The sequence below is a fragment of the Marmota monax genome, unplaced genomic scaffold, assembly GCF_021218885.2.
Source record: "Marmota monax isolate L192 unplaced genomic scaffold, Marmota_monax_Labrador192_F-V1.1 WCK01_AAM20220418_F8-fsc00139, whole genome shotgun sequence".
Taxonomy (NCBI): domain Eukaryota; kingdom Metazoa; phylum Chordata; class Mammalia; order Rodentia; family Sciuridae; genus Marmota; species Marmota monax.
In genome coordinates, this window is record NW_026695226.1 from 2,015,944 (window position 1) to 2,160,122 (window position 144,179).

Sequence of the window (144,179 nt, forward strand, 5' to 3'; positions counted from 1 at the left end):
TTTCTGGTCATGGTTCCATTAAATTCAGACAGTTTTTAGTTAATAATTAAAATGTCCAGTTCCATTTATTATTCAAATGTGTAAATTAAAACTGAAATTTCTTTCCATTCCTAACTTGAGCCAGCTACTTGCAGGAATCTTATAGTTGGGAAAAGATACAGGTGGTTGCTACTCTAGGACTTGTATTTCATCCCCTTTCTTGATCTGGCTGATGTATTTCTGACCACTTTGAAGTGAGGGGACCTGAAGGAAAGAGAAGAAAGAAAGAAAGTAGGAGAGTGCCTATCATTGGTGGTATCATTAGCTAGAGCCATGCATTCTGGACTCAGGAGACAGAGTGGACTCCTTCTCTCTCAAGAGTACTTCGGAGTCCTCCCCTCCCCCAGTTATGAGGGTCACCTTGCTGAGGTCTTTTTTTGACCCTAGCCAGTGCATCTCTATTTTGGATAGCTTTTTATTCCTTTCCCAGTCCTTCAACATTTCTTGATATCTTCAAATTCTGTTTTGATAACTGCCGTGTGATTCTCTTGTGTAGGACTTCGAATGACCCCACACTAGGTTTCCCAAATATGTCCCCCATGTATGCTCATGGAAGGTATTCATGTATTGTTTTTCCCCAGCTAAGTCTGGATTTGTAAGCTAATCTTAACTCTTTAACTCCATTATCAAAATAATAAGCTGGTTCTCTCTCACTATTCCCACTATTCTCATGGTGAGGAGGAAGCTACTTCTCTGGTGGGACTAGTGGTACAATTCTGCCCAAAGAACTCTTCTTCAGATTCTTTTTAAATATTTAACTCTTGATCTATTTAAATCCTTCCAGTCAGTTTGTATTTAAACCCTGTGACCAGTTTCCACAAACCTCCTTTTTGAATTCTGTATATAGTTCAGTGTCTCCTCTAATTTATAATAACCTATTATATTATCTTGCTTCTGCCAAACTTTCATTTTAATATGCAGTAATACAAAGTACAAACTTAGTAGTATTGTATTCTGTGCACAAAATCTCTTCATCAGAGACTCTCACATTTGCAAATATCTAAATTAGAGGACCATTTGGACTAAGAACAGATTGTAAATATCTGTCAGTATCTACATAAATGGAGTGGTCATCCAAAGGAGAACTGCAGTGACAATTTTGGTACTTGAGGAACATTAAGAAAATTAGTGAATAATAGTCTCACCTTATCTGTGAATTCTGTATTTCAAGACTCCCAGGGAATGCCTGAAATGATGGATAATATTGAACCCCAAATATACTATATTTGTTTTTTCCTTTGCAAACATAAACATGATAAAGTTTAATTTATAAATTAGGTACAGTAAGAGATTAGGAATAATAATAATAATAATAATAATGATAATAATTAAAAAACAGGACAATTGTAAGAATATATTTCTATAAAAGTTATTTAAAACATATGAGTTGTTCATATCTGACATTTTCCATTTTATACTTGCAGATTGCAGTTGACCATGGGCAACTGAAATTTCAGAAAAAAGCTGTCAATACAGGAGTGGGACACTACTGTACTGCTTGAATAAGATTTATTTCTTAATGTTCTATTAGTGTGGTCTTTTATGTTTGCAATTAAGTTATCAGTGCTGGGAGGTCAAGTCAAATCTACTTGAGAGCTTTTTCTTGGTGGGGGCATCACAGGTCTTGGTTGTTAATTAGCAGCATAGGAGTCCTCCTGTCTCTTTAGGTCTGTAATGAAAATCTCAGCTTGAAACCTTAGCATCTTTGCTATTAGAAAGGATCCCTGAGATATCAGGTGACATTTCATTTATTTTCAAAAGTATTAATGGGTATCAAGTAGATTTTTTTCTTTGAATGACTTTAAGTCAGCATTTAGTAACCTATATTTTGGAGTCATTGTTTTGTTAATTGTACACAAAGATTTCTAGGCACAAACCCATGTAAATATGATTCAGTAGAACTGTGACAGGACTCGTGTCAACATTTTTAAAAAGGACTGCAAGTGGTCCAAGGGACACACATTGACCTATAATTTTGCTTTCATGAAAAGTCCATTGATGTTGGGTACAGTGGCACATGACTGTAATCCCAGTGACTGGGGAGGCTAAGGCAGGAGGATCTCAAATTAGAGGCCAGCCTCAGCAACTTAGACCCTGTCTCTAAGCAAACAATAAAAAGAGCTGGGGATGTGGCTCTGTGGTTAAGCACCCCTGGGTTCAATCCCCATTTTCCCCCACCAAAGTCATTGACTTAAAGAATCAGAAAGCCATCCTGTACACCCTCATGGCAATGTCAGATTGACTGAATGACATTCTCCAATATAACTCTATCTAGCGGGGAATGTCCACTGAAAACACTGCTTCCTTTTTTCAATGTTGGAAGCAAAAAGCGGAGCCTGAACTCAAGGCAGTGATTCTTAAAATGCCCTGCTTAAAACACTTAAAACACTACTTCAAGTTATTTTTCCCTGGGCAGTTAGAAAACAAACATAACTTTTGGAAAGCCATTTATCTTCTTTTCAGACTTTACTCTCAGATCTCATTGATGTTTCTGTCTTGTTTAATATTAGCCATGACAGGTAAGTTTTGCAGATGTAATTGCTCATAAAGCCAGTGTTGATGTCCTTAGCAGATTCAGCATCTTATGAAAAAAGAGCTTTGGATACATCAACCATTACCCTGTTACCTTGTTTGCCTTCAGTCTGATGTGGAATTGATCACATGTGAATCCTACAACATCTTTGTCTTCTGCAACACTGATGCTGGGAGCTTTGATTTATTTTCCATTTCCTTGACAATCTGTCATGGACTGTGTGGCAATTTTCAGTTGTAGGATGGCAAACAAAAGCAGCCTGAGAGTTGGAGCGACCTGGTATAACCTGGTATCTAGTTAGTTGTATTAGTCAGCTTTGCATCATTGCAACCAGAATATATGTTGTCAGCAACTTAGAGAAAGAAAAGCCCATTTAGTGCTTCTGGTTTTATAGATTCAGTCTGTGGACACTGACTCCATTGCTCTGGGCCTGAGCTGTGGAATATCATGGCAGGAGGGCAAGGTAGAGGAAAGCTCCTCAGCTCAGTGGCATACAGGAAGAAAAAAAAAAAAAACATGAAGAACCTGCAACTCCCAAGGTGCACCCCAAGTGACCTATTTCCTCCAGCCACATTCTACTTGCCTACAGTTACCACACTGAAATCCATTCAAAATTATTAATCCATTAAATGGATTAATCCATTGATGAAGTTATGGCTCTTATAAACTAATCATTTCACCTCTTGCATGAACACAGCAGCTTTTGGGGACACCTTATATTTCAAACGATAACTCTAGGCAAAGAAACACATACTATTGTTGCAAAGTTGATTAGTTTATTTGGGGATGCTTACATGTATGTTTCTTGCTCATACATCCTATTCTAATTCCTTTCTCCACCATACATGGAAATATGAGCCTCTTTCTCAGATTTCCTAGAACTGCCTCAAACTAAGCTGCTGTTTCACTTTAGTTCTTTCCTCAGTGGACTAAGGTGAGACCCACTCAGTTCTGTCCCTTAGGACTATCAGATACTTAACCCTGGGAGGGCCAGATGCTTTCCGATGGCCACACTGCAGAACAGGGTGACCTGCCAAGCCAACTAGACACCTGTCTCCTCCTTGATACCACTACAGGACTTGGTGAAACACCACCTCCCAGGGGAAGGGTCTGGAATGCTGAGCAGCTACTCTTTGGGCAACCACAGAGATAGATGATGGACCCAGAATGCAGGGGAGTTAAATTTCTGAGGTGCAGATTGGGAAATGAGTTGGGAGGGATCCAGGGATATAAATTCCTACACCTGTATTCTCATATCAACTTCAAGCCACAGTTTCTCTTTGCATGTTGTTTAAAGACCCATGTCCTAAGGAGCCGGGCCTGGCAAGCACTCTGCACTGTCTTCCATCTCTGGCTTGTGAAGTGTTAGGCAGCAAGCAAAGCCTCACTTCACCTTGGTCAATGTCCTTTCTTTCTTCATTTCCCTTTTCTCATTCTTGCTTCCCTGGTTTGTACATTCAAAGTAGAGAGGTTCAGCACTTTAATTTTTACCTCAAACTCCATTCTCAAGAAAATACAGGTTAAGCTATATGGCAATTAAAATAACATATGTCGTTGGAGTAGATTTATAACACTTAGGCTGTTTCCTGATTTCTAGCCCATAATAAGTTTTTGAAAGTCTTTGTCCTTGAATTGGAAAAAAAATTAGGGTTAAATGTAATATATGTAATATATATATATATATATATATATATATATATATATCTAGACTGCATAAATTTAGTAAGTGTATTCTATAAAAATGTTATATATAATTTTTATATACGTATGTAATTTATTTCTTATCATGGGACACATTAAAATGCTTCTTGATTGTCATTTGTGGTAATGAGGGAACAATATTCTCTGAGAGACAAGCCAGGTCTTTCATTTCTGTACCAAGATTTCACTTTCAACAAATGATCCTGGTATATTTCTGTGCCATCCTTCTTGCTGCTTCCAGCACTCTAGGAAGATATAGGTAGTACCTGCAGTTTTCTCTTTCCTTTCCTTCTCCTGTTTGAAATATCATGTATGTCTTCTAAGGTCTCCTTTGACTTCTTTCTTTAGGGTTCTGTAATTTTCATTATATAGATCTTTCACCTCTTTCATTAAGTTGATTCCCGAGTATTTTATTTATTTATTTATTTTTTGAGGCTATTGTAGATGAGGTAGTTTTCCTCATTTCCCTTTCTGAGGAGAAGACATCAGAAGATGGAAAGATCTAACTTGCTCTTGGATAGGTAGAAATTAATATTATCAAAATGACCATACTTCCAAAAGCACTATATAGATTTAATGCAATCCCAATCAGAATTCCAATGACATTACTCATAGAAATAGAAAGAGTGGTCATGAAATTCTTCTGGAAAAATAAGAGACCCAGAATAGCTAAAGCAATTCTTACCAGAAGAGTGAAGCAGGTGGCATCACTATACCAGACCTTAAACTGTACTATAGAGCAATCATAACAAAAACAGCATGCTATTGACACCAAAACAGACTGGTAGACCAATAGTACAGAATAGAGGACACAGAGACTTACCCACAAAACTACAATTATCTTATATTAGACAAAGGCGCCAACAACATGCATTGGACAAAAGATAGTCTCTTCAACAAATGGTGCTGGGAAAACTGGAAATCCATAAGCAGCAAAATGAAATTAAATCCCTATCTCTCACCATGCACAAAACTCAACTCAAAATGGATCAAAGACTTAGGACTCAAACCAGAGACCCTGCGTCTAATAGAAGAAAAAGCAGGCCCTAATCTCCATCATGTGGGATTAGGCCCCAACTTCCTTAATAAGACTCCTGTGGTGTAAGAATTAAAATAAAGAATCAATAAATGGGATGGACTCAAACTAAAAAGTTTCTTCTCAGCAAAAGAAACAATCTGTGAGGTGAATAGAGAGCCTACATCTTGGGAGCAAATCTTTACCCCTCACACATCAGAAAGAGCAATAATCTCTAGGGTATGTAAAGAACTCAAAAAGTTAAACACCAAAAAAGTAAATAACTCAATCAAAAAATGGGCCAAGGACTTGAACAAACAATTCTCAGAAGAGGATATACAGTCAATCAACAAATATGTGAAAAAATCTTCATCATCACTAGAAATTAGAGAAATGCAAATCAAAACCACTCTTAAAATTTCATCTCACTCCAGTCAAAATGGCAGCTATTATGAAGACAAACAACAATAAGTGTTGGTGAGGATGTGGGGAAAAAGATACACTCATACATTGCTGGTGGGACTGCAAATTGGTGCAGCCAATATGGAAACCAGAATGGAGATTTCTGGGAAAATTGGGAATGGAACCACCGTTTGACCCAGCTATCCCTCTTCTGGGTCTATACCCAAAGGACTTAAAATCAGCATACTACAGGGACACAGCCACATCAATGTTTATAGCAGCATAATTCACAATAGCTAAACTGTGGAACCAACCTAGATGCCCTTCAGTAGATGAATGGATTTAAAAAATGTGGCATATGTACACAATGGACTATTACTCAGCAATAAAAGAGAATAAAATCATGGCATTTGTAGGTAAATGGATGGTCATTATAGTTCAAAGTATGTGTATAAACACACAAATTGATGTGAATATACTTTGTATAGAACCAGAGATATGAAAAATTTTGCTCTATATGTATAATAAGAATTGTAATGCATTCCACTGTCATTCATATATATATATATATATATATATATATATATATATCACATTAAAAAAAAGAAATCTTATATACATGTTCCTCCTTTGTCTTGGAAATAAGGGTAATTGAGCAACCTAATGTCATACACCTAATTTTCTCCTTAAATAGAATTTTTTTTTTTTTTTAGATTTGCAACTGATAGACCTAACAATACAATAGGGCTTTTAAAAGAGTAACTTTTTCTTAAGGCACTCTGGAGCGAAAGAATTTGAATGATCTTTTGCCTTCAAGATGGTAATTTTTAGGCATAAGGTCAATGGCTGAGAAGAGGAGTAATTCTGTATTGGAAAAGTTGCATTGAACTTGACATGTAGTGACAAGTTCACACTTCCAAACTTTGTCTTTTCTCTTTCTCTTTAACTCTTAGAAACATTGCCATTAAGTAAATTGCATTTCCATCCTCACTGAAAATCAATGAAGACGTGTATTGATCAACTATAATGTTTCAGCTTGGTTGTTCTATTTTATAATTATTCCAATAAGAGTGTTCTTAAAGGAAGCAGTAAGTTAGCTTTCATTTTCTTTTAGTCTTGAAACTCAAAAAGGCCAACAGAAACTAAGTGACAAGAATTTGACAATCAGGGTTTCTTCACTTCAACTTTCAAACTATCACAAGCAAAAAGAGCAGGGCCTTATCTGGCCTTCTATGCACTGACACACACACACACACACACACACACACACACACACTTACCACCACCACCACCACCATCACCAGTTCATACAGAAACATGCCACTTGTTTTCATAGACCTCCCCATAGGGAAAGCTTAGATGGAGGTACTGAACTAATTGGATCCCCAGGGCTCCCTAAAGCTTTTCTTTCTGGTATGTTGATAGCTACATTCTCATCCCCTTCTGAAAATTGAAAACCTGGGTGAGGTTTTTACCTGCATAGTTTTTAAACTTTGTTATGTTGAACAAAGAAGTTGATTTTTATCTTTTCAGAATAAATTTTGTATGATTATTTTTCCTTATAAAAGTTCATTCAATTCTTTAACAGGATAGGTTTATCTAATGTGACCTTAATTCTCCTATTTGTAAAATGGCTATGCATCTCATAGGGAGCACTATTTAAATACACGATTCAAGTAATTGGAACACATGGGATAGATATTAAAACTATTAAATTTTTAAAATTTATGTGTTATCCATTTCAGAAAATAAGACCCATTTCTAAAATCAAATTGGAGAAGATATTATTTTAAAGATTTAAAAGTCTGCTGTGCTGCTTTGTGGGTAATATTCTTTAATAAAGTCCAAAGAATAATGTGAAAAATACACACAATCCAAAGAAAAACATAGTGTATGAGAAGAAGACTATTTCCTTTTATTACTGGTTACAACTAGAGAAAACTTTAATAAAGAAGATGTTTACCTTCCTGAAAATGGGATGAATATCTGGAACTATCCAATAAAAAAATAAAATAAAGGAAGCTTCTCCTTTCCTATTTCCCTCCTGGGGCAGAGCCTCTTGTCCTTTAGCTGTTTTCAGGTAAGACCTTTGAAGTCTTGAGTGATAAAGTATTCTGTCCTTGGATGGTTCTCTGGCTACCTTACTCTAGTAAGCTCTTTCGAAAATACTTGCACAAGCCATTTTGAGATCTCTTCCTTCAATATCAATGAGATAAGAAAGGAATTAACTGTATTTTGATACACAAATATCTATCTTATGAGTTTCTTAGAAAAATCTAATATAGCTGAAATCTAGGTTGCTTACTTAGCAACTGTAATTGAAATGAGAAATGTTCTAAGGTGAAGTTTGAACTGCATTATTAGTTCATTTATTTGTTTTCCCAATATTTGCATGACTTTACACTGTAAGATTAGCAAATTCAGGGATGCCTTTTAGAGACTAAAGCATAGTAGGCTACCTTTAGAATGTCCAGGGTATGGCATTTCTTAATTGCTTACAATTACTGAAATTATTGTTGAACTGAGTAATTTAATGTCCTTAATTGAAGTGACTTCTTGGCCAGTATCTTTCATGTGTGGTATCATTTTTACCAGTTAAATGGAACTTTCTAAAACAGCTTTGCAAATTCATTTTATTAGAAATGATCAAGTAACACTAATTGTTTTTAGTTTGCTGTTAATGTATTAATAGATACCGAACTCAAATCATTAATGGAGTTGATTTAACATGTTTTCAAAAGGGCTGCCAATGTAAATATCTGATGGCTGAAATTTTTGCTTAAATTCTGTAATAGTGTTTTCTTTCCACTCCTTTTTGCTTCATCTGCTGTAAAATAATGGGAATATTGGCATAAGCAAAATTTAATGAGGAATTCATATTTTGATGTTTTCAGTACATCTGTCACTTCACTGAATACCCTCCACCCTAGTGTTTTAGTGCTGTATCTGCAAAAGAATATGAGAACTCAATATAAATGACACAATTCAGACTTCCATGACATTTGCCTTTGATACATCCAAGTAGCTAAAATAAAGTTGTTTTCTATTTGGTTATTTGCACTTTTGGTTATTTGCCTTGTTTGTTCTCTCTTCAGAACACTCACAAATATTTAGGCAGCAATGAGCTGAAAAACATTTAAAGTAAAAATTGTGATTATATAAAACATTTAATTAAAAGTCCAATATTAGAATACAAATCATTTATATTATAGATGTGATTATGTATTATTAAATTGTAATGCCCGAAATAATGACATGATACACTACAAAAGTAGAAATATAAATGACCATAAATAGGTAGTGGTGGGGAACCCAAGACATATTTAATGTCAATGTGGTATAAGTCATATTTCCAATTATGTGGCAAAGGAAAGAAAATTCAGTACTGAAATTCTAACACTCAATAAGTAATTTAGTTTGGAAAAGATGGAGGTATCTCTATCTAATACTCTTTGTCAAAATAAATATTTAAGTGCAAAAGTGAAATACAAGAACTAGAAGAAAATATAGTTGAATGTTATCTGAATTCTTTATTTTTGGTTCTGGGTATTGAACCCAGGAGTGATCAACCACTGAGCCACATCCCCAGCCCTTTTATATATTCCATTTAGAGACACAGTCTCACTAAGTTGATGAGGTTGGCTTTGAACTTGTGATCATCCTGCCTCAGCTTCCCAAGTCTCTGGTAATATAGGTGTATGCCACTGCGGCTGGCTTGAACTCATTTTTGAGAAGGATATCACACTAAAGGAGAGAATTATGAAGGTAAATGGATAGATTTGACAAATAAATTTTAAAACTTTGATAAATTTAAGTAAATTAAAACAATAAAACAAATGAGAGTAAATTTAGCAAAATAGATAAAAGATAAAGATCAAGTTTCTTGAATGGATAAACTACTCTTATAATTCATTAAGAACAATAAACCATGCTAGAAATAAGGGTAAAGGGTTTAAAGAAGCTGGGAAAAAAAGAAAAGAAAAATGTAAAAGCCGATAACCTTAGCTAAACAAGTCCAATTTACTAATGGTCCAAGAAACGCAAATTAAAATAATGAAATTTCATCACTTCTTTCCAAATTAACATTTTTAATACAAGTATATTTTGTTGGTTTAAATTGAAACTTTCTTAGAGAGCAATTTGAATTTATCTTTAAAAAAGAAATATTTTAATGAAAACAGAAATTAGTTATGTTTTTAATGCATACCTACCTTTAGCATTTACATTTCTTCTTCCTATTTTTACATATTTCTAAAAATTTTACAAAGACTATGATATTTTGTGTTTATAATTGGGGAGGAAAACATTAATATTTAAAGTATTTTACAGTGTTATAAATGGATTTGGGATTGAAATCCCAGTACTATAAATATCAATTTATTTTCTGATATTATCTAAAATTATTTCTCTAGACCTTGATACACTCAAATTGAGAGGCAAAACGAATATTCTTAATAAAAACATGGATACTCTTGGACTACTTGCCTAACCAGGTATGTTCAGATAGACATGATAACATATCTGACAAGGACTTGGAGAAATACAAATGAAAGTGTCTTATTTCACAAACTCTACAAACCAATGTGTCATGTGTCTCAGTTGTTCAAATTAGCAAAATCTACTGAAATTTTTAAAATTTTGCCTACCTCCTGGCTGTAGTTCTTTCTGACTCAGTGGGCCTTCTCCCTGGTAAACATGTTCTTATCATTTAACGTCCAGCTGGTATACTCTCTCATGTAGGACACAGCCCCTCCCTGACCAGATTAAGTTGTACATCTCCTCTAATTTTTAGTTCAGGAGTCTCCTATTAAATGGTCAGCTCACCAAGGGCTGGCCATATGTCCTAACCCTTACTCTTGCCCTAGCAATTGGGATAGCATGTGGTAGATGTTAACATGAATATTTGTTGAATGAGTTAATAAAATAAAAATATGTCAAGTTCACATCCAGGGATTCTGAAAGCTGTTGGGGGATGAGAAATGAACAGGAGGCAATGACAAACTGTTAGTCTTTTCCTTTGGTAATTTACCCTAGAATATCAGAAACATCATAGATTTGAAACAGACTCCCTCTGAAATTAAGGACAATTTCCTCATGCCGAGCGTTAAAGCTCCAATTCTAACCTTCCTCACGCTGAGAATAGAAATTACCCCTGTCCCTGGCTGGGCACCTCTGACAGGTGCCCAGCCCAATAAAATCTACATATGTTTATTTCCTGCCTTTTGTCCCATTCTGCCTTCTCTCCTCTTAGAAGAGCTGTTCTTGCCCTTGAAGATGGAAAATTTGAGACGAAAGAGTCTCTTCTGCCTTCCTTCAAAGCTGACTTTGAATGAGACCTGTTTTCCTGCCAATTTGACTCCAAAGTGTGTGGGGTATGACTAGCTGGGAAAGCCTAGCCTCTTGCCCCTACGTGGTAACAGTAGCTGTCAATTCTAAGTTCAGGAATATAAATTCCTAATAAAAATTTAAGTAGAGATTTAACAACATTGAAACAGATGATGAGAAATGGTGTCAGGTGGCAGCAGAAATGAAGCACACTAAGATTTAAAGCAAAGAAAAACTGAAGGAAGGATGGATTAAAAAACTGAATTCCATCAGAGCAAAAGCACCTATCTTTAAACCATGGCTCCCTTCATAGTTCTCTTTGAAATGAGATAGTAAATCATATTCTTCTGATAGCCATGGCTTTTACTATGTTTCTTCAATGGCTGAGCTTAATCATGAATTTCTGAGCCTTCTGATTTATATCCCCGTGTTTTTACTAATCACCTCCCCAGATTTGCTGCATTTAATTTGCAGTATAAATTATAAAAAAAAACCACCTCAAGCACCATTTCTTAATGAATTCATTGCTTTAAGCTATAATAATAAAGTCACCAAAAATTATATCACTGTGCCAGATGGTTGCCAAATTTCAGCCTAACTCTGATGTTTTAATTGAACTGCACTAGAATTGTATTAAGAGGAATACTTAATAATGGGAGGCAATATTCATTTATTCATTCATACCTGCTCTATTAGTTTTCTCAAGTTACTGTAAGAAAATACTTCAGATTGAGAGACTAAAGCAACAGAAACTTATTTTCTCATAGTTCTGGAGGCTGGAAATATAAGATCAAGTGCTAGCAGGGTTGGTCCTGGCTTACAGATGCCACCTTCCTTTTGTGTCCTCATGTCATCTTTCTTCTGTACACATTCATGGAGAGAGAAAGAGCTCTGGTACCTCTTAAAATTCCCTAGCCTCTGTCAAATTAGGGTGTCACCCTTGTGATCTCACTTAACCTTAATTACCTCTTTTAAAGCCCTCTCTCCAAATAGTGGGGAGATTACCGTGGGGGTTAGGGCTTCAACAATGTAAGCTTTAGGAGGGACATAATTCAATACCTAACACTTGCTGACCAGGCGTTCTCCATGTTCCTTGGCTCTGCTGAACTTTAGACAGTCTTCTTACTGACTCCCAGTCCTGACAACCCTTTTCTGAGAGCATTTGCTTTAGAAAACTATACTTTTGTAAAGTGGACCAGGGATGTTTTTTCTCAAGGACTTGGGAGCCATTGAAATGTAATTTTCATGATCAAGAATGATATCACACCCCTTTTTCCCTGAACCCCCACCAGTCTTTAGGAAGGAGGGAGCCTAACTTCAGTGAACAACAGGTAGTAAAACTGAGTCTTTTCACAAAGATGTAAGAAAGGTTACTTTTTTCTTGGGGAAGCCAATTAGCCAACACAGAAGACCTGTAATCTCCCCTCACCCAAGCACAGCTATTGAAAACTCTCTGGCATTTGTCTCAGTGGAGTTGAACTCAATGAAACTCACTCTTTCACTACAATAATTTTGAATAAAGTTTTTCTTTCTTAGGTGTGCGTAGGGTCTCATGAACATCAAAGGTAGATAAGTAGAGCAATGGAAAGTGACCAAGGGAAGGGAGGAGGGGAGTGAAAATGCAAATACTGGGGAATGATACCAGCCAAATTGTTGTATTGTGTGCATGTGCAGATATGTAATATGAATCCCACCATTATGTACAATTATAATGCACTAATGAAAATATGGAAAGATAGTTTTCCTTTCTTGTTTAATATTGTGCATTGCAATCTTTGCTTTAATATTGTGTAAATGCACACATGGATTTTTCTGCTGTTAGTGGTAAGGGGTGTTAGTGGCAATGACACTTATTTTAACTAGTTTTTTGCCCTTTAGGGTGGATCCCCTTTAGGGGGAGCTACTTAAAATTCCCTAGCCTCAGTGCTCTGGAACTTTTCCTTGGCCTGCTAGACAAAGTTTTAAATAATCAAGTAGAAGCATCCTTCACTCAATGTTTGCCTAAAATTTATCTATAGACTGGCCATTCTCTTTACTCATCTTTCCCTTATTTTGTGTATCTTTCACCTTTTAGTGTGTTCCTTCCATCTTAAGTGGAGTCTTTAGAATTTATCTTAGTAAGGTCTACTAGTAGCAGATAGCTTCAGTTCTGTTTTTGTCTGAAAATGACTTTTTTTAACCCTCATTCTTGAAGCATTGTTCTGCTAAGTATATACAATTCTATGCCAACACTTATTTTTTCCTCTCCGCCTATTGTGGATGTTTCCCTGCCTTCAAACCTCCACTGTTGCAACTGATAAGTCTACTCTTATGGTAATTGCAACTCTTTTATGGGAGTATTGTCTTTTCTCTCTGATTCTTTCCCTACAAAAGTGTTATGTGTGGATTTTTCAAATCATTATTATTTATTCTGCTTGGCAGTCATTTGACTTCTGAAGTCTAAGAACTGATTCAATTTAACAATTCTGAAAAATTCCTAGCAATTTTCTCTTTATGCTACCACCTTCTAAAATGCTGATTAGATATTTGTCAGACACTTCCACTTATTGTTCCATTATTTTTTAAATGCTGTTTGATAGTTTTCTTCTCCTTTATCTCTCCGGGATAGGCTATAAATTATTTTGTTTTGGGGGGGGGTCTGTATTAGTCAGGATCAAGCCAAGCAAATAAAACCCACATCAGGGGATTCCATTGGTGGAACAAGTTGCAAAGGCCTTAGAAGAGCTAAAAGAGAGCACCAAGTTTGAGGCTAGCCTTAGCAACTTAGCATAGACTCTGTCTCAAAATCAAAAAAAGAAAAAAGGTCTGGACATGTGACTCAGTGATTAAGCTTCCCTGAGTTCAATACCTGGTATCTAGGAAAAAAAAAAGGTAGAAGTTGACTAGAAGTTACAAATACTTGGGGAAATTGAATTTTTCTCTCCATCTAGTTCAATGTTTGAGGGTAATAATTTTTCTTATCATTCCCTTACCTGTGGAGAATTTGTTTCTGATTCCCTTTTATGCAGAATAAGTTGCGTGTGGGATGTGTATCCATCAATTATTGCCACAGTAATTCAACATTACATAACAAATCACTCAGAAGCCTGATGCCTGGAAGCAACACTCACTCCTTTCCTCTCTCTCCCATCTGGAAATATGGTTCTAGCTGGGTGACTAGGGCTTAGTGCAGATCATTCTCCAACTTCAGATGTCTTATCCAGGGGACCAGCAAGACTCTAGGCTTGTGCTTCTCATGGAGATGATAGCAACACAGGAGAGCCAGTTCCACTGTGCAAGAACCAGTCAAAGCTTTGCTCACATGGTGTCCTGTAATGTCCTATTGGTGAAAGGAAGTCATTTGGCTAAGCCTCACATCAGAGGAGTAGCAAATATTTGTTGAACAATAATTCAAACTATTACTACAAATTCAGTTTATTTAAGAGATTTTTATTCTGCTGTCTACCTTAGGTAATTATTATGCTTTATTTCCTTTCCTCTACTTTGAGCCTTGTACAGCCATCAAAGTGTGAAATCTCCAGGATTTAGCATAAACCCTCAAAAACCTAATTGACATAATTGATCAAGATCTGTTTTTGTTTAAAATTTGGCTTTTATGGATTTCTTATCTTTGTGCCAGTTAATTGATGTATTTAAGCCTATTTTAAAAGATCCTTAATCAAGCATTCTGGATATTTCTATCTGGTGCTTCAGTCCATGAGGTCCACCATAATGAAAGATAAAGAGGTCAGGCTTCCCTTTTTTAGGTCTTAATTCTCATCTCAAATACTTTCTTTGAAGATCTAGTTCAATGCCAGTTAGGTAGCTTAGATCACACCTTCTTTGTTCCTACACTGAAAATATAACAGCTTTTGTTTATCCCAGATTTTTTTTTTTTTTTTGAAATTTATGGGCAGGGAGAGAGAAGAAGAGCTCAGTACAACTCACAAGTTTTCAGCTCTTGTAACTGGGTGATTATCTTCTCTCGAAATTCAATAGATAATATAGGACAATAAGTAACTTTTGGATGAGAAGCATTAATAGAGATGAGCTTTGGAAATGTTGAATTTTCATCCTCCAAATGGTAGTTAGGCATCAGAATCTATGATTTAGAGAAGATTTAGCTTAGCAAATTTGTTATCCAGGTAGTGGATGTAATCTGCTAGGGAATGGACATAGAGCTGGAAATGAATATCCAGGGGGTTGTGCTTTGCAGCAATACACTAACAAAAGTAGGAAAGTCTATATGAGATAAGAAATGATCTTCCAAATTGAAATCTAAACTTTAAATCTCATGTATGTGAAGTCTTCTGTTGGTTGGTGATTACCCTCCTTCACCTGGTGACTCTAGGACTCAGATTACCTCTTTCTCTGACACTGCCATTCACAGGCAGTTTCCAAGTCACTATAACAGAAGAAGATAAAAATGAAGAGGACACATCAGATCTTAACTGCCTTATCCTGGAAATGACCCATGTCATGTATATTCATAGTTAATTCATGAGAAAGTTACTTGGCCTCATTCTCATCTTCCCAGAAAAATGGCCTAGACACTATAGGGAACACTGGTAATATTTGATGAACACTGTCCAGAATACGGTAGAATGGCAGAATTTAAATCCTGGTCCACCATGTGTCTGATTCAAGGCCTTGGACAAGTAACCTGACTATAGTGTGCTTCAGTTCCTCCTCTCCCCATAAGAAGGGGGAAATAATAGTACTATGGGGTGAGAGCATGTAGCTCAGTGGTACACCACTTACCTAACATGGGAAAGGCTGTGGAGTGGATCTCCAGCACCACAAACAAACAAGAAACCCAGGTCTTATGTTACCGAGGTCTTGGGAGGTTTAAATGGTAACATAGCTGAATGTCTTAGAAAAGTGCGTGGCGTATAATAAGCACCCATAATGCCTCTGCTATTATTATTGTTTTATTATTATTATTTTTGTTTTATTAAAGTGATGAGCAGAGAAACTATTAGGATAATTCTTATGATTAAAATGATAGCTGAGAGGAAAAAATTGTCAATGGAGCATTTTATATAATCTGTCTTCTTTAACATCTCGACACCATGTTTTTCAGGTCAGGTCACTTTGGAATCATTACTAAACTCTTTTGACTTTGACCAGTGACTACTACCAGAAGTCATAAAACAATTTCCTGGTAAAAAATGTGTAATCCATGTGTTCCTTTGGCCTCAGAGTTAGAGGTCATCTGAAGAAGCTCCATGGGTGAAATACTAGCTCTTGTTCCCTGTATCCTGAGGAGCACCCAGATCAGGAGCTGGAACCTCTTTGTCTTCTATGTAAATTAGCCTCCAAGAGAGAAGCAACACAGGGCCAGGTCTCCAATCTATTTCTGGATAAACACAGGTAGACTTTCATTTAGCTCTGAACTTTTCTTAGCTTTCTTAAATTCATAATAAAAAATAAGTTCTGCTCTGGGTTACTTATTTCCAAGGCATAAAAATGAGGAAAATGAGAATATTTAATCTATGAGGGGACTTTGAATTTTATCCTCAACTCCAGTCTTACAAGCAGAGCCTGACACTCAGATTTCCTTGTACTCCTAGAATTGCCTGAACTACATTCCAGAGTTAGGCCATTGGCCTTTATCAGTGGTTACCATAAGAAATAAAAACACAAAATGTGTTATAGTATCTGCTATAAATATAAATAGATCAATATTGTTGAGGATTACAGGGTAACTCAGAGGAGAAGTGTGTGCTTAGCAAGAACAAGGCCCTGTCTTTAATCCTCAGCACCAAAAACAACAATAACATCAATAGGGCACAAACAAAAGAATAACATTATATATCTCTTGGTGTTCTCTACGTAAAATTCTACATTGATAGAATTTATATTCTTCTAACACCTGCTAGAAGTTGAGAAAAGTTACTTGAGGAACCTGATTCTTTTTCCTATTTATCTTGAATGTCAAGAATTTTGTAAGCAAGAGTGAAGCTTGATCATCCCACCTATGTTGTATCCCCTAGCGTCCATATTTATCTTACTCTTTTTTTTTCTGTACTAATTTTTATGTGTTTTATTAGTTGGGTTTAAGCTGTACTGTCTTTTATAGAGAGTTATAGGAACTAATTTTTTTTGATCCTACGTGTCTTCATAAACATTTTAATGGTTGTATTAATGGATCATTTGATATTTCATATCTCATGATAACTATAAGCTCGGTTTTGATGTCTTCCTATCTACATAAAAATTTATCAGAAGAATGACCTGGAAAAACCTTGAGTATAGTGATGCTGTAGAATAATATATCCACAAAGACTTGTGAAAGCAAAAAGCTGTGCCAGATGAAGTAGTTAAATCAGCAAAGAAGATTTTCTTCAAGGCTTTTGGCAATAAGAGATGCTAATTCAGTCTAATTGCACTAAAGTAAGGAATGAATGGGATTTTAAGACCAGGGTGTATTGATATGGAATCCTAGGCCATGTGAGATGGCTAACTGGCTTTACCCAGAGGCAAAGTGGATCTTCATGCAGGAGATAGTTTTCACAACTTGGAATAAAATACCCACCCACTTTAGGCATTGGCTGCTCACCCACAAAAACTAGAGGCTAGAGGAACTATATTCTTTTATGACTACATTTCAAAGGGGTGATAGCTAGGTCCTTTAGAAGGATAATCCTGGGTCTTAAAAAATTTTAATTTTCTACAAAAGACAGTACAGCTTAAACCCAATAAATAAAACATGTACAGTAAAAAATAGAACAGAAAAAAGATCTGGCAAAAACAACTTCTTCTTCTTCTTCTTCTTTTACATTATAATAATATTAAAGGGACACAAAGGAATTGAGAGGTTTTCAGTTGAGAGGTTTTCTAAAGTAAATGCTCTAAGAAAAGGGAGGTCAGGTACCTAGAGTGGGCAGGAAACCTGTCTAAAGTCCAGGGAATCATTCAGGGTGTCTTGGTTAGGCTGAAGTTAATTGAGTAAGGCTAGAATAGTCCAGGGAGTTCTAATAGGACCTTTCTGCTGCTCAACAAAAACAAAGGTCTAAATCATGGCACCTTTGTGTATGAAGTTGCCGTTTGCTTGGCAATTTAGATTTCTTGCTTTTATCATATTTCATCATTCAATGCTGACACAAAATGAAAGATATTTAAAATGGATTTTGTAAAGATTCAGCTTATATTTCGATGGAAGAGAAAATGCTCAGTCACCCAGTATAAGGAAAAAGAAAGATTTCTGTATTTTACAATTCAACACTACTAACTCCTCGTATATAACAACAAACTGTCAAAAATAAATCTCTCACTCAAGCTGAGAGCAAATGAAAGGAAGACAGCAAGAAACAGTAGCTGCAGGAGTGAAACTGATTTATTATTTCACTGAACAATCACTTCAGGAAGCAATAGGGGCTGAGAGTGACTCCTTGGATATTTGGGTGGTTTTTGCCTGGTGGGGAAGTCCGTGTGAAAATGGCAAGCCTTTAGGGACTGAAACTACACCAGACGTGATGTCTGTTTTCATCATGTGCTGTTAATTTCTATAGGCAAAAATGACGGCTAGAGTTATTTAAATGAAGACCAGATGTGAGTATTTTGGAAAGCAAAAGAAAAGTTTCATAATGCATTAATGCTGTTTTTACTTTTGAGAAATCTCTGGACACAGGACCAAAAGAAACAATCATTTCAGAAAACAACAATGATAACAATATTTGGACACAGTGAGGCTTCTCACAGGGACTAATAGAGTTTCATCTAGATGTTCTGCAGACTGAATTAAAGTGTGGTACAGGTAGTAAGGCCAGTTTTCCTTCTAAATAAATGGTTCAATTTAGTGAAACCATATTTGGACTCAGATCAGAACTATTTTTTAATTGCTTCATATATCCCTAAAACACATCATACAAAAACATTGACAAAATATATTTACCCAATATAATAACATTAAACTCTGTAGGCATGTCTGGTATCCAATTTGGTGTGAAAAAACAGGCTAGAGACACAAAATGGAAAGAACATTTTGCATCATTCTCCACTTCATGGGGAATGTCTTCTTTAGATACTTGATCTCACTCTCTCTCTAATATGATTCCATGTTAAGTAGGATTGTACTCAGTTATATGAGCAATAAAGAAATTAATTAATGGCAGACTACTTAAAAATGTCTAGACCCCGGCCTTGGGGGAACAGGACTCCCCTGACATCCCATTGCTTCACTAGCTTCTCTGAGAAAGCAGAACACTTCAAACCATCACCAGGCTTTGAAATAGGGCAAAGTTTCTGCTGACAGTTAATCATTAGAGCCTCAGCAAGCATCAGGGGAGCCCTTTGGGATGTACTCAACTTTAATGTTAGTATTATATTATTCTAAGAGTGTCTACGTTCTTATTATTTCCATGGTTTCCCTCCTTTCCTAGTGAGGCTGCTGGGACTCAGTGCTCCACTTCTCATCACCCACTTTTGCTCAGCCCTTTGGTTACTACCGGATGGCTTTTCTGTGACAGATGGCGGGGGGGGGCCAACAACTACAAACTTTGACCCAGGTTTGCTCAGAAATTTCTTCTAAATCTAAAATTGAGAGTTCTTCTCAAAGTTAGCAACTTCAAAAATCAAACACGTCCTTCATTATGAGATGACAGGTGCAGATAGCATTTTAACCTGAGCCTTTGTTCTAAGATCTGTGTCTCTGGGACTGCTCCCCCTTCCCATCATTATTTCCTAGAAGTCTTTCTTTAAGCCACAACTCAAAACCCCTGTGGTTATTTCTAAGGTTAACATAAACCTCTCACACACATCTATTCTATATTTTCTTAATGGTATGTGCTATAGTTACCTTCTTAATTGCAGTTTTGGCAACATCTAAAAGAGAATATGATCATTTCATTAAGGAAATAATATGGGGAAGTATAGTGTCCATAAAATGAAAAAATGGCCAATAATAACTTGAGTAAAGCTTTAAACCCCTCTTTTTTTCCCCAAGTAGTTTATTTGCAATAAAACCAGGGAAGGAACCATATATATATATATCTCCATATATATAAATATATATATACATACATATATATATATATATATTAGATTGTATATATATATATATATATGTATATGTGTATATGTGTGTGTGTGTGTGTGTATATATATATATATATATATATATATATATATATATATATATTTCCTTCCCTGGTTTTATTGCAAATAAACTACATGACTACATGAATATATATATATATATGTATGTGTATATATATATATATATATATATATATATATATATATATATTATAAACTCTATGTTAATTCTATTTCCTAAGATGCAATCATTATTTCAATGAAGCTGAAATAGTCGTGTGACATTGCATATTATAATCATATTAACATATTATTATATTTTAAATTTTTAAATTAGATAGTAAGTAGGAAGCTCTAAAAGATAATACTTGTTGAGATTTCTGTGGTTCTTAGCATCTCAGATAGTATTTTTCTACTTTGTTTTCAGGGGACTTCTGAAGGTGATAAACTGAGCACATAATTGACCTACCTAGCTATAATCAAAGCATATCAAACCTTCTCTCCAGAATAAGCATGTTTTCTCTATTACATGTCTACAGTAAAGGAAGCCGCTTGGCAGTCTTAGTCGTCCCCTGGTAGTTTTAAACGGCCTTAGGTCAGATGCAGAGGCAAAGGGATTTGACCAAGCAGTGTGAAGACATCAAATGAGGGCCTATCATGCTTTCCCCTAAAGCTCCAAAACTTGGTCTCAAATTTTGCTCCTTGTAAGTGTGTGGATTTGGCCCACTGAAGCTGAAATTTAGTTAGCTGAGGGGGAGAGCTTGGCAGTGATTGTAAAATGTCACAGGATTATTTATCAATTCTTGAAAAGATGCAGGGGAAGCAATGATTAGAGACAATCTAAGCATTTTGTAAGAAGAAAGGTCCTATATTCATTGTAAGGGGCAACACAGGAGGACCCTTGCAATCTAGGCTTTTGTTTACTTCCATTTTCTTTCCATCATTCACCATATGATTATTAAATATCTTTTATGCACAAGAATGTAACAGACATTGCTGACAGACTCTTCTCTGAAGAGTTATCTTGTGGCTTAAAAGGGAAGGATTATGTTTAATTATGTTTAATGAAAAGTTATATCATGTTTTAGATTATGGCTAAGGACTCAAGGAAAGACAGAATCTGTAGACTTTTGGGATTTGATTATGTGGGTATATGTGTCAGTCATGGAAAATGCTTGGGGTCTCATACATCACCTGAAATTATATTATTAGTTTTGGGTATATATGCATATTTCTTATCCAAGTTTTTCCCAGAAAGAAGACCCACACTTTTCTTTTTTTCTTTCATTCATTTGGCAAAGAAAAATTAAATGTATTTATTGCATAAAACTTATTGTTTTGGAATATCTACATATTGTGGAATGGGAATTTGAGCTAATTCTCATATGCATTACCCCACATACTTATATTTATTTTGGTGAGAACACGTAAAATAAAGTCTCAGCAATTTTCAAGAATACAGTGCATTGTTATTAATTATAGTCACCGTGTTGACTGTAGTTACCTTTGAACTTAATTCCTCCTATTTATGAATCATAATGTTCTATTTCATATTCTCAAAGTGGTTTATGGGGAAAAAGTTAATAACCAATGCAGGTCTTTTAAAATTTAAACAAATTACGGGGAGAAATGTTTTAATTTCATGAATATAAAGGTATACTTTTTCATTTGATTTTAAGAATTGTCCAACATTTCAGAAATCATTTATGTAGGTATAGTATATAAAACATTTTTTAAATATTATTATCCTCTAATATTTCTTTAGGTGTTTCTTTGATTTTGGTAAATGTTTCCTTGTACATGATTTGGCTAACAGGTAATTAACTGAAAAACTATGTTACGTAGTTTGACAAATAATTTTACACTTCAATCCTTCCTGAAGCCCCAGTTTCTCTCTCTAACTGGGTCTGCTTGTCATTTAACCTGTCCTATGTAGGAGGCAGACAATGTAAATTTATGTTAAAGGTCAAGGTAAACACTAGACAGGAATATTTAGTGTCACTGTGGCAACCTTCTTATAGATTTTTTCCCTTCTCCTCCTAAATGTTACCAAGGTTTAAAATGAAAATCAAGGGGGTCTTGACGAAGAAAATGTCCATTATCTTTGATAGCCTGTAGAGTACATATGTATATATGTGGGGAGTTATCCTGCCCACATTTTTTTAAAAATATTTTTTTTAGTTGTCAATGGACCTTTACTTTATTTATTTACATGTAGTACTGAGAATTGGACCCAGTGCCTCACACATGCTAGGCAAGTGCTCTCCCACTGAGTCACAACCCCAGTCCTCCTGCCCACATTTGAGATGATGGTGCTGTGGTTTTAATATTAGAAGTCTTGGAAAGTTTAATTCCCTCATCTAGATCTTCCACTTTGATGGTCAGCTCCCCAGGCCAGAGTCCAGGTAACCACATTATAAAGTTCCCAAAATATTGTTCTGGGGGAGATAGTTGCAATAAGAAAATTTAGGTTGTATTTTAACACAGATGGTGTACTGAAATGCAGGAGACTTAAGCTAGCCATGAAGGTTGTAAGGAAACATTTGTCCAAGAATAGCAGCAATCAAAAGCCAATTAAGGGAACTGGGGATATAGCTCATTTGGTTGAGTGCTTGCTTCATATGCACCCTGGGTTCAATCTCCAGTCCCCCCCACCCCCCAAAAAAAAGCCAATTGAAAGTTGCCTGAAAATATAGGACAAAGTCAGCTAAAACTTCAATAAAAGATGGGCATGTTTTACAAAATGTACTCACACCATACACTCATAATTATGTACTCATTTTAAATATTTCAAATATCTGTAAATCATGCTCAGCTCAGACAGGGAGATTGTAACTTTGTTGCTTTAATTGGACTTACTAAAGCACTAGCTAGTCTGAAGTCAATAAGTTGTGGAAAAGTAGATTCTGATTCCAAAAGAAAACTTTATTTGTCTAGAAAAGTTTATTTCAGCAAGCATGTGGGCTTTCCAGGGAAACCACAGTCACAAAATCTAGGGATGACTACCATTCTGCATAGATGAAAGGATTACTATGTCAAAGTTAAGCTGTGGATCTTGAAGATCACAAAGAATAGGAGAAATACTGGATGCACAGGAGAGAGACAAAAATAACAAAAAAAAATGGTGATATAAAGCAATGTAAAGGTTTCTTGTTTATTATATTGAGTATGCTAGTTTCCTTTAAATGGTAAAAGTTTAAATGATTGATAGATAGGAAAATAGATAGATATTAAATATACTTGTCTAACATTTCATTATACATAGAACAAACAGGAAACAGTTCTGCAAATTCAATTGAGTCTGGCCTTTCCTGTCTTTGAGACTTTGTATTAATATTTCTACATGAGAAGTAATTAAAACTTTGGTACTATTTAGTTTGGTGAGAAGCAAAGTAGCAATGACTTCTAACCATCATAAATTCCATTTTGTTACATAATATATAGTAGCTGGAAAATTTTGTATACTTTGTGTAACATGTAAGTAAGATCATCTCTTATTACTAACAGGAACCACTTAGCAATGGGAGTCTATGAAAATTAGTTTTATCTTAAAATAGAAAATGTAGGTGTTTGAGTTGCCAACATTTAATATAGGTTAATAGATAAGTGCTAAATAGGGTCTTGAAGGATATTAAATAAAATGAAGTATCAAGAAGCTAACAATAATAAGTAAGATTGCTATTAAGTAGTCTGCAAAAATGGCAGAAGCAGCCATACTATCTTTAGTAACCATACTTTTATTCCCTCTCTCTTTTTTTCATACTGGGGATTGAATCCGGGGTGCTTAAACACACCACATCCCCAGCCCCCTTTTTAATATTATAGACAGGGTTTGATGAGTTGCTTTGTGCCTCAAAGTTGCTGAGGCTGGCTTTGAACTTGTGATCTTCCTGCTTCAGCCTTTGAAGCCACTGGGATTACAGGTGTATGCCACCATGCCTGGCATAATTTTACTCCTAATAGCACTAATGCTTATGTACAAGTTTTGATCGATGGGGGACATATCCCAACAATTCCAGTAGATGCCCCAAACCACAGACGGAACCAGACTCCATATTCAAGAACTGTGATACTGCAATAGTTGATCAGATAACTGAGATAGTTACTAAGATTTTAGTAATGGTGAGTACCACATGCAACATGGATATGCTGGACAAAGGTATGATTTATATCCTAGGAAGAACAGAAGTGATGTGAGATTTTATCACACTATTCAGAATAGCATGCAGTTTAAAACTTATGAATTGTTTATTTCTGGACTTTTCCATTAAAATATCTTCGGACACATCTCACCACAGATAAATGAAATCACTGAAAGGGAAGCCACGGTTGAGGGATACTATATAAATAAATTTTTCCTAAAATTTTGGATAATATGATAAATTGGTCTTACTTTTGGCCATAAAAGTATATATAACATACATATATACATAATAATATACTGCCACTACCAAAATTATTTAGCATGAAGAAACACAGTGTATTATGATGGTGAGGATTTGCTGCTAGTGAAAGCCATTTTGCTTTGTTATTGTGAGCAATTCACTTAGAGCCTAGTACTACATGATAAGTACTACTCAAATAGCTTTATTCCAGTGGAAAAAGTCATTTTTTATGGATTTATTGAATCAAGATAGTTGTATAGTGTTTTAAAAGTTTATTCATACAGTATTTTTAAGTTTATGCATATATGTGTATATATACACATACACATATATGTATATATATTCTTATAAGAATGGATAAACCTGTATATAGATAATGTTTGGGCCCATGGTACATATTTTTGGGAAGGGTTAAGTAAATAAAAGAATAGGATTGAGAGAAACAGAAATCAAAGAAGGAGAAAGAAAGATGTTTGATCCTGCAGAGTACAGGGATAAGCATGTGGATTTGGAACGTTATGTTTAGTTCCTGCTCTGCTGTTCATTAGTTTCCACTTCTTCTTATGAAACTCTGGTGCCCTCTTATAAAATGAAGAATGTTCGTACTTAATTCATAGAATTGTTAATAATGAATGATGCATAACATATGGAAAGTACTTTGTATAGAGTCTAGCACATAAAAATGTTCAAAAGGTGGCTGATTTCTTCCCGCATTGCTTTCCTAGTATGAAATGACTTTCTTCTAAGCGGATTTTGTACCTCAGTGAATTAGGCAGTTTGTGTGTTTTCTCCAATGCACTGGAAAATGCCTCTTTCCAGTTGTAGGGTGATGTAGATGGAACTGACCACAGTGGACTGTACTTTTCTTCTGAAACGTATGCCATTATAAGTCAATGAAAATATAGAATTAGAACTGCTGACATTGACTTTATCTAAATATTAACAATGTATCTCTAATAAACTATTTTTTTCTCTTGTGATATTATTTTAACTTCACGTAGATAAAATATAGAGATGGCGTAATAGAATTTCAGTGACTTGGATGATGTCTATAAAGCCAATGGGCTGCTTTGGGCCAATCTTCTACCCAAGGGATAGTTTCTTCGATGCTTTGCTAGCTTATTTTAATAATTACATCTTCAATCTTATTAAAAACATTTCAATTCTTTTCTATTGTAGAGTGAATCCGATTAGGTGAGTTCTAATTGCAGAACAAGTAGAGATTATAATTAATAGCAAGTGAAACATTTCTCTTCGAACTTACCAGAATTTAAACTTATTCCCTAATTTGCTTTTGTATACTCTAGATTAGTATTTTAACATAATTTTCAATATAATCACAAAGTGGAAGTTGATAACCTGTATTAAAGGTTTTTAAGCCCTAAACTGGAAATAAAAACACAATACCAATAATTTCAGAGCACATTGCTTAACAAATGTCATATAATTAAGTTTGACAGCAATGTTAGTATGCAATACCATGCAGATGGCTACTTTCAACCTAGTTTAAACAAATAATTAAAAATATGCTAAGTCTAGGTCAGACATATCATTTTAAGATGTCTTAATACGTAATATTAAGAATGTGAGAACTAGTAATAATATGAAGTTTTGTGTAAATAGATCATTTGGTATACAAAATGTATATTGAAATTGTTTTTGTTTAACCTTTTCCCGTATAAGTTGTACACTGAACTTTATTGACATCAATGGGATATTTTCCCTGTATACCATGAAACAAAAAATCTTTTGGCAATGGTAGATTAAATAGAGCTACAAAATTCAGTCTCACATTTCTTTTTAAGAATAAATGATGAGACTTGAGAATAAATCATTAAGTACTTACATTGTTCCATCACATGTAACAAGGACATGCTCCACAAAAGCAAAAACCAAAGGAAAAAAACCTCATTAATTTTTAAGACAACTCAGTGAAACTCCTCATGAGCAATGCCATTGCCATGGATATGTGTGAGCACATCATTTTGTGAGTTTTCTAGAGGGCCAGACTGTGTCTAATTTTCAGTATATATCAAAGCAAAACATGTTGCCTAATGAACTGGCATCTGTATGAACATCTGTAGCTGGGTTTCAAGTGTGTTTTTGTTTTTAAAAAGACAGTTCTTTGCAGCAAAGGAGTTCAACTCCAGATCACCCAGCCAGCCGTACCAGCTTGGGGAGTGCTGGTTCCTTTTACTAAGAGAACTAAGCATTTATTATATCACTAATGGACTGATTTTGCCCTATCTCCCTCTTTTTTTTAACATTAAAATGATGTCCTGTGATATTGCAGGTTTGAAAACATTGTAAATACAGGTCAGTTAATTCACAATAGCAAGCAATACCTCTTGTGAACTTGTTCAGTAACTTTGAAGACTCAGGTAGAGTTTGATTATATGCACAGCTCTTTTGATAGCTCTTCACATATTATTGAAACTTGATAAAAATGACAAGATGATCCAGACAGAGCTGTAGTTCATTTGAAAATATAAAGGACATCATGTCTTGTAGTTATTCATGTGGCCATGAATAAGTATGCCATGTAGGAGAAAATCTACTTGTGATGACAAATGGCTCAAAGGCCCTTTCCTCACTAAGTAAATGGAGCAGAAACCAGGGAAGCCCCAAATGACAGTGATGGAAATGGTTACAATGTTCCAGGGACAAAATAGCAACTGGAGCAAATGTAATTGAAGAGAACAAGAAGAGAGTCAGGGCCAGAAAACTTTTCTAAAAGAACCAGCAGAGTGGACGGAATTTAAGTAAAATCTCTACCCAATATTCCATTTAGATGGTATGTTTGTGTACATGAAGAAGAGGGGATGATTAACAATGATGTAGTAACTTGTGATAGGATGGAAGGAACATTGTGAAGACAAAATTCCTTTTAGCAGGACTTGATGTGGAGAAACTAATTATGAACAAACAGGAAAAGTTTTGGGAAATTGGGTTTGAAATTCATTATGGGCAAGGAGGACAGATGTAAGAGAGAGTTCACTAGAGATTGGTAGTGACAAAAGGGAAGACAAATGAGGGCAGGGTCCCTTTTCACAAGGAACATTTAATTTAGTTGAGAAAACACACACATAATAAGTTAAAGAATTTCTTTTTCATACACACCCACATAAAAATTTGAGGCAGAAAAAAAGTTTGCTTAAATCCTGAAAAGTATACTTAGAAGTGAGAGTTTCTAGGCTGGTAGACCTGGACTGAATCAGGCTGTGTCAATACTAGTTGGGTAACTGTAACCAGGTTACTTAACCATCCTGAGCCTTAGCTTCTTCAACATGAGTTTGGGAGGAATTAGTACTGACAGCAAAGGTTAATTGTGGAAATAGGAAGTATTCTATAAATACTTCTAAGTCAATAAATACTTCTAAGAAGAGGAGGATATCTTTTATGTTTTTCCCCAACTTTATTGAGGTGTGATTGATAAGCGTTTACTTTTTTGTGTGTGTGAAAACACATATGAGGGCTGGGGTTGTGGTTCAGTGGTACAGTGCTTGCCTACCATGCAAGAAGCACTGGGTTCGATCCTCAGCACCACATGAAAATAAAATAAGGAAATAGTGTCCACCTATAAGTAAAAAAATAAATATTTTTTTAAAAAGAAAACACATATGATCATCCCCTTAGAAAAACTTCATATATGTTATATGTTATTATCAGCCATAGTCATCATCCTTATGTTGGAGCTCCACAATTTATTCATCTTACACTAGGCAGTTGGTACCCTCTGAACAATATTTGCCCATTTCCCCACTCCCCACACCTGGAAACCACTGTTCTACTCTCTGTTTATATGGGTTTGACCTGCTTTTAAATATGACATGTAAGTAAGATCATGTGGCATTTGTCTTTCTATGTCTGGCTTATTTTATTTAGTATGGATGTCCTTTCAGTTCATCCATGTCATCATAAATGGCAGTATGTTTTTTCCTTAAAGCTGAATAATGTTCTGTTGTGTTTATCTACATGCACACGTGCATATACACACATATCACTTTTTTTTTCAATCTGGCAATGAACACGTAGGTTGTTTCCATATCTTTTCCATTGTGAACAATGTGATCATAAACATGGGTGTGCTGATATCTCTATGAGGTACTGATTTCATTTCTTTCTGCTATGTAGTCAGAAGTGGGATTGCTGCATTATATAGTAGTTCTATATCACTGTCTAACATTATTTAAACTTGAAACAATGACAAAAAAATCCAGAGTGATGAATGGATAAAGAAAATGCCATCCTTATTTGTGTATGTGTGTGTGTATGTACATATGGAATGTTATTGAACCCTAAAGAAGAAAATGCTGCCATTTGTGACAACATGGATGACTTGTTTTAAGATGAACAAGTTGTTGAGCTCTACTGTGCAGCATGGTGAGCACAGTTAATAAAATTGCATTGTGTACCTGAAATATTCTAAGTAATATTTATTGGCTGTCTCTTGTATGCCAGGCACTCTATATTTCTTCACTTAAATGTCATAACAAACTTTTGCTGTTGGTACTAATGTCCCCCAAATTCTTGTTGAGGAATCAAGGATGAGGATGGTTGAGTAACCTGGTTGAGGTTACACAGTGTTAACATAGCCTGATTAAATCTGCAACTTCCTGCTTTCAAACTCTTTATTTCTAAACATACTCTTCAGGATTAAAACAAATACTTTCTTCCTCAATTCAGTGTTTCTGTGTGTGAGTGGGAAAAAGCTTTTCTTTGATTTATTGTATGTGGGTTTTCTTCTCAGCTTAATTAAAATCTCCTTGTGGAAAGGGACCCTGCCCTCGTTCGCATGAAGCAGAAGATTTTTGTTGCTGTATTGTGAGCTCTAAATTTTGTTTTATTAAAAAGACTTTCCTAACAACCAATTTAAAAAAAGATTAAAAAAAGACTTTCCTAAATATTTGATTTTGCTAAATAAGGTGGTACCTTTTTTGGTCTAATAATGAACCCCCCCCCCGCCTCCGCCCACCGTGGATTTTGCAGCAAGTTGAAGATGGCCTGCATTTTCATGTTGCCTGCTTTCTCTTTTGCCTTTCATGTTGTCATTGAGATTAGAGGGCACTTTATGACCTTGAGTGGCATTTCTCATATTAGATTCTGAGTAAGGACAGAGTCACAGAGGTATCTTTTATTCAATACCTATATTGTCATTACATAAATTAAATGCTACCTAGAAAAATAGAGTCCATTTTACTTTCCTTAGAAAGAAACTATTTAGAATTTGTCAAGTGCTTTATACATAAATAACCCAGGGAAGTTGGTCACAAAGGACTTTCAAATACTCAAAAAAATTACTCTCCTCTATACCACCTTGACTATTCCATATCTGTGTTGAAATGTGGTTAGGGATCTAATGTTCCCCAGACCAGTGTCAAAGTCAAAACCCCTTTTGTAAGGAATATAAATCTCAGAATTTGAAATAGGTTTTGAAAATGTTTGGAGTTTTAATTTCATACTTGCCTAATTTTAATGTGGGTCATGAAAATGGAATGGCAGATGCAACCGGTAGTTGGAATAACTACCCAGTTACAGAAGAGTAAAAAGGTAACATTAGCAATATATTTTGAACCCATATGTAGAGAGAGGGGAAATAAATATTTTAAGTAAAGCTGCATTAGTTGGAGGTTAAGTGATATGTTATTAATTGAAACTCGTTTTTATTAATTATTTATCTCAGACTGATTTTTAATTTCCTTGCCTTTGATTTTCTTTATCTGAACTATCTGCTCTGACTTTTAATATCTTGCTCCTTTCTTCCTCAAGGTTCTTTGTATTTTTGTCTTACCAGTGCAATTGCTGGCAAGGCTTGCCCCCAGTTGTGTTTCATCCTTTCTATTCTTTAAATTACAGTCTCCTTCCTCTGTCCGTTGATGTCTCCTAAAGACGTTGAAGCTAATTTATAGTGATACTTCCATTGCCTCCAGTTATTAAGGAGTGATAGGTGATGGTGAGCATGTTACAACAGAGTAAGCCTGTTGAAGTCAGTGCCCTCTTATTTGATGTTTATCCTCAATTTAATAAAGCTGATTGACTTATAAAATTTGCTTGGTAGGAAAAGTGTTTTCCAAGTAAATTAATTGCTCAATTATTTCATCGTAATTTGCCTACACAACTCTTTCTGTGGCTTTCAAGGTGATCCTCCTTTTAAGTAACAGATGGTTGATCACAACTTATATATGTCTATGCCTTAAGAAAGTACTGACACCCTTTAGAATACTGTGGCTATCAAATTGTGATACATCAGGATAATAACTACCAAGGAGTCTGTGTAAGGGGAACAGGCAGGTGAAGTTTGCTGACTCCATGAGAATTCAGAGCTGCACATTCTTTCTCTGTCTTCCAGATCAGTGTTATTGCTCATTGGAACCCTCCTCTCTGGTGGGTCTGTGAAGACAGTCTCATTTCTACTTTCCAGGCACTGTGACTGATAATTCATATCAGCCTTGGTGGAGGGTCCAACATGTGTATCCACCAAAAGGCCTTCCATGTTTCTTCTCACTCCCTAAATCCTTCCTGAGATCAACATTTGGGGTCATGGTTTGCAAACATTTAAAAGAATCAACTAAAGAAGAGCTGTGCTTGTAATTATTGTCACCAAGTCTTCATTGACCTTCTGTGTGCTGTGGGCTCCTAAGAATGAAAGTAGACTAAGTGTAGGAGAATGATTTGTAATCACATGCTGGTGTCCCAAATAACTGTTGCTGTTTCTAATCTGTAGCTTTATAGTGACTATGTGTCAAAAGAATAAATTTCTCAAATAAGTCAATCAACTAATAAGAATTAGTTGAGTTTCAATTTCCTAGCACTGAATTTCCAAATAATACTTAAAGTACTCATTTTTCCTCTCATATATAGGTTCAAAATACATGGTTATTGTTACCTTTTTGCTCTTCTGTAAATGTTGTCCAATTATTCCAATTACTAGTTGCATCTGCCATTCCATTTTCATGGTCCACATTAAAATTAGGCAAGTATAAAATTAAAATGGCCATAATTTTGGGTCATACTGAGATAGTGAACTACGTTGGCTTCTCAGGGTTCTTTTAGCCCTGTCCTGGAAGTAGTGAATAGGGACCGTGGTTTTCCTTATTTTGGTAGATGATATATCTCCTCAAAGTAGCTGGTAGGTAGCTTCCTCTTGTGCACTATTTGTACCTAATTCCTAATGTGGGGATCTGTTATAAATAATTAGTTCTGTCTTACCTTCTGGATTGACAGAATGCTATCTTTTTTAGTGGCTGTTTGTCATTTTGTGATTTCTTCTATAGTTTCTGCACACCCCTCTGAACATCTCCATGTGTTTTTGGTGCTCTTTATCTTATGAGAGATATACTTTGTAAACCATTTAGTGATAAGGAAAATTGGGGTCTCATATAAAACTAACATTTATTGCTGTGTGCAACTTTGTTTGATTAGCTAATCAATGTGCTTACCCAGTGTAAAGTCTTCATGATTTCTCCTTAAGACCCAATCAGTAGTTTTCAGTTTTCTAAAAAGATTAATTTCAGAAGTTAAGAGGAGCTGACTCAATTTAGTTGATACTTTATCTCTGGCTGAAAAGATATTATTGCTAATAATGTAATATTTGAAAATTAGCACCAAAATAGTTTGCCTTACTGAATGTGTGAAAATAACAATAGTCATTCAATGTCAAAATGATATTTACTACCTCATCATCACCACCTGTTCTCCCAGACAGACACATATATGCCTCTGGCAGTAGTTATTAATTTATAGCAGTCTAAATGTAGTTATTGTGTGGCTTTTAAGATGTTGGTACATGGTTAATAGCTTAGAAAAAATAGTTTTGTGGACTAGTTTTAGAAATTGCATTTAATATCTATCTCTTAATAGAAGTGCAACTTTGGGAAAGTCATTTAATTTCCCCATTCAAAATAGGGGACATGGGTGTTGATCCGGTTTTATAGGACTGCTTGCTCTCTTCTGTGATACTTTTCTTGCTAACATGCCATGACTTTTATAGCTTATTCTGAGATTGTACCATTTAGATGATGCAAATTCCAGTGTTCCCAAATTGTCAATGTTTGGGCCTGGTGAAGGCCATCCTTTAATGAGTTGAAAAGTAAGATGATTTGCCTTGAAACTATGAAACAAATACATAAGAGTCTGAGGGTTTTACATAATTACTAATTCCAACAAGGGCTTCATAAGTTTTGCAAAAGTCCAGGTGAGACATGTTTTTAAAGCTGCTTTCTAGCACCTTTACTTCCATCCTGGGAACCAAAGCTTCTTCCAACAGCTTGTGCTCCAAGATGATCCCACCTGCTCTTCCTCATCCAGCATTCTTCTCATTCAACCAATGTTCTGAAGAGTCTGGCCCTTTATGGAGTGTTGGAATAATGAAAGACACAGTTCCTGAGATCAGGGGGCACACAGTATAGTGGAAACACCTGAAAAGGTCATTATTAAAGGTAAATGTGGCAAGTTACAGTAGATAGATGCAAAAATTCTACTTAGTACAGGAAAGATGGCAACTATCATAGATCTGATACAGGACAGAGTATGATGGAGGAAACAGGAAACACTAGAAGTGAGTCTAATAATATGAGCAAATATTGCCCAGAGCAAGGAGGAAAGAGGGCACTCTGATTTTGGGGAAAAACTTTCCCAAAGACACAGAAGCAAGAAAGCATAGGCTGTTTGGTAACAGAATAAGCTGGGGTAAAGGATTTGTGTAGGGACTAAAAGTGACCAGAGTTGGTATGATAGAGGCAATGAAGGACCACTTTAGCAAAAATGTGGTACGCAATTATACCAGGCTTATCTGTCATCCTAAAGGTGATAAAATTGTTTAGTGATTTTTTTTTTCAGAGTAGAAATTAGAAGTTTATTAAAGGACAGCAGAAAAGACTTCTCCCGGAGGAAGAAGGGGACCCAAGAGGTGGAATCTGTCTGTTTAGTGATTTTATGTAGAGAAGTAATATAATTGTTATTTGTGAAAAGTGATCTAGCTACAGTGTGAGTGATGATGATTAGGGAGGGAGTTTATCAAAGTTAGCAAAACCTGTTAGGAGTATGGTTTTAGTCCTTATAACAAATTTCAGGGTCCTAAAGAGAAAACTTGTGTATATAAGAGTTTTAAAATAAATATTTGCCAAACAAATGAATTAACTTACCACTCTTACCAATGTATGATGATTTATTTCAGACTTCAACATAAAAATATGCTCTGAAGGAGAACGTTAAGTATATAAGCTGCAACAGCATTAAAGAGCAATTCTGATCAGTACTTCACCAGGGTCCTAGAATGGATACCACAGTAGAAGGATGGTATGTGCGTATTTTTGTCAGAGTGTACATTTGTTCATGTATGCGCACTTCTTAACAAATGGAGGATGGAGGTAGGAATGGGAAATTAGTCAGTTAGAAATAATGTTCGCCTGGGCAAGCTTTGTATTAATTATCAAAGTTCATAAAGTAAGAAGGATTACATCAATAGAAAGTGACTCATACTTAAATGAGTTTTTTCATCCATAAGGCCTCTAACAATAACAAATATCATGCTCACAAGTGAAGCCAAGTAATACACAAACAACATAATTACAATGAATTTAGATATGAATAAAGAAACACATAGATTTAATCCTGGGCATAGAAAAGACTACAAGATGACATTGTCTCAAAATAATTGCCAATGAAATTACATGGGTGGCTGTTGTATAGTCAGGCTTTTTGATTATAGGGAATTTATAAGAAATGAGCCCATTGATATTGTATTTGAATAGGCCCTTCCTAACTATTATAATTCATAACTTCTTTTGGTAAAACAAATATATAATTTTCATTTGTATTTTTTCAGAAGGAGTTGGAATTTCTTTGGGCTTGCAGTGGAACTGCTGATAAAGTAGATTTTAAAGAGCTGAAAATTTAGAAAAGCGAAGGCAAAAGATTGAGAGATATGAGCATGATTTATAAATGGAGACAAAAGGTAGAGTGGAAATTAAAATTCTTCCAAGTTGTAGTATATGATTTAAATAGAGTGCAATTTCCATGAACCAGAGGAAAAAATCAATATAACAAGAGTTTGAAGTTTAAAAAAATGCTTACCCAGCATCTACTCCCTGGGTTACCCTGACCCTTTCCTTTTTGAGGTTGAGAAAGTGATGGGAAGTCCTGAAAGAACACTGCTTTCTCTCAGGGAAATGCTATGAGGATTAAGAACTGCTTAATAGTTCATGCTAATATATTGCTGTACATAAGAATTCAATATCCCCAGGCTTTGTAAATGAAGGAAAATTTTAATATCAGCCTGAGGGATTTTTTTTCAGTCAAATTTTTACTTTTGGAACATGTGGAATTCAATATGCATGGATTCAATAAAAGCACATGTCACTGCATTTTGGATATAATGAAGCAAAAAGGAACAATGTTTCGACGTGAGGAAGTCTTCCAGTTTATATTTCATCAAAATTATATTACATTTGGTTGTGGTGCTACATGAATTTATCTCCAAACATTGTATTAGAACAGATTTTTTTTTCTCCATTCCCTTCTCAAGTTATGAGGTTCATTGTAAAGGTTTTAAAGAACTAAAAATTATACTTGTAACATTTTCTTTACAAGGATAAGTATTTCCTTCTTTTTAATCTGGGGAACATATGTAACTATAAAATAATATCTTAAAACTTCTCATAATTGCATAAATAATCTTGCTAATACAAGGGGAACCTTGGATTCTTCTGAAATTACACCAGGACTATTTTAAGAACACTTGGAAAGATTATTTCCTGGGGTGCCTGACAGTTTTCTTTAGAACTACTGCTTTGTAGAAAAAGTAGTAATTGTTAAACCTTTCTGCATGAAGCATACAATTTTTCAAATGTACCCTGCATAGGTATATTTTAAGAAAGATTTCAATTTGGTTGCATAATATCAGCCTTTGCTAGGCCCATGGTGATGATAACATTGAAAAATAAGTTGGTATGCTGCTTGTTCTCCTACTGCTAAGATTTTATTACAAACTGCTAGTTTGCTAGAGATTATAGCTGCTAAAAAGCTCTCCTGATTAATGTGCTAATTAATTAATGCAGCTGCTAAATTGTAATGCTGATTAAAATACACCACACAGAGAATACTGGAAAACCTCCCTGAATTAGTCAATCATTCCAGGTGCATTTCAACCCCAGAAAAATTTCAGATGCTGGACAGAATAGGAGATCTATTGCTGCTTATTGGGGCAACAGAAAGATCTGTTAGTCGAGTGCACATTTCTTTAACTTTAATCCTTAAGTTGACTTCATGTTCAGAACCCAAAGATGAAGCATAGAGAAGAATTTGGACAATCTGTTTTTGTTTTCTAGCATTTTACTTTTCTCTAGTAATTATGAGAGTGGCTCTAGTCTGAAATTTTACAAAGACATGAAGGAGTTTATAATGCATGTGATATGCATCAAGTTAAACCCCAACCTCAGACTTAGCTTGGTTGACTCTATGGAAGTTTGGGGTAGTCGAATTTCCTTCAAGGTGATTCCAACAGGAATTTGTAAGAATTTATCACACATAGAGTGTTGTAGGTAAAAACACAGATTTTTTTACTTTAAGAACTTCATCTTACAATTTTGGAAAAAAGGACTATAGCTTAACAATGTTTGCCATTATGAGGTAACAAGTGAATAAATACCAGGTCAGTGGAGTCAATGTTAAGAATTATAGGAAAGTAAACAATTTGCATTTATAGTATATTTTCTCCATTGAAGTATAAACTAAAATAAGCTTGTGAGGATGGAAGGATTTTTACCGATGAATTGCTAGTCATTTAGCATGGAGCCTGAAAATGAATGAAGTTTAGTTAGGTAGATAAAGATGAGGATAAACTGAGGAGACCCAAGAAGGATTCTGAGAGGGAGACCCAGCAATGACAAGTTAACAGGAGCCAGTGTAAGACAGGCTTTGAATTTTGGGCAAAGCCAGGCCAATGAAGTGCTAATCCTTTGGAGACGGAGAATGACTTGCTTTGAATATCAATCTGTCTGCAATGAGAAGACTGAGTTGCATGAGGTAAACACTGGAGAGAAAAAGATACATAAGCTTTTCTAGAAATCCATGTAAGTTATTTTCGACATAGAAAACAGTCAATCCCAAATCCCAAAGTAGGTAGTGAAGGTATCACAGACAATGTGCCAAGAAAAACTTTCATTTGTAGTCATCAGAAAATGATAGTTCTTGTGTAATGCTGAGGGATTATGCATGAATTCTACAGAGAATTCCTGTAGAGGGATGGTCCGCTGAATCACACTGTATACATTTAAGTAAGGGCAGTCCTCAATTCTTATCCTAATGCTGTGGAGGAGACATGAGTCTCCCAAAAAAGGATATGTTGAAATCTCCCCAAAAAGATATGTTGAAACTGTAAACTCTGGTACCAGTGAATGTGGCTTTATTTGGAAATAGGCTCTTTGCAGTTAAAATCAAGTTTACATGAGCTCATTAGGGTGGGCCTTATAAGATCCAATATGACTGGAGTCCTTGTGAAAGGATAGGATACAGAAGTCGAGATTTGTAGAGAGAAGATGTGATATTGGAGGTAAAGTTTGGATTCATTTATCTATGAGTTAAGGAATGCCAAAGATTGTCAGCAAATGCCAGAAGCTGGAAAAGACACAGAAGAACTCTCCCCCACAGGTTTCAGATGGAGCATGGTCCTGCTAACACCTTGATTTTAGACTTCTAGACTCTAGAGCTGTGAGACAATATATTTCTGTAGTTTTAAGTGACCCAATTTGTGGCACTTTTTAGAGCAGCCCTAGGAAACTAATATATTCACTAATAATTCTAACACTAATGATTGTACCAAGGGCTATGGTGAACCCTTAACATGCATGACCTCCCTCAGTCCTCATAGTAACATATCTGGTAGGTGTTCTTATTACTCCTTTCATGTACATATACATACATGTGTGTATGTACAAGTATATATGTGTATATATGTGTGTGTGTATATAAATTTAAAGATGTTCAAAGTCAGGGTCTATCTGATTTTAGTGCCAGTGCATTGTAAGCTTGTAAAGCAGGAAGAAGGAGATCCTGTGGCCTTCTTTGTTCTGAGATTTTTATACTTGTACATCACAAAGGAAGGCAAAGCAAAAGGCTTTGTGGGCAAATTATCAGTATTCTTTACCCAGCATCCTGGATGTCAAGGCATGGGGAAATCAAGTTCTGGATTAGCCTCCATTCTTGGTTCTTCTCATTGTCAGACTTAGGAAGAATACCTACCTTCTCTTCCCACTCTACTGGGAATTAAGACTTTGACTAGGATGTTGGCCAACATCTTTTCCAATATTCCTTCTTAACAAGTGAGGAGCAAAGGTTGAAGTTTTAAGTTTCACTTGGCTCAGATCATCATTCCAGTGGGGGTTTGCTGCTATCATTCTCTTTCTTACCAACTTCATGCTTTTTTGTCAATTAATGGAGAAACTGAGATTCTATAGTTTCAATATCATGAATAAATACATATTTGTAGTCAATGGGAATTTAATTTACACACATGTATTTATGTCACCTGAGAAGCATAAAGGGGATTTAAAATTTAATTTAATAGTCATATTTTGAGTACTCACTATAAGTCAAAAGGTCCCCTATTGGGAGCAAGGATATCTGCATAAATATGACAATTATCTTTTTCTTACATATTTCACTTCTCTTCTGCTGAATGTCATATTTTAATGGTTCATCACTTAGAATGAATCTGTTCTCTTCCTGAACACAGTTGCATGTATCAGGCTTAGTCCTGAAAGATAGAGAATCTCCTAATGTGTACTTTTTACTCCTGACTGCAGCTCCTATACTGTTTGTGTAGCTATTGACTCGCTTGAGAAGCACATGGTGTTTTCTATCGGAAAACAGAACTGAAATAAAGCAACTCTTCTCAAAACAATTCCTTCTAGATTTCACTCTCTATGTTTCTACTTTCAGCCAGAAAGTTTTATAACCCATGGGGTAGCTAATGCCCCCTTCCTGGGTCCTTTGCCTTCAGCTCCATTGATATGGCATGAAAAATTTCATAGCCTGACATATTAGTCTCATTCATTATTCCCATATTTCTTGTCTCATACCTGAGTTTCAACTTGTAATGGTTGAAGGATAGTAATGATGGTAAAGATGGGGAAAGAAAATGGAATGTGATCAGAAATACACCATAAAGTGCTAAGTGCTTTCATAGGGATATGTGTAAGAGTAAAGGTAGTAAACAGAGAACTTTGCCTAGGGGCATTGGCAAGGTTTCCATCTATGGGTAGTGAGAAGGTTCTGCAGAGGATGAAGAAGGAGGGGATTGCTGATGACTTACTACATGCAGACCTATAGGTTCTGCAGAGTGACCAGTGGAAGAGGGGAAAGTGGTGTGACATAGGCAGGACCTTGGGAGTGTTTCATCCTTCCTCAGGCACTTTAGAACTTAAGCCAGAAATGATACTTTTTTTTTAAAAAAAAAAGAAGAGTATTTTATCACTGACTTTAAAAATAGTATCGTTTCTGGTGCATGTTTATCATATGCAGCAGACTGAGTTTTAGTAGGCTTTATCATGCATTTTAATTTTCTGCAAAAAAGTCCCTTTATTGCTTGTACCTGGAGTACACCATCCTCAGCTTCCCTTGGTTCATCATTGTTAGGCGAAGAGTATTATCCTGGAGGATAGAGCAGAGTGGAAGGGCATTTTCATGAGACTAGTAAAGAAGAGCTTCAACACTTTCCTGTTGTTCATTTCTCCTATCATGAATAAATACATATTTATTGTCAAAAATATAAAAAAACACGTATGAAGGAAAATTTGGTCACCCATGTTCCTATCTATGTAGAGAGTCTTTGTTAATAGTTCTGTCTAAAGCAAATGGAGTTTTTATGCTGATTTTCATGTAACTGTATATTAGGAACATTTTCCCATATAAATAAAAATTACCTAAAACTATTATTTTTATAAAGGCTACTTAATAATATTCCATTATTTGGGAGTACCATGAAATAAGATCTGAAATGTAAAACTGTGGTGATCGCCTCTAAGCTGTTAACCTAAACTACTCACCTAGAGATGTAAACACTAATAGCCAAATTTTTTTTCAGGGAATCAACCTCCATTTGTCCTGCTGCTTAGTGCCCTATTATTTTCCTAAATTAGAACTGGGCCTAGAATGTGATTAGTTGATGCTAAAAATGTTCTACTTTTGTATTGACAAAGGTTTCTTCCTTATCTATTTCTTGAGTATTTTGAGAAAACTATATTGAAGAAATGTAAGGGGTCAATATAAGAAAGCAGATAAAAACAACTTAGGTAGTCATATTTTCCTTGATTTTGGTGCATAGTCAAACTGGTGAGGAATACTATGTTTTCAGTAGCGGGGTACCCAGCTAAGATGGGTACTTATTGTTTTGTATAACAATAAAATGGCAGGGCTCACATGGAGCTTTCTATATTGAGTTTTGATCCATGTATTTACATTTTTCTTTTATTTACATTTAAAAATACACCAGTTGCTCACTCTACCTGTTCTCCCTTTGGCACCATGGGATCTAAATATCAATGAAGATAAACATGCTTGACTCAGCCTAATTTGACAAATAGGGTCCTCAATGCTGAGGTGCTTCAGAAGGGATAGCTTTGGATTAGAAGGGCATAGTTATGGGGCATTGCTACCTGCAAATTTGTTCATGGCTTTGCCTAAGTTTATGGTTCAGCTTTGGGCCCAAAAACTCTTAAACATGATTTATCAACAGCCTCAGAAGTCACCATGGGGTCTCCAGTAATTCAACCAGGAATTTTTGCTCTGAAAAGAATTTAAGCACAACTTTCCAAGGGCACCCAAGATATTCACAGATCAATTTAATAGGTCACTTCAAAGTTGAAAAACAAAAAATAGTATTTTCAAAGTCATTGGATAATATACTCCTGATTTAATTTGCAGTCTCATTCCCATTATACTACATCATATAAGTTAGAATTTGTTTCCTACTTTCCATTATATGATTTCTGTCATAGTTTTATTTTAATGAGAAATCATTTTCTCAGGGTTATAAAATTTATTCATCATTATCAGAGCTTCATTACAGGGCAAGGTCTCGGCTCCATATGAGAAAAGAGAGGACTGCAACTAAGATGCCATCAAGTATGTGATCAAATAATTTGTTGGATTTTTAGCTTTGTAACTTTCATTAATTTTCAGGGAGGGAGTGCTGATCTTCTGGATAAGGGCAGGTTGAAGCTGTTTAGTTAATAAGTTTGAATTCTAATAGTTTGAATTCATCTTAGTAAATGATCAAATATTAATTGAATGGATACATTTTAGAAAATTAGATATCCTACTGGCCATTAATTTTACCATAAATATACTTTTTTTTTACTGCTTGCATTTTTATTAAACTTTCTTCTACTTCAAAGTACTTTTCTTCTAGAAATCGTGTGAAACAAATAGGGCAAGGAAAATATTTTCATTACCATTTGGACAAGGAAGAAGGCTTAGAAATCTTTTGAATGATTTTTTTCTGGTCAAAGAACCTGGTTCTTCACTGACTCAATTTACATAATGGTTTGAACTAATAGTGGGAGTTCTTAGAAAAAGGCAAAAGTCAGAACCATATTGAGATTTAATTCATTCTCTTTGCCTTTGGAAATCTTAACAGAAGACTTCTTGATATAGAAAGGAGAAGTTGGCTTTTAGTGATCAGTTATCTCTGATCAAGTTAATCTTTAGGCCAATGGGAGCTGTTTTTAATATAGAGACACAAGATAAGGCAAGTACCCATTTTCTTTGTGTGTCTGTGTATCACAGTAGGCAGGTTTTACTGTAGAATAAACCATCTCAAATTTCAGGGCCTCAGAATTACAGATATTTCATGTCCTTGTGAGTCGGCACTGACTGTGTGTCCTTTTTTCTGCTCTCTGTCATCCTTGTTGAAGGGATAGCCTCTATCTGAATTCCTGTTGGTGTCATGACAAAAGGAAAACAGATAGGACAATCTATAAGCTGCCTCTCAGAGATTCTAATTGTATGTGACCAAATTCATTGCTGTCTACATTTCATTTGTGAAGAGAAGTTACATGGCCATGCTGATGTTGGTGAATGCAGTTGGGAGAGGAACTTAATAATTATGAATACTGAAATCTAACATAACTTTCTTGAGAATGAAAAAATATTCAAGATACAATATTTGACTTACATGTCTGATGAAATGACTATCATAGACCAATCCTTCTAGTGTGAACCATTGAAACTGTTGATTTAAATATATATGTAATATATAAAGATATTATATATAAAGACATTAGATATGTAAAGATATTTTATATATAGATTTTATATATAAGGATTATAAAGATTTTATATATATAAATTTTATATATAAGTTTTCTATATAATATATAAAGATTTATATATTATTATATATTTATATATAATATATAAAGATTTTATATATAATATGTATATGAAATTATATATAAAATATCTATATAATATATAAAATATAATATATTTCATATATATTATATATGTTATATATAATAAATATATATAAAGATTATATATTATATAGAGATTTTATATAGAGAGATTTTATATATAGAGAGAGAGATGTATATATATATATATATATATATATATATGTACATATGTATATATGTATATGTATATATATATATATATATCAGCCAGCCTCTGATGGTGTAAGATCCTAGAAAGGAGAGAAGTCCTCGAGTTGAGTTAGGCCAACATCTGTATATTACTCTGTGCCAGATATCATTTGCTGGGAATACAAGGATGGATCAGTTGATGAGGCTGAAAGCCAGTAGCTATAACAGTTTCAAGGATCTTAAGATGCTAAAGTAGCCAAGACTTGAAACTCCAAAGTCACAGAGAAGAGAGAAATGCAAAGAGAACCTACAGTCTGCAAGAGTTTTCTCATCAGTGCATTTCCTGAGCCTGAAACTGCGGAGAGCAGGAGGTGTACAAGCCAGGAAGATAAACATTAAAAAAACTAAGCAGGACAGAGTTTTCAATAGAAACAATGGAAGTACAAAGACAATGAAATGGCATTTATAAAATGTGGAGGAAAAGGAGCTGCCTATTTAGATTTCTGGACTAAGTAAAAATATTCTTTAAGAAGATAGATAAAGTCATTTTAGGACAAGTGAAAACTGAAAGAATTTGTTGACAGTGGAGCTGAATTAAAATAAATATGGAAGAAATCTTTTCAGGTGGAAGAAAAATGATACAATAAGAAGAAAAATGGGGAAAGTGGATATATGTATAAATCTAAGTGAAAATAGAAAATAATGTCTCATTTTTTTAATTGGTTTTGTAGTTGTAGATGGACAGAATGCCTTTATTTATTTTCATTGTGGTGCTAAGGATCGAACCCAGTGCCTCACATATGCTAGGCAAGTGCTCTGCCACTGAGCTACAGTCTTAGCTCTCTCATGGGTTTTAAGCAAATATAGAATTAAAAGAAAATGAAATTACAGTTTTCTAAGAATGTAATACTCTGTGGGAAATGATAAAATTCTAATTTATATTATATTCTAATAAGTTAAGGGTATTTATTGTAACCTTTCATATTATCATATCAAGGGAAAGAACTGCTTTCTGACCAGAAAGAAATAAGAAAGGGAGATAGGAAATGAGGGAAGAACTAGAAATAAGAGCAAGGTTGTTGATTTAAAACTAATGTGGAATTACATAATGTAAACAGAATAAATGATTCTGATAAAAGATGAAAAATTGTTAGGCTGATAACAAACAAAATGTCTTATGCTGTTTATAAGAGATCGCTTTAAAATGAAAGGACACATTTAAAATTTCAAAAGTCTTGTTATTAACCACAAAAGTGCTTGTTATAACTAATTTTTTTTAGATTTGCTTTATTAAGTTTTAATACATTTCAAGCTACCCAAAACATAGACTCTCCCCTTTGATACTATTAGAATTAAAACTAGCAATTAATTATAAAAATACTAGTAAATTTCCAAGTATTTGGGGATAAGCAATAAGCTTCTTTTTGTGTGTGGACACAATATCTTTATTTTACATTTATTATGTGGTGCTGAGGATCAAACCCAGTGCCTCGTGCATGCTAGGCGAGCACTCTACCACTGAGCCACAACCCCAGCCCTAGCAGTAAGCTTTTTAGAAGGAATCAAACTATAGATTTAAAGCAATGTAAAACCTAAAGGCACCAAAAACATATTTTTAATTGACTTGAGAAAATAAGGCACATACAAATTTTGGGATGCATAAATATCAAAGGAAAACCTTATATTGATATCTTAAGATGGGTTACACACATACAGTCACTTATTTTATTTTAAATGTGATACTATAATGCAGGGAGGAAAGTGAGTTTTTCTAGAAATATGTAGATTCAATAAATTGGATCCTATATTTATAATATAGATTTTTACCTCCATCTCACCTGTACAACCAAATTTCAGCTAAAAATAAAAAGTGCCAAAACACTCTAGAAGAAAAGTTAAAAGAAAATTTTATAAATTTAATAGCATACAAAAAGGACAAATCAAAAGGAAGATCTGATAATTTGGACTATACTGACTTTAAGAAAGAGAAAGAAATGGTTAAGAATAAAAAGGCAAAATCAGAGAATCTATTTTCAATACATATATTATTCATAGTGCTGGGAGCCATTAGCCAAGTAGGTATGACAATTTCCTTGCCAGCTGTACCCCATGTTGCAGTGACATTGAATGTAGGTGACCTTGCTCAAGGACCAAGGCGGATTAGGGCGTTCCCGGTTTAGGTTCCAGGTTTAAGGTTTAAGATTATTCCTGCTGGGAATAGGGCGTATCCTGCTGCCTGAGTTCCCCTTGAGTTCTCATGGGATTCAGACAGTATATTTTGGAGATAGAAGCCCAGTGGAGGTGGATTTGGGCAGAGAACGTGGATTTCCCCAGAACGTGATTGTAGACGGCTGGTGTGAGTTCGGGAATAAAGAGTTGCTGTTTGAATCTACAAGCTGTGTGGTGGCTCGTGATTGTGTGCCCAGCCAGACTGCGGCATTCGTGCCCAGCCAGACTGTGGCACATAGGATTTAGAATGTGCAAAGAATTCCTATAAAACATTAGGAAAAAGAAAGACAGTCATGTAAAAAATTGACGAAACACTTTAACAAACTTTTCATAAAGAGAATATCCAAACAGTCATAAGCATATGAAAAGATGCTTCAATCTCATTAGTAATCAAGAAAATTTAAATTAATTTTGATGAGACTGTAGAGCAATGAGAACTCTTATACACTGATGATAGGAATGTAAATTGATACAACTTCTTGGAACGATCTATGTATATCATTTGACCAGCAATTTTATTCTTATGCTCAATAGACTAGTAGACATATATGCACCAAAATATATATTCAAGAAGCAGCATTTTTTTTTAATCATAGCTGCAGCAGTCTGGCTGGGCACACAATCACGAGCCACCACACAGCTTTTAGATTCAAACAGCAACTCTTTATTCCCGAACTCACACCAGCCGTCTACAATCACGTTCTGGGGAAATCCACATTCTCTGCCCAAATCCACATCCACTGGGCTTCTCTCTCCCAAAATATACTGTCTGAATCCCGTGAGAACTCAAGGGGAACTCAGGCAGCAGGATACGCCCTATTCCCAGCAGGAATAATCTTAAACCTGGAACGCCCTAAACCCGATTATCCTAAACCGGGAACACCCTAATCCGCCCTGGTCCTTGAGCAAGGTCACCTACATTCAATGTCACTGCAACATGGGGTACGCTGGCAAGGAAATTGTCATACCTACTTGGCTAATGGCTCCCAGCACATAGCCATCAATTAGAAACAACTTAACTATCCACTAACAGTAGAATGGCATATTCATACCGGGGAATACCATTAATCAATGAGAAAATGCAACCATGTGGATATAGACCACAAACCTAACATTGGCTAAGAAAAAAAAAAATCCAGACAAAAGCAAGCAGCAAGCACTGCTAATCAATAGGGATGAAAGTCAAGGTAGGGGGGATAGTTGTTATCTATGGAGAAGGAAATTCACTGAGTAGGTAGTGTCATGGAGGTAGTTTGGGTGCTGTCATGTTCCTACTTCTTGATCCATGAATTGGTTATCCAGAGGTGTTTACTTTATGAATATAATTTATTGAGCAGTGTATCTGCATATGTCATACTAGATGAGATCTTATACGAAAGAAAGAAAGAAACCAATGTATGGACCAGGGCAACAACTTTTTAGTAGCTATTTGGTGCCAAATAGGAAGGACCACGTGTAGAACGTGATTCTGATTTTCTTTCTCATCATACCATCTTCTTTTACTCCAGAAGTAGAAGTTTCTGCCTTTTATTTCCATTACCAGAAATGTGGCAAATCTGTGGATTAATTTGTCTTTCTGGAAAGCATCCAGATTCATGCCTCTAGGTATATACAGAATGCCCCCACAAACATCAGATAAGAGAGTGGAAAAGGCACAAAAATGAACTAGCTTCTTTTTACTTTGAAACTTTTTAGAGTTTGAATATATATCAGAAAGTTATGGAGTTAGACTTTCCTAAAGGTCATGAAGTGTGTGTGTGTGTGTGTCTGGGGGGAACAGGAAAACCAAGGCTCTGAAATAGTCCAGGGGAATGAGCAGGTAGTGGGGGAAGATGGGTGAAGAGTGAAGGAACGTTCTCAGAGCTGGTTCTCCATCACTGAAACTGCAAATAGTGTGAAGACAAATCTTTTCTTCTTCTTCTTCTATGTTTATCATGCTCTCTGCAGTGGATTTGTGACAGATCTCACTTTTAATTTCTACTTGAAATATTCATCTAGTGAGGCCTTTATTGCTATTTTAACTTGGATAATGCTTTTCTTGGGTGTAGCCTATAGCCTGGCAGGAACACAATAGGGGCAGAAAGTGTAGGTTCCAGTGGCCTCTGAGTCAGGATGAGTGGAGCTCATTTCCATTACTGCCACTTCTGGCTTTATTATATTTTTGGACTCCCCCCTCCCCCTTTTTTTTAGCAGTCTAGGAAAGATAAATTGTATCTTAAGCTGTGTATCTAATTATTGCAATATGAAAAACATACCAAGAGGCAGCCTTTTAAAACTTGTTTTAATAAGATAATATAAAGGAAATTTGCTCAATAAACACACTCTAAGTATGTTCTATTACATAAAGCCTGGACTATATACATATCTATAATATGCTAATGCAAGAGTAAGACTATATGCAGCTGTCACATTCACAGCAAAGGAGGGTCACTTGTATATGAAATATATGTCAGCCTTATAAAATGGTGAATATTTTAAAGTATAAAAATAGAAAATCTATGGAAATCAAATGGAAAGCTACAACAGAAGACTCCCATAAATTCAATATTATTAATTTATGAAACTCCACTTATGGTGTGTTAACTTGCTTGATTCAATAAACAATTGGAGTTATATCTCTATGGGCTGAATCTTTCAAAAATATTGAATGTTCTCAGAGGAGCTTTTACTTTTATTGCATGAATTTGCTTTATTTACTTATTGATTTTTCATCAAAAATAAAAATAGAACACCTTCTGTATGACTATTAGTACAGAACACGTAGTGATTATGACCATGAGATGTCTGATCTCCCTAACATTTTTTTCTTCTCAATTTTCTACTGCCCAGAAGTAGAATTCTGCTTTTGGCTTCCATTCGACAACTGCTGTTTATCTGTGGTCACACTTACAGTATTTGGAAAATCAGATGGGACATATGTTCCCATTCTATTTACAACAGGGCAGACAATGTCAAGCATTGCCTATTGTCATGCAAGATAAGGTTAGGTGTACTGGAGGTGGTCTTGCTTCAGCTAATTTTTGAACCACCTCCTGTATTTCTCCTTTTCTTTTCCCTGAGCTGACTAGCTTATTTGCTCATCAAGGATGTTTGTGATTAAGGAGAGTTGTGAGGCTTTAATAGAACCAGAGTTCCCTCTATTCAATGCTCATGTGGAGGGAAGACATTTCACAGTTTAACACACAGGGACATCCTCACCCATATATTCATGCACATGCACAGACTCAAAACACTTGCCTTGTAAAAATACAGTATGTAAAAAGGTATTTGGTGCTCAAACATCTGTTGAGTTCCTTTGATTCATATTTAAAGGCACAGCTCGACTTAGTATTATTACAGCCACAGAATGTAGCTTATTTTGTATAATACAGAAATCAAATGACAAAGAATGGAGCAGTATCTGCAGTAGCAGCCACCTAACCCTTTCCAAGATTGCCTCCCCTCTTGATGTCCTGTCCTGGGCTCAAGCAGTGATGTCATCTGAAACCATTATCTCATTGACCTACAACAGATGCAATGTAGCTTTGCTATGTGCTTGTATAGAAGTCTTTGTACTTTTTTTTGTGTGTGTCATACTATCTAAGTTTATTGCAAACAAGCTTGTACAAATCCCATGTCTACCAGTAATAAAATGGTAATGACCATCCTGCTTATCTTTGTGTTGACAGAAACATTTAAAAAAGCTCCACTGAGTGCTTACTTTATGGATCTCCTATTTTTATTTTTTGTTCTGTTACAAACAAAAAAAGGGGTCAAGTGTATTCTTTAGCCCTAACTTTATTATTTAAGAATTCATACCCCATTTGAATCAAATGTATGATATATGATATGTCACGATCATTGTAATGTTTTGAGCAACTAATAAAAAAATAATAGCTCTCAAATATGCTGCTGTCGTTAAAAAAGCCCTTTATTTTCCTTCCTTCCTTCCTTCCTTCCTTCCTTCCTTCCTTCCTTCCTTCCTTCCTTCCTTCCTTCCTCCTCTCTCCCTCCCTCTGTCCTCCATTTTCTCCCTTTCTCTCTACCTCTTTTATTTCCTTCCATCCATTCTTTTTTCCCTCTTTCCAAAGGTAGAAAGATTACTTGGATATACTCTTCTCAGGATGAGATTTTTAAAAAGTGTTTCTAATTTTAAAGGATTTTTCATTGATGTTGATTTACAATGTGGAGTATGTTTAGAGCATTTGTCCCTCTTTAGAAACAAAATATTTTCTCTCCAAGGTGTAAAGAAAGGAGGAGATGGAAACTTAATAGTGAATTATCTTGATGAAGAATCCCTGGTTTCCTGTTCCTTGATAGTGTATCTAATCATTCTTATGTTTGACAGATACATTTTTTCCTTTTCTTTTCTTCCTGCTTTGATTTGTGCTGAATTACTCTAGTGCCTGGATTCATTAATGACTCCATTAATGCACAGGTTAAAAATAGTGACATTTATATTCTATAGTGTGAAGCACAAGACACTGAGATACAGTTAAGTCTGTGAATTTTTTCTCTGATTCATCATCTACCATGGGCTACTCCTTTCAAAATTTGCCAGTCTTTTGAGTAGGAGCCATTGGGAAACTTCCTTAATCTTCCTGAGTCTGAGATTTCTCAAATGTAAAATGGGATCCTTGTTGAGTTGGGAGATTTTATTCTTCCTCCTTTTAAATCTGACATAATTGTAGGTCACATATAAATAAGAAATAAGGCAGAGTGATCCCAGATCCCCTTTACCCAGTCTCTCCCAATGGCAATAGCTTATATAATTATGGTGCAATACCCATAACTGGAATATTGGTGTTAATCTAATCTACTGACTTCATTCAGGATTTTCCAGGTGAATCAGTGTGTCTTTTGTACTATACAAGCTGATAGTTTTTAATTGTTGATTATTGGGTCTGCCATGTGGTAGGTGCTTAATAATAATAACAATTTTTGTCTAGCTCATTTTTCTTGTCTCTTTTTTTCAAAGGAGATCCTTTTGGAACTCTTGGCCTTTGATGGCGAAACATAACTAAAATGATGGTTTGTTCAGAGGTCCAGAACACACACCAAACTTCTTACTCTAGTCCTGAGTCTTCATAAGAAGAAGGGCTGTTTAAGTGACAGGGCCAGTTGGCCCCAACTCATCTGATACCTTTCATTATGCCTGTTTCCCAAATTTTTTAGAATATAAGAATCTGAGCAGCACTTCTCACATTTCTATGTATATATAAGTACCTGGGTATGATGTTACAATGCAGATGTAATTCAGCAGGTCTAGGGTGGAGCCTAGAATTCTGCATTTCTAACATGTTTCTAGATGCTGCTGCTGGTCTACCAATACCACTTTTTCAAGCAAGAATCTTAGACACTTGGTAAAAAGTCAAATTTCCAGTTCCTTCTTCCCAAGATTTGGGTTCAAAAGGGCTAGAGTAGAGTACAAGAATTTGTATTTTTATCTAATACTCTAGGCAATTCTTAGGATAAATTACTTTCAGCAAACACTGAATATGTCTCCTATTGCATTTGTCTTGAGTTTCTGATGTCTTTTGGTTCATTTTAAACATTCCTATATCATTTACCTTAACATTGTGACTTAAAAATTTGTTGTAATTAGTTTAAAAACAAAACAAAAATGAATTTTTTTTTCATTGGTTCATTTTGTTTAGCTTGTTGTCTTTTGAAGGCCAAAAGTCCAGAAGGAGATTCAGACTTTTTTTAGCTGAAAGTTTAGTTCAACTCATAAGAGCTTTAAGGTATTAAAATAATTTCAGTGCCATTCCATTTGACACACAGAGATTTTATCAATGCTTTAAAAAGTCTTCCTCAACCTGTATATAACAGCTCTTTTTCTGATCTAAATAAATAACACATTGGATTTGCAACCAGAATTTCTTATCACCTCTGAATTTACTCTTCCCAGGTCCAGATAAAAAGTAGTGCTTAATCCCCTGAAGATATAGACAGTTATGTGAGCTGGTCGTATTGATAAAAGAGAATCATGGCCAGAGAGGAATGGCTGGGTTCAACTGTAAAAGCTGAAGCTGTATAAATCATCAAATAACACAGGGATTGGAAAATATCATTATAAGCAACTTGTGTGAACCCCTGAAGTTTTAAATTAGCCATGAAATGTGACTTGCTTTGTAATGTTTTGGAGCTTCTAAAAATCCCAGCTTTTAAATCAAACATTTCCAACTTGGTAGTGACACAGCAGGCTTTCAGCATAATTTACAAGCATTTGCTACGTTAGTTATTTCTTTTAAGCAACCCTCCAGGGGAGGAAAACATTATTAATCCCCATTTTATGGATGAAGGGACTGAGGTATTAAGATGACTCAAAACTCTGATTTAGTCAATACTTGAATATTTTAATCTCCGCCCAAAGCCCTTGTGTTTACTAATGTTGGGGTGCCTGCTGTTATTATTTTGGCTTATCTTGATGAAGAAGAATATGTACTGTTTTCAAAAGTTTACCTAAACCACCTAGAACAATTCAGGGAAATTTAGCAGTATTGCTTTCTCAGATCGATGCACAAAGTTCAATCTTGTGGAGGTATTATTTGATATTTTTATTGAGATTTCTAACTTTTCTTCCAAAACTTCATACTTTATGACTATCTTTTGGAAGAGTTCACTTCATTTCTTGTCAACAATTAAGCAAAGGAGGGAAGACATTGCAATTCCAATTGAATTACATATTCATATGTTGTAAACCATGGCTGGTGAATTTCCTGACACTTTGTTCTTCAGTAAAATATACACCTTATTTGGGTGTTTTATGTTTTGAGAAAAATTTCTTGCATATAGATATTTTAAAAATATTCCATATAACCTTACATTTTCTGTAAAACAGATCTTGAAAGACAAGGCTATGGGTACTCACTCAGAAAACTGAACAATGTGCTCAGGGTGAAGGCAGGACAGAGGCCACATGAATTCTGTTTCAAGTCTCTTCTTATGGCAAAGGAAGTAACTCAAAGTAAAACAGTGGTCATCAGCCCCTCCTGGACTCTACATATATCACTGATGTACTAGTTTATATATATTTTTTTAAAATGGTATACCCTGGCAATATTAGAATTGTCTCATGCTCCTGATTTTTAAAAGAGATCTTTTGTGTCCCTACTGAATGAGAAATTTTGGGAGAATTCTTGGCACCTGTGCTTTGACAGACTCTAGAGGTGATTTTCATGCTTACTAAAACCTGAGGTACACAGCATTGGGGTGACAGGTTTGATTTGTTTCTCTTTATAGGGCTATTTTTTTTTTCTTATGGACACTGCTTGAGACTTATAAATAACTCTGCAATTGCTATGTTTCTCTATGGAGGGAAATTTTCTCAATATGTTTTCAATTACTTTTTAATTAGTTTATATCTGGTAAACCTATTTGAATAGCATAAGGAACCCACCCATGTTAGCAAGATAGCTGGATGTTTCTGAAACACTCTCACCTAAAATTTTGACCCAGGTGGGTGGGTGATCTCCTTTGAAGGAAATTTTGGTGTTCAAATTAAACACCTGAGACTATTATTAGGTTTATTCTTCCAAACAGGCTTTCAGGTAATGGCCAATGGTGACAGGACACCCATGTTTATTATAGAGGCTGCAGTAATTTTTCTTGGCCAGATCATTGGCAATCACTAATCCACATCTTGATAACCTTCTTATTTCAGGTACTAGATCTGGCATTTCTTTTAAATGGCATCAACACCACAATGGCTATTGAGCACAGCTATACCGTAACCTAGAGCTTAGGTGGCATGGAGCTTAAAGGGTCACTCAGAAGTTTCCATAGCATCTGTGCATTCTGCCATTGGTACCTCTATTCCTCAACTAAAATCATTGTCAAGACAAGCAATGTCAAAAGTAGTTCTCTTGTTTAGGTTTATTTAAAAGACAAAAGCAAGGCTTTTTATAAACTCCTAAAGTACAAGATTCCACATTTGTGAAATATTATAAACCAATGATCATCTCTTATTTTTCAGTCTTCCAAGATGTCTTTATTCAGAGAGCTTTCTATCAGCAATATGTCCATTACTGTACACATATTCTTGTCATCCCTAACTTCAGAACATGGACTGGGACAAAACAAAGTCCAACTGTGTGAACAATGCCCAGAACCTTGATGAACCCAGTTGGTGATTAAGGCTTTGGCACAAAGAAAGGGAGAATAAGAAGGAAACTTTGTTGTGATTTGAGCCAGGCTTCTCAGCATTCTTGAATTTCTCCCTTAAAAGGTCAGAGGGTGGTCGTAAATCACCTTTAACATACATGAGGCTCTAAAACTACCAGTTTCAATTAAACCTATGAGAGTGGGGATAGGGGTGAGAAAGAGATGGAAAAAATATAGAACAGATAAGCTGAGGAAAGAACAAAAGGAGGGAGAAGGAGAGAGAGAGAGATAGATAGAGAGAGAGAGAGAGAGAGAGGGAGGGAGGGAGAGAGGAAGCATACATGTGGAGGTGATTCCATGGTGCAGAGAAGGGAGTATCTTATCTGCTATTCAGAGGAATTAAATAAACAAGTAAGTGAGTAAGTAACTGAATAAATCACAAAAATCATAACTAGTTGTCTCACAGTCAAAAGTGATTTAGTATCCACTTAGCACTCCGTTAGTTTCATGAATTATTCATGTATCCCTTTGGGTACTACCTGTAGTTGATGGAGTTATATGGCATCACTGATATCAGCAGGGTCATGCTTGGCTTGAAGAAGCCAGTAAATTGAAGGCAGCTATGGGAGGATTGCAAAAGGTGGCTCTGATAAATCTAAAAAGTTATTTCAGTTCATTTAAGAAAACCTCTCTGAAATATGAATAACAACTCTAGTGTGAATGGTAGGGCATTTACCCTCGCCACTTTCTTTGTTGTTAATAACTATGAAAGTAAATGCAAGCCTGCAGCCATAAATGTTTATAAATAATAACAATATATAGACATTGTGTCTGCCAAAATGAAAATTCCTTGACCGTGTCTCATTTTATGGTTTCTACCCTCTAAAAAGAGGATAAATGAATATGGATATTTAACACGATTTTTAGGAGAAATCAATATGCACATATCTACTAGCTGAGTTTAATTTTTAGAACGAAAAAAATGTATCACAAAGGCTAAAGCTGGGATTTATTTTTGTGCATCAAGAACAATCAGAAAGGCAGGGTGGTTTGAAGTTCAGTCAGCCAGAGAGATCACTGGAGGGAGCTCTAACTTCATGACAAAGCCTGAAATGAACCCTTTCTTTGTTTTCAAATTTCACCTACAATTGATGGGCTCCACCCCCCATAAAAATCAATAATAAATATGAAAAGTGTCTAGAAAAGAAAATGTATTTTTTTAAAAAAATTGAGGGGCATCCCCCACCACACATGCTTGCAAATAGAGACAGGACCACTATTCAAAACTGGCAGTATTTAAGAAGTCAAGAACATAAGACAATACACAGTGATATACCCAATACCTTTTGTAAGAACAAATACTTTTGAAAATATGTTTTGTAACATTTCCCCACTGCTCAATAATAGTTCAGACCCACGGTGGTCACCTTTTCTGAGGTCACCCTGGTAGACCCTAATGATTATCTGGAGCTGATATGCAGGATGTTGCTGTGACAAGCTTTTGTGTGCTCTATTGCAGGTCAGGGATTTTGTACAGAGGTGTGGATGGTGTCTTGGTCCCATCCTTAGTAACATCTCAACATTCCTGTGTCAGAGCAGCTTTGTCAAGGGCACTTAGTTTTCCTCTGACAGGGTGCTGAGCTCCACAACACCCTGGAATAGGGACCTAGAATACCAGGGATTAGTCACAGCTGACATCTTAACTCTATGTGAGATTTTGGGCTTTCTTACCTTCATATTCCTGGTGACGTAGAAATATGAAGGGATTGGTCTCTAAAGTCCCTTCGAGCTTGTAAACTGTGATTATCAAGTTAAAATGCTTTTGCTTATTCATGCTTTTGCTGACTGGTGTGTATTCATAGGTATTTACATTTCAGCTCTGCTGTTTAGAAACACTCTCACATGCCCAAGTGCTGAATCTAACCTCAAAACCTCACTAACATTTTCTGAGAGTTTTCCTCCACTTTCCTCCCCTGTACACACTTCCTTCTCCTCCTGTATCTTACCTGCCTTTTGAAGTTGGCTCTGGCTGAGAAGAAAATCTGTAGTAGCATTCTGACAAAGGATGCTCTCTGGAGGCTAATTTTTTTTTCTTGAATTGGGCTAAGCATGGGAGGGATGCTGACTTCTGAGGTAGCCTGAGGAGCAGGGTCTTTAGGTTGAGTTGTGTAGAACTCGATTGTTCCCCCAAGCCATCTACAGAATTTACAGGGCCTAACACAGAATGAAAATACAGGGATCTTGCTCAGAAAATTATTAAGAAATGTTAGATGACAGCAGGAGAATAGTAAACTGTGGTGAGCCGCTTCTGCCATTTCTGCAGATTATGGTCGCCATTACAAGATGACGCTGGCTCCGCTGTGGTCTGTGACAAACAACTCCTTATCTGGGAAAGTTGGCACATGATTTTTCACCACCCTGTGAGAAAGCTCCACGCGGCAGCTTTGCATTGGGGCTTGGGATGCTTTATTAAGGCTGGGAGGGGCATCCAAGAGAGAGAAGAAGAAATATCAAAGGCCTGAAAAAACTGTTGAAAGAAGATTCTCGAGTTGCGTCTTCCTTGCGGGCAAGGGGTCGCGACAAGTGGTGCCGAAACCCGGGAACCAGAACTTTCAGCAGTCAGGGGTGGTGCACCGGTTAGTCCCAGGTAAGTGGGATCCGCGATCAAAGCGGGGTTAGTCCCAATAAGTGGGATCCGCTATCAAAGCGGGGTTAGTCCCAATAAGTGGGATCCGCGATCAAAGCGGGGCAGCTCCTCTGTAAAGAAAGAGAGAGCATTACATTTTATTGCAGCTGCACTGTGTACTTTCGCTTTTGTTTTCTGTGTTTCTTTTGTTGTGTCATTTCGCTTTTGTTTTTTGTGCTTCTTTTGTTGTTGTGACGACAGGGACGCTCCCCTGTAAAAGGAAGAGAGCGGGGAATTCATAGAACGGAACGCTCCCCTGTAAAAGGAAGAGAGCGGGGACTTTTGTACTTTCACTTTCTTTATAGCTCTAAAAACATTATGGGTGTTGCTTCTTCAAGCCCAATTTTGTTGGCCCTAGATGGGTTGTTACATTCAAAAGGACTTAAGATAAAGCAGAGTACTTTGCAGATGTTTTTAAGAGAAGCTGATATAGCGGCTCCTTGGTTTGCTTTTTCAGGGAGTCTTACGGTTCCCAGCTGGGACAAATTAGGGAAAGATCTAGATTTCGCTCATGAGCAAGGTACCTTGCAGGGTGGCATTATACCACTTTGGAAGTTAGTTAGAGGATGTATAACAGATGGTAAATGCCAGGAAGCTGTGAGTGAGGGTCAAGCTATTCTCGAGCAACTGCATGAGGAAAAATCTGAAGGATCATGTAGTGAAGTGGCAGAGAGTATTAAAAGTAACAGTAGTGAGAAGGCAAAAGAGCCTGAAGATAAAAATAGGAGAAGGCTCTACCCAGACTTGACCGAATTAAAAACGCCTGAGAACACAAGCGACTCAGAGAGTTCTGAGGACCTTGATATATTGTTACAACAACTACATAAGATAAAAATGAAAAAGAAGAAAAAGGAGACACAGGGCACGCAGGCCTACTGTAAGAAGGGGAAGGGAGTTAACATTGGTCAACAAAACTCTGAGGAGGAGGAGGTAGAATATCTAGAAGAAGATATGGTGCCGATTGCCCCACCTCCGTATGTGGGGGGGAGCCAAGGTTCTGGGAGATCTTTTCATGCACAAGTTTGGAGGACAGTTAATACAGATATGGGACTTGCATACCCTGTATTTCAGGACAATAACAGGGGAAGATATCATGAGCCTTTAGACTTTAAGATAATTAAAACCTTGGCAGAATCTGTCCGCACTTATGGCATAGATGCCGCTTTCACTCTCACTCAGGTGGAGGGACTTACTAGATTTTGCATGACTCCCTCAGATTGGGCTAGTCTAGTCCGCGCTTGTGTTTCCCCAGGGAAATATTAGGAGTCCAAAGTTGGCTGTTTAATGTTTCTGGCAGTACCCAAGACTCGGAGCGAGGTAGGAGGCTTAAAATTTCTACAAATAATTCACAATTATCTAATGCTACATTACCCTCCACAGCAGTCTGTCTCCAATCTCCGTTCCTGTTTCTTTTGGCTAATGTTACATCACAGAGGATGCTTAATTGCTCTAATATTACCTGTTACTTGTCTGAGTGTTGGAATGGATCCTGGCCTATGGCAGTGGTTATGAAAATTCCAACTTTTGTCTCGATCCCGGTTACTGCAGATACAGAGTCTTTTCCTATTGTTGAACTGATTAGAGCCCGTAGAGATTTTGGAATTACGGCAGCTATAGTGACAGCTGTGGCGGTGTCTGCTGCTGCAGCAGTTATAGCTGGAGTAGCCATGGCCAGCCAGGTACAAACTGCTGCCACTATTAATCAGGTTATTCAACAAACATCCACCATACTTGAATCTCAAAGTAGAATTAATCAACACATTTTATCTGGGATTCTGGCTGCTAATCAAAGGATAGATCTGCTTCAAGCTCAAGTTGAGGAATTGTCTGACCTAGTACATTTGGGTTGTGTTGATCAACGTGCACATTTATGTATAACCTCTGTCAGATTTTATGATTCCAGAAATGCCTCCCACATCATCGGGGAGTATCCATCCGGAACCTGGTCCATGGAAGCAGAAAACTTGATCCAGTCTCAACTAACTCGGATTGCTGTTTTGAATAGCACCCGTGTCGAACCAGTGACTTTGGGTCAATTCACCAGTTGGCTATCCTCTGCCTTTTCCTTTTTTAAGGAATGGGTGGGAGTGGGCATTTTTGGTGCAATGTGTTGCTTCGGTGTTGTACTTTGTTTGTGGCTTCTCTGTTGCCTTAAAACTCGCCATGCACAAGAAAAGGCTATGATCATACAAGCTCTTGCAGCTTTAGAAAATGGCAACTCGCCTCAAGTCTGGCTTGCGCATCTTAAGCAGTAAACCTTTGTCATGGTCGTTACACCCCAAATTATTATAACATTGCACTGGGATCGACATGACTTTCCTTGTTATTCTCTTAGTGTTGGAAAGCCCTTGCACTCTGCCGGTCTTACTGCCATTGCACGCAGATGGGTTTCCACACTAGTGCTTTTCTATCACCTTAAAGTCTGTGCCTTTCTTTCAGGGTGCTGTCAACTTGTTTGTCGTTATAAACAGCCACAGTTCAGCCTCAGCTATCCCCCTTCGTCCACCATCGTCACGATACAGGATGCAAGGCAAGGCACTGCACTTGAGTGATCCTTGATGTGGACCTCAAGGAGAGCATGTCCTATTGCATGCGGGTTAGACGCGTCCACGCCCCGCCCCATGAAAAAAGGCGTCGGCTGATATGGCCTCAGATCTGGGGAAGGGCCCTCCTTAGGACTGAGCCATACTATGCAGCCACTTCTGCACAGTGGGATAGGACCTCTACTCTTGCCTGTATTGTTTTAAGAAAACAGAAAGGGGGAACTGTGGTGAGCCGCTTCTGCCGTTTCTGCAGATTATGGTCGCCATTACAAGATGACGCTGGCTCTGCTGTGGTCTGTGACAAACAACTCCTTATCTGGGAAAGTTGGCACATGATTTTTCACCACCCTGTGAGAAAGCTCCACGCGGCAGCTTTGCATTGGGGCTTGGGATGCTTTATTAAGGCTGGGAGGGGCATCCAAGAGAGAGAAGAAGAAATATCAAGGGCCTGAAAAAACTGTTGAAAGAAGATTCTCGAGTTGCGTCTTCCTTGCGGGCAAGGGGTCGCGACAGTAAACCTAGCACAGAGTCCCTCTGATCATGGGGCCCTAACGGGGAAGCTCATTGGCCTGGAGCTATGGGGATGTGGGGTTCAATCTAATAGGATTGGGTTTGACTACAAAAGCATGTAGTCCCCCTCCAACAAAAGCTAACACCAACACATAAAATACAACAAAATAAAAAATCAAGCCACTCCTGCCAGCTTATTTTTAAAAGGTAAGAAAGTGTTTCAACAAAGAAGCTGTGATTATGTTTGGGCCAAATCCTTAGAAGGATAATTAGTTAAGTAGTTTTGGAAAAAAGACTGTGAAAAGGAAAGATGTGGAAATCATATGATAATTTTGTTTATACCAATTAAGGTTTTTCAATCTGAGAAGATGTAATGGTTTCTTCCAAATAGTTTCAAGAAATTGGAAAGCCAGCTGGAGATAAAAACCAAGACTCAAAGACTCCCAAGAAATATTCTACAGGGGCTGCTAAAGTGTGGAGAGATGTTTTCAAAAGGCTAGAGGAATTTAGTTTACCTCTCCTAGTAACAGCCTTAAAATAGCTCAAATAATGTCTACAAGAGTTCAACTATGTAATTTTTTTCTAATATTTTGTTTCTGTCTGATTCTAACTTTTTCTGATGAAGGAAAAGTTACCTTGGGAATGGATACATTGTACTGTAAACTTCAATGGGATACTTGGTTGGGTCAAAACAATTTGGAAGCTATTTCACCCCCACAATAACCATTATTTGGCATTGATAAACTTAATAACAGTTATTGGTAGTTATTGGTGTGCATTTATTTGAACTTGAATTTTGAACTGCAAATAAATTGTGTGATTATTTTAGATAATGTCTTTTGGTTGGCATCAGTGGAAATTTAGTGCATGTGAATTCACAGTTGTGAGTTTGTTTTTTCATTTTTTTTTTCTTCAAAACACAGAAGGACTTCCTAGCATCTTCAGTGTTTCAGAGAAGAGACACCATCACCATTGATGAAAGTCTCTACCACATTCTCTCCCTCTTTCCCAGTTCCTTACTTTCCTTGTTTCTCTCTGAGTTACCCTTCTCTTTGAGCAGAGCTGATACTTTTAGATTTTCAAGTTTTCCTTATCCTATTAACAATCCTCTTCGCCTCTGAGTTAAAAACTAGCCAACCTGCCAAAATACTGTGGGTTTGTCTCTCAGTGGACTGACAATATGCATGGGTGCCCTTCTAAGTTACATGTTCACTTTTCTGCAAGTCTGCTCTTACATGAAATTTGAAACCCAAGGCATATCTGAAAAGTGGAATTGATGATGTGGGGGAAGGCCAAAAGGAAAGTTGCCTTGGCAAGGAGTGATACATTATGAACTTAAAATATGAAGGTTTGTTTTTTAAAAACAAAAGAAATCCCATGTTACAACTTATCCTTTTGAGGAGAAGTGTCATTGGCTGACCAAGGATAATTTGGAAAAGTTAAAATTTAGGAATGTGATGACAGGTCTTACTTCGGCATTCTATTAACAATGATAATAGATTGAACTTAATGCTTGTGGGATAATCTTGAAATGTAATGGTTTCATACTGAAATCCATTGTCATTTCTTTAATAGCTCCTCTTGGGTAGGACCCTTTTAGCCTACATTTCCTGATTCTGCTGTTATTAACTGTGTTGTGACAAGGTCCTAAAGAACACTGTGGAATGCAATCTGTAAAAACACTTTTACCTAGAATTTTAGCATCAAAAATTACTCTGGAGGAAAAAACATGGTAATTATAGCCCGGAATCATAATGCAGAAGACAGACTACAGTGAACTAGCTTCAGCCATCATCATTATTATCACAGTGTTTGGAAGTCATTAATTGATGAATTTTTAAGTGTTTTTTTAAAACCAAGATAAAAATATATTTTATTTATGCAAATGATGCATGAAAGAAGTGTTTTGAAGGTAGTGAGAAATTATTTTCCTCATTATCACAAGATCTTCCTTTAGGCATGCTACAGAGAGGTATTTCATTTATAGATAAATCTACTCAATTGCATGAAGAAATAGAGGACATTTCTATTCAGGGATTTGCTTTAAACTTTTAATTTTGAAATAATTTTTGACACAAAAATTTGGCAAAATCATACAAAAGAATTCCTGTATATCCTTCACTGAGCTTGCCCTAAAGTTAATATCTTATATAAACATAGTATAATATTTAAGACCAAGAAATTTATATTGGCATAATGCTATTAGCTAAATACAGATACAACTTGAATTCCAACAATTTTTTTTATTAATATCCTTGGTTTTTTCTGTCACAGAATCCAATTGAGAATTCCATATTGCATTCAATTGTCAAGTCTACTTTGTCTCCTCAAATCTGTTAAAAACTTCTAGTCTTTCTCGATCAGGGTCATATTTTAAATGGAATTTATTCTATTGAGTTGAATAATAATGAGACAATAACAAAACCCCTGCCATTGGGAACTTTAAGAGAAGAATTATATGTTTGTCCCTTGGCAGCTGTTGAAGATTGGTTCCAGGACCCTCCTGGACACTGAAATCTGTAGATACTCAAGTCCCTTATATAAAATGGTTTAGTATTTGGAAGCTATTTTACCCCCACAATAATCAATATTTGCCATTGGTGGTTATTGGTGTACATTTATTTATACTTGAATTTTGAACTGCAAATAAATTGTGTGATTATTTTAGATAATATCTTTTGGTTGGCATCAGTGGAAATCTAGTGCCTGCAAATTCACTTGCATGTTATACACTTCCATTCTCCTGGATGCTTTCAATCATCTCTAAATTACTTATAAGACCTAATACAATGTAAATGCTATGCAAATATTTTTTGTGCTATATTATTAGGGAACAGTGATGAGATTTAAAGTATCTATCCATGTTTAGTAAAGATCCAATTTTTTTTCCAAATATTTTCAGTCCATGTTTGGTTGATGCTGAACCCAAATTATTAAAACATTCTTTGTTTTAAAATTGTGAATTAATCCCATGGGATTTACATATTTTTAAATATTTTTGAAAGAGAAGAAATTTTTCCTACACATTGTCTATTATTTTTGTAATGACCTTCCTTTAGCACTTGTTTAAATCTAAAACAAAATGTTTTTACAAAGGACTTTTAGATTTAAGATTTAGAAGAAATTTTGCAAGAAATGATATTGTATGATTGTGCTAAGGTTTCTTAAAAAGAAGCTCTCCTGTGTAGCATAAGTTTTTTTGACCATTTAACTCTTTTAAATGAAATAAGTTTCAGAGTAGCATAGTCAAGTTCTTCATATAAGTGTGAATGTATTCTTTCTAATTTAAGTTTTTACACTGTTTACAATCTTGAATATAATTACATATCATTCATATATATATATATACACACACACACACATACATAAACATACAACATATAATTTATTACCCATATGTATCTGTGAGGGTATGTATATAGCAAGCACATATATGGGCGCGCGCGCGCACGCACACACACACACACACACACACCTGTTTCTAAATCACAGCATAAATAGAAAGTTGAGCAAGAGCACATGAATCACATGTATTGTTCAATAAAAGCTATTTCATATACCACAAATTTCCTTACTCATCAATTTGAAGGGTAAAAGAAAGTCACAATTCTTTAAAAAAGAAAACTAATAATATGACTTTGCACCCCTATACTCATCTTACCACTTAAAATATGTCTTCTGTTTGCCCCAAGAGCTACCTTCATGGAGCATCCCTGGTCCCAAGGGGCTCATTTGTTCAGCCCCAATCTTCCTTACTTTTACTGAAGTCTGGAGCCCAGGTTGCCCTCTTGAGTCTAAAGAGTGCCTTGCTATAAGCTTGGATGGATGGCTTCAGAGTGCAGGCCTGTACCTCCCTGTCAAGCTAGGGACTCACCCTGTCCTGTCTCTAGCATCCCTGAAAGGTATCACAGGCACAGCCAAACATTTTCTCTGTTCCTGGGGCATCCTCATTCCAAGGGCTATTTCTGTTCCCCTTTAGAAGGAGAATCAGAGGGCTACTATCACTGCCACAGTGTCAATTTTCTATCAGGTGGTTTCCCAATGTATGCTGACATCACTGTCTACTGTCCACTCCCAGTTCCATTGTTAATGAGGTCTGTGTAGAGGGAGAGCAGTGAGACATGGAGAAGAGAGTGTTTTCCCACTATCCTCTGCTTATTATGATGATCCCACACTACTGTGCAACTGTGTTTCTTGTTCCCTTACTTTTACTCTTAGATCCAGAAGAGTGGCATAACAAGGCTAGGGAACCTAGTAGGAGCTCCCAAATCAAGAATGGGGAGTATTACCATAAAATAGTTTACCTGGTTTGAGAAATTCCTAGAACTTGTTGGATATGGTCAACTTTTTAATCCATGTAACTGTGAAATTCAAATGGAATCAATAAGATGTATTTTTTTTTTCAAGAAGTAGTGTTGAGAGAATGGAGTTTAAATGCCCAATGTAATTAAATCAGTATTATTTTAAATTAGTTGAGCCACACCATAGCATTAAAAAAGAATAAACCTCCCTCTCCAAAATCACACACTCTTATTACTGTATTTTTAAGAATTACACACACACACATAAATGGTATTGAAAAAAAAAATCAGGTTTTTCCCCCAGGATATTTCTATCTGTTGGGTAAAAGTATTAAGTTGTCTTCTACATAGCATCAATGTGGGTCAGACTACTTGGTTAATGCTTAAGAAGGATAACAGTGGGTTACGTTTACATTCTTCCTTTGTTGAAATGATTCAGATAATAACCAGAAGAAAATTTTCTATTTTTAACTTTTGTCATTTTGTTTAGTAGTCACAATACTTAGTGTCAAAATTAAGCTAAGCCTAAGATCAACTCTAACAAATAAATTTAGTTATTCTCTATTCTTTTTCAAGGTGTGATTACAAAGGTATGTAAAACAAATACAGTGTGCTGTTTGCTTTAAAGCTTGTCTTCTTTCTGGACCATGGAACATGATACTAAGACAGGGAGGGTATTTAATAAATGTTCATTGAATGGATTCTTGATTCTGGGAAAAGTGGTGCAGATACTCAACAGTAGGACAATTGGAATGATGGGGATATCATGAACCTGAACTTTGTACAGTCGAGTTGACAAGCTCCAAAGTTCCTCACCTTTTGCTAGCTTTCAAAATCTACTCTTGTAAAACCTGTATTCATATACAAATTTAAACTGTCTTGCCTTCCTTGTTCCTTTTTTTTTTTTTGGCAGTGAAACTCCTTCCCCCACTGCCTGCAAACTCTAGCTATCATCAGATGAAGTAAAACCCTAATTTTTCCTCCCCCTCCAGTACCATCAGTAATTAATAGAGTTTTATGAAATGGATGTATCTCTTCATCCTTGTATTGAATTTTTAGAATTGCTTCTTCAGTGCAGTTGTAAGGCTTTGGAGCGTTCTGTTTGTACAGCTGGTGATTGGGTAACGTATTTTTTGAGTGAAGTTGTAAAGAGTCCATGAATAAAAAGAGCAGAAAAAGAGAAAAAGATATAGATTGAATCTAAAATATTAAAATTCAATTTCAGCTTTTTCTCTGATAAGAGGCTTCTGCCTTTGCAATTTTTTTTTCATTATTTGAATGAGGTACGGGGAAGACAGAGTTACCTTTAAGAAGAGACTTCATTGTGATTCTTCTTCTTCCTCTTCCTTCTCTTTTCTTCCTCTTCTTCCTCCTTATCCCCCTCTTTTTTTGGATGAACGTAGAAATTATTTTCCAAAGTCTGATATCTTGAAGTAAATACTACATAACATTTTTTTTTTTTCTTTTCATGGTGGTTTGTGTCAGTGCTTTGAATTGGAAAAAGAAAAAAAGTGTGTACTCAGTCTTCCTGTCTTTTTGCAGCTTTGTTTGCATAAATGAGCAGTTTATGTAAGGGGTGATGTACTGTATTGAGAAATTCAGAGACAGCTGCCAGGGCCATCTTGCAGGGAAGCTGTGCTCAACCTGAAATTTAATTTAAATATTTCATTTCATTACCATAGATTGCAACACTGATAGTAAACTCTCCCTTCTTTGGAATCAGCACTAATCCAATCCATGAAAATTCAATTGCCCCATCACTCATAGTCTTCACATTTTGTGACTAAAAGCAGGGAACCGAAAACTTCACAATGGAGATTGACTAAAAGAATACTTGACTTTTTATTTAGGAGAATCTTAGGCCCAGGAATAAGATGATATAATTGAATTTTATTAACTGAAAAAAATATGTGTTCACTGATGTTCTCCTGACACATTACTAGACATATATGAAGATCAATTGATATCTTTCTTTTTTGTTCTCTTTCAAAGTCAGCCTTTTTGCTAAGCTGTGTGCTGTTTGTGCCTCATTGTGGACCTTGTTTAGATGACTGTTGGTTGTTACTAGTATCATTGAAAGCAGTGGTGCAGTGCTGGTGCTTAATGACTATTTTGCTATTCAAAAGAAGGCCCCTCTTTCTTAAGGATGATCATGGAAAATTTTATATGAAAATACTATTTCCAGAAATGCCTGATGCATATTGAATATCCCTTGTCAGAAATGCTTGGGACCAGAAGTCTTTCAGATTTTTGGAGTTTTCCAGATATTGAAATATTTGTATACACCTTTACCGGTTGAACATCCTGATCCAAAAATCTGAAATCTGAAACACTCCAAAATCTGAAAAATTTTAATCATCAGTCATATTGTTACTGAAAATGATTCAAATATGGAGGCTTTTTCAGTTAAGATATTTAGATGAGGGATACTAAATCTGTATTAGCTGAGATTGTACTCATTAAAGAGTCTTGAAAATATCAAGACTCTTCAAAAGTATATCATAGCTTCCCTGGTGTCATTTGCTGTTATTGTTTGAGTTGAATGGGTTGTAGGTCAGAAAAGAGACTTTTCATTCTCCAGTTTGATCCCGATTTAGATTTAAATTTTAGTAAATGTTTTTTGGAAATAATACTTTAACCTGAAAGAAAAATTGTCATCAAAGGGGAATGATTTGAAGCTGATGAGCTTATATCCAGTTGCTTATAGCTCAAAGACTGCATAAGTGGCCACCAATAGTTTATTGGTGAATCAAGTGCCTGCACACACATAAGGCAGATGCATGTTCACACCCCTACCCACGCTCATATATTAACACAGAGGAAATGACATATCTTTGGGGAAATGTTTTTCCTTGTTCTCTAAGCTAGAAAAGGACTAAATGTTGAGTAAATTGCACTATCACCTCCACCTTGGACCTTGAATTTTCCATAAATGACATATCTTTGGGGAAATGTTTTTCCTTGTTCTCTAAGCTAGAAAAGGACTAAATGTTGAGTAAATTTCACTATCACCTCCACCTTGGACCTTGAATTTTCCATAAATGACATATCTTCGGGGAAATGTTTTTCCTTGTTCTCTAAGCTAGAAAAGGACTAAATAAATGTCTTTTATTTTTAGGAGAGTTGAATAAATTGCACTATCATCTCCACCTTGGACCTTGAATTTTCCATAAACCTCTTCTCCTCTGAGTTGGAATACAGAATAAACTGATTCATTTTCTATTCACTGCTGAAAAGACCCCAGGGGAATACATGCACTCAGATTAGACTTGCAGCTAATCAGTGTACTTAGCTTTCCTACTGTGATGGGTCAAGGCCCTTTGTGGTAACATGGGATTTTTCAGCTATGGAAAGGAAATTCTATCTGTCTTATTGGGAATGGGCCTTGTCCACACATTCATAGCACTGAAATCCCATTGTAAACTGCATCTCACCCTTTCCGAGCTTAGACAACATTTCATTGACACTATTCATTATTAAGTTAGGAGAGGATTTGCCATTGGCATTGTTTTAACTTCTGTTTTTTAATTACTTTTATTGCCACATAATTTTGAAATTTATGGGTGATGCTTAAATGAGTTATAAACAGCTAGAATTATGAAGTAATAAAAATAAATGAAAACTGCTTCATATTTTAATGATTTTTAATTTGTTCTTAGAGATGAAAGAAAATAAAGATGTGCCACAAGGGTCACAGATTGGGAAGAGGTAAAAGTTTCTGCTTTAGAGTGCTCTTTTTCTCCAGACAAAAATTTATATGGATCATAGGGAACTGACTCATCTGTCATGGAACTGTATTTGGTTAGTATTGAGTTCATGGAGAGGGCTCACTGAAGAGAGTGCCCCCCCCCTCAATAGTATTCTGCTGAGGGCAGATAGGAAAAGATGAGAGCTGAAGGCATGAAACTAGGAGTATAAATTGGTCCCCATAGATTGGTATTGTTTCTTGCTATAAAAGACTTCATAATTTACTGTGCAAAAAAATGTACATTTAAAAAAGAGCAATATTTAGTGGTATTCATAAGTGCTAGGATTTGGGGTAAGAATAAAGCCCTAAAAGGATTCATAAATGAGACATATATTTGTGTTATAGAGTTATTCAGAAAATATTATTGTGAAAGATAAGCCTTGCTCTGGATCTGAAAATATTCATTAAGGGAAATAAGGATAAAAGTGCATTTGAGGTGGGAATATCCTTGTAGAAACAAAGAATTAGTCATAATGAAAAATAATAGTATAAAGGTTTTCTTGATACCAGAGAAGATAGATTTAATGAATAGCAAATTTGTGCTAATAAAATAATAATGACAATATTGACTGATATACAGTATTAAATAATAATAACCAATATTTATCAAATGTGTTCTATGACCCAAAGCTTTGTACTAAGTGTATTGACTCAGGTAATCTGTTTTCTTTCTTTCTTTTTTTTATTTTCTTTTTTTTTTTCAGAATGGCAGTAACATATTAGGAGATTTTACATTTACACTTGGCAATAGAACTAATTTAAATCTTAAAATATTTAGTGAATTGATTTGGACAAACTGATATGGGATGGAGAAAAGTCAAGAAAATCAGCTGAGAGATTACTCTGAAAAATCTGATAATGAAATGAATCATTCTGCATGAAAATAATGGATCTATCCAGTGGTGTGCTCATAAATATTTAATAATTTGCTTTGGGTGTGTGAAGGGAAACCTGATTTGAGAATTTGCCACTTTTTCTGGTATAAATATGTTTACAATGGTTGAATTCAAGCTACCAAAGCAAGAACAAGTGGCTCACAAAATTCCTGAAAATTTAACAATTGCCTCTTGCAAGCCGATACAAACTTGCTCTAGCACATCACCAAATTAATTTTGGATGCAGAGATACTGGAGAATGAATAGGAGATTTGATTATTAAATATGAAGTAAAGAAGAGATTTCAAAAGTAGTATATGGTTTTACACCTTGTGGGAATAAGGTTCTAGGTGTCATTAATTTATATAGAAGGGCAGCTCCATTTGTGCCTAAACTGAGCATCTGTAACATGGAGATTTTGGTGCTTATAACTCCCCCAAACAAATATTTGTATGATTTGACCTGCTTGGAAGACAAAGTGTTCTGCCCAGGTGAGTGGGTGATGCACACCATATTTGAGGCAATGAGAGGATGTTGTGGCAAAGGATCTATGATCTAGGAAAGCATTTAGTCTGAGTCATTAAAATAGGGCAGTTTGAGACTGACTGGGAGGACTCATTTTCACTGAGGGGCTCCATGAGGTATGATGTGAAAATCAATGTTTTTCATTTCTCCAAGTGAAGGATATGGTGTTGACTAGAGAAAGGGCACTTTTTTTTTCTATCTATGGAACTATGAGGGTTTCAGAGATGTGAGACACTTTCAGGGTACTCCTAGAAATGTTGGAGAAACTCAGTCAATATGTAGTCTTATCATTGCAGACTTGAAGTGAAATTTCAATGTTAACCCTGTAAATTAGTACCCAGAGATTTATGAAGCTTGGGAAATTTGGACTAGGAAAAAAGGTGGGAAATTTAAGACAGGAGAATGTGAGCATAAACCTAATCACATTATATGTCTGAGATGGTAACCAAGAAAACATGTATTGTAAAGTAGCTGAAATGAAAGTCTGAAGCTCTAAGGTAAATGTCAGCAATAGGAGGTGCATATGTCTGGATGAGGATGAATAACCCAAGAACAAGAGTGAAAGAGGAGATCAGATTGCTTCTGATGAAGCCTCAAGAATGCTGATCCATAATGTGGGAGGGCATGGGGGAAAATGGAGGAACTTTGGGCAAAGGGGAGGATGGGAAGGGAAGGGAGTATGGGGGAAGGAAGATGGTGGAATGTGATGGACATTATTACCCTAGGAACATGTATGACTGCACATATGGTGCGATGCTACATTGTGTACAATCAGAGAAATGAAAAGTTGTGCTGCAATTGTTTACAATGAATCAAAAATGCATCCTGTTGTCATATATACCTAATTAAAATTAAAAAAAGAGTACCCATATCATGACATTCCACAAACATATTGCCAGTCTCCAATCTTGGATGTGTATCATAGACAAATTCACTTTCCCAACATATCCCTTAGGAACAACCATTTCTGTGCCATGTTGATCTACCTCATGGTTCACAGACTTTCAAGAGGGCTTGTAAGCTCCTCTTGACTTACAGCATTCTTGTTCATCAGTGTTGGGCAGCAATATGTTAAGGCTTCCACCTTTCTTTCCTACTGTCTGAAGACCTTAGAATATATTGTGCCTCCATTGATATTTTGGTGGCAGGAAGCTTCTGTTGTATTAGAGCTCCAAACTCAGGCCCTACTGGAAACTGGAAACTCTTATTCCTTCTTGTGTCTTGTTTGATCAGAAAATTTGACTTAAAATTTGTATTTCTCCTTTTAGTCTTTTGCTACAAAGGGCATAAGTCACACAGACAGACAGACAGACAGACAGACACACACACACACACACACAAACACACAGAGACACTTCCAGCCTAAATGGCTAGATTCACAAATATTAAAGTACAGAGACCTTGAAGAAAAATAATGGTTCCGTGCTTCCTGACCATTCACCAAAGCACGTTATCTCTATTGATCTATCTTACCTCTGATATACCCTCTGGCCACTGAATTTAAGTTTTTTTTTTTTTTTTTTTGGGGGGGGGAGTGGGTACTAGGTATTGAACTCAGGGACATTCAGCCTCTGAGCCACATCCCCAGCTCTGTTTTGTATTTTATGTAGAGACAGGGTCTCACTGAGTTTCTGAGGCTGGCTTTAAACTTGTCATCCTACTTCTCAGCCTCCCAAGCCACTGGGATTACAGGTGCATGCCATTGTGCCCAGCTGAAGTTTTAAGGTTAAAATCAGAGAGAAGAATATGTGAAAGTTCAACACACCCATGCATCTGGTATGCCAGGCAGAGTTATTGCTTTAACACCCTCACACTTCATTTCTTTACTTTCACACTTTATTTTCTAAAATTAGTTTTTTCTTTTATGCTAGACTTTATAGCTCTTATTTAAAAGATATGTGCTTCTTTTGTGTATATTGGTATTTCTTAAGATTTTATATTCTACCCAATCTCCCAGCTCCATTCCAAACCATGGAAATGACCTGTTCGTGCTTTATGGAATAGTGCTTTCCTTCCTCTCTCTTTCACATTCCACATTTTAAATTCACGATTTCTCTCCCGATTTATTTCTTTAAACTATACAGTTCACTCTCGTACTTCTAAAACTAACCTCAATTTTTACCCTTCTGAAGATCTCTCTGGACTCTCCTGTTTTTAGTGTCCACCTCTGACGCACAGCTGCCTTCTTTTTCTCAGCATGTAACCATTTTCAGTTCTCTCACACCTGCAAAGGTGTCTTTTTTCTTGTTCATGTCCATAACTGCATATGTTCTCATTTCTGTTTCTCTTCTTTTAAGCCAAACTCCTTCTAAGTCTTGTCTGAATAGGTCATTGTCCTATTTTTCTAATCAATTTTTTATAATCTGTTTTCTGTTCTGATCACTTCACCAAAAAATGCTTGGAGATTATAATGCGTTCCTAATCACTAGCTAGTTTATTTTCTTAGTTCTCATTTCCTTGAATTTTAAAGCTATAGGATTTGACATAATTAACAATTCTATTTCTCCCTGAAATTCTTTCCCCGCTGGCTACTGTGAATCAGTTCTATCTTGCCCTTCCTCCCACTGCTCTGATCAGGACTTCTTAGAATTCCTCCTTAAATCTAACATATTATTGGTAGGATCGCTCTTCGACCTCTTCTCCCATCTTTTTCATTGAGTTAAGCAAATGTTCAATTAGTTCAATGAATACTTACCCTGCACTTCCTACCTGCTGCTTGTCTGAGTGCCCAGTGTGTCACAGGGCTCCCATGTGGTCTTATCTGAGAGAGATGAGAAAAATGTCTTATTCAAAGACTCTTCAAAGACATCTCTATGATTTTTCATTATGTGTAATGTTCCTATCACTCATTCTTTACTACTTTGGGCTCAGAACTTTATGAATCTTGTGGAAATGCAAAAGAGTGTTCTTCAGTAGGCTTTATACATTGAGTCAGCTACACCTTAAGTCAAAATAGAAAAAAAAAAGTATAGTTAAATTATCTTACAGAACACAGACCTTAAGGCATAAAATACAGGACAGATACATTTTAATGAGGTTGGGGAGAAGGTGGAGAGAATATTATTCCCTGGCAGAAGTAAACCAGTGGTTTGACAGTCCCCTTGAGTTCCCTAGGCAAAATTTCCAAGGGCTAGCTATGGAAATGCCTAAATTAGAAAGCCAGAAAATAAATATCATAAATAAACTCCCATGACTGAATAAGCTCAGTATTTTGAAAACGTGAGTTCTTTGCAGAGGATATATTCCCAGTACTGCTTTTTTGTGAATACTTTCCTAGTTCTCAGTAAATGAATCTGAGTCACAAGAGATCAATTCCCAGAGCTGCTTAGTCCAATTAAGAATGATAATAAAAAATCTCCATAAAAGCCTGGGAAACACTGGGAAAGCCATCAGGACACTGCTAGAGTGTTAATAGTTCCTCTTCCAAGTTCGAGTTTACCTTTTTACTGTAGTGTAATGACCATAAGTAAAATTTCTTTGATAGCAAGTAGTCCTATGGACACCTTCAGGGTGACCGTAAACTCCTTGGTAATGATGGAGGTGGCACTCAGCACAGAGTGTTCTTGCCCACCAGTGAGAAAGTGAAAAGTGACACAACCTCAGTTCCCTACTATTTCTAGTAAAATATTACTATTTTCACAATATATCATGGAATTTGGTTTGTGAAGAAGATATTTTTTTAAATACCATCTATGAATCTTTAAAAAATTACAGAACAATAATAGCAAAATGGTATTAATTGAAAACTGCAGTTTCATAGAATTTTATTTATTTTCAACCTTTCATTTTGCTCATACTATTTTTTTTTACCATAGTTATACCAGCAGGAATTAGTAGGTTAGAAATTCCTTGTTATGTAGGATTCTTGCTCTGATATTTTAAATCTACATATTCAAGTGTTTGCCTTCTTGATTATGTGCATATGAAATTTAATAGAACCTAGCCAATTCTCATCAAAGTGACAAAATTCTTCTGCTTTCGATATTTAAGGAGAATAATGCATTTGCAGAATATCAATAAACAAAGAGTCTTCTTGAGTAATCACAAAGTCACTGATTATTTAAGGATTATTTTATAAGCCATCCTAAAGAACAAATGTTTTAGCAATGCCAGTAAAAACAGTAAGGATCAGTCTGCACGTTACGCTGTTCAAGGCATGTGTAGTTCTTGGGTGGTCACAGCTTTCATTTGCATAGCCTTTCCATCATATATTCCTACCCCACCAAATACTCAGGGGTCCAAAACTTCCTACTGCAAACTGAGTGGCCTCCCTTCTCCCAGTTTTCACATTTCTTTTCTATCCCAAATTTGCTCTTTTTGTGTCTGAGTCCCTGTTCCTTTGGGAGATGAATATAACTATGTGGTGCTTATATGATAATTTCAAATCTTTGAGGGCGTCACACTTCCTGGATAATGGTTATGGTTTTACTTTCAGCTATTAAAATAAATTTCAACTATCTCCAAAGGGTTGGTATGTGTTAGAGTTTGCATTTGGAGTGTCCCCTAGCTGATGGTGCTGTTCTGGGTGTGGGGTGGAAACTTTAGCAGGTGGAAATTATTTGGAAGAAGTGGATCACTGGAGTGTGACTTTGAAGTGTACATTTTTGTCCGTGGACTGTTCCTCTCCTTCTTTTTCTTTTAATTTTTTTTTTTTGGTTGTTGTAGATGGATACAATACCTTTGTTTTATTTCTTTATTTTTATGTGGTGCCGAGGCTCAAACCCAGTGCCTAACACGTGCTAGGCAAGTGATACCACTGAGCTACAACAGCAGCCCCCTCTCCCTCTCTTTTGGCTTCCTGGTCACCATGAGGTAAACATCTTTGCTGTGCCACCCCCTCTCCATCATGATATTCTGCCTCACCACAAGCCCAAGAATAAAGGAGACAGATGACCATGGACTGAAGTCTCTGAAGCCATGAACCAAAATAAATATTTCCTCCTTTAAGTTGTTTTCCTCAAGTTCTTTGTTATGGAGATGAAAAGTTGATGATCATAGGAGGAGAGACGTTTCTGGTATGGGGCCTTTCTTCCCACTTTTGACTTCAGATTTCTAGATTTTCAAAGGCAGTAAGAATGATTAATTTGGAGATAAAAAATATTTTTTTAAAAAAATGTTAAAATGACTTAACAGATATATAAAAGGCAAAGTTTATATATTTTTTATATTATTGAGTTGTAATTGTCATTAAGTAGAGGGAGTGCATTTAATTCAGTGTATAATTCAATGAGTTCAATTTATGTACCCATTATACCATCATTACCATCAAGATAGTAAACATATATGCATTACCCTCAAAAGCTTTTCTCATGAGCTCAGAAATGAAACCATCTTTCTCATGCTTTCCCAACACTCTTAATAAGTCATTGATTTGAAAAGTTAAGATTTCTTAAGATTTTCCTTTGTGGTCAACATACTCATGAGATCTCAGTCCAAATGGTGGCATTTAGAATTCAATTATTTGTTCCTCAAACTTGTTAAGTTACATAGGTTGTGTAGATATGGATCTGCTGCAGAACAGATGGTTTTTATATAGCAGCAATGTAAATAGTCTAATCTGTATTATGGTGGCATATTAGTCAGCTTTCCATTACTGTAACAAAATATCTCTATCTATCTATCTATCTATCTATCTATGTATCTATCTATCTATCTCTCTCTATATCTTATAAACAGAAAAGGTTTGTTTCGGTTTACAGTTCTGGGGGTTCCAGTCCATATCAGTTGACTCTGCTGCTTTGGGCCTGTGGCAAGGCAGCAAATCATGGTGGGAACTCAAGTTGAAATAAAACGGCTCACCTCGGAACCACAAAGCAAAAGGAGCAAAAAAGAGGGTTCTGGGATTCCACAATTCCTTTTAACTGCATACCCAAATGTCCAAAGGATCACTTGCTAGACCTGGCCTAGTTAAAAGTTCCAATGCTTCCCAACATTGCCACCTGAGGACAAAGTTTTTAGCATATCAACCTTTGGGGGACATTCAAGATCCCATCTATGGCAGGTGGTGACTTCAGTAAGTTTGTGGGAAAAAGACATCAGAACAAAAGAGAAGTCTATGCAGGTGGAGACCTGGAACAGCAGCTCCTAAATCTTCTAATACCCTCAAGCTCACGTCCTGGCTTCAGCTGTGGTTTACAGCTCTGGTTGCACATTAGAATCACTCAGGGAGACTTAACCATGGTGATGCCTGGGTCCCACTTCAGCTCAGTTAAATCAGAATTTCTGGTAGAAAACTGAATCTTGGGAATATTTACAATGTTAGAGCTCCCAGGTGATTCTAATATGCCGTGAGAGTTGAGAATCATCATTATAATTGCACTCATAATTAAGTGTTCTTTTTTAAGAACCAGTTTCAGGTTTTATTTTCTTAAGGAGTTCACCCAGAATTGATCATTCTGTATCACCATTTCCTTTCGGGAAGTTGCCTTGCTCTGGTCAAGTAGCAATTTTTCAAGAAAAAGTAACTGGTGTTGCTTAGACATGCAGGTCATTTAGCTTTCTCTCTTGAATTCTGCATATTCTAATCAAAGTCTACTTGATTTGGTTATAAATTTTGTCTTTCATTTACCATTTTCTATTCAGTACACATGGGAGGCCTCAAGAAAAGTGATGATTTTTACATATTGAGCTAGTTTCTTATTTCTTCTTGGCTTCATTCCTTTTTCTGTTTCTACTGCTCCTCAAAGTCCCTCTTGAATGCTCCATTGGGTATTTTCCCTGGGTTTTCTCTCTCTACTCAGACTTGCCCTGATCTCTACAATCCAGAGAACTATGCTATCCTCTTTCTTATTTGTAATACTGAATATTAGATAGCTTTTCTAATGCAGACATCAGTGTCAATGACCATTAGTATTTGTGCTGTTTTGAGTAAGCTATCTGTTAACTTCAGCATTTTGCTGAGAATATCTTGGCCCCAAAGATTAACTTTATAGTGAGAACTTTTTGTTTCTAGTTCATGGTAGAAAAATTTGAGGACAGATATGCCAGTCTGTGGCCTACATATAGACAGGATTTTCTTGCATCTTTACAAAGGTACAGCTCTGCTGATAGAACCACCTGTTCAGCCTGTTAAGGAACATTGGTTTCCCTACCTCTGAGAAAACTGAAGCATCTGAGTGATCTTGCAATAGTGATGCTTCACTGTGAATTAGTGGTAGGAAGTTATTTTTCAAAGTATTTTTCTGACTATGGTACAACAAGACAACATCACTGCTCAATGACCCTTGAATGAAAACTTCCATTTGTGAGGCAGCTGGGTGTTTTAGCGAATTGGGCTATAAATTAAAGATGTAGGAATTGATCTTTCTCAAAAGGATCCCAGACCTTTGGTTTCCCCATCCATATTTAGGTTCAGATATTTAATAAGTGCATTAATGTAGGGATTTGAAGAGAAAAAAATACATCTCACTATAGTATATTGTTCAGGATGGATTTGTTCATAAGTTTTGTTTCCTGTCTAGATTATGTGTTCACTTCTAAAAGTGAAAATTGCATTTGAAGTGATCCAGGAAATGTGACTGCAATATTTCTATTTTTATGAATCACAAGTTAGTCTTTTATATTTGCTTTGTTTCTTTTAGAAGAATTTTATTAGCACATATAAAAGTGGCTAAGAGGTAAAATACTTTCCTTTTGTTTATATGTAACTTGGGAAATTTTTTTACTACTGACCATAAATTGAAAAACTGTGGTAACCATGATTAAGTCAATCCAACATAGAAACATTTATTGGGCACCTACTACATATACAGCTCTCAGGTAGGGATATGGGGATATAATCTATTATATATAATTACTATGATTAAGGAACTTAAACTTTATTGGGGAAAAATGTGGACACAGCTATGAGTGTAGCAAACATCTGTTATAATAGTTGAGCTGGTGCATTTTTGCTATATTTAACATCAACAAAAATTCCTACAAATTCAAGTATTTGAGAAAGCTTTCAAAATACCTAATTTGTCAACAGGAATAAAAGGAATAAAAGCAGAATAAAAAGGATCTAAAAGTTTAGACACCTAGGTGAATTGATAACTGCAAATGGGCAATGCCTTTAAGTTTTAAGTTTCCTTGCAGTTAAGGGCCTCATAATTTTTATTTTTTGACAAAAGCAAAGACACAATTTATCTACAGAGACAAAGATATCTTTATGGCTCTGCACTCAAACAAGAATATGTCTCAAAGGTCTTGGTATAGTAAATATCATATTGGATAATAAAATCAACTACAGTTTTACAAATAATAGGGAAAGTAAATCCACAGAGATGATTCTAGGTATGACCATCTGTGAGAAAAAGAGCATTGCTTGAAGTAAAGGAAAGATTTATATGAGGGGTTGAGCTAATAAAATACAGAGACATTTTTTTTCTGATATTATATCTTATAAAATATAACATGTATTTGAAATAAATTTAGGCAATAAATAACATGAAATTAATGTTCAATGTTCCTTTTCCTTCTTTTCCCAAACCCTAGTTCTACATCTCATAAGTAATTTCTTATAACTCCTATATTCACATTTGTGATAGCTATCCTCAAAACACTGAGTACTATTATCATACACTTATTCCTTCATTTAATCACTTGGATTAAATCTAATGTTTTCTCACCAGGACACAGGAGATACACTATCTCTTCTCCTTTACTCATCTCCTTCCAATGTTGGTTAATTACTAATTTTATTTCTGCCACATAATTTTAATAATCCAGAATTCTTTAAGTCAATTCTTAATGTCTTGGATCACATCACCATGTAAGAAAGTTAGAATTTCTACTAAAGTGTTAAATATTCCTTATGCATTGAATATAGCATTATCTGTACATTCCCTACAAAATATTTTCTTGTGATTAAATCAATTATCTTGGATATTATTCCAAGTTCCATATTGAAATTAATTTTTTGTCTTATACTCCATAAAGTGGTAAAAGGATCCCACAGTTTTCTTTGGTTCATAGTTCGATCACGAATTTAATGTACAACTTTTTGTTTTTTCTTTGAGTTTCTAGTTGTATTTTTTTTTTAATTTGTCAAAGATAGTAAATTTCTTCATGTTACCATTAAGATCCTTTACTTTCTAAATCATAATCAGGCTCATCTCAGTCATATTTACCTTCTCCTTGAAGAAAATCTTTGAATTTCTGCTATAACAAAGAAAAAAAAAATGCTTTTGAGAACACTTGCTCAGCCCTCACCCTCAGGGTTATATTTAGGTATTTTGGGTGTTATTTTGATTGACAGCACTTTCTTTCTTTAGAATCCCTTTTTCATTTTTTATATCTTTCACCTTTTTCTTCTCTGTAAAAGAAAACTATGTGGCAATAACATTTTGTCTTTTGCTTATCAATAAAGTTTTACTTTACCTTCAATTTTGCTTGACCTAGGTATCAAAATCTAGGGTTAAAAAATGTCAACTCAAAATGTTGAAAGCAGTAACTAATTGTCTCTACTGTCATCCCTTGTTCAGGAAACTAGTGTAGATCTGACACTTTGTCCCTTGAAGGCAAATTTACCTCTGTTCCCCGATAAATTGTTACAACCACATCGACAGTTTTACATTTCCTGAGGATTATTTGGGGTTATACCTTTTTAAATTTATGATGCTTAATGTTCAAGATTTTTTTTAATCTGAAGATTTGTGACATCCTTCAGCTTTTGGAATTTTCATCATTATTGGTCCATTTCCTTTCCTTTAAATTTCTTCTCTTTATATATATTTATTTTTGATAGGTGAATATTGGATGGTGTTGGATTGAGCCTCTATGTTTAAGTTTTATGTGAATTCCACAACCTCAGTGTCTTCTAATATTAATTCCTCATGATGCTTATTATTTTAAAAAACTCTTTTTAAAAATTCTGCAACTATTTATTTTAATGTCAGATTTTTTAATGGATGAAATATTTTCTTGTACATATTAAATTTTCAAAAAATAAGTTCAAAATATTTCTATCTCCATTATTTTTGTATATAAAGGCAAATAGAACAAAGTCTTAATTTTTCCTATTGAAAACAGAGGTTCCCTTGCCTCCCCCTTTTTCTTAAACCATTTACTTTAGAAAGTTTGTAATTGAAAGCTCTGTTTCTTTCGCTTTGAAATGTGCATAAATCTTTTTAAAAGCTACTTAAACCTCTTTGCCATCTAAAACCCAGGGAAGTCTTTCTGAGGGAAATGGAACCATTCCTTTGAAATGTAGCAGTGAAGGAAGATAGACAAAGTCTGCTTAGTGTCTTAAGTTGCAAAACTACCTTCTGTCATAAAGATATGGGGAATTTATTTTCTGTCTGAATTAACCTAGTTAACAAATGGCTCCTTCAAATATCCCATGAATCCAGGATGAACCAGGTGCACAAATGGTGCTGTCATTTATCTTATCTGAGGTGAAATATTGTTTATTTTGAAAACATGTATGTAGTTGATTGTTTCTGCTTGGCTATATTAAAGGGTGAGGTTGAGATTCTTTGAGTCTGTCTATTGCTAGTGGTGTGCATCACATTCTGACTTAATGCTTACTCAATAGTAAACTTACCTCTGCCCCCCCCCCACTTCTAACTCTGGGTGGAAGTGGGGGTGAGGGTGGTTCTAGGTTGGTCAGAGAATTTGTGTTGAATTCTACTTCCTTAACACCTCTGTCCACTCCCCTGATTCCCAGAAACAGTTCTGTTTTTCTCTCTCCCATTTCTTTCTTTCTTTTATGCTTGATTTTTCTCTTTTTGGTTTTCCTTACCTATATGTCCTTTTTATCCTGCTTAGGATAAAATTTTAATTTTTTAAATAAAAATGCATAACAAGTCACATAGCTACTTGGTATGGATTTCCCCCACTATCATGTACATTTGTTAACACCGAATCCTCCTAGAACAGAAAGATTGATTTTGGCCTTTGGTAAGTGGGCGTGATGACACTTTAGGATATGAAGGGCAGGGTGAACATGTCTTAAAGGCTGAATTAAGGAGTCTTTATATTCAGTTGTAGCATTCACAATGGAATCCTGGATTTTCTCTAAGTCTCCCATTATTTTATTTACACAGTGTTCTCCACATCTGGTTCAGGTAAAAGGCATTTGCCAAGAAGTCTACACCTTTCTCTGCACACTGAGTGGAAAATTGGTCTTCAGAAATTCCTTAACATAATCATTCTAAAATGATCCTTCCCCACTCCTATTCTCCAGACTACCTTTGCCAATTTTGGAACTTCTTCAAGACTCTTTTGGGAAAAATAAGTCTGCTTCTTCTCTGGTCATTGTCAAAAAGCCAGGTGTGGACAGAAAACTAGATCAGGAGAAATTAGAAGGCAAGAGTCATCATCTGAAAACTTGAATTTCTTCTTTAAGTAAGCTGATATACTGCCTTTACCTAGTTTATCACTTCCTAGCTTTCAAATTCTCTCCTAATGCAAAACAAGAAGAAAAAAAAAACTTTTTTTTTTCATATTTGTGAATGTTCTTTTCTCTTTCTTCCATTGTTCCACAAAGCCTCTACTGATTAGGTGGAAAAGAAATGTCAAGGTTTTTTCTTCAAACACATTGACATTAGAAAAATTAAAATATGTTCAGTAAAATACGTCTGCTAAGCGAAATTCACTTGAGAGTATACTCTTGGTGGAAAAAAGAGTCTGTTTTTCATGTCCTGAGCATATGCCAGGCCATATTAAGTCACAATGCCTTGGAGTACATTATTGCAAAGAAATAAGAATTTTATACCTCATTCCAAGAATTCATGCTGAGATGAGAGTTCCACTGTAATGTTTGACCATTCATATAAAGAAGCTGGCAGTTCAATTTTATGAAAACTATGAAGTAGAACCTCTGTCTACTCTGCTTTAAAGCAGTATTTGAAAATTTCACAATAAATTTATTTAGGTCTCTCTTTTTCTCATTCATTGTTGATGAATGTATTTTCTACCCTGTCAGAAAGTTGCATATATTGAAAAGATTTTAATTTGCCTGATATTCCTGAAAGTTTTTTTTCTCAAACTATGATTTATTTCTCATTTTATCCAAATGTTCAGATGTTTACATTCTCAAGGATCTTGAATGATGTTACAAGTCCCAACAGTCAGTAGTCTCTTGTTTTTTGGAATTTTTCCTGCTTAAAATTCAAAGGCAAATGTGGTGATAGAAAAGCAGTATTCCTTCTGCTTATAATTGACCCTTATTGTTAAGGTCTCTTTGTTGACACTGTAAGTAGAACATCTTGGAGAGAACAGAAATGTTAAAAAAAATGGTGAATTTTCAGGGAAAGATAATGTTTAGTCTGAAACTTAACAGTACAGGTTCAAGAATTTCTGTCTGGCAGCCCAGGGCTATGGAACATCCGTCCTCTCTTTTCAATTGAGGACAACCACTGAATTAGCCTCCTTTTATGTTCTGTGGGTTTAAAGCTCTTTTATTTCAAAAGGCCTTTGGCATGGTACACTGATTTTATGTTTGATTTTTATTACTGATTTTAATTGCTTCTGCAGTTGTGTATATTTTTTGGTACTCTAACTATATTGTTCCTTGTAAAATACTTGGAGTATTTTCTAAGAGGCAAAATATTTTATGAATCATTTTTTTGTATAATTAAATAATACACAATTTTTATGATACTGGCTTCAACTTTCTAAAAATTTTAGAGAAAATGCAAGGTACAGCTCACAGATTGGAGTTAATTTTTTTTTTTAAATAACCAGTTATTTTCTCACATATTCCCTTTTGCACATTTGATGCAATTTAAATAAAATAGAATCATGTTTTATAAACTATATTTATTATTTCTAGTTGCCTTTGGAGGACATCTTGATTTTTTGGTTTAACATATTTTAACTTTGTTTTTTTGTGTGTCAGGTTAGGTGTTACAACCACCTTTTGTGTAGAGGATAAATGGAAACTCAAAATTCCCTGTTGAAATATAAAACTCAGTAAAGAACTTGTAAGTGTACCTGATCAAATAAAATATAGCAATTATTTATTTATAGTGGGATGTCAGAAACTTAGTTTGTTGTTGTAAATCTTTCTAAAATGAATTTTACTAGTCAGACATCTTTTCCAATATGAAAACAGTCCTAATGCTTTAGGTATTTTGATGAGCATCTTGTTTAAATGCAACAGTAGCCAAAGTTAATGTAATTTTAAGAATTTTTCTATCAGATTAATTATACTTTATTACAATTACTTTGCAAGTACTATGAGCCAGTATTCTCACTATTACCAGACTAGGTGAATTAACATGAATCAAGGTGATTGACTCTCTCAGTCACTTCAACATTTTTTTTTGTATTTTATTAGAGAGTTCATATAAAAACAACAGTATACCAGTTGGAAATCTGAACCACCTCCTCTAAAGCTCAGTGCTGCATACTTTCTATAATAATATAAAATTATATTTTCTTTTGCCATATGGACAATATGTTTCTCATATTCTTTGGAATGGGATGCTAAGATGCAGTGGAAGAAAAAGATGAAAAAAAGCTCATTTGAGTGAGTTTGGGGCATAGAGGTCTCTGAGCCTTGTCTTCAGTTAGGTGTCATTAGTTATTTTAATTTTATCTTATGTGCATTGAATAGTTTGTGTTGAGAAGCACAGCACAATATTAGGTTGAGATGGGAAAACAGCTCATTCAACCTAAGGTTATATCCATGTATTCTTCCATGGGAATATTGTTCTAAATTACACAGATTATTTACATAAACAAAGTTCATTTTCACAAGTCAGAAGTGTACAGAATTAAGATTATATATACCTCAATAACAGACTTTATGGGGCAGCCAATTCTTATCCTTTGAGCCTCAGGTATTATGATTAAGAATTAATTTTTCTATATTACCATTAGGAACAAATTGTAAACACTTTCCAAATTTGCAGAGGACATTTATGCAACATTACTCAGTCTATTCACTTAACACTAAAATGTAATGAGGCACATTTGCATATTTTTCATTAGCTAAAATTCATGTATTTCTCTGAGGCTGTCTTACTAAAATGTACAGTCTGTCCACCCTCCCATTTTCAGAAATGTTGTATAATGGGCTTTGGGAAACCTTTACACAATTTACTTAACTGTATGATTACCTGGAGTGTCATAATTCTTGTAACCCTGAACAAAACTTTTAAATTTTAAATTCAAAGACAGTCTCCTAGAAAATACTTTCTAATGCTATTACAATATTTAATTTCTTCCTTGACATATTCCATTGCGAATGTTTTTCATTTCTTACTTCCATAAAGCTGGGCTTCACTGCTTCTTGTACTCTAGTTATTGCATTTTAATAAAAGTTCTCCAATGGCATCCACTTCCTTATCCAAAATCTCATCTCTGGGTCCTCTGATTCCCTGCTATCATGCACAGGTTGGAGATCTCAATTCAGGAATTTGTTGACCATCACCACACCCTCAGACATAAGGCCCCCTCAACTCAAGATAAACCTTCCCAATTTTGGACACATTAGCTGCTCATTCCTCCCCAGGCAACCCCCAATTTCCTCTCTGGTTTTTCTTCTCTGTCAATGATATCTTTATTCCTGCAGTCTCTGCGTTTGAAATTCCCCTGAATTTTCTTCCTATATTCTTGATCCTTACATTCAGTAAACAAGTGTAGTTTGCTCCTTCTTAAGTTATCCCTCCCTAATCATATTATTTTCGGTTGCCTTCCTATTTCTTCTTTAGGCCAAGATTTCAGTATTGCCTAAATGATCTCTATGATTTCATTTCACCTTATTTCTTCTTTCACTCTACACATTGGGAATAAAAGCCCAAACAAACAAAAACCAACTTTGTGTGTGTCACTCTCAAAAATCTTAATTGACATTTGAAACTTATTTAAAGAGTGAACTCCTCATTCCCATAGTTCCCATCCACATTCCTCATTACTAGATTCTCATTTGGAATACAAAATGTGGAAAGTCAGATATTGATCTAAGGTGTCAAGGATACCATTGGATACCAGGAATAGTCAAGAAAAATGTTGTTGTTTGACCAAAATCATGAGCAATCCTTAAGGAATGATGACTTACCATATCAAGGAAATAGAGTAACACTAGAATGCCTGAGTGGGAGACTACTGATCAGCAATACTTCTAATGTGGGGCTCAGTATTAGGGCAGGGATAAGTTCCAGAGCAACTGGGGTTCATACTATTTGGCGTTAGCAAGAAAAAAGAAGTTAAGCTTGGAGACTGCAGGATCCATGAGATAGCTACCATGAGCAGAAACCAGCAGTGGGCTTGGGTTTCCATGATTCTGCATTAGCAGAGTCATTTCTTCTTTTGTTAATTGAAATGATGGTAATGATTCATATGTTAAAGAAAGTGAAGTTAAATTTTGGAAAAAAAAAGATTGTTATGTGTTATAAATGCACACAACTTAATTTTTCCCTACTTGGAGACTTTGATGCTTGTCTTAATCTATGTTTATCTAGGCTATTCCATTTTTTATGGATTTTCCTGAGCTTTCACAACTGTGTCTTTTCAGAAAGCTCTTCCAAAAATTCTGAAGCTAGCTTCCATGTATGAGTCTAGTTAAGGCCTGCTGTAGCAAAGAAAGTGAATGAAATTGAGACAGAGAAATGGGTTCAAATTCTGGCTCTGCCACTTAACTTCTTAGCTCTTCCTTACCTGAGTTTGTTAAATATCAACAAAAGTCCCTACCTGTAGCAGTATTATGAAGTCAAATGAGATGATCATGAAAGAACTTGCCATTATTGTACTGTTTCTTCCATTTTTATCTCATTTTCTGCAGGCTTTCTTCAAATATTTTAGAAATAGCTGTTTCTATATTATAAGCATTTCTCTTTCTTAATATACAGAATAATTACTCACTTTTAAAAACATTTTTTTAGTTTAAATTATAATTCACTTTGGGGAACTTGTTATTTAATAAAGAATCAGGAAGAAGACAACTGAACTTCAGTTGAGCCATTGCCAATTGCACATCAATCAGAAATGAAGATGAAGTATCTCCAGTGATAATTCAGGTCCCTGAAAACTTTTGTTCTTATAAATGTTCAATTGACATGTAATTTTTAGGAATATATTGCTTGAAGTGAGGTGACTCTATGGCAGAAATTCAAGCATGATTAACTTTCATGAGTTCTCTGCAAACTTTATTAGGATTTGCTAATTGGCCATTGTTAAAATTATGACACTTATCAACTAATCATCAGTAAATGCTCTCACACATTCTGTATTCTTCTAGACCTTAGACCATCTGGCTCTGAGATCTGCCATTATAAAATGCCTGAAAAGGTTTATGAGCTTTAGTTGTAAATTGTAAAAATTTTTGGTAAGAGGAAGGAGTGGATTCCAATTTGTGAATAACCTTATAAAAGAAAAAATGACTGCAGTCATCATTCTTATTTTTATGGTTTAAATAAATAAATGAAATTGATTGTATAGTTACATGGAAGAGAAATTAAAAATAGTATTAGAAATTAGATACATATCTCTGAGAAACTGTTTTTTCATGTACTAAGAGTTCAACATTGAAACAAATAGAAACTTCTGACATGGCTTATTCTTTTCAATTGCAGTCAATTTTGCCTGAATTGATGGATCAGATTAATCAAAATCAGGAGGATTTCTGCCCTTGGTTTTACTTCTTTTCTTCCTTTCCTCTAAATGGTGTGGAATAGGGGCACGGAAGTTATAACAGCAGTCATATCTCCTAAATGTAAGGCCAAGAGCCCTTTGATAAAAGAAGTTTAACACTAGAAATTAGAATTCCTAGCTGAGTTCCATAATAAATTTATAAGAATTGTCAGATATCAATGCCAAAATAAAATTAGCAAGACGTTTATTTTCTGTTTGTTTGTAGAAGAGGAAAACAGGGAACTGGCAAATAAAAGCCCAAACCTTGGTTTTCCAAATTTCTAGGAAATTGATTTCAAAACTTAATGTTTGGGAGGCCGGGAAATGTTTATTTTTGTATTTATTTACGCATTTAATAAAGCTTTTTTATGTTGAAAATGATATTATGAAATAATGAAACATGACTGTTTAATATTTCTTTAAGGAAACATGAATCTTCCCACACTGAAAAAGGGGCCCTTAGTTATCAGAGCCCCAAATGCTAAAATTGCAAAAGGGTTAGAATTTGCTTTAAACTTAAAAATACAGTTTTGTCTCCCCCCTAAGTTACTTAAAGCAGTCAACTGTGCATATCACTATAGATGCATATACTCATGAATCCAAACATAAATAGGATTTTTCTAATCAATGTATTAGACTAAAAGAACTTGGGAAATCACCTTCTCTCATCAAACATTTTGTGACTAAAGGATAAATACATAAATTGATATCATTATGGAGTCCTTTAATTAATCTAATCAATGGATAACCTTTCTGAGTGTGTATGCGTGTGTGTGTGTATGTGTGCATACATGCATGTGTGCTAGTATGGCTGGGGGTATTTATTTTGTTGAAGCAGGAAGGAAAGTCTTCTGTCTCAAATTCTGTGCAAATAGGAGATGTGGAACTGAACCTCCCTTATAAAACTTAGAGTCATAAGTGCTCAGGTCATATGTGAAATATGTATAAGGAAAGCTTGACCTTACTCAGGTCAGGAAATTAACAAGGATGTTGATTACAAAAGTCAAGGGTGCAAAGAAAAGTTATCCATTAGAGCTAAGATGCACCATGAGCTCCAAGCAGGATTAGGCCTGCCTTCATGTTAAATGCAGGGTCTGAGGATACCCAGAGTATAACTCTAGAGACTCCTGCATCCCCAAGCAAAGGCAATCTTGAAATTATCCTGGAGTACTACAAGGATTCTTCCACAACCCAGAGCATGTGGGAGTCCCAAAGAAATAAACCCTTTGGAAGATAAATTTACAATGAGATAACAAACCTTGTGAAGAAAACAAAACAAAACAAATAAAACACACCATTAGAGGAGTCATTGAAAGCAGCATGTTGGAGAATTTATATCTCATAGGCTCGATATTATAGAACAAATTCAAGACACTTTAATGTAACTCAAGAGACAAAAGACAAAATAGAAATAAGAAGGATATATTATATAGCTACAAAAGAACCTCCACAAATCACTTATTTATTTGTTTATTTATTTATTTTAATTGGGCATATATGACAGCAGAATGCTTTTTGATTCATTGTACACAATTGCAGCACAATTTTTAATTTCTCTGGATTTACACAGTTTATATCCCACAATATATGCAGTCATACATGTGATGCCCATCACATTCCATCTTTCCTGCCCCCATACCCCCTCCCTACCCCTCTGTCCTCTTTGCCCATAGTTCCTCCATTTTTCCCATGCCCCACTCCCATTATGAATCAGCATTCAACTTATCAGAGAAAATATCCTATCCATGGTTTTTTGGGATTGTCTTACTTCACTTAGCATGATAGTCTCCAACTCCATCCATTCACCTGCAAATGCCATAATTTTATTCTCTTTTAATGCCAAGTAATATTCCATTGTGTATATATCCTACAGTTTCTTTATTCTTTCACCTATTGAAGGGCATCTAGTTTGCTTCCACAGTTTAGCTATTGTGAATTGAGCTGCTATAAATATTGATGTGGCTGTGTTGCTATAGTATACTGATTTTAAGTCCTTTGGGTTTAGACCGAGAAGTGGGATAGCTGGGTCAAAAAGTGGTTTCATTCAAAGTTTTCTAAGAAATCTCCATATTGCTTTCCAGATTGGTTGCACCAATTTGTAGTCCCACTAGCAATGTATAAGTGTGCCTTTCTCCCTCATCCTCACCAACACTAATTGTTGTTTGTATTCTTGACAACTGCCATTCTGACTGGCATGAGATAAAATCTTAAGAGTAGTTTTGATTTGTATTTCTCTAATTACTAGAGATGATAAACATTTTTTCAAATCTTTGTTGATCGATTGTATATTATCTTCTGAAAAGTGTTCAGCTCCTTAGCCCATTTATTGATGGGTGGTTTGTTTTTTTGGTGTTAAGTTTTTGAGTTCTATATATATTCTAGAGATTAGTGCTGTATCTGACATGTGTATGACAAAAATTTGCTCTCAAAATATAGGCTCTCTGTTCACCTCATTGACTATTTATTTTGCTGAGAAGAAAGTTTTTAGTTTGAATCCGTCTCATTTATTAATTTTTGATTTTATTTTTTGAGCTTTAGGAGTCTTGTTAAGGAAGTAGAGGCCTAATCCAATGTGGTGAAGATTAGGGCTTACTTTTTCCTCTATTAGGCACAGGGTCTCTGGTCTAATTCCTAGGTCCTTGATCCACTTTGAGTTGAGTTTTATGCATGGTGAGAGATAGGGGTTTAGTTTCATTTTGCTGCATATGGCTTTCCAATTTTCCCAGCACCACTTGTTGAAGATGCTATCTTTTCTGGTATGTTTTTGGTGCCTTTGTCTAGTGTGAGATAACTATATTTTTGTGGGTTTGTCTCTGTGTCTTCAATTCTATACTATGGGTCTACATGCCTGTTTTGATGCCAGCACCGTGCTGTTTTTGTTAGTATAGCTTTGTAATATAGTGTAAGGTCTGGTATTGTGATGCCTCTTGCTTCACTCTTGTTGCTAAGAATTGCTTCGGCTATGCTGTATCTCTTATTTTCCCAAATGAATTACCTGATTGCATTTTCTATTTCTATAAGGCCATTCAAAAGTTTCAAAAATAAAAAATGTAGTTCTTTACATAAGAAGCTAAATAGAGAGGTTAAATATAAGTCTAGATTCAGCTGAAGAAAGAGTTAATGTATTAGGGTGTGGATATGAGAAAAATCACACAGAATGTACTACAAATTATTAAAGGTAGCAAATACAGAACTGAAGTTCTGAATAATGGAATTTGGAGATACAACATAACTATAATAGAAATTATAGGAGGAGAGGGCAAATAAAACAGAAAAGGGACTTTATATAAAGCTATATTAGGGGAAAGAATTATCAGAATTTAGAAGAAATGCTAATTCATAAACAGGATAAATAAAAACAAATTTACCACTGAAGGTATCATAGTGAAATTAAAGTTCATAAAAGACTGATTCAATTTTCTAAAAAGCTATCTATTAAGAGGGGACATGTATATGAGAGGAAAAGAAATTGGATATTTGACATAATGTTGTGTCTACTGCTTTTACAAGACAATGGGCTGATACTTCAAAAAAGTCTGAAAAAATGCTGATAAATGGTATTTTTATCCAGACAAATGATTATATAATGTAAGGTTGCAATAGATACTTTTGTAGATAAACAAAGAATAAGAGTTTATAAATCATGTATTTTCTAAGGAAAAAAATTAATTAAAAAGTGCATTCAACCAAAAGAAAACTAAACTCAGAAAGATGGGTGGGATTCAAAAATGATACTGGCAAATAAATTGGTAAGTTAATAGTATTGTTGAGGTTAAAATACAAACTGGAGGCTTTAAAAAGATTAATTTGGAAAAAACTAAAGAGGAATAAGGAAACCAACTGCAATGTCATGAGAAATGATGTAGGAGAGATTAAATTAAAAGTATCCTAAATTCTTCTAATTGCCTTCAAGGCGAATGTATTAAATAATAAATTAATAAAATAGATAAATAGAAATAATCCTTCATTAAGGAATATGTAAAAATATTGCATATATACTACATAGTCATTAAAATAAATGAAGTAGAAAAAATGCCAATATGGTTTAAACTCAAAAACCTAATGTTGAATGAAAAATAGCTAGTTGCAAAAATATACTTACTAAGAAGTAATCCTATGTAAATTTTTAAAATAATACTGAACTGTACTATGTATTATATGTTCTATTTGTTTTAAATGTGTAGATTTTACATTTTTATATATATTGTGACAAGAGAAACAGGCTCACTAAATTTATGATGATTGTTACCTTGGAGAGGAATGAGGTGAATAGGTAAGTATTGGGGTTGATGTCATCTTTGTTTGTAAAGTGCTGTTTTTGTTCCATATAGGAAAACACCTAAGTGTAAGAAAAGGCTAAGAGGAAGCCGTAGGATCAATATAGGTCAACCTTTTATCTTTTCTAAAAAAACAGTTATTTGCCTTCTGGTTGCATTCAAAGCGTTGGAGTAGTTATTGATGGCCTTTTGTTTTCTAGATGTTTTGTTTGTGTAGGAAAAAAATGTAGGTAACTTTTTAGATTGAAAATCTTGCTTCCAGAAGTAGTCTTCCACAGTAGTAGCATCAAAGAAGAAAAAAGTAGAACATTCTTGATAAAGTTCATGCCTTAGAGATTTAAACTGTAGCAATTAAAAGTGGCTTCAATGAGATTCATTCAACATTTGATATTACATAGTAATATCTCAGTGCATGCTAAGATTTCCAAATTTATACTTGCTGAGAAAAGATATAAAATTATACGCATCTTGGGATTCTAAAATGTTTCCAGATCCATCATTTTTTCAAACAAAATACAAGTGTATTTTTATTCTATTTTCTCTAAAGGGGAAAATAGAGAAACTACCTAAATGCAAAAGTAATTCTGTTTTTTGTTGAAATCCTAGACAAACTAGATATTGAGAATTTATTGATGTCATAAACTTTGTTTTATCAAATCAACTTCAGCACTTAGACATTTACATATGTGCTTGATGAGTTGAAGCATAACTTATTTGTAGCATGTAGTACCAGGATATTAGATTTTTCTCTGTACTTCTTGGGAAATGTATGTTTAACAAATTAAATAAACAAGAGGTTCTATTCACATGCCCTTGGTTAGACATCTATCAGAAGGAATACTGATACTCAGACTTGACTCCTGATATTTCAGGGGACTTTGAAAGGATTCATATTTATTGAAGCTTTTTTGAAAAGTAGTGTTTCTAGCACCAATTTTCATCAAATTATATCAAATAGCTCATCATCAAAATTGCTCTGCATAGTCATATTTTACTTACATACTTTTAATTTAAAACTGATTAGAAACTGAATGTAAAGGTATTAAAAATTAAGGCAATTTCAGTCAGTTCTCATCTTCAAAAATCCACCAAAGGTAGTGAAAAACAACTGGTAGCAAAAACAGAAAGCACAAAATAAAACTCTAGAAGTGATAAATGAAGGAGGTTTATATTCTCAATGAAGTGAGGTAACAGGCAGAGCTCTGGGCCACAGCCTATTAAGCTCACTTCCAAATATTAAAAATTTGATGCCAAAATAAGCATAACTCAAAGATCTAACACAAAGCTCTAAAACCTCAAATATAAAGTCAGTAACCCAGAACCAAAAGGTATATGTGAAGAACTGCAATATCTATGAGCTTAGGCTTTTGCAAGATCTGTCCCTCCTGCATAGAAGGCTCCTTTCCCAGGCATCTTTGCTTTGTTTTTCCTCTTAGACACTTCTTTACTGCAGAGGAACAACATTCCACCTCTGTGGTTTTTTAGCTCAAAATCCTATTCTATTTTCTTCTTAGCATTTGTCATTTCTAAAAGTACCTTCTTGGATTGTTAATGTGTTTTTGTCCTTGTCTTCTACTAGAATTTAGGTCTGAAGTATTCAGGAACATTATTATTCCTCAAACTAGAAGATTTCCTGACATATAAATAACCAATTAAATGATTTGTGAATAAATAAATGAATTAATTGCTTAAAACACATGAATTAAGGGTAAAGTAGATAAGGGGAAAGATGTACCTGAAGTAATTGATTGTGATGCCATAGAAAGTTAGAGAAAACACTGAACTGCTATTTCCAATTTTCCAGTCTAATTTAGTAATCCGGAAAAATTGTGAGAGGTAATGTCTATGGGCGGTGAGCAGCAGTGATTGCTAGACTACAGCACAGAGAGCCTGCAATTAAATTAAATTATTGATCTCTTATATAAAAACTGATGGAGGAAAGAATTGAGGAGGAAATTCTTATGGAAAATACTAAAACAAAAATGCCCATGTTCCCTATACCTCAAGGAACCAGCACTTAATTGATATGTGACTATAGTAAAAAATGCAGAGCAGAGGGAAAGAAGGCAAGGCACATGAATGGTATGTTGAAGACGCATCATAAGAGAAAGTGGTCAAAGAAATCAGGAAAGAGTTCAGTTAAATGGTTTCTCAAATACTGAACAAAATTATGTCAACATTATTATTTTAAAATGATATAAAGGTTAATAAAGGAGATTAGAAGATATCAGAAGAAGATGAAAATCAAAGGAATAGGAGGGGAAAATGAAATACATAGCTGAAATGAATACTGAATTGGAAAAAAAAATCACAACAGGAGGATAAAATTTATCATGAAAATGACCATTAGGGACAGGCTGGACAGGTTGGAGGAAGCCTATGAAACAGCAACTGGAAAATAAGAAAGATAAAGAAATTGATTTAGAGAGAAAGTTAGATTTGAATGTCAAGTTATATTTAATTTAATGTACATAATTGTTTCTTTTGAAAGAACAGAACAATAGAATAGCAAAAAATATGCAATAGAACATATTTCTTAAAATGAAAGACCACATGTAAAAACTTTTCTTGGGGGTGGGTATGAAAAAACCCTTTAAACTAAATTAAACCAAACTAATTGGCAAGGCAGTACACCTCTTCAGGGGGCAAATCAAAGTACCCTGAAATGGAAAACAGTGTTATATGGACATGAGATGAAATGTCAGCCTTGACAATAGTTAGATCACTTCCAAAAATCATGAGAAATAGGAGATTTAAAGTATAAATTTTGTAATTTTTAAGGACAGGGAGTCAATAGATACTGTAATTGCAACAAAAAATGATTCAAAAATCTGAGTGATTTTTCATAATTATGTTTCTTCTCTAGAAATATTTTTGAGGATTTATTTCTTGTATGGGGAGCCAAAATTTATCTGAAGTTTGGCAATTACATTAATTATACTTTGATATATTTTTAATCTTCAAAATTTAGGGAAATTATGTTTAACATTTTTCTTTGAAACAACATATGTGACATGAACCAGTTTTTTTTTCTAGCTTTAAACCTTCCTATCATTTAATCTATATATGTGCATAGATCGAAGAGATGTTGAAGAGTTATACCTTCTGCTTGGTGCATAATGTTTTTGTTTCACTTTCTGCTTTATTATCATTGGCATATTTGATTTATATAACTAGTTAATATATTTACAAAAATATTTTAATAAAATTTCACATCTAAATAATCTTCTTCTGTGTAGTTTTTTTTCATGCAAGCTCTAAGGCTAATAATATCAAGAAAGGCTGGAATATTCCTTATGAATTTTCTTAGTATTGCCTCTGATATGCCTTTGGCTGAATAATAAATACTCTTATAATGTTATCCATATGTGATAATATTGTGGAGCTATATCTTACCTATTTTTATTGTGATAAATTTGTATATCAATGGATCTGTGAAATTATATAGAAGACCAAAATAATTTATAATAAAAAATGTTCAAAAAAACCAGTTGAATGAAGAAAATTTTCTGTAACAACTTCTTGGGGGTAATGGACATGTAGGTGGGTGTGTAAAGGTAGCAGGGTAAGAGGCACATGATTCTAAACCTGCTTCCTTGTGTTCTGAGATACTTTAATATCTTTAGTATAAAAATATTTATCTTTCACTGAAAGGCCTCCCAAATATTCACTCTCTGAAATGAAACCTATGCCCATTATAGAACTTAGGTCCCAATCAGGGCATTTCTTAACTATTTCAACTCTCCTTCCTGACCCTCTTCCCATCCTATTCTTTCATGTGAGCCTCAGCTCTAAGCACTTTGCTCCTATGTTGAACAGAATCTCACTGAGCACCAATTCTGGGTTAGGCCCTGTGGCAAGTTTTAAGGAAATAAAAAAATGAGTGAGATTCAGTCCCTGTCCTTGAAGATGTCACAGTCCAGTGGGAAAAGCAAACAGGCAGCTAATTATAATTACAATGTGCTAAATGATAAAATAAAAATACGAATAAGGTGCTGTGGGAGATGTGATAGCAATTAATTCCGCCTAGAGGTGGTGAGAAGAGGACATGACAGGAAATGAAATTGAAGACTCTATAAATTTTGTGTAATAGAGATAATATTTTTAGATCTATTATAGCTAAGACATTTTATCTACCTTCACTCTGACAGACAAGTGGGCAAAAGAAGCATCACCTTGGGAAGAAGGAAGTGGAAAACTGGCTTCTCCCTGGAGGAAAAGGACAATTGAAACAGGAAGGCAAGGAGATATGACCCCTGATTTAATGTGTCCCTGATCTAGAGTGTTGGAGGGAGATGTATGATCTCTTGGAACACCAGCTTCATGGCCTATTTTGAAGCAGAGCCTTTAGTGTTATGGCCCTGTAAAGCTTGGGATTTGGCTTGGGCCCTTTTATGGTTTGGATGTGAGGTATCTGCCCACCAAGCTCACCTGTGAGGCAAAGCAAGAAGATTCAGAGGAGAAATAATCGGGTTGTAAGAATATTAACCCAATGTGTGATTTAATCCCCTGACAAGGATTAACTGAGAGGTAACTGAAGTGGTAGGGTGTGACTGGAGGAGGTGGGAATTGGGGCGTGGATTTGGTTATATATTGGTATGTGGTGAGTGGAGTGTCTCTCTGCTTCTTGATCACTGGGTAAACCCCTTCCTTCTGACACACTCTTCCGCCATGTTGTTCCTGTCTTACCTGCAGCCGTGAGGAATGGAGCCAGCTATCTATGGAGTGAGACTTCTGAAACCATGAGCCCTCAAATAAACTCTTCCTCCTCTAGGGTGTGCTGGTCAGATCTTTTAGTCACAGCAGTGAAAAAACTGACTAAAACAGGTCCACTTCCAACATCATGTCAGAGCAGTGGAGAACTTTTGGCAGTAAGAGGTGGCAAGACAGAGAGCCTTTAAGACATATCTAGGCTCCTTATATTCTGTACATAGTATATAAAAGCCTGTAGGTTCCAAGTGCCCCAGTATCAAGGAAAAGAGGATCTGATATACCTGTGGGTGGACAGAGCCCTAGGGTCAGAACATAGGACACAGAGTTCTTGATCATGCAAGAGGCTAGTGGAAACGTGGGAAATATTCAATCAGGTATGTAAGTAAACTAGCTGAGTTTTTCCTTGAGACATAGTGCTTAAATTTGTGAGCTTGCCATAGAAGCGTGGAGCCAGGTGAGCAAAAAATGTAAGCTATATTAAGATTCTTGAATTTTACAAAATTAAAAATGAGAACTCGGGAAAGATCTTAATTGAGGAGGTAGGAAGTTTGTGTTTTAGTAATATCTATATGTTAGAGCAGCAGGGGTACTTAATAAAGGCAAAATAGCTAGGGGAAAGACTAAAATTAGTGAAACAAGGTGGACAGTACAAAGAGGTGATGGAATTTTTGACTTATGTCTCAAGGGACTACAAGTGTGGGAAATAGTCTTAAGAGAAGAGAAAACCTAAAAAATGGTTTAAGATTTTCTACTTCAATATTGAGATATATAGGATTTTAAAAAATCAGTTTTTTTTTTAGAAATTAAAGAGAACAAGTGAAGATTGTCAAAACCAAAATGTATTCTTTTTGAGGTATACCAAGTTTAAAATACCTATGATGTAATTAATTAGAAACAGACAAGATGCAATGTAGTTGAGGAACAATTAATTAACAAATGAGTTAATTCTTTAAATAAGTGTTTTGAGAGCACACACCACATGCCCTTGCTCAACACTTTTCATATAATTATGAGCAAAGCAAATAAAGTTCATCTACTTACAAACTGTGAACAAAAATCTCTGGAATCTAAAATGTAATCAAATCACAAATAAAAAGCTTAAACCATATATTGTGATGAGGATTATGAGGTGAAATAACCATAAGCATTAGCAATAGAGAACAAAAGAACTGAATTAGTTTAAGAGGTAAGGAAAGGCTTCATTGAGTTATATAAATTCACTGTCCTGGGGTCAGAACAATGCATGGAGATACACCAGGTGTGTGTGTGTGTGTGTGTATGTGTGTGTGTGTGTGTGTGTTTTGATATGGAGATCAAGCAAGCATTCAAAAAATGGAATAATTTCAAGCAGTCTGAGGCAGAAAGGGACAAAGGAGTAGATTTCATAGTTGATCAACTGAATGCAGGCTTTTTTGTTGTTGTTGATCTGCAGAGAAAAATGGAGAGATTGATATAAGTTACAGTGAAAAGTTCCCCTTCAGAAAATGGTTTAAGAGCTTGTTCCAGATAGTCTCTTCAATAAGGAAAAACTATTATAAACTCGGGAAAAAAAACAAAAAACCCTACATAACAACTTGAAGGTTTTATAGAGCAACCAAAACAAAACAAAACAAAACAAAACAAAACAAAACAAAAAAACAGAAATTGGAGGGGAGTCTTCCTTTCAAAAAGTAATTTTACTACTGGGTCATATTTTCATTTGGGCCATCTCTGGGGATGTTAGGGATTCTACAATTGAGAAAGAAATTCAAAATTTGACTGGAGTCATGGGACAAAGATCAAGAAAGCCAGATCAACTGAAAAGTGAGGAAGGAAAGGACACAGAAAATAGGGAAGATAAATAGTTAAAAAAATGTTTCCCATTCAGGGTTTGTCTAAGTTTTTTATTCTTGAGGCCATTGTGAAAGGATTTGTTTTCCTAATTTACTTTTCAATAGTTCATTATTGGTAATATAAATGATTTTCATATGTTGGTTTTATATCTTCTAATTTACTGAATTTATTTATTAGTTCTAACAGTTTAGGGGAAGCTTTAGGTTTATATATATATTAGATCATGTTGTACAAAACTCGGAATAATTTTCTTCTTCTCTAATCTAGAAGCCTTTCATTTTTGTTTAGTAGGAGTGAAGAGAGTGGCCTTCCTTGCCTTGTTCCTAATCTTAACAGGAAAGCTTTCAGATTTTTGCCAGTGTGTATGCTGTTATCTGTGGGTTTTTCATATGTGAACTTTATTTGGTTGAAGTAATTTCCATCCATTCCTAGTTTATATCATGAAAATGTGTTGAATTTTATAAAAATTTATAAAAAATCTGCATTTATTGGATCATTTGATTTTTATCCTTTATTCAATTATTACGGTACTTCACATTAACTTTTTATCATATATTGAAGCACCCTTGCATTCCAGGGATAAATGTCAGTTGGTCATATTGCTGTTGAATTTGATTTATTAGCATTTCATTGATGATGTTTGTACCTCTATTCACTAAGAAACAATCAACAGAATTAAGAAAAATATGGAATGAAAGAATATTTAAAAATCATATATCTTATTCCCAAATATATAATAAATTTCTAAAACTCAATATCAAACAAACAACCAAAAAAAGCTCCCCTAATAATTCAAATTTTAAAAAGGGCTAAATATTAGAATAGATATTTCTCCAAAGAAAATGTACAAATGGCTAAGAGACACATGAAAAGATATTTATTGTCACTAATCATCTGGAAAATGGAAATCAAGACTCCAGTGAAATATCATCTCACATGTTAGAGTGGCTATTATCAGAAAAACAAAAGGTCATTCCTGGTGACGATGTAGAATAATTGGAACCCTTGTACACTGTTGATTGGAATTTAAAATGGTATAGTTTCTTTGAAGAAAAGTATGTAATTCCTCAAAAATTAAATATAGAACTATCATATAATCTAGGAACCTTACTTCTAGGCATTTATCCAAAAGAATGAGATCAGTATCTTGAAGAGATATCTGTACACCCATGTACATGGCCACACTATTCACAATAGCCCAGACATGAAAAAAACAAAATGTTCACCAATAGCTGAATGAATAAAGAAAATGTGATAGATACATGCAAAGGTATGCTATTCAACCTTGAAAACAAGGAGGTCCTGCTATATGTAATACCATGGATAATCTTGAGGGTTTTACACTAAATGAAGTAAGCCAGTCACAGAAGGAAAAACACTGTGTGATTCCATTCATATGTGGCATCTAAAATACTCAAAATTATAGAAGCAAGCAATAGTATGGTGATTTACATGGGCTGGAAGAGAAATAAATGGGAAATTGCTATTCAAAGACTATAAACTAGGAGTTATGCAAGATGAAAAAATTCTAGAGAACTTAAGCACAATGTGCTTATAGATAACCATACTGTATGTACACATAAAACCCTGTTAAGAAGGCAAATCTCATGTTAAATGTTCTTGCCAAAATTTAAATCTCAAAATATTATTATCAAATTTGTCAAGTTGATGAAATGAAAATCCACAAATCCAAGGAATTAAATGTATCCTAAACAGAAAAATTACAATAAAAATTACACCCTGGGACATTATAATCAAACTGATGAACTCTAAAGAGAGGAAACTATTTTCAAAAATAGCTGAAAGAAACAGTGTATTAAAGTAGAAGAGTAATAGAATCGATGGTTAGCTTTTTTTTTAATCAGAAAGGGGACAAATGAGAACATCAAGCCAGTCTATCATCAGAATGACAACTTTAAAGGGTTGAAAGAAAATACCAAGCCCATCAACCCATATTTATATACCCAGCAAAAATATCCTTTAAATTTGAAGACAAAATGCAGACATTTATAGAAAAGTAAATTGGAAAATTTGTTGCCAACAGTTGAAAAATCTGTACAGATTAAAGAAAAAAGACTCCAGATGGAAGCTTGTATTCTACAGGAAAAAATGAAAAAAAAAATAGACTTGTGAAATATGTGAATATTTGTGAAAAATGTGTATATGTGTGTATGTGTATACACACATTTTTGTAAATTGTATGACTATAAATATACTTGTCCTAATTTTTAAGTCAGATGGCCATTTAAACCAAAGTTATGACACTGTATTATTGAGCTTCTAATGTATGTATACATAATATATATCACTGAAATTGTTCAAAGGATGGTGGGCTGCTAAATGGGCATGTACTGTAGTGAAATTTTTATACCTAAGATGAAGTGATTCCATATTAATTTAAAGTGGATTGCCAAAATTCATGGTTGCATATTATGTTCTCTGGAGCACCCTACACACATATACACTAATACCCTCAATAACCTGGATTTAATGTAGTTCAATTTTCAATTGACTTTTTTTCTTAGTTTTCATAAATTGACAATATAATTCTTAAATTCTCATAGAAAAACAAAAGAACTGAGAGGCCACAAAAATCTCAAAAAGGAAAAATATGTCAGGGAGTTTTACACAGCTTTCAAAATTGCTATAGCTATATATTCAAATGAGTTTGCATGAGGACAGAAAAACAGAGTAGAAGAAGCTAGAAAATTCATAATCAGGTCCACTAGTATGGCTATTGGTCTTGAAAAAGGTAGCAGAATAATTTTGAAAAAATTATTTGTTCTTTTTAGTTATACATGATAGCAGAATATATTTTGATATATATGTGTGGAGTATATGTTATTCTAATTAGGATCCTATTCTTGTGGTTGTACGTGATGTGGATTTTCACTGGTCGTGTATTGGAAGAGTAATTTTTTAAAAAAAATTACTTGTTTTAATTAGATACACATAACAGTACAAAGATCTTGACATATCATACATTTGAATCAGATGGGGTATAATTTCTCATTTTTCTGAGTATACATGTTGTAGAATCACATTGGTCATACAGTCACATATTTACATACAGAAATAATAATGTCTATTTTATTCTGCTGTCCTTCCTTTCCCTGCTTCCCCTACCCTCCCATCACTTCTCTCTACCCAATCTAATGTGACACACTTTTCTTTTCCCCTCACATTGTCATACATGTATTCTATATAACAATGAGGATCTCCTTCCATCTTCCATGCAATTCCCCTTCTCCCTCCCTTTCCCTCCCACCTCTCTTCCCTGTTTAGTGGTAATCTTCTTCTCATGCTCGGAAGAGTAATTTTGATAAAAGCGGAAAGGAAGGTACCTTGAATAAATGGTATAATAATAGCTGGACAACTCTATGTTGGTCAAAATTAATAAGTAAATGCAAATGAAAGCTATAATTTGATCCATTCCACTTCAGACCCATTAAAAGGCTAAAACTAAAAGTAATAACAAGTGTACCATATCAAAAGTAGGCTTAGATGTGGAGCAATATAATTTTCACTCATGGACCTACTAAAACGGTACTACTACTTCAGAAAGTCTAGCAGATTCTTGATGTTTAATATTCAGAAAATTTGTGACTAGGCTCTTTGAACAAGGGCTTTGAAACCAATTATGAAAAATTCAGTTTTTATCTTTCTAATACTTTTAATAATATTTTAAAATTTAACTGCCGAAAACTAAAATGACTGAAATGTCTATCAATAGGATAGCTGATAAAAATCTGTTATATGTTCATGTGATGGAATACTGTTCAGAAATAAAAGGGAGCAAATTACCAATGCACACAGCTTTCATGAAGGAGTCTTACAAATACTATTATAAGTGAAATAAGCCACATACAGAGTACTACATTTGCCTGATTTCATTCAAATGAAGTTATGGGGAAAAAAAAACTATTCTGTGGTGAAAAAATACCCAGAAAGAGTTTAATTTTGTCAGGAAGGAGAACTGACTGGAAAGAAATGGAGAAACTTTTGGGGAAAATGTTCCTTAGTAAAGGAGTATATTTCATAGATATATGTATTTGTCAATACTCATCAAATTATGTATTTTATATTTTGTGCATTTTACTATGCATTTTAAAAGAACCTCCAAGGAAGTATTGATCTTTTGTTTATAATTTCACATTTGGCAGTGGTCTGCATTAGCAATTCTAAGACTACTTTCTATGTATTATAGTCTTGAACAAATGAGTAAATATATTGAGGCTGAGTCAAATTTCTTGTTGTTGGAGAACTGACAGATTATTAGTTGCCTTTCAGGTTTCATTCCCTTTTCTTCCATATTAATAACAATTATCTGGGCACATGACTGATGGCAGCTTACTAGTTAGGGAATGATTGTATGAAGGAAACAGATTTGGGGTTTTTGTTATGAATTCAGAATTAAACAGAATGAGTTTGAGATTTCTTTGAGGGATCTTAGTAGAGTTGTAGATGGACAATTTATCACATGGTTCTAAACTTGGGAGAATTATTAATTTTAGGATAATATAGTTAACATTTATTCAATGATTACTATGTTCCAGTAACAGTGATTATAGTTGTAAGAACTTTATACACAAAAACGTATTGTATGCTTAAAATAGATCCATTATTACCCCCATTTTTTAGATGAAGCTACTGAGGCATATTCATTTTATAATTGTTTCAAATTGCAAAGTTTGTCACAGGAGTGGATGAAATTATTAAAAACTGGGAAAACCAATCTGAGATAGATATATCTCAGATTGGAGATATATATATATATATATATATATATATATATATATATATATATATATACACACACACACACACACACACACACATACACACACACACACACACCAAAGCACTGTGGAAAAATGAACTCCTTCCCTCTCCTCACATTCATCACCTCCCAAAAGGTATATCCTTTCCTGTCCCTGGACTCTGAGCTTGGTCATTGTGGCATGTTTGGCTAACTACACATTAGCAAATGCGAAGTAACCAAAAACTTAAATGACCCTGGATGGAAGGGATTTGTCCTTAAATCTCTATTACCATGAAAACACTTTCCCCAAAAGCCTACTGGTACAAGATAAAGGAGACATGTGGGTCAGACATGAACCCAACATTCATCTTAGAGCCATCCAGTCAAACCCAGTCCAATCCAGCTAACCTGTACAGGTAAGCAAACAAGTGCACACAATAGAATGTTTATTACATTGAAAATCATACTTATACAGACATGTCCTGAGTTAAACTCTTTAGAAACAGACTCTTCTATTTTGCAGGCTAAAAATTTATTAGGAATCGACACCTTTAGAAAGGAGAAGAAAAAAGACAAAATTGAGCTATGGTATATGCTCATAAAGGTCTTGACCATTTTCATAGAGTGTGTTAGGCCAAATACAGTCCATCAGAGCTGTTCCACAAGGGACTAAAATATCCTTAATATTACTGCTGCCATCAGTCATACCATATAAACCACCCCAAAAGGGTAAAATGTCTCTCTGCAACTTTCTCTTTGAAAGAGAAAGACTGGTAGAAGAACTGTAGTCACTGCCAGTGCAGCTGATTTGGACACAGCTGCAATGAGTAACAGTTGCTTTATCTCCCTCCTCTAATCTCCATTTCAGGTTTTCCTCTCCATCATGTAATATCTGTACTTGTCCCTGTGGTTTATCTGGTAGCATGACCCAGATTTCATACCCAAGAAGTCTAAGCACCTTATCAGCCTGGGGTTGCTATACTTTCTCATGAGTCACCACAACTGGACAAGGAGTCCTTGGGGCATAAGTGAATATCACATATTCCTCTCTAAGTTCATAGCACAGTAGCAGCCTCATCTCATATCTGATGTTCCAGTTCAATAACCTTTGCCATAATTTACTGGTTTACTGTTCCCCAGGCATAAGGAGCTCCAAAATCCCAGAGGGAGACATTAGTATGTAGTCCAATGGAACTTCCTGTGTTCTTTAGCAGAATATGTCCTCTTTAGGGACCAGGAAATCTATGTCTGTAGAGCTTAAAGTTGTTGTAATGAAAAGAAGTAAAAATTCCTCTGGTGGTAATCACTTGGTTCCTAGATCTATGTGTTCTTGCTACTGAGGATACAGTTCTTTATAGATGTCTTTGACTCAATGTGCACAGTGCATCCAGAAGAAGGGGACTTCATTCTCACAGATTATGGCTTCTAAGGTAAGCCTTCAAATGTGCATTCAAGAGTTCGTTTCAATGCTCTTTCAGGTTGGCAGCTTCTGGGTGGTATGGTATGTAATACAATCAGTGGATCCCATGCCATGGCCCCACTCTTGTATTATGTTAGGTAGAGTCCCATGGTTTGATGTGATGTCATATGGTATCTTATGCCAATGGAACAACATTTTATGAACTTACAGATACTGATGCTGCATGATTTGTAATACCAAAAAATTAGAAACATGGAAAGGCCTATAATTAGATTATAGAAGTGTAGGGAAGATGTAGAACTGTGTGGAATTTGTATTCTATAAATTTGTGAATCACGTAAATATATTCAAGTATTTTTTGTGTTAAAAAATACAGACTTTAAAAGTTGAAAATATATAAATGTACCAGGGAATGTTAATTAAGGGATTAAAGGCCTGGAGGGACCTTGGGTTTCTAGCACTTACTTAATGACCGCTCTCCAAAGACCTATTTATAGCACTAATTATCTCTCCCTGTTTCTTACTGCTGAATCTTATGCTTCTTTAAATTGTTATTTTACTTTTAATTTTTTCATGTGTTGATGCATTATTACAAGTTCTTTGAACCAAAGGAGCATGGTGCTTCTCATATAATTTATCTATTCCCTTCCTACATATACCCTCACCTCTTTTTCAGATCTCCACAAAGGCCAGGCATGGAGGAGAGACTCTAAATATTCATTAAGTGAAAAAAAAACATATTTAAAAAATTCCATGTGTCACAGTTTCTGCATTACCTTTTAATCCTTTCCATTAGTGTATAATTTTATTATTTAAAATCCATTGGGTATATATTAGCTCATTTGATCTCACATTAATGTAGTATTCTAGACAGTGCAGATGCTGTTTTTCTGGTTTCAGGAGAAGAAAGTGAAGTTAAAGATCCCTTGTCCAACTAAGTGTCAGAGTTTAGAATGAAGCAGAGCCTTATGACTCCTCATCAAATAATTCTGTCATTGTAGCACACAGGCATATAATATTTTACATATTGTAGTATTCAGGAATTTGATAGCTTTTAACCAGAGCTAGAACTCAAAAACTGGCGATATGGAATTTGCATAATAAAAGCATTTGCCCAACTTAGGAACAGGGAAATAGGTTGGAGCTGTAGAACCTTCCAGTATTGCAAAGGTGGAAGAGTAGTGTTCATTATAGGAAGCACACACATGGGCTTAAGAGATTGCACAGCAGTATTCTTGTTTCATACACTAACCTCCAATACTGACCTGGGGGAACTCATCTTTCCTGTTCCTTCTAATTCAACTCTGTCAGCCATGTCAGACACAATGTTTGGGGAGGCTGTTGAGTTGTCTTTCAAGGAGGTGTAGTAGCAAAAGTATTTCTCAGGTCTTGTGTTCCTCTGCTTCTGTATAGCATCCCTCCCTGAGGACTTTTTTGGATCTCTCCACCCCAAGTTCAACCTTTTCTCTAGAGGTCGAGGATTTTTTTTCTTACCACGCTTTCTTTTTATGTAATTCCAGGTAAGCAAAATATTGTCACCCCCAAAAAGAATCTCATCCTTTTCATTAGAGGTAGCATTTTAGTTTCATTGGGACATATAGATTTTTAAAAAGTGATCTAGAGACAATTTGGCTTTGTTGCAGGTAAAGGGAGTTAATTTCACTGGACAAGGAGTGAAATTAAACCTTTATAAAAATCTATCAAATTTACTTGGAAGGTGTCATTGCCCCTATGCCAATCTCTATTTAGTATTTTGCCAACATATCCATGTCACTTTTTTTTCTGTTTACAGTTGCTTCAAAACAAAACTGTTTTTATGGTACAATGCAGGAAGGTGATGCAGTGGAAAAAGCATTCCTTTGCACTTGTATTCTAATATTGAATTTGATTATCATGCGAATCTCATCATTAACACTACAGTACAGTATTAAAATGGCATTCTCATTTATGAATAAAATTTTTTTGGATAATATCTTGTTTTAGACTATTTCAGTTTTTTAAGAGTAGTCTTCTCTCCAAATATGAATACATTTTTTATTTTATTAAATTTGATTTTTGTCTTTTACTCTGTAACACAGCACATACCCAGGTAGCCTAAAATAGCAAATTATTAAAATTATTGTGGCTTTGAAGTTAGAGGATCATATATAAAACCCTCACTTCCACCCTATCCCACCTCTCTCTCTCTCTCTCTCTCTCTCTCTCTCTCTCTCTCTCTCTCACACACACACACACGCCCTCTGGATTTAGAATAGGCTTCCCTAGTAATTATTTAGAAATCCTTTCCCAACAGATATGTAACGCTCTAACAGTGAGAAATATGGAAATTATCAGATCTATTTATAGTACACTTGATAGCAGTATCCCTAAAGACTATGTTGTTCAAGAGAATTCATTTCATTTTTCAAGTCTACTGTGAAAATTTAATTGCCAGCATCTTTTACTTCATTTGTTAAGTTTGTGATGCTAAATTTTAAAAGTATATGAATTGAGTTAATATTTACAGGGTTTTGTTTGCTTTTGCCAAAAACCACTTTACCAAATCACAGAGGAAAACACTAGCAATCTATGTTTGATATGGTGCTATGCAATGTCGTAAAGCATTTGTATTAATTTCTGGATCACTGAACAGGAAATTTCAATGCCTGAAAGTAGAATTTGAAAAAAAAATCTCCCTTCAACATTTTTTTTCTCAATTTGTAAGTTTTTGAAAGAACCTGTTGCACTTATTAAAAAACAAAAACAAAAACAAAAACAAAAAAACCTTGGTTATCTCAGAGATCCAGTAAGTAGTGCTAGTAGAAGAGGATACTAGAAATCACCTGGACTTTTATAATGGCTAATAGTAGTAGCACAAATCATCTAATGATGTCCAACTACCATGGCATTTTAGCAAATACACCTATATGGTCAAGAGTATTCAATAAAGGAAGCACTAAATAGGTCAATACTAGGCAGAGCTTATGTAGTCAGAATCTCAATGAGCATGTGAATGACATGCACTTCTTCTTCTTCTTCTTTTTTTTTTTCTTTTGCCACCTTCTTTTCAAAATAAATGGCTCTAGTTACAAAAATGTATTCTGGGAGGAGAAGAGACCCAAAGAAAGGAAGAAAGGATTCCTGAGAACACTAGAAGGGAAGAAAAATTATTAGTTACCAACATGCCTGAGTGTACTATATGCTAAATACCAACACCTAATATTGTTCATATTAACCACAGGGTGCTTATGATAATAAGAAAATAAGTACAGAGTGAAAAAAAATGATTGTAATAACGTTAAATTCCTGACATGTGTCTTACAGGTTCTGGATAGTAATAGTTACCAAGAAGGAGCTAGAATGTGATTTATTTAGGGTAAGCTTTAATTGCATGTTTTTCTCTTCAATTAAGAATTAGGTTGCTTCTCCTTTCCAATTAAGGACATTATTATCAGGGGATATCATACAAAATTAAATGTATTATTCTCGTTTTGTATGTTTGATGAGATTCATTTTATGGTTGTTTGTCTAACTTATATAAACTAAGTACATAGCTTTAATGATGCAGATAATGATTTTTACGAATACATGTATTTCTGTGTAAGCATCTTGTTACTTTTTCACCTTTTTGGATTTAACTTCATTTATTTACATACATAAATCTGTGAACTAGTCAAACTACTCTGTCAATCATTAAGCATATCTCTGCTCATGCTTTCTTGTACTTAATATATTTCCATGTACCTTTCCAAGTGTAGTTCTAATGTCACCTTTTCTATGAAACAATTAAAATTGACCTCCTATTTATCTCCAACCTTTTGGCGGTTTGAATATTTTATCAAAAAACACAAGTCAGAAGATTAAACTTGAGAAAAAATGAAATTAATCTAGAATAACATATATAATATTATGCATAGTAAAAAATTGCTTTAGACATATCTGCTTATAAAAAATAGTGCTTTATCATGGTAATTTCTCAACTAACATGAAAATATGTAAAGAGCTTGGTGCAGTGGTGCATGCCTGTAATCCCAGCGGCTTGGGAAGCTGAGGCAGGAGGATCACGAGTTCAAAGCCAGCCTCAGCAAAAATGAAAAGCTAAACAACCCAGTGAGACCCTGTCTCTAAATAAAATACAAAATGAGGCTGGGGATGTGACTCAGTGGCCAAGTGCCCCTGAGTTCAATCCCTGGTACCCAAAACAAAACAAAAAACTTACCTAAAGACACAGAATATATCAATCTTCCCATACACATCTCTTCCTGATATCCCCTTCCTGCTAAGGAAAAAAATTACCTTTATGTTTTATAATTATTTTCTTGTCTCTTGTGCAAATTTTACTTTTCAAATTCTACTTTTTATGGATATTTGGATGTTTTCCATTTGGGAACTACTATAAAGAATTCAGCAATGAATACTCTTACATGTTTTTAGTTTCCCATGTGCAAGAGCTCCTCCATGATTATGCCTAGGATGAGAACTATAGTGTCATAGGCTATGTATACTTTCCACTTTACTGGATGACATTAAATGATTCTTGAAAGGGAGGTAAGATGTTTGGAGATGAAATGCTTGTAATGTGAGAGCTGTAACCTAATAGGCCAACCTAGTTTGAATGGTCTGGGTGGTAACAGTAGGCAGGTAGGATGTGGCTGGTGGAGGTACCATGTTCTTAGCAGCTTTTCTCTGTCAGGCACTTCAGCCATAAGATGCCACCTTACCTCTGGCCCAAAGTAATGGAACTGGCTGAACTTGGACTGAACTTCTGAAACAGTGAGCCAAAATAAACTTTTTTCTCCTCCAAGTTGTTCTTGCTGCATATTTTGGTCACAGCTAACACAGGTATGTACCAAATAAACTCATACCTGCAGTTCCTAAGAGTTTGAATTGTTGAACTTTTGAAATTATTCAATCAGTTGAGTGTGAAATTGGTTCAGTTCCCATTTTTCTAATAACATGTGAGATAAAGCATCTTTTAAAATATTTCCTCTTTTTATTAATATCTTTTACCCATTTTGTATTCAAAGCTAACATGCAGATATACAAAATAGCACTCATACCTGTAGCTTGTAATAGTCTGAATTGTTAGACTTTTGAATTTATTCAACATGATGAGTATGATATAGGTTCAGTTCCCATTTTTCTAATAATGTGTGCAATAAAGCATCTTTAAATATTTCTTCTTTTCAAAGACTTTTATTAAGATGTTTTACCCATTTTCTATTCATCCCTAGACATACATTATATATTTTGATCTCTAGACATTATGTGTATTATATAATTATATGTAGACATAGTTATATGTTATATAATAAACAGTATTATATAAGACATTATCTTGAATATCAGCACATTATCAAATAAACATAATGCAAATATATTCTCCAATTTTGAAGTTTTCCTTAGATCTCTTGACTGTGTATTTTGATAAATAGAAATTCTACTTTTTTAAGTGGGAAATTTAGCTTTTAAAAAAAGTCTTGCTTAAGAGTTCCTAACAAATAGTGATGAACATATTGACTTGTATTAGCTTTAAAAAGACTTATAATGTTGTTATTTATATTTAGTTCTGTAATTTATCTGAAATTAATTTTTGTGCATGGGATAAGGTAGAGATCTATTTTTTCCATATAACTTAGTTACATTTCCTGAAAGAATCTGTTACTATTTTGCAGTGAAAAATTTAGGAAATATTATATATATAATTAGTTTGTTATATTGGTTTACTTGTCTATTGCTCCACTGTAGTCATAATGTCTTAATTATGGCAGCTAATAGGGCATGAATTCTTCATTATTCTTTTTAAGGTATAATTTGAATATTTTGACCTTTTACTTTGATGTATAAATTTTGGAATATGTTTTTTCAAGTTGACACAAATCTTGAGGATTTGTATTGAAATTGCATTGACTTTGTAGAAAAATTGGGTAAGTTTGACATCTTTACAAGATTTAAGTTTTGTAGGCATTTGTTTTCAGTCTTCCTTAAGCATTTCTTTTTTAATATAAGGATTTTTGTCTATTTATTAAGGAATTTATCAGGGAATATATATGTTAGGTATATATATGTGGGGATGGGGGAAGTTTCTTTCTAGTGTATATTTCCATTTTCTATTCTCAGAGAATGGAAGAATATCTATTTTATTACTTTTGGCCTCTCTCTACCCATTTAATAGTTTTTTTTTATTTTGGTGGAGTTGCTACTGTTGTCATATTGTGTTCTACTAATGGAGAGGGCTCCCTTTACACAGAAGTTGATTCTAGAGCACTTGTCAATTGTTTTGGATGAAATCTCTCTCTCTTTCTCTGGGTATGTTTCCCAGGGATCCCAGCCTACAACAGAATCTCCCTCTAACTTTCTGCAGAGAAGTCAGGTTTTTATTCTAATTTTAGACCAAATATATACAGATGGATAAGGCTGGAGGACTCAGGCTAATTTCAAAAGTCATTCTCATCAGACACCACATTTTGTTAAGGCGAGCACAAATCCTGTGTTTGCTTTCTCAAATGGTTGTTTCATTTATGTCTTTACTCTGTAGCAAGAAATTTTTGAGGTATAGATTTATGCCACTTAGGCAGTGTAAGAGGTGCTAGGGTGAAGAGGTAGAAAAGTAGGAGACATAGACACATAAAATCAGAAGTTTCAGAAAGAGCTGGAGTGCTTTTATGAGACCAGCCTAGTACTACACTTCCCTTTCATTATATAGAGACTAAAGGTTTTTAGGAATTAAGTTGGGAACATATTCCTTTCCTCTTTCTTCCGATGTACTCCCATCTATAGTAGTAGGAAATTGTCGCGACCCCTTGCCCGCAAGGAAGACGCAACTCAGGAATCTTCTTTCAGCAGTTTACTCAGGCCCTTGATATTTCTTCTTCTCTCTCTCGGATGCCCCTCCCAGCCTTAATAAAGCATCTCAAGCCCCAATGCGAAGCTGCCACGTGGAGCTTTCTCATAGGGTGGTGAAAAACCATGCGCCAACTCTCCCAAATAAGGAGTTGTTTGTCACAGACCACAGCGGAGCCAGTGCCATCTTGTAATGGCGACCATAGTCTGCAGAAACGGCAGAAGCGGCTCACCACAGTTCCCCCTTTCTGTTTTCTTAAAACAATACAGGCGAGAGTAGAGGTCCTATCCCACTGTGCAGAAGTGGCTGCATAGTATGGCTCAGTCCTAAGGAGGGCCCTTCCCCAGATCTGAGGCCATATCAGCCGACGCCTTTTTTCGTGGGGCGGGGCGTGGACGCGTCTAACCCGCATGCAATAGGACATGCTCTCCTTGAGGTCCACGTCAAGGATCACTCAAGTGCAGTGCCTTGCCTCGCATCCTGTATCGTGACAATGGTGGACGAAGGGGGATAGCTGAGGCTGAACTGTGGCTGTTTATAACGACAAACAAGTTGACAGCACCCTGAAAGAAAGGCACGGCTTTAAGGCGATAGAAAAGCACTAGTGTGGAAACCCATCTGCGTGCAATGGCAGTAAGACCGGCAGAGTGCAAGGGCTTTCCAACACTAAGAGAATAACAAGGAAAGTCATGTCGATCCCAGTGCAATGTTATAATAACTTGGGGTGTAACGACCATGTCAAAGGTTTACTGTTTAAGATGCGCAAGCCAGACTTGAGGTGAGTTGCCATTTTCTAAAGCTGCAAGAGCTTGTATGATCATAGCCTTATCGTGAGCACTGCGGGCCTTAAGGCGACAGAGAAACCACAAACAGAGGAACATACCGAAGCAACACATTGCACCAAAAATGCCTACCCCCACCCACTCTTTGAAGAAGGAAAAAGCAGAAGATATCCAATCGGTGAATTGACCCAAAGTCACGGGATCGACACGGGTACTGTTCAAGACAGCTGTCTGGGTTAGTTGAGACTGGATCATGTCTTCCGCTGCCATGGACCAATTTCCGGCCAAATATTCGCCAATGATGCGGGAGGCATTCCTGGAATCATTAAATCTGACAGAGGTTATGCATAAATGTGCACGTTGGTCAACACAACCCAAAAGCACCAAGTCAGCCAATTCTTCTACCTGAGCTTGGAGTAAATCTATTCTTTGGTTGGCAGCTAAAATCCCTGACAAAATATGTTGATTAATTGTATTTTGGGATTCAAGTATGGTGGAAGTTTGTTGAACAACTTGATTAATGGTGGCAGCAGTTTGTACTTGACTGGTCATGGCCACTCCGGCCGTAACCACTGCAGCAGCAGACACTGCCACAGCTGTCACTATAGCTGCCGTAATTCCAAAATCCCTGCGGACTCTAAGTAGCTCAACAATGGGGAATTTATCTGGGTCCGCAGTGACTGGGATTGGGACAAAAGTTGGAATTTTCATAACCACTGCTACAGTCCAAGAACCATTCCAACACTCAGATAAGAGACAGGTAACATTAGAACAATCTAGCATCCCCGACGAGGTGTCATTAGCCAAAAGGAGCAAGAACGGGGATTGGACACAGACCATTGCAGGGGGCAATGTGGCATTATATAGCAGAGAGTTGAACGAAACAGATGTAAGTCTATTACCTCGTTCACTCTCCCTAACAGTGCCAGAAACATTAGCCAGCCAGCTTTTGGCTCCCAGCAATTGAGCCAATGCAGAAATATCGGCTGAAGCCCCCTTCTCATTGGAAATCAGCCATTGAAACCAGGACCAACCTACTCCTGTAGAGGAGTTGGCACTGTTGTTAAAGTTATACAGTAAGGGGAGGCCTTGAAATGAGTGGCATTGTAAGTACTATGTTTCACTTCCAGGCCCTTGGAACGTAACAGGCCATCTAGGGCCAGGAGAAGCGGACTTGAAGATGCGGCACCCATGACACAACAACAAAAGAAGCACAAAAAACAAAAGTGAAAGTAAAAGCGAAAGTACACAGTGCAGCTGCAATAAAATGTAAGGCTCTCTCTTTCTTTACAGAGGAGCTGCCCCGCTTTGGTCGCGGATCCCACTTACCTGGGACTAACCCCGATTTGATCGCGGATCCCACTTATTGGGACTAACCCCGCTTTGATTGCGGATCCCACTTACCTGGGACTAACCGGTGCACCACCCCTGACTGCTGAAAGTTCTGGTTCCCAGGTTTTGGCACCACTTGTCGCGACCCCTTGCCCGCAAGGAAGACGCAACTCAGGAATCTTCTTTCAGCAGTTTATTCAGGCCCTTGATATTTCTTCTTCTTTCCTCCCTCGGATGCCCCTCCCAGCCTTAATAAAGCATCTCAAGCCCCAATGCGAAGCTGCCACATGGAGCTTTCTCATAGGGTGGTGAAAAACCATGCGCCAACTCTCCCAAATAAGGAGTTGTTTGTCACAGACCACAGCAGAGCCAGCACCATCTTGTAATGGCGACCATAGTCTGCAGAAACGGCAGAAGCGGCTCACCACAGGAAATGTTCAAACATTTTCTACTACTATAGTAAACAGTAGTAGGAAAGAAGAATTAACAGGATTTTGCTAGTTTGAATGAGTTCTCATGCACAAACCATATAAAGGTAGTCACATATGAATAGAGAGATAAAGTAGAAAGAAAAATATCTTTGTTTTGGGTCAGAAGATACAAGACTTGGCATTTAGTTAAACATTATTTGAAGGGCTCAGGGCTACCTCTTCCATTCCTGTAGCATTTCTTTTCTACAGAGCTACTCAAATTGGACATACTTGTGAACACACATGTGCTGAGTTGCAGGAAAATCATCTCTCTATGCTGTGAATTTTTCTCAAAGATTTAAAAAGCATCCAATTTTTAAACAAATATGTTGTCATGTGGTACGTTCACAAAATTGTGAACCTTTGATTTTGGTGAACTTCCATTTGGTCTCAAAGGTATGGAGTACAGAAATTTTTAAAGTACAGACAGTGTTTGGAAAAATGTGATAGATTTGTGTAATGAAATACCTGGTGTTATTATGACCAGGAAATGCAAATAGGACCAGATCATACATCAAGACCAAAACATGGGCTGATGCTGTGGCTCAGTGGTAGTGCACTTGCCTGGCATGTGTGAGGCACTGGGTTCGATTCTCAGCACTGCCTATAAATAAATAAAAAATAAAGGTCTATCTACAACTTAAAAAATATTTTAAAAAGAGCAAAATATGATTAGGTCACTAGTCTTTAGAAGTGTAAGAAGTACAAATTGATGATCAATCAGGAAGTATAGGAAAAAAAGGAAGAATGTGAAGAATGGAAAGAAATCTAAAGGAAGGGATGAAGTATGTGAAGAGGCACATGATTTGTTGAGATAATTATTTTTGGCAGATAGGTTAGATATCTGTTTTTAAAATATGTCTTTGAAGACATGTTAATTTACACCAGGATTAATGATAAAAACAACAAAACTTGTGAACACATTTCAGCAACTAATGTGTGATTTTTATAAAACATCACTGACTAGGGAAAAAATGTATCTAAAGAGATTTCATGTGCAGATGGAGCCAAGTCATAACCAACCAAACACTTTGCCCTACAGATATGCCTATAGCCACCTCTTTATCCACCACAAATCAGTAGGAAAGTCAAAAGGACAACCTCTTTGTGGTAGTTTCTTTGATAAGGTAGCAAAAGGATAATACTATTCAAAGTATTTCTTTTAAAAATATTCCTCTTTTGTCTCTTAGACATGTAAACAAATAGAAGGTAACTAACTCTATTAGCTTCTTCTATATCTGTGACATGGAGTGACACTTTTTATTAGTTTTCAAGTTTGCCTCTTAATATCTACTTTCCCTTTTTGAGGGAAAATGCACTGTATCAAAGGGTAAGGATCTGTCTACATGAATTAGTACATTGTTAACTTTATTGAAGAGTGTACCACAATGTTTGCTTATATAGCAATTTTTTTTCAAGGCTGAATACTTACAACCAATTAATTGCAAGGCAAAAAATTGAATGATTTAACTGCATACAATAAAATGGATACCATGAAAATGATGTTTGAGATTTGGATGAGAAGTTAATTGTTGAGAAAATGAGACATTTAAGTTTCTTAGTCTATTTGCAGAGGATGAAAATGAAAAAAATTTACAGTTAAGAACATCAACACTCATATTTCTTCACTAAAAAAGACCTTTGTTTAAAATTTTCCTTGAGACAGTAACAGAGTGTGACCAGCGGATTGGAGATATTTTTATATCAGAACCTGCAAATAGTTGACTTTATATTTATTAAAATCTCCTTTAATACCCATTCCTGCCCCCCCAAAGAACTTTACATTGACCTCCTTTTTTAGTGGCTTTCTGAGTCTTCCTTCAGAATAACTATCTTCCTTCAGAATAACTAAGTTCATTAATAGAGTGGAAAATGTCTTCATTTATTTAGAAACACTGAAGTATCATCAAATACGACCGTGAGATCAACAGGAAAAATTGTATGGAAGATGTCAGTTCTGTTTCAACTCAAGCTAATTTTATAAAGTTGACAGATTCAATTCAATGTCATATTGTTCATTATCAGTGAGGTAGATTAAAAATTTTTGAATTATGTTATTTTTCTAGTTGGAAAACGATTTTGTATAAACAGATAGTTATTGGCTGCTTACAAGGTATTAGAACCGCTTGAGATCTAGCAAAAAAGAAATGTTCCTTGTCTTTATAGTTATTAAAGAAAACACAATATAAAATGAACTAAGCTACTAAATTTGCAGGGTTTTTAATTGTATATATTTTTAAAGAAAAATTTAAAAATTTTTTTAAAATTTTAAAAAATGTGACTCATAAAGCAAAATTTCATACTCTATCTCCAATTAGTTCGCATTGCCTTTGCCCCATATTAAGCATGTTAAACTAATCCTCTGTGTTAGTTTTTTATTGATATATATATATATATATATATATATATATATATATGGTACCTGAGTTGAGTAATAAGGAAAAGAGTTGTATTTAGTTCACAGTTCTGGAGGTCCAAGAGCTTGGTGTTAACATTGATTCAGCTTCTGGTGAAAGCCTGCTGACTACATTACAACATGGTGGATGGCATCCTGGTAGGAGTACATGTGAGAGGAAGAGGTCATGTTGCAAGGCAGGAAGTCTGAAGGATTCATGGACCAGGTGTGCTCTTTTTATAACAACTAACTCTCGCAGGGTACTGAGAGAATTATATTAAACCTTCAATTCCTACTCACCTTCCAGTAGGTCCCATCTCTTATAGCTTCCATGACCTGAACACCATCATACTGGAAACCACGCTCGGGTAACATACCCAAATCATATCCAACATAAGTTATCCTCATAAATAATACACACAGAAAACACTGCTTCTTCATTATTTGTTATTTATGTTCTCTATAATCCTATGCAATTTAGATAAAATGGTTCCCAGGATAGATCTCTTGAATCCCTAAAGAAAGAGTCCCAGTTTGGACCTTGGAGTAGCAGGAACATCTGTTAGTTTTATGGACCCTCTAAGCAAAAGCTCTGTATTAGTGTCAACTTTTAAAAGACTTGTTTTTAATGTCTTGCTTTTCTGTTCTTCCAATTATCCACTGTTCTTCACATTTAGTTTACAGTATCATTTGTGTTGACCAAGTATTGAGCGAAAAATTATTATCAAGGAGTCTAATTACTCATTTCTAGAATTCCTCCATCAAACATTTTTGTACATCTGATATTTGTGAATGAGCAAAATATATTCTTTGCCCTCGTAGGGTTTAAATTTAAGAAAAGATAAGAAAGGGCCATTTGTTATACTAATTTAGCATATAAATATGGGGATTCATGATTGTGGATCTTTTTTTAAAAATGAGATACACTTTTTATTATCAGAAAGTGAGAACTCTGAAAGAAACATCTTTCATTTCCTCTTATTTGTATAAAATATAACAGGTTTTCTCAGTCTGGTTTCCTTAGATATTGAGGGAACCTGCCAGCCTAGTGGTGCCCATAATCTTTCATTTTTCTTGATTTTCATTTTTAGTTTAAATCTAATTTGTGAAATTTTGTTTTATGAAGTACCTTTCACATCCCATAAGCCATATATATATATATATATATATATATATATATATATATATATATACACATATATTTAAATTTGCACACATTTACTTAAAATAAGACTATATATACAGTTAAAGTTAAAATATGCATATATTTAAATTTGCATACATTTACTGAAAATAAGGCATCTTGTTTATAGATGGATCTTTTATGGTATGCTTTTCCAATTAGTTCAGGAACTCCTAGAAGGAGAAATTCATGCATTAGATCTACTAGAGGTCCCTCTATGTGTAGTATTATTTAGACATTTTTTTTTCTTTAGACATTTTCAGAGAAATTTGTGAAAGAGTTTATATACCCCATTTTTTTCATGGGGGAGTTTCTTTTTTTTTTCTTTCTGAAATTAAAGAGTAATCAACAGCTCAGACTCTGAGGTTAGAGTTGTAGTCAGGCAGGTATATGAGATTAAAGATCAATTCAGAAAGGAAAACTAGTTTTCATCAGTAAAGGCTACCTTTGAAAAATGGCCTGTGTGGTTTGAAATGTGTTATTTGTGACAATTTCAAAACAGGATTCAACAAATGGTTGGAGCAATGGCTGAATCATTGAAATGAGTGCATTCTTTCTGCAGGGACCATGGTTGTAAAACTCATCAGGATGTAAAAGATTTGTCAAGTTAAAAAAAAAATCACACCATTCTCATTGTTTTTGTTAACACAATTAAACTGTAACACAATGTTTCATCAAGTATCCAAAATGAATAAGTGCTAATGAATGATTCCAGAAAGGGAAAGTCTATATGTGAAAGTGATCAGGTGAGGTTGTTTTGGGGAGGTGATGCTTATCTCAGGCCCAGAAAGGATGGAGGTCAGATAGAGTCTGGGATACTTCAGAGAAGGAGGCTCAGATTTCTTCCTTGCCTAACAGAGGCACTAGACTAGGTAAAGATGAAGCAATGTGAATGCTGACTGTACTCTAGCCAATTTAAGGAGGTTTGCATACTGTAGTAATTATACAATACATCTAATTATGTTGACTAAATTCAATAACATATGATGTACAAGTGCATATACATTACTACAGTCTCAAAAATGCAGCATGGTATGAGTTGGCATTATGAATTTATGTTTAATTGACTCTTCAAAAACTAAACCTCAAACTATGACTATTAAGATGCTAATTACATTACTATAAAGAAAAAATTCATTTAAAAAATAAATTGTCCTACTTAATGGAAAAGTTTACAGGTTGATTCTATAGAAAGTTAATCTAGAAGTAGATAAAAGTGAAGGAAGCACTTCTTTTGCCTTTCAATGGGAATTAGATTTGTTCAAGCATATCTGTATGAACATTTTCACTAATGTTAATATTTATAATTTAAAACAAGTGTTATGTAGTGGTTGCCATGGGATGAGGCTGGCAGAAATTGAAAATGAGTGTTAGTAGGTGCAATATTGTGGTTTTGGGGGGATGATACAAATTTGGAATTAGATAATGGTGATAGTTGCATAACATAGGGGGTTATTCTAAAAACCACTTTAAAGTGACCAAGTGTAGGTTATGTGAATTATATTTTTTTAAATAGCAGAATTACAATACTAAAAGAATAGCTTCATGCATGCTGTATGAAAATTTTATACTCTATAAGTGGAAACCATTCAAGAGCTTAATGGTTAATCTTTCATATGTTTGGTGAATTACAAACACTGAACTTTCTGGTTTAGAGTCAATAAATTCATTGTGATTATCCCTTGAGACACCTTGGCTTTAAACTATATTTATTGTTCATTTACCTTTTATTTAAGGAAAAATATATGGAAGGGGTGAGTGCCACTACATCTCAGGAAGTCACTCCACTTTCTCTTTAATTGGGAAGATGGAAGATATTCAGTAATTGTCTCCTGATGCTAATCAGTGCTAAGGACAGACTTCTCACCTATGCCTTAGGGTCATCATTTGCTGGGATGTGTGTGCCTTCCTCCCTCAATTAAATCTGCTATCCAGCAACTCTCTGGTACCCTTTTCACCTGCCTCCTCTGGTTGAAACCATCTGAAAAGGCTAGTATGAACTTACAGCTACTTACTTCCCTGGCTTCATCTCTTACCACTCTCTCCCTTATGCTCTTCAGTCCAGCTTCACAGAGCTTTCTTGAACAGGTTTAGCTTCCCATAGAGTCAACTCTGTCCCTGATTCCTCTGCTGCTCTTCCATTCCCCTTTATGAAGCTAATTCCTTCTTATCCCTTAGATATTAGTTTAGAAATCATTTCCTCAAGTAAACTTGCCTGATTGCCTGCACCTCTATCCAAATGCCAGTACAGCTTAGGTGGGGTGGCCAACCTGTGGTTCTTGAATCTAGTCGACTTTGCACTGCTGTGACCAATATACCTCAAAACAACAGCTCAGAGAAGGTAAAGTTTATTTTGGCTTATGGTTTCAGAGGTTCAGTGAATGGATGGCTAACTCCATAGCTCTGAGCCTAAGTGAAAGAACATCATGGCAGAGGGGTGTGGGTGGAAGAAAACTGCTCAGCTCGAAACAGCAGAGAGAGCTCGAAGCAGAGAGAGCTTGAGTACAGGAGCCAGGGATAATATAATCCCAAAGGATATGTCCCCAATGACCTATTTCCTTCAGCCATGCCCTACCTGCCTACATTTATCACTCATTAATCCATTCAAATTATTAGCCTATCAAATAGATTAATCCACCGATTAGGTTATAACGAGTATCATTTCTCCTTTGAACATTCCTATATTGTCTCACACGTGAACTTGAGGGGGACACTTCATATCTAAACCATAAGAGTTCTGAAGATATAATTTATTTCCCTGCAATTACTCTTATCATCCTACATTTTAATAGTTGGCCTAGTTTTCTGATTTCTACACTCCAGTATAAGATTAATGAGAAAAGGGATTACATCTGTATTGTTCCCAGGCATGTCTCTCTTTACCCAGCAAAATCAATTCTCTCATTCACTCACACATTAATGTTTAAGAAGCTTTTATATATGTCCCAGACACAGTTTTAAGACAAACAAGATTGCCAGACTCGTAAAACATAAATTCTAGTGGAGTGAGATGCACAATAAACATGTGAGTAAATAAATCAATAAATAATAACACATGGTGATACTGGAAGACAGTAGTTTATTTTAAATAAGGTTATCAGGAAAGCTCTCTTTAAGAAAGTAATGATTGAACTGTGATAAAAATAATAAGAAACCAGCCATGTGAAAATTGGAGATAAGATCCCTTTAGGCAGAAAAGCAGCTCAGGCACAAAGCCTCTGTGTAAGGAGTTCAGCATTTTCTAGGAGCTATAGAGAAGCCAGTGTGGAGCCTGGTGAGCAAGGAAAGAATGGGATCAGGGGAAGAAAGGGCTCAGGCCATAAGGGACTCACAGATCACTTGAGTGATAAGGAAGTTGCATTTTTCTTCTATTGCAATTGAAGTCCAACGAAGGGTTTTAAAGTAGGGGAAATAGGAGTTTTCATTCTTCTTTCTTTCCAGTTTCAGTCAGAATTGTTTCTATTGACTTGTCTTCAAGTTCATTGTTTCTTTCCTTGGTAGCACCCAATTTACTGCTAAGTATATCTGATGGTTTTTTTGTCATGTAAACTATTACATTACTTTAGTTGTAGATTTTCATTGGGTATTCTTTTCTTTAAATTAAAAAAATGGAATAACTTACGTACAATTAAGTGTGCCTATCTTAGAGGTATACTTTAGTAAATTTTCAGAAATACCCATATGTGTGAATATGTATGTTTGTATGTAAATACTATTTTTCCTTTCAATAGAAATTTTTATCTTGGTTGGTGGTAACACCAAAGATTTCCAATGTTGTAAGAGTCCCAGAAACTATTCTGATGGATCCTTTTGTGTGTGAGTGTGTGTGTATGTGTGTGTGTGTGTGTGTGTTTCTCCTTGGTGTCAGAGTTTTTTTACATACATGTATTGATCAATATTCTGAAGACTCAAAGAAGACCTGCCTGAATATCTCTGGACCTCCGTCTCTGTGCCTCTTTTTGCTCTCTGGTATTTTTTTTTTTTATACCTACCTATTGGATTTGCTTTTCCTACCCATGTCCTGAATAGCCTCTCCAATTAGTAAGCTGGGACAAATAATGGAATCCCTTGCTTGTTTCTTTTCTTTTTGGAATCACTACCATGTGTTTCCTATTGTCTAATGTCTAAAAATGATTTTTAAACATATTTTTTTATGTTCTAATTGTTTAAAGCAGGATGGTAAATCTGGTCTTCCTACTCAGTCGTGTCAGATGAAGAAAAATCATATTTGTTTTAATGAGTATCTGATTTTGTTTTCTACCTTTAGTCTAAAAACATCTTTAGGGGCTGGGGCTAGGGCTCATTGGTAGGGCACTTGCCTAGCATGTGTGAGGCCCTGGGTTCGATCCCCAGCACCACATAAAACTAAATAAACAAAATAAAAGTATTGTGCCTGTCTACAACTAAAAATACAAAAAGAAATCTTTAGACAATTTACCTTCATCTGTAATTTTACACACAACACACATGAAATCACATGCACACATCAGACTGTTATTTCAATTACTATCTTTCATTGTTTATGGGAAGATATCAGCTGTGAGGTAAGACTTCCTTGTTCTCTATTTGATATATTTCTTCTTTTTTAATTTTTGCTCTGCCACTCTCCACTGATCCTAAAGATAATTTCTATTGTATCCTGTTTGGGGTCCATTTGAATCTCTGAATTAATGTTTTTGGATTTTGCTGTTGGAAAATTCTCAGCTATTAATTACTTGAATATTTGTTCTGACTGTCTGCATCTCTCTTCTCTTTCAGGAAAACCCTTCCTAGTAATATGTGAAATTTTAGATCCTACACATCTCCAGAGGGTTTTGGTCCCTTAAGCTTCTAATGATGGTTTTCCATGTGTTAAATTGGAAATGCTGTCCCAGCTTCTCAGATTTCTAGTATAACCATATTGCCTTTCCCTTTTCTGAACTCTTATATTCCTTGCCAGTGTTCAAAATTAGCAAATGTACTAAGGCACAAAATCAGATACAGCATGTTAATCCCCCTCACCATTGTACCCCTGTTAATTCAGAGCTTGCCCCTCTAAGGTCTGGCTAAGTCAGTAGCTCTCAGTTACTTTAAAGTAGACATTTAAGAAAAAATTCTGTTAAGCCAGGTGCTCATGCCTCTAATCCCAGCAGTTTGGGAGGCTGGGGAAGGAAGATCCCAACTTCAAAGCCAGCCTCAGCAACTTAGGGAGGCCCTGAGAAACTTATTGAGACCCTACCTCAAAATAAAACAAAAAAGGTCTGGGGATGTGGCTCAGTAGGTAAGCGTCCCAAGGTTCAATCCCTAGTGCCGCAGTCCGGCTGCAGCAAAATAACCTGGGGGGTGACGAACAACTTGTGTAGATTGATACAGCAGGAGTGGAAGCCTTTTATTGTAGGACAGGAGGTGTATTTATACATTCCACACAGCTTATCTTAATTAGCATAAACTAGATACAGCAGTCAACCAATAAGAAATCTCCACACTTAATGGCTCGCTGGTGTTACTTCACAAACCACTCCCTCTGGCATTTTGCCAGGCGCCATCCTGACTTGTTTACAGACTCTAACACCCTAGTACCACTGCCCCCCCCCCAAAAAAAAAATTCTGTTACATTCCCACTAAAGGGACAGGCCACTTCAAAAGGTGGCTGATATCACATTGTGATAGAGTATGGTATGAACCTGGAATAGAAAGTTTGAAAGTTGTAGAGAAATACCAAAGGCATGCAATAATGACTCAGAAACCAGCTTGAATGAACTTCCACTTGCTTGAGAAAATTTGAGTATCAACATATAGAAGTATAGTAATTAATTGAAAAAACTAGAAAATTCGAAATTCATTAGTTCATCCTGATAACAAATAGGTAGATAGATCCTATAGTTAAGGAAAATGGAGAGTAGTTTACTTATAGTAGAATTCTAAATCAAAATGAAAGTATTCATTATGACAAATGCTTACTAGTTGCAAAGAGAGACTGTATTTAGACAGTGAAGAACTCACAGACACTTTGATTAGGTGATAAAAATTAATATGTTCAACAAGGAAGACATAGATACAGTGTATCTGCCCTAAGGCAGACACTATATCAGCTATTGTTTCTGGCTGAGAATGCGTAGCTTGAATCTAATCAGGAGGAAACATTAGACAAATCCAAATGTAGAACATTCTATTTTTAAAAAGGAGATTGCATTTTTTTTTTTAAATACTAATGCCATAATGACAAAGAAAGGCTGTGGAAAATTTTGAGATTAGAAGCGGCCAGACATACATGCAATATCTGACTCCACAGCAGATACTGTACTTGAGAGGAAAAAAGTTCTGAAAGGGCATTTCTGGGTCAACTGGAAAAATTAAAATATGAATGATTAATTAGATAACAGTATTATATCAATGTTAAAGTTACTGAAATCCATACTGTCTGTGGTTGTGTGGGAAAATTTAACTATTTTTAAGAAAAACATGAAACTCAGTAAAGGGCCATTAGATATATTCCTAACTATCTACAAATAGTTCAGAAAAATGTAAATTCAAACACACACACACATATACGCATATATGTAAGAAAATAACTATACCAAAGTTCTTATGGCAGATGGGATAAAGAGCCATGAAGAAAACCAAGCAACCAACATATTTTAAAATATTTTTGAAATTATTGCAAATTTTCATGAAACTCATACTTGTTAAAAAGAATAAGAATGATACAGCAGACACATATCCCCATTCAGATTTAATTGATGTGAACATTTTCTCATATTTGCCTTGGATTTTTAAAAATAAATATTTCTTTCTTTCGTCTTCAGGTAGGGGTGTGGTTAAGAAATGTAAGTTTGTCTCTTTCCACTCTCTCCTCAGGGTTTTTCCCTTTTGCTATGGAGAGAATAAATGTATAAAACACTAATAGTTCATGAAAATAGGTGCAGTGGTATCGTTTTAGTTTTACCATTATAGCATTTTATAGTTCAGAAAACTTACAAAATTCAAATTTGTTAGTGAGGGTCACTACTTCATCAACTTTGGCCATTTGTGTATCCTGAAATATGGTTTGTTTTGGAAAAGTGGTATCAATGATGAACATTTTTCTTTGTATTGCTAATGCACAGAGCAGTCATCAATGGTACATTCACCTCTAATATTGTTATGATGTTTTGGGCTGTTTTAAATTTTGCTATTGAGTATAATTTTGTACTCATATACTTAAATATTCAATTTATTTTAATTAACTTTTGTCATTTGCTGGAGGTAGGAGTGGAGCTACCCTAGGAAAGACCCCCTCAGACTTCCACTCTTTTTTTCTCATACTAAGTTCAGCAGTTTTTCTTGAATAAATGCTCAATTTGTTTTCATGTATTCACAGTGTCCTGAAATTGTTGTACTTCTTTACATCATGTTACTAGTCAGGTTTTATACTAGTTTATTTATTTATTTACTTTTTTTTTTTTTTTTGAGGGAGGATTTTCCTAACCTCTTCATTGTATCATATCATTGGACATATTGCCTAGTTTCATCTATTTTAGTTTTACCAAGAATTTTTTAAAGATGTGAATATCTACTTAGTGTTATGGATCTTTTTGCATCTGTTGATACATATTTTATTTACTAATCTTTTCATGTGGTGAGTGACAGCAGTAGATCAATAGATTTTTGAAAAATATATCATGGAGATGATTTTGGAGAAGACACAAGCAAATCATGTGAGATTTGCAGGACATTATATGGACTTAGGCTGTTGGTCTGAGTAGGATGGGAGGTCACTGTAGGGTTTAGTAGATCTTTTAAACTGTTTAAAAGAGGATCTTTTGGGGCTACTGTGAGGAAAATTGGTTATAAGAAGGTAAGAATAGAAACAGGAAAATTTGTTAGAAGACTACTGTCATGATTTAAGTAAGAAATAATGGCTAGATCAGGTCTGATGGTTTGAAGATGGTAAGAGACAGTAAGATTCTGGGTATAAATTTTAAGAAAAAACTAGCAGATTACCTGTCCATTTAATAAGCAAGTCACTGTGTGTATAAGAAAAGATTCTTGTACTAATGAGCATGTATAATTAATTACAGTAATGTAAATTTTTAAAGAATGATTTTGTTGCCAAATAGCCACCAAATTATAGTTTACATATAAACAGTTTTTGGTGAAATTCTTGCTTAAATAAATAATCAACAAAGAGTCAAAACTTTGTGGCTCAGTCTTTACTAGTTCCAGAATGACAGATTTGTTTTATTTGTTACTAGTACTAATTAGCAAAGCCCATATGATGTTATGATAATTACAGAAAATAATAAAGGTGAAGAAATAAGAATATGAAAATTAGGGTAAGATAAAGCAAATAATATGCTTACTTCTAAAATAAAATATTTAAAAATTAACTTTTGGTTTCTTTATGTTTTGTATTGTATCTGTTTGTTGACTACATAGAGATAAAGTTTGTAAAATTAACAGAGTTTGCTATAATATGCATAATAAGAAGAAATAGGCTTTTAAATTTAATTGTTACATAGATCACATGAAAAGCCACGAGTATGGCTAATACCGTTGCAGTGTTAAAAATATAACCGCAATAGCAAGGCATTAAATAAGGGTTATTGCTTTCTTGTGGCAAATATTTTGAAATGGAGAAAATGGGCATCCATCTTTTCAAAGATTACCAGGGCACAGTAATTACTATAGAGATATAAGCCTGAATTTCATTAACAGTGCATTGGATTGAATATAACTTCTGAAGAAACATTATGTACACAGGCCAGGTCAGGCTGAGGAGGATAAAACATTACACAGAATAATTAGCCCACCTTTTGTGTTTTAATGATAAATGCATTCAATCAGTGTAGCTGACAGAGAAATAAGGAATATCAAAAAGCCAGGATTCTAACCAAAGCCCTGTGTTATGTTGGTGAAATGTTAAAAAGTTGGCTCAATGAGAGGAAAAAAAGCTGATTTATAAAATTGGCAGATTTCCATGGTGTCAATATCCTACTGTGGCTGGAATAAGCGTGACATGATGTCCCTGAAAGCAGCCTTGGGTAGTGACATACACACTTATCCCTTGCAAGCCAGTACAAGTTAGCTCCAGCATATTCCCTCCCAGACTTAGTAATAAAATGGTTGGGGAACTCAAATAACTCATGGTAAAGTTCTAGACCTGAGTTTCCTCCTCAAGAGGCTAGATTAATTACTGTCCAACACTCTTTTCAGGTTTCTCATTCTTTAAAAAATTAGCGTGAAGCTGATTTTCTTAAATTAAATAATTTATATATAGAATACCCTGTTTTGAATTATATATAGTACTACAGGTAGGAGTAATCTATTTTTTCCCATTAATTACTGTTTGAACACCTTGCTTTAAAATGATACAAAGCTTCTTCTGTACATCATACAGAACTTCTGTTACATAATAAAAGTGGTGTTCATTAGATGAAATGTTTAAATTCACTTGTTAAATTATCAAATATAAAAATGTCAACAGGTGCCTTCTTGATAGTAGAAAATATATTTTCTGTTACATCTTTCTGTTCTGTGCAGTGTTATGATTGGCTGATAACACTCCATCCACCCAGTGATTCTCGCCTCCTGGTGTTGATACCCTTGCATAGTTTTTCTGTTTGAGTGTGAGGTGAACATTGTGTCTTATTTTTAATGGACATAATTCAGCAGAAGTATTGGATGTTATTTCCATGATGGGTTCCCCAGAGCTGTGGCTTCCACCACATTGCAAGCCAGCTTTCATTCCCTTGTTGACTCACAGAGGGAAGTATGAAGATGACTGTAGCTTCAACTAGCTTGACTAAAACTACGTAATACATTCTGAGACAGAGACTCATCCAGATTCTGGCATTCAGAAACTGTGTGAGATAATGAAGCTTGTTGTTATAAAAGCTTGTTGCTAAGTTTTGAGAAAATTTAGTAAACATCAATTTAGAATAAAATGCCTAATACAGAGAGTAAAGAGTAATATGTCTGAAATGCAGAAGCACTCTGAGGCCTTTTTTCAGTATTTTCATGTACTTTGACTAAAGTACTTATGAAAAGTTACATAAGCTAATAAACATAGAATTACTAATGACATAGTCCATTCAAAGAATGAAGATTTGGTCACTTCACAGGCAAGAAACCTTACCCAACTGAGGTAATTGCTAAGGACAAAGGGTATAGGGAATGGGTAGTGTTAAGAAGGTTATTATAAACATTATGACCATGGTATCAATTCAAAAACAAGATATATAATAGTTATGATTTCACATTTTTCATTTTAAAATAAATGTCCTTAAATAATTTCCTCCCATTTCTTTACTAAAATAAGGATGATTTAATAGCAGTTAAACTTTTATCTCATTATTTAATTTACATGATACCAAAGGTAGACTGTGACTCAGAATTTTAGCAGAAAGTCTTATTTTAGGTAGAGAGTTTGGGTTTTAGGTGATGTAGTAGCTGCATGGTAGGCAGAAGAAAGAATTTGTTCTCGTCTTTACCTGAAAAGAGCCTGGTTGAAAGAGATATGCATACCTACCATGGTGACAAGGGATGGATTTCATTGGCTCTGTAGTGCATCATTTAGGTAAACAGAAAAATGTTTCCAGCTATTTCCTTCCCTATGTGCTTCTGTTTAGGTTTGTTCACAGGAAAAACTTATGTAGGATCTGGAAAGGGAAAGTGAAATAGTAAACATGTTCATTCATTTAAATTTGTTGTAGGGGAAATCTTGTTGAAGTTCATGTATGTTTTCAGTATCTGGGTAGCAGCTGGACACGTTGGTCAACGTATTTTTATGTTGCTTATACTATTATTTTAAAAAAAGAATTTATACCTACTAGAGATAATATGATGTCACATTTTGAGTGAAGGAATATAGTAATTTTGTCAGAGAGAGAGAGAGAAAGAAAGAGAATAATTAGACATTTTCCACTCTAAAGAGTCAACCTCTCTGCTAGGGTCACTCGCTACCTAACAGTGCTGACATTTGACTGTTATTGCGTAAGGTACTTACATTAGTATTAAATAACTAGAAATAATATAAGGAATTGTTCCCCAATTTAAAAGATATTTATATGCTTTTTAGTTGCATACAACTCTATTTTTGTGGAGGATTAAAATAAAAATTTTAAAATTCTAACTTTCAATACATTTATGAGAAAAAAGACATATTATCCTTTTGTTGTTGTTAATTTGTCCAAATAATAAGAACTGTGAAAGGAAGGTTTAGGTCAGACTTAAAAACAGATGCTACTTAATTTTCTACTGTGACTGAACCTAATGGATAGATCTGAGCTCTCTGAAGTTAAATAGGTCTTAGCTCAAAATTCCCTGGGGAAACTGGATTTTCATTTAGAGATGTTTTTAGTTAGCTTTTGAGTCACTGTGACTAACTGTGACTAAAATACCTGACAAGACTAAATTAGAGAAGGAAAAGTTTATTTGGGCCCTATGGTTTTAAAGGTCCCAGTCCATAGATGGCTGACTCCATTATGCTGGGCCCAAGATGAGGTAGAACGTCATTGGGAAATTGTCCAGTGGAAGAAAGCTACTCTCCTCATTATTGGGAAGCAGAGAGAGGTAGAGGAAGGGGCCACAGGGAAGAGGTACCCTTGCAGGGCACGCCCTCAGTGACCCACTTCCCCCATCTAAATCTCACCTGCCTATAATTACCACCCAGTCAGTCCATTCAAATTAGGACAGACTGATGAGGTAGGTTACACCTCTCATGGTCTAATAACTTCACCTCAGAACATTCCTGCATTAATATAGCAGCTTTGGTGGACACCTTATCATCAAAACCATAATAGATATCATAGTCCCATCAAATATTTTTACTTTGCATAAGTAGAATTATATATTACATGGTTTTTAATAGTAATTTTTTTGTGGTTTCTAAATTTCCCCTTTAAGTCCTGTTTTTTTCTTTCAATCATAAGATTTTCTTTTTCACACCCAAGTGACCCTTTTTTATATATTACCATAAACCATGGTAGCACATGCCTATACTCACAACAACTCAGGATGCTGAAGCAGGAAGATCACAACTTCAAGGTTAGCCTAGGAAACTTAGCCAGACCCTGTCTCAAAATTTAAAAAATAAAAATAAATAAAAAAGGGCTGGGTATGTACTTCAGCATTAGAGTGTCACTGGATTCAAACCCTAGTACCACAAACAAACAAAAAACAACCAAAAAAAGCAAAACACTACCATACATGCTTCATTATTCTCCATTCGTCTATGATTCTATGTAAATATTTGTATACACAGAAATAAAAATATGCATATTCATATACATAATTGTTATCACTGATATGCTTAATACAGTTACATTTTATGCATTTTCTATATATCTGACTATTATTATAAAAATAGTTCATGAACATCACTCAGTTTCTACAGCTTTAATCCATTGTTTATTCTCAATGGGTAAACACAAGTTTTAATGTTGTGGGCTTGGGATTTGGCTCAGTGGTAGAGTGCTTGCCTAGTATGTGTGAGGTTCTGGGCTTACTCACCAGCACCCCATAAAAATAGAAAAACAAAACAGTTTTAAAGTTTTATTATTGAATCATGTTAAAAATTTAATAGTTTCTAATAATGGGTTCAAAGTTTTCTTTCACATGAAGGTTTTTATTTCATCTCTTAGATTTCTTCTTAAGTTGTCAATTTGTATATGCATAATTTATTATTCTTCCATTTCTTTTCTTCCAAATGCATAGTAAGTTGCCAACATTATTTATTAAGGAATAATATTCTCATTGAATCAACAACTAAAATGTGATATATTAAGAATATATATATATATAAAATTGCTTCTAGATGTTATGATCTTTCCCCTTGCTTTATAAACTTTCATATAGATGTGAATATGATATTATTTTAAATAAAGTCATATTTGAATATGTTTTGTGTCTGGTAGAGCAATTACTGTTATTCCTTTTGCATATTTCTCATCTTTATTTTACGTCTACCTTCCATATACTTGAAGACATTTTACCTAGAATGTTTACCAAAAACATTTTAGTAATAGTAATTAGAATTGCACTTATAGTCATTTATAATTTTGTGGAGAATGGGCATTTTTAAGTTATTAATCATTATATCCCAAATCGTGGAATCCATCAGTTAAAGTCTTACTGATCTCTCTCCAGCAGATTTATAATTTTCCTCACATAGGCCCTGCATTTTCTTATGCATTTATTCTTAGATATTCTATATTTTATTTTAAATTTTTTATATCTATTTTTTTACAGAATAGAAAATAGTCATTTATCTTGGTGTGTTTATATTTTTTGGTTGGATTCTTATATTAATTCAAGTAAATATTTTTATTATTTTTTTCCACAATTAACTTTATATTTTGAGTTCTTATATTAATGGATTTGTAGGACTCTTCAGGTGAATATTCCATCATGAGAAAACATCAAGGGTTTCAATGTTGAGCAGGGTCATGTGAATCATAAATCCTACCAGTAGCAAATTTACTAATGATTCAAACACATATGGCAACTAAGGCAATAGTGACACATCCCATCTTAGAGGAATTTCAACAGAAATCAGACATAGCTTCCCAAAGTGCCCTTTTGTCTTTGCATGAGGAAATGTTTTAGCATCAGACTAATAGATAAGGTTCTTTCTAAGCAACATATATAGCTTAGAAAAGAAGGAAGCCATTTCAGTTAAGGAGCATCTCTTTTTTATATTTCCTTGAATCACAGATAATTTAGTTATCTTCCATTTTCCAGAGAGCCATACTTGCTACAACCACAAATTCCAAGTTTGCTTAAAATAAATAATAAAGGCAGGGCGGGTATTGCCTCCTGAATAGATTTAATGGATTGGTATGTCCATTTTCATAAGAAAATGCCATCAGTAAGTTTACCAAGAAGTTTGGTCTTTCGTCTGTTTAATAGGATATTTGAGGCCATTCCTTCTTGCCAGGAGTACCAGTTAGAGAGCCATTGGTTTCAGAGCTGTTTTTAATTCTGTTCTTCTTAAATAATCATCATCATCATAACAAGTATTACTATGTAGGCACTGCTTATTTAATAGCAAACATACTTTTAACATTGTGGTAGGGCAATATTGCTCTGTTACTTTGGGGGGGAAAGTGGCTGCTTTTTTTCTGATGTTAAAATATATTTGTGCATTAGTTTCCTGAGACAGCTATAATAAACTACCAGGAACTGTGATTTAAAACATGGAAACTCATTTTTTTTCCAGTTTTTGGGACCAAAATTTGAATTCAAAGTCTACCCACTCTCTGGAGGGTTTGGTGTTATGGGCCATGCTATACGGGCAGACTAAACAGACTCTATTTTACCCTGAAACTCCATGTCTTATAAGAAACGCTTCTCCCCACCTCTGTACCCAACAACAGTTTCTTAGCATAGATATTTAGAATCACAAAATGGCAATTCTTACACAATGTAAAATTGCTCTCTTTTTGGTTTCCATTTTTTTCTTGGACAGTGTAATCTGTCAGAGAATTATTGTCCAGATGTTAGTAAATGTTCTTTAACTTGTACTCCAACTAGGGTCATTTTGACCCACTTCCCCTTCTGCTTGTGATTTTAGATCTCATGATGTTTGTTTGTGGACTTGAATCATAGCAACAGCCATTTATGATTAGTAAACTTAGGTGCTTTACTTAGGGTATAAAAGGTATACTTAGATCCCTGGAGGGGGTCGAAGGGAGTAGCCTTGCAGTCTGCCCCCTGGACCACCAGCTGGTGAATAAAGATGGTTCTGTGTCCTGCTTTAAGTTCGACTCAGTGATTTATTGAAATCTCTCCACAACACTGGAAGGGGACCCCTCCTTCCTTCCTCCAGCTCCTAGTGGTTCTTGGGCTTCCTGTGGCTTTGTCACTACAGTCTCTGCCTCTGTCTGCACATGACCTTCTCCTCTGTTTTCTCCTCTTTGCTTTTATAAGAATGTTTGTCATTGGGTTTAGGGCCCTTATGGATGATTGAAGATGACATCTGGACATTTTCATTACGTATGCAAAGACCCTTTTACAAATAAGGACTCATTCACATCTTCTGAAAATTAGGACATGGACATATTTTGGGGGTGGTGGTGGAGACACTATTCAACTCAGCACAACTTATATTCCTGAATTAATCCCCTGTGGCCATAATGTACCAGTCATTTGATATATTGCTGTTTTATATTAAGAATTGATGCATCTATAACTATGATTAGCCTAAGTTTTCTATTTGTCCTGCCCTAATAAAGTTTTTAAATTAAGGTTGTGCTGACTTTTAACATTAATTAGGTGCATTTCACTCTTGTTTCTAAGCATTCAAATAAACTTTAATTTAATGATTTAAAATGGATTTAAAGTGATCCAATTTAGTCCAGTTCCCATTGACTTTCATTCAATAGTTTTTCTCTAATTAGTTGTCTAATTTTGTCTATAATTGTTGAGTCATTTGTGCTTTGATTTCTTCTTGAGAAAATTTTGGTATTTATGAACTTTTGGGCAATTAGAACATTTTTTCCTTAGGTTTTTAGGTCTTTGCCATAGAATTCCATGCTCTATTCTGTACAATTACTTTACTGTTTGCTGTGTATCTTTTTATATCTTTAACTCTCATTCTCAATCCTCTAATTTTCTTTTACTCTTTTCAACATAAACATGATTAGCAAAGATCTAACTAACACATGAAAGGAAAAAGCATAAAAAATGAGAAAGTAGATATAAACCCAGTTTTTATATGACTAACTTTAATTTTTGCTTTATTCATTCCACCCTACTTTCTTGCTTTATTATTCCTAGTTTAGCCATTAAAGGTAAGTATTGGAATTATTTGCCTTTTGTCCTTTAATTATAAATATCATTAAGATTATTGATTTGTTTTCAGGAACATCATTTGAAACATCCCATAAGTTTTAGAATGGTGTTTCTACTTTTCATGTAGCTAATCATTGTCATTTCAGTTTTCTTGTTGATGAAAATCTTATCCAAGTGTTTATAAATTTTTGCATAATTAAGTTAGGGGAACAATTGTATTATTTTTAGTTAGATTGAATTGTGATCAAACAAAGTTGACTGTAAATTAAAATTTGTAAAAAAAACACTTAGAAATGCTTCGTTGGATTGTTCTTCGCATCTCCATAAGATTCCATATCCTTGTACTGGGAATAATGGAGGTAAGGAGGCTCAAGGGCCCTTTATATACTTTTTACTACAATCTGGGAAGCTGTCTAAAATATCCTAAGACCATTTTCACATTATGATACAATTTTATTTTTCTTACCTTTGAAGCTATAGATAAAACTTTTAGAGAAAAAAGTCAAATTATGTTGCTAATTATACATAAAAACATACTAGGTATATCTTTACCTCACTGCTGCTGTTGAGCAGATCATAGAGATTCTCTTTTGTTCCAATCTTACCCTTTTATGCCACCTTCTATCTTTTTTCGGGGGGGAGTGTGGGGAGAGTACCAAGGACTGAACTCAGAGGCATCCAACCACTGAACTCCATCCCCAGCCCTATTTTGTATTTTATTTAGACAGGGTCTCATTGAGTTGCCTAGCACCTCACAATTGTCTTCCTGTCTCACCATCCCAAGCTGCTGGGATTACAGATGCGCACCACTGTGCTTGGCACTTTGTATCTTCTATTACACTCAGTCATTTTTCATGATAAATGACATTATTTTGTTTTAAATTTCAGTTTTCAGTCATACATTTTTACATATAGAAATAAAATTGATTTTTATATGTTGACCTTATAGTATATCCTGAGCATTTCTACATTCCTTTATTAGTTCTGGGAGTTTTTTTTTTTTAATTTACATTTTGGGGGGGTTCTATACAGATAATCATTTTACCATTTTTTTCCCATTTATAATCTGCTAATCTGGGTGCCTTTATGTGCTTTTTCTTTTCTTATAGTACTGGATAGGACTTCCATTGAAGTGTTAAATAGGAGCTCCTTGGATGTTTCCTTGTCAAGTCAATTCTCAACATCTTTGATACACTGGTTGGTGTCTAATATAGACACATAGGCACAACTTGGTGATGAGTCTAGGAGTTTGAAAATCATTCTATAGGATTTAGGTGTGTGAGTGTGTGTATATGTGTGTGTGTGTTTCTTGAATGCTTTGCTCTATTTGGTTCTTTTAGATGTCTTGAGATTCCCTTTTTCAGCTCTCTTGCTTAAAGGTTTCAGTCACCCCCTCTCTGCCACCCACTGCTGAACTATGAACCATTCAGGGTCACATAAAGGAAGTCATAAGGGGAAAAAATGGTAAATTCAACACAAATCTGATGATTATTCAAATGCTCATCTTACCTAATAGTCAGTCTAAAAGATAGGGTGAACTGTGCTCAGTCATTTTATATAGAATAATAAGTCTTGTTCATTTTTATAGCCTAATTATTGATATGGATTTGCTTAAATTTACCAAGTACAAGGATATAAGAGTTGATGTGTACATATTCGACCTAGATGTTAGTTATGTAGAATAGTTCTTGCCTTTTGTATTTTATATTGATGATCTACATTAAATTTGTTCATTAATAATTCATAAATTTTGATTGTAAAAAATGGATAACATAGAACGGCATAAGTTTATTTAATAACTCAACATCCTCTTGCTACAACTACACACAATGATAATTATTTATTCAGATTTCCCTTACCATTATATTTTTTTGTGTGTGCATTTATGTATGCCTGCATGTGTCTGTTTATAAACAAAATGGAATAGACCATATTCACAAATTCTTTTCATTTTATAATGCCTTATAAATTTTGTACCATAGAAGCTTAATACTATTCTACTCTGTGGAATTATATTGAGTTTATAATAAAACCCCACATACCTTCTAGAATCCCCAATTGCTCATTAGAGTATTTTTTACATGAAAAGAAAATATGACTATTAATAATAAGTAGATATGGGTGATAAAAGAATATAAGCTATTTTTCAAATTGTTTTCTTCTGGGCACTAGTACATTATCATTAATTTTTCTTTTTTTCTTAGTTGCTTTGAAACTTTATTTTTACCCCAAAGCTCTTTGATTTCATTGCTCCCTTTCTCTGTTTTTTTTTTTTTTTTAGGTATTTAGGAAGAAGTGAGCTAACAATAGGTAGTCATTTTTTTATGTGTGTTATGATGATACTGAGAAAAATAAATTTAAATCTTTCCATTTAAAAAACACTGTGAATGCACAAATATGTAAAAACAAATTCCATCATTATGTACAACTATACTGTACTCAGAAGAAAAGTAGAATTAAAAAAAAACCTATCTGCCACACTACTACTTGCTTTCTATATGACCACACACACATACACCAATGAATAGAAGAAAATTGCTTACAGTTTCTATTAGATGATTATCAAACATACAAAAGTACAAACAAGCGTGGAAATAATCCTAAGTGTATACAGAAGATTAATAGCTAAAAATAATGAGCCATCTACTTATTTCATAGATTCCATAATAACACTATAAGTAGTCCATTTTCATAATAACAGTTTTACATGATATTTTCGGAGAGCTATTTTAAAGTAATTCTATTATAGCAAGCCCATAATATGTGACAAAGATATCACTGCTATTTATGGAATAATTTAAATATTTGAATTATAATACTATATTCCATTTTTAACTTTACACAATTTCACCCTAAATAACATGACATAATTTTTAAAAGAATGGTTGTTCATTTTCTTAGATCATTTTATTTCAATTCTCTGATTTTTGATATGGGTAACCATATTATTTATCAGGTTGTATTATTCATCATATTGAAACAAGTTATATCTTTCCATAAATTTTAGAAAGAAATATAAAGGCCTTTAAATATAAAATAATTATATATATAAGAAATAAAGTGTAAAATTATCACTGTAATAAATGTCTAATGTTTATGCTATTTAAACAATCACATGAGATTAACAAAATATATTGTACAATTTATTTGTTAGATTTTCTATTGACTTTAAGATTATTCCATAAGACTTATGTGAGAAATTTTAACTTTAAGTTGTCAATTTCAGGGTGAAGTTTAGTATTTAGATTTATTAACTTTTGTCAATTTATGCTAAGGCCCTTGGCATCTCCCTAATATAAAGAAGCATTTTTACATTTTTATATACCCTGATTCTCTTATAACTGACAAGTGACATATCTTAGGCTGACAAAGACATGCATGAAGCAGATGTCAAGATATGGAAATGATTATAGCATGGAGCACTTCTTTTGTAAAATATATAAGTGAATTCACTAGTCAAGAAAATGAAGGACTGAGAAAAGCTTCCTTTGTGTATAGTGTTGGCAGGTGTCATGAAACTTCTGCCAAACAAGATTATTAATTCACGACCAATTTTCCTCTTTGCTACTGAATAGCACCTTCTTCAGAAAGGACTGCTGTTTCCGCTGGGCAGAGTTTCCAGTTCTGTACAAGGAATGAAATGAATATAAATCTCCCTTACAAATTTAGAAGCAAATAGATGTCTTGACAGCCAGCTGTCTGTCTGTTTAGGTTGAAGCTTTTCCAGTATGGATGGATGGTTCTTGCAACCCTGTGTTTGTATACCTTACATATTGGCAACATATGGAGGGAAGGGCACTTGTTTTGAGAATGAGCTGTGTCTTACAGAATTGAGGCTAAAGGAGAAATTGTAAGGGCATTATTCTCAGGCGGACAGATGAAACCATTCCAAAGATTTTGATGTTTTGCTACAAAGAGAATGTCTGAAGAAAGTCTTCTATCAGCTGTGTGCTTTTAAACATGCAGCAGGTTCAAAAGTCTGTAATGGTTCCCAACATTCTATAGGACAAAGTCCAAAACCTTTGATTTAAATGAAGCCAGAGCGCCACTCCAAAACATGTCCCAGATGGTATCTTAGGGTGGTTTTGATTTGCATTTCTCTGACTGCTAGAGATGGTGAGCATTTTTTCATGTACTTGTTGATTGATTGTATGTCCTCCTCTGTGAAGTGTCTGTTCAGGTCCTTGGCCCATTTGTTGATTGGGTTATTTGTTATCTTATTGTTTAATTTTTTGAGTTCTTTGTATATTCTGGATATTAGGGCTCTATCTGAAGGGTGAGGGGTAAAAATTTGTTCCCAGGATGTAGGCTCTCTGTTTACCTCTCTTATTGTTTCTTTTGCTGAGAAAAAACTTTTTAGTTTAAGTAAGTCTCATTTATTTATTCTTGTTATTAACTCTTGGGCTATGGGCGTCCTATTAAGGAATTTGGAGCCAGACCCCACAATATGTAGATCGTAGCCAACTTTTTCTTCTATCAGACGCAGTGTCTCTGATTTGATATCTAGCTCCTTGATCCATTTTGAGTTAACTTTTGTGCATGGCGAGAGAAAGGGATTCAGTTTCATTGTATTGCATATGGATTTCCAATTTTCCCAGCACCATTTGTTGAAGATGCTATCCTTCCTCCATTGCATGCTTTTAGCCCCTTTATCAAATATAAGAAAGTTGTAATTTTGTGGGTTGGTTTCTGTGTCCTCTATTCTGTACCATTGGTCCACCTGCCTGTTTTGGTACCAGTACCACGCTGTTTTTGTTACTATTGCTTTGTAGTACAGTTTGAACTCTGCAAATCAAAACCACCCTAAGATACCATCTCACTCCAGTAAGATTGGCAGCCATTATGAAGTCAAACAACAATAAGTGTTGGCGAGGATGTGGGGAAAAGGGTACTCTTGTACACTGCTGGTGGGACTGCAAATTGGTAAGGCCAATCTGGAAAGCAGTATGGAGATACCTGGGAAAGCTGGGAATGGATCCACCATTTGACCCAGCTATCGTCCTCCTCGGACTATTCCCTGAGGATCTTAAAAGAGCGTACTATAGGGATACTGCCACATCAATGATCATAGCGGCACAATTCACAATAGCTAGACTGTGGAACCAACCTAGATGCCCTTCAATAGATGAATGGATAAAAAAAAATGTGGCATCTATACACAATGGAGTACTACGCAGCAATAAAAAATGACAAAATCATAGAATTTGCAGGGAAATGGATGACATTAGAGCAGATTATGCTAAGCGAAGCTAGCCAATCCTTAAAAAACAAATGCCAAATGTCTTCTTTGATATAAAGAGAGCAACTAAGAACAGAACAGGGAGGAAAAGCATAAGGAAAAGATTAACATTAAACAAAGACGAGTGGGGGGAGAGAAAGGGAGAGAGAAGGGAAAGCATATGGAAATGGTAGGAGACCCTCAATGTTACACAAAATTACATAGAAGAGGATGTGAGGAGAAAGGGGGGGGGACAAGGGAGAGAATTGAACAACAGCAGATGAGGTAGAGAGGGATGATGGGAGGGGAGGGGAGGGGGGATAATAGGGGAAAGGAAAGGTAGCAGAATACATCAGTCACTAATATGCCATTATGTAAAAATGTGAGTGTATAACCGATGTGATTCTGCAATTTGTATTTGGGGTAAAAATGGGAGTTCATAACCCAATTGAGTCAAATGTATGAAAGATGATATATCATGAGTTTTGTAATGTTTTGAACAACCAATAAAAAAAAAAAAAACATGTCCCAGTAGTACAATTCCTAAAGACTACTTCATTAGGGTTTTGTTTGCTATCACTGTTAGTCATGTACTGAAAAACTGTTCTATGAATTAATTAATTAGTTAATTAATTTTGCTGCATTGTTGAAGACATTGTTTAGTGTGTTATTTACTGAGTTCTTTTTGAGGTCTCTGATCTTAGTATCAGTTTTGATTTTACTGAGCATTTGGTCCATGCCTTATAATACCTGGTACCCGTTTTCCTCTTTTTGAGTGAAATATGATAAATCATAAAACTTAATTTTGTTCATCATTTTTAGCAAATGTATATAGCATGTTATAACATCATTCTTAATATTAACTGCTTTCTTAGGTATATCTTAAATATTTTAAATCTTTTTTGCTATTTTAAATATTTTTTCCTCTGAGGTATAAATTAGATTATTTTTCTTTATTAGCTATGTGTTGGTAAGTTACCATAAATCATTTTAGACCAAGGTAGAATATAAGTTAGTAACATTGAAATTTATACTATAAGCTGAAAATCAAGTCACTTTGTAATCTAAATCCAATTTACTTTCCAAACCTTAATTTTAAGAACATCTTTATGTACACCAGTGTTGTAATCAGTTTTGTCATCTTCATGTTCTCATACAAAACAGGTTCATTTTAATTTGGGCCACATTGAAAATGACTTTTTCTCTTTTTATTAAAAAAAAGAAAATGATGTTTTCTTTCACCTCTATTCATATAAATATTAACAAGTTTTTCATGATCCATTTCTCATTCTACCTCATCTCAGCTTTTTTCCTAATTATGAACTTGTGGCATTTGTTAACTCAACCACCATCTAGATCCTGACTTTTTACTATCTATGTACAATTCTTACATTACTTAATATATCATTTATCTTCTTAATATGTCAAGTACTAATATCTTGACTTTTAAGTGGACAATGAATTCCTAAAAGTGAGTGCCTAGTTCTTGTCTAGAATTTACAGTATCTTGAATTCTGGTACATTTATGCACAATTAAAAAATAATGAATCTATATATAGGATGAAATAAAAGCATTAACTGAGAATGAGTGGTCAAAGTATATTTTGCCAAAGCATTATGAAATCCACTGAAACCTCTAGAGATATTTACAATTATAATTCCTGAGATTTTTATGTACTGAGCACTAGTCATAAACAGAATTCTTAGATTTTTTTTTTCTGCACATTTTATTATTCTGTTCCTTCTTTTCATAAAGTTTGAGATGGCCTTGTAATCTCTGAGTTTTGTCTGGGTGCAGAACCTTAGGCAAGAACCCTATTAGATTCAGCAGTGACAGGAGGGCTATACTGACCAAAGGGTCAATCTACTGACAATTTACTAGGGTTCAGGTCTTGGTAACATTGTGGAATGAGTCACTCTGATTCTCTGGGGTTATGACCCCAGTGAAATCACAAGTTTTCAACCAGGTAGCCAAAGTGAAACAGTTACCTTCTAAAGAGTGCATTCTGATACCCTGCACAGGAGGAAGAATAAAGTACAGGGCATAGTTGGAAGCTCAGAAAGGAAAAAAGACAATTTCACCACCATTCTGAATGACTGCCATCTTGCTGCATGCTGTGACAACTTTTCTATTCTAAACATACAGTTCACTAAGCCTTCCTCTGTATTCCTTAAGGAGTTTTGTTTCTGAGGATTTACTTTTTTTTCTTTTTCTTTTTTAGCATAGATGGTAGCATGCTGTTGATAAAACACTTGAAATCCTGCTGTTTAAATTGCCAGGTTCTATTCAGAGGAGTGAAATAACATTCTGCCATTTGTTCCCAGGTGTGGAGACTGCTGCTACAGTGTGCACATAAGTGCTCTGCTGTTGGTGGAGAATAGTTTTTTGTGGGCCTTAAGGTAGTGGGGAAGAAGGATGTCTCACCTCTTTCCTTGTTGGAGGTTGAACTGCTTGTTTCTCCTGCTGGGACTCCCATCTCCCAGAAATCCCTTTCTCATGTACTGGCACTAGATCACTAGAATTTTTATTTTTAAATTTTTGCTTTATTTACTCGTCCCCCCTCACACCCTAACAAATAAACCAGAGCTTGCATTGTCAAACATAAGGTAACTTGCAAGGTGATTACATCAGGTTTTGACACTGAAGAGAGTTTACAGTATTTAATCTGTCTTAATAGATAGATTAAAAATATAGATAATCTGCTAATAAATAGCCCAGATCCTTTTATTTTTACTACAAAGCCCTCACTAACCCTTTCCCTTGACTTTTCAAGTTCTCACATTTTAAAAATAAGTTCTCAATCCTAAAGCAAGCCTGCTTATTGTCAGAGATTTTAATCAATTAATTTTACCTCCAAGATTCAATCCTACATCATGAGTTTTTTGAGGTAATGGATAGATATTTCTTTAAGCAGACAGTCATATACTACCCACAAGTAAGAAAAAAAATAAAAACCTCAGGCATGATCTTTTTTTAAATATTTTTTAAAATTTGTTTTAATTAGTTACACATGACAGTAGAATGCATCTATGCACTTTGATATATCGTACATAGATGGGATATAATTTCTCATTTTTCTGATTGTGCATGTTGCAGAATCATATTGTTTATGCAGATATATATATATATATATATATATATATATATATATATATATATATAAAGTCTGTTTCATTCTACTATCTTTCCTATCCACACACCCCCTCCCTTTCTTTCCCATCACTTACCTCTACCTAATATAAGGTAACGCTATTCTTCCCTAGTGCCCCCTGCCTTATTGTGAATTTAGTATCTGCATATTAGAGAAAACATTTTGCCTTTGTTTTTGTGGGATTGGTTTATTTCGCTTACCATGATATTCTCCAACTCTAACCATTTACTGACAAATTCCATAATTTTACTCTTCTTTAAAGCTGAGTAATATTCCATTGAGTATATATATCACATTTTCTTTATCCATCATCTATTGAGGGACACCTAGGTTGGTTCCATAGCCTATATTGTGAATTGAGCTGCCATAAACATTGATGTGACTGTGTCACTATAGTATGCTGATTTTAAATCCTTTGGGTATAAACCAAGGAGTGAGATAGCTGGGTCAAATGGTGGTTCCATTCCCAATTTTCTGAGGAATCTCCATACTGCTTTCCATAGTGGTTACACCAATTTGCAGTCCCAATAGCAATGTATGAATGAACCTTTTTCCCCACATCCTCGCCAACATTTATTGTTACCTGTATTCTTGATGATTGCCATTCTGACTGGAGTGAGATGAAATCTTAGTTTTGATTTGCATTTCTTAAATTGCTAGAGATGTTGGAAACTTTTTATGCATTTGTTGATCAATTTTATTTCTTCTTCTGTGAAATGTCTGTTCAGTTCCTTAGCATTGGCACCAAAATAAACTTTGGTATTGGCACCAAAATAAACTTGTAGACCAATGATACAGAATAGATAGACCAATGATACAGAATAGAGGACACAGAGGCAAGCCCACATAAATATGGTTATATCATACTAGACATAACCAAAAACATTCACTGGAGAAAAGATAGCCTATTCAACAAATGGTGCTGGAAACTGGAAATCCATAAGTAGCAAAATGAAATTAAACCTTTGTCTCTCACCCTGCACAAAAATCAACTCAAAGTGGATCAAAGACTTAGGCACTAGAACAGAGACCCTGTACCTAATAGAAGAAAAAGTAGGCCCAAATCTTCACCACGTCAGCCTAGGATCTCACTTGCTTAACAAGACTCCTGAAGTGCAAAAGTAAAATCAAGAATTAATAAATGAGATGGATTCTAATTAAAAAGCTTTTTCTCAGCAACGGAAACAATAAAGTGAGGAGAGAGAGCTTACAGATTGGGAGAAATCTTCACCATGTACCCCTCTGATAAGGCATTAATCTCTAGGATATATAAAGAACTCAAAAAACTTAACACCAAAAAATCTATATAACCCAATCAATAAATGGTCTAAGGAATTTATCAGGCATGATTATAAGACTGGAATTGTTTTCCATCTATTGCATGCTTCACCCACTCCCAACAAACATCACTATTTTTTCTCTAGATGAAAAATATACCCTCATAGGTAGTCTCATTTTGTGAATCCACCCCCATCCCCCATGACTTTACATCAAAAACTTTTTTTTACTTAATTATATATATTTTAGGAACCCAGCCAAAATCTCTGATAAGCCTCAATATTACAAATTCAAATCAGTCTTATTTTCTTTGGGCTAACAATGTAAGATATGATGTCACTTATGACAATAGACCACTACTATAGTGCTGCCACTTATCATAATGTCTTCTGAAAAAAGTCAATGATTCTGTTTTTATTAGCATTGTCTATAGGTCTAGATACCACAACAGTTCACATTTTATGGGTATATTTTAAAGAAAATAAGATGTATAAAATGTAAAATACCACTGCAATGTGTTATAAATATTATATAGAATAGGTACATGTATGACTGAACATATGGTGTGATACTATATCACATACAACCATAGAAACATAAAGTTGTGTACAATGGATCAAAAATCCAATGTGTGCTGTTTTCATATATACATATATATGTCACATATACATACTATGTCATATATACATATATACATAATTTAAAAAATAAATTTTAAAAAAGATCAGAAATAGGATGAAAAAATACTATGTAGTACAAAAATTTACATATTATATAGAATAAAAATTTTAGTCTATAAGATAAAAAACTTTATCACTGTATTACTAATCAATTTCTTCTACAACTTATTGAATTCAGTTGGAATTCAAGGCAAATGAGACCCATTAGTCAGGTTACATTGATCAAAAAGACCCACTGTTTCCACAGACGCATACCTGTTCTGAAATGAATTTCCAGATATTGGTGGCAAATGTTGCCACTTTGTTTCTTTGGAGGTCCATGAGTTGAGATGAAGAATCCAATTCTAAATGTAAATTTAGAGGAGAAATTACGTACAATAATTTTGAAGTGCTTGTGCTGATGTTGCAAACGCCCTTGAGTATGACCTATTTTATGAGTGAAAGAAATCCTCTCTGAGGCTTCTTACAATGATACTTTCCCCTAAAGCACCACCCATCCCTTTTTACCTTTGTTGTTTATTACCTATCAAGATTGCCCTTCTCTTTTGTTTACTTTCTTTCCAAGTGCTTTTTTTTTTGGCTTAAGAATGAGACTGAGGATGAGGAGAATTGAATTGATGTTGAAATTACAAAGGAAATAAAAAAAAAATTATTGTAATTTTAGCAGCACATTTTAAATCCTAGAATATATTTAAGAATAAAAAGTTTTAACCTGTCAAGAAATTTATAATTAAGGAATACTCAGTGTTAGTGTCTCCTAATTCACCATTACTTCTAATGGTTATATGTTGATAAAAGAGGCCTCTTTTATCAGTCTGTCGCCTTACTGGGTCTTATGAATTCTAAAAATGAGACCACTGGAACACCTGCTCAGACAGAATGAAAGGCAGTGGGATTGCAACACTCAGCTAAGGAAATTGGCACTGATCTCAATATAAATATGAATCCTTTCTCCCATCTTGATATTTTTATATTCAAAGATAGACCAGGTCAATCCTAGAGACCAAGATAATAGTAAGAAGAAAATATTTAAGAGAAGCCTTAAAATTTTTCTTTTCCAAAAAAAAGTACTCAAAAAATATCTTTCGCATTTCTATGCCAGAATAGCTTTTGCTCCACTGCCTTTTAAGCACAGGTTTTTCAAATCTCAAAATTTATTCCAGGATGATTATTTAGATGAATGACTATGTGGATTGTGTTTGTGGTACCAGACAGTTTTGCTAAAGCAGTGGTCAGAGTGAGTCACAGCAAATTGCATCTACTGAAACTTCTGGCCAGCATAATTGTCCACAATTATACTCCATCCCCTTTCTGAAGCAAAAGAAAAAAAATAATGTAAAAAGAGTTTGCCTGTTGAAATCCAGTCTATTGGAATTTCTCTGTGAGTTGGAGCTCTAGTATTAGAGAGCAAAAATTGTCATCTTGTCTGCCTTGCCTCCTCCATCCATGTATCTCCCCAAGGGAGTGCTGCAGCAGGCTAAGAGGCAAGAGTCCCTGGATACCCTCTCATGTCTCTTCCAGACTCCTCAGAATAATTAGTTTCCCTCATTAAAACATTAAAACCACCTATCTATATTTAGAAAACTATACATAATTATGCTAGAACAGATGAATTACAGATAAAAATACAATAGTGTGTTTCATTTGCATGGTGTTTTTCCATGTACAAAACAGTTTTGAACATTAAAAATTGATCCTTTTAATCATTTGATTAGTTAAACAGGGATGTATTATTTATATCCATTTTCTAGATGATTCCAGAGATTGTGAAAAACCTGTAGCCATGAAACTACAGAAGAGTTGGCAAGGACACCAAACCAAGAGATTATTTTATGATATAAAACCGAATCCAGTAGTAGACACATAAGAATTGGGAGGCAGATTATACTGAATTATATTTTAATCTCTCCTTAAATGTGTATCAGTAGCAGTTGAAAATGAATAGCATAAAGAGGAGCAGTAATGATAATAATATTGTTTAAGAAATTTTAAAATACTGGCATTGGACATTTGGGGATAAAGTATAGCTCTGATTGCTAAGAAAACCTAGTCATAAAAAGCAAAACAACAGGATATCTTGAGAAAGCTTTTCTGGCAACATAGCCAGGAGAATTACCCAATGTTGTGGCCAGTGGGCGCCTTTGAATAGTATCCTGGGGTGCCACTCTCCTTCACTGTGCTCTTTAACCTTGTCTTAAACCTCTTATCAGTGGTTGAATGAGAGACAGGAGGTAAATTAGGAACCTTACTTGGCAATACAAAGAGTTCCAATTTTACATGTTTTCATGTAATGAAATGTCAAAACCACATTATCAACAAATGGGTTTCTCAAAATATGCCATAGCTAATTCCTGAAGAAAGAAACTCAACCCTAACAAAACAGGTAGACCGTGGAGGACCAAGAAGGGAAACTAAGAAAGCCAGGCAAAGAAGCATATTTTAAACAAGATTATAAGAACTTCTCAAGGCTGATATACTTGGGGCTAGAGAATGAGGGCACACAAGAACAGAGGAACCTTCTCATTTTCCTGAGGCTGGAACAAACTTCTTTTTTTTTATTGTGGGATTGCAAGGCATGGACTTCTGAACAAATACATAAATGCTGTTGATTTGGAGGTCAAGAAAATGAAAAATGTTCTCTTTTTATTATATTATTTAATCCTATAAGAACTCCAAGAAGTAGGTCTGGAAAATGAGGCCCCAAAGAGTTTGGTAATGGTACCAATGACCCACAGCTGGCTCAGAATTTCGTTGGGATGGAGCCTCAGATAGAGTGACTGAAGAAAGGTTGGGTTTTTAATTGGCAATATACTGACATTGGTATTTACTAGTCAGTGGACTTGGTTAAGTCAAATAATTCATTCTGGCCTCTCCTCTAAAAGGAGATCCAAAAGATCTATGCAGTTCCTCCTCTGAACTGTTAGAGGATCAGTTGTGAAAATAATTAGGAAACTCTACAATGCTAAAGTCATATACAATTATTTACTGATAAGTTAAAAATTTAGATAGGATTTTGTTTAAAGAACTTTTCTATTCTGAGTCTGGCTCAACCTCCTCGAAAATAAACTTTTCCCATATACCACCTGAAAAATAGAATGTGCATTTTATTTTCCCTTGGAAATACTTTACTGCTCTGGGCTTCTTCGCAAATCTCTAACACCTTTTTGTTTAAGCACTGTTAATTTTTCCAATAATAGATTGAGGGCTTCTTAAAGTGTTTGGCAACTTTGCATGCCTGAGTTTTTATCAGCCCAAAGCATCCCTGGAGATAGCATATGACCAGTAGATACTGGGGAGGCAGCCAACAGCTAGAAACCAATGCATAAATGAAAAGAAAGAAAACAGATTTATTTTTTGAAAAGCAATCAAGTTGTTTGTGTTGGAGTATTGCTGTTAATAACTTTGGGTAATTTGAAATTGTTGGAGATTATACACACACTTCATACCCCCTGATACCTAGATATTATATTGCTACATGGATAATAGATAATTTCGCCCTACATCTGTCTCCCAATGCCAAAGCACTTCTAGATGATGACATTTTCTATTGTAATTCTGAGTGCTTCTAGGTCTTGATTCTGCTAGGTAATTATAATATCTACCATGGCATTAGGGCTCACTGCATGAGCTAATGCCTTGATGTGGAATTAATCAAATCTGAATGAAAAGGTCATTAGAAAGTTAAATTATGTCACTGATACCAGGCTAGCACCACATAAGCAAGAATTATACTTCATTGTGATATATTGGATCTTGAAATTTAGTCATTAGTTTCACCTCACTAGGGACATTTAATTATTGATGTAGTTAATTACTTAAGTCCATTGACCAACATCTACTATTTCATTACTTATGCTTTTAGCACTTTGGAAAACCTGTTATGTAACAATCCTAACATATACTTAGGTTTCATCTTAATTATTATTTTCTATGAGTTAATTTAGGAAAATCACAGATTATAGGAGGAAATATTTATTAAACTCTTACTCTATATGGGCTTGTGTATTGACATAAAGGAAAATTGTGCTTTTTATGGTAAATCA